This window comes from Pristiophorus japonicus, chromosome 12 (assembly GCF_044704955.1).
Source record: "Pristiophorus japonicus isolate sPriJap1 chromosome 12, sPriJap1.hap1, whole genome shotgun sequence".
In the NCBI taxonomy this organism is placed as follows: Eukaryota; Metazoa; Chordata; class Chondrichthyes; family Pristiophoridae; genus Pristiophorus; species Pristiophorus japonicus.
The window spans coordinates 118,166,515-118,310,693 of NC_091988.1; the positions used below are offsets into that span (position 1 = coordinate 118,166,515).

At 46.9% G+C, this 144,179-nt stretch overlaps 1 protein-coding gene across 1 annotated transcript; it reads right to left on the reverse strand.

Moving 5' to 3' along the window:
- Positions 1–14,562: 14,562 nt before the first annotated feature.
- tfap2c (transcription factor AP-2 gamma (activating enhancer binding protein 2 gamma)) lies at positions 14,563–78,877 on the reverse strand. The gene is made up of 7 exons (XM_070894975.1): positions 78,722–78,877; positions 76,128–76,565; positions 74,436–74,487; positions 32,471–32,696; positions 23,279–23,397; positions 21,103–21,244; positions 14,563–15,563 (listed from the first exon to the last, which is right to left on the reverse strand). Exons 1-7 carry the CDS (start codon positions 78,767–78,769, stop codon positions 15,272–15,274), a joined length of 1,317 nt encoding a protein of 438 aa, XP_070751076.1. The 5' UTR covers positions 78,770–78,877; the 3' UTR covers positions 14,563–15,271.
- Between the last annotated feature and the right edge of the window lie 65,302 nt (positions 78,878–144,179).

Here is a 144,179-nt window from a genome sequence, read left to right on the forward strand (position 1 = left end):
GAGCCGAAGCAGAGGGGTTGCTGTGGCGTTGTAAACCTCTAAAAAGTCTCTACAGTACCCTGTGAGTTCCAGGAAGGATCTTACCCCAGTTACATCCTTGGGGGCGGGTAACTCCTGTACTGCCTTTCTTTTTGCCTCATCTATCGTTCACTCTCCAGCCCTTACGGTCAGCCCGAGGAATTTGACTTCCCCCGGCCGATCTGGCAAAAACTCCAACAGCTCGTCCAGCAGTGGCCCGTGCTCCTCCCCCTCCGCGGAGAACAAAAGCAAGTCGTCCACATACTGGATTAGCTGCTGGGGTCGGCTGAAGCCTTTGAGTGTGTTGGCCATACATTGATGAAATATGGAGGGGCTGTTGTGAAACCCCTGGGGAAGGCATGTCCAGGTGTACTGCTGCCCTTTGAACGTGAAAGCAAACTTGTATTGGTCTTCCCATTTCAGGGGAATTGACCAGAACCTATTGGAGATATCCAGCACCATGACAGTGGTTGCGGCTGCTGGATTGCTCCCTATGAGGTTAGCAACAGCCGTGACTGTGGGCGCGCAGGCTGAGAAATTTTTATTGAGCACCCGATAATCCACGGTGGCTCTCCTCGACTGGTCGGGCTTCTTAACCGGCCAAAGTGGTGAGTTTATGTGTGTGGCTATCAACCTCAACACCTCCTGTTCCACCAGGGATCCCAGTGCCATCTCCAAGTCGGTTTCTGCCTCTCTGGGGAAACTGTACTGTTTCTGCGGCTGTGACATGGGGTCCCCTTGCACCCTGATCTCTACTCCCATCACCCTGCTACAGTCGTGTTTGTGAGTGGTGAACGAGGCGAGGTTGTCCCGCACATTGGCCTGACATTTGGCCGGGGTATTACAGACCAGCTACTCCAGGTCGTAATTCCTCTTGGGCTCCATAGTACACTACCCCTTCCTTCCCTATCTCTTGGGATCACTATCACCTCCTCGGCTTTATCTGAACCTACTGCCCCCCATAGGCAGTGATTCCTTAAATCCACAATCACTCGGTTGGCTAACATAAAGTCAGCCACGAGGACTCCCGATCCTGGCTGTTCCCATTGCATCAGGACGTGGTATGGAGGGATCCTAGCTCTATAGCCAGTGGTTTTGAGATTGCCCAGCCTGCTCGTTCCCCGTGAACCCCACGAGGCTGAATGGGACCCTGCTGGACCAGGGTGAATTGGTCGGGTTTTTTAAATGGACCACCATACTGGAAGCCTCGCTGTCCACCAAATATGTCCCCTGCACCATCTCCACCCCCATCCTCACACAGGGCCTGCCCCAATCATCATATGTGGGCAGACACACTCAGGCTGGGCACGTTCTAGTCAGGGTGGAGGGCATGCGGGTGCAGTCGGCATTATGCGGCTCATGGCAGCATTTAGCCTTCCTTTGTCCTTCCCCAGCACCGTGCGAAGGGCGGTCACCAGAACATCAAACGGTTCATCGGTCGCCTCCTTCGCCTCGGTGACCTGGGGTTTTCGCACGGGAGGACTCCCTCGGCCTGGTCCCCTCTTTTGGGCTGGACACTCTCGCCCCCAGTGTCCCGTCTTCCCACCCCCGAAACAAGTCCTGGACTTGTCGGTACTAGCCCCTTCCTGATGCCATTCCTTCCTACCACCCTCACTGGCCTTCATCTCGTGTACCCTCCCCTTTGGTTTGACCTCCTCCTTGGAACCAGCCTTAAAGGCTAGGCTCAATTTTCGGAGCACGCCAGCCTCCGTACTCGTGGGATCCTCGGAGTCAATCACGCTTCTGCCTTGGCCCTGATTAATGGCAAGCTATTCGCCACCAGGGTCCTGAGCCAGTGATCCCTAGGCTCCCCTAGTAGCTGCTGTCTGTCGAGCGCCCCTCTCGTGGCCTTTTCATACACAGGCCATAGCCTGTATCTGAATGCCTGCGGTGCCTCGCCAGCCAGCTGTAATGTTCGTTCTACTCGGGAGAACGGGCTACCCTGAGTATGCTACATGGCCCTAAGGATCTATTCCTTTGGCCCCTCGATGGTACCCTGCCCCAGCTTGGTGGCAGCGGACAAGGTCTGATATAGTTTCCCGTCGAGGGAAAACAGCAGCAGCATGTGAACCTCGCCCTCACCACATCCGTTGATACCCCCAACCTGCTCTACTTCTGTGCAGTGAACGGAGGGGTCCCCAACCTTCAGCTTGGGCAAGCTCGCTACCATGGCCTGCAGTTGTGGGGTTGTGTATGGGACCACGGAATCGCTCTGCACCAGGCACTGGTCACCATTTGGTGCAGGCGGGCGTGCCGTATTTCTGCTACCGCAGAGGACACATTGGTCCCTGTGGCACTTCTGGCGCCAGTCGGACTTCCCTGTCCTGAACCCAATCCTCAGAGTTCTGGCCCTCCCCGTCCCAGTCTACCCGAGCTTTCCCTGGTGCTACCATCCCTCTGGCCCTCCCCATCCTAGTCTACCCAAGCGTTCCCTGGTACTGCTAAACAAACCGTCCTTCTGGCTTTGGACAAAGCTTGGGTCAAACTTCGGATATTTTCCTCGCAGGACCTGTGATTTAAATCCTCATATCCCCGACTTCGGGCTACCCACTAGACCGTTTTAATATCCTTTAGCTGACACACCAAGCCGTCAGCCCTCCCTGTTAATCGCGCCTTCTCCTCCCGCAGAGCCTGCTCATTGAGCTTGGTCTCTGTAACCTGGCACTTAAGGTATTCCGCTGTGTTACAGGAGGTTTCTTTCTGTGTGGGTCTTTCCTGTCTTTCCTCTCGCAATTCCTCTCGCAGCCTGCTCCCTACTATTCCCCATGTGTACGACCTGTCCTCAGACTCCTGGAACTCATTCTGCAGCTTTTCAACCTGCTCCCTGAGCAGTGGAACTTGCTTCTGCAGACACAAGAACCAAATCGCTTTCTCTTTGGACTTCTTGTGATCCTTGCTCCTTGTCCACTCTGCGGCCCTATCCTGGGGACTCAGAGAGCAACATCTCCAGCACCCTGTGCTGAGACACGTTAACTTTAGTAAACACGTCGGAGGAAATTCTGTCCCCCATTCCGGATCTCTGGCCCTCCAAACTGTCCATATCCGATCCACAATCTATCGTCCTGCCGACAGTTGCTATTTCCGTAAGTGGTTTGCTCTGGCGTCCCGAAACACACCTCTGACTACAAGTTCTGGACGATAGGGATTACTATGGACAGATCTGGCACGGACAATGTTTTTCGGGCTCAACCGTATAGTGTTTAATAAAGTTCAACCTTAACACTCGTAAAACAGTACACAGTGGTGTAATACATTACAACAGTACAACCCGGGCTTGTCCAACAAGCCCCTGCCGTGTCAAGTTACCACAATACACAAGAAAAGAACCTTCCCAAACTAAACCCTTATGGTTTGGCTCGGACATACAACGGCCCTTCAAACAGCTAAATGGTCTTAAGGATGTGTAGGTATGGACAATGCTCACCCCGATTGCCCGCGGACTTGCTTGCTGCAGTTTCCCGTACGCCATGGCTTCTGGTTCTGCACCGCCGATGCAGTACTCCAGTCCCAGTTTGAGTTGCGGTCCGTATTGGGGTGGAAGAGCTAGGCTCAGCATTTCGAGGTGTTCCATCCTTCCATCCTGTGGCGAAGTGCTGGTTGCTTGGTGAGGGCGATGGAGCGAGCCAAGTAGCAAGAGAGAGAGCTATCCAAAACGGCTCTCTGATATATCCCCCCACTACACAGACCGCTGTCTGTGTTTTAATGGACGCAGGGCCTGGTTTCCAGGCTCCCTCCCAGGTTTGGATAGGTCACCCACTCGAGTCCTTTGTGGCCTCTTCCCGCCTTCCGCGGCCTGGTCTCCGTGGTAACAAAAGGTGCTTCAGGTTTGATGTCTTCTTGATATGTTTTAATGTCCTTAATGGTCGGTGATGTCTTTTGATCTCTAAGCCGATCTAATTAACTGGCTCATTTCCCTACAGACAATGGACCAGCCATCTCCTGCTATTCACCACTTGGGAGTACACTTCTCGGGACATTGTTTCCCAAAGAAGTCTGTTTATACAGTCATTTTCTGTCCATCACAGTTCACCTGGGCCACTCCCATCTTTACAAACAGGCTGTTGAACTTTCAGCAGATATTTGTCCTTATATCCAATATTTGTCATTAAAGTCCATGGGAACTGAGCCGAATGTTGCAGTACCGCCTCTCCAGGGCGCTATCAGCTGGCGGTATCCACTGAATTTCAGCCCCTCTTTGTCTACCCAATCAAATCCTTTAATCGCCTTGAAGACCTCGATTAGATCACCCCTCAATCTCCTATACTCAAGGGAATAAGCCAAGTTTTTGCAATGTGTCCTCATTATAAGAACATAATAATTAGGAACAGGAGTAGGCCATTTGGCCCCTCAAGCCTGCTACACCATTTAATATGATCATGGTTGATCTGATCATGGAATCAGCTCCCCCTCCCTGCCTGCTCCCCATAACACTTTACTCACTTATCGCTCAAAAATGTATCTATCTCTACTTTAAATATATTCAATGACCCAGCCTCTCCACAGCTCTCTGGGGCAGCAAATTCCACAGATTTACAACCCTCTGAGAGAAGAAATTTCTCCTCATCTCAGTTTTAAATGGGCGGCCCCTTATTCTGAGACTATGTCCCCTAGTTTTAGTTTCCCCTATGAGTGGAAATATCCTCTCTCCATCCACCTTGTCAAGCCCCCTCATTATCTTATATGTTTCGATAAGATCACCTCTCATTCTTCTGACCTCCAATGAGTATAGGCCCAACCTACTCAACCTATCTTCATAACTCAACCCCCTCATCTCCGGAATCAACCTAGTGAACCTTCTCTGAACAGCCTCCAATGCAAGTATATCCTTCCGTAAATACGGAGACCAAAACTGTACACAGTACTCCAGGTGTGGTCTCACCAATACCCTGTACAGATGTAGCAGGACTAGTGGGGTGCCGCAGAAAGCCTTTACCTCCCAGTAATTGGACCTGGGTCAAACTAATAACGGTAAATTTAAGTGTTTTATCCAGAAATTCTTCACAGAAAGAGAGTAACACTTACAATCGATTCTTGGATGGAGAAACGGGGGCACATTCTCTGGAAGCATTTTAGCAACAATTGGATGATGCAGTGGATTGACTGTATGGTCTTGCTGGATGATCAATTAAACACCTCATCACCAATAACCTTGTGAGGTTAGAAGGTGTGTGTCAGCAGGTTACTCATGCACATGAGGCCAAAACCAATCCTGTTATCACCTTGGGGACGGGATCATTTCAACCCTCCCCGCTGGATGGACAGTTAACATCACCCGATTTAATCACACGTCACAAACTCATTGTTCCAAATTTTAATCGGCTCCACAGAACAGACAGCAAGAACGTCTGGAGCCAATGGCGCCCAAAGGGTTAACTTTCCTTGTGGGTCCAGATGGAGAACTCAGGAAAGCTTAGCCATCCCATGCTCCAAACCGACAACTAAATGTTGGGAAGACCAAAGCCATTGAGCCTGAATTTGCGCTCCTCATGGGCTGGTAAGAGCTGCGCACGTGCCCATGGGGTCCCCGCAAGTTTCGGGTTTAGGCAGGGAAGTTGGCTGGCAGGAGGCCCGGGAGTTAAGACAGCCTGAGCCTCAATTTTGGGTCAGCAGCTAAGGTCGAGATTTTCCTTACCTCGGTGGGTCCGGGGCAGGCAACGTCGGGGAAAGGTCCCGACCACGCTGCTGGCTCCATCCCGCTCTGCAAAATGATATTTTCATTGATAGGGCTTGTTAAGCCTGTCCAGCGCGTTTCCCGGTCCAATTAGAGGAAGCGGGTCTGATGACGTCATTCATGACGTGTCATCAGCCGGTTTCCTTAAAGGGACCCTGGCCAACCTTCTTCTAACGTTTGTGCTGTCAGTGTTCCACAGTATTGAGGTGCTGCAAACATTGACAATCAGAGGTGAAGGACTGCACCCAGGCTCTCCCATGACTCCTTCCATTTGCTGGTGGGCGTAAGGGCGGAAGACACCTCCCCAGGAGTCCAATGCCGTCTGGTTGCATATTGCAGAGGAGGTCACAAGCAGTAATATCGACAGGAGGACCTGGATGCAGAGGCGCAAATATTTCAATTATTAAATCACGAAACAAAGGCACAAAGCCTCACTCATCTTCATCCTGCTGTGCCTCTCATCACATCCCCATCACTCTGCCTTCCCTAACCTACTCCTGCACATCCTTAGTCTCACCACATTATCTAAGAACATAAAACCATAAAAAATAGGAGCAGGAATCGGCCATGTGGCCCTTCGAGCCTGTTCCGCCATTCAATAAGATCATGGCTGATCTTCTACCTCAACTCCACTTTCCTGCACTATCCCCATATCCCTTGATTTCCTTAATATCCAAAAATCTATCGAGCTCTGTCTTGAATATACTCAACGACTGAGCCTCCACAGCCCTCTGGGGTAAGGAATTCCAAAGATTCACCACCCTCTGAGTAAAACAATTTCTCCTCATCTCAGTTATATTCTTATTCTGACACTGTGACCTTTCGTTCTAGACTCCGCAGCCAGAAGAAACATCCTCCCTGCATCTACCCTGTCAAGCCATGTAAAAATTTTGTATGTTTCAATTAGATCATCTCTCATTCTTCTAAACTCTAGAGAATATAGGCCTAGTCTACTCAATCTCTCCTTATAGGATAATTCCCCCTATCCCAGGAATCTAGTGAACCTTCGGTGCACTCTCTCAATGGCAAGTATATCCTTCCTTAGGTAAGGAGATCAAAACTGTACACAATACTCCAGGTGTGGTCTCACCAGGGCCCTATATAATTGCAGTAAGACATCTTTACTCTTATACTCAAATCCTCTTGTAATAAAAGCCAACATACCATTTGCTTTCTTAATTACTTGCTGTACCTGCATGTTAACTTTCAGTGATTTGTTTACAAGGACACCCACATTCTGAAAACTAACATTTCCCAATCTCCCGCCATTTAAAAAATACTCTGCTTTTCTATTTTCTCTACCAAAGTGGATAACTTCACATTTCTCCACATTATATTCCATCTGCCATGTTCTTGCCCACTCACTTCGCCTGTCTATATCCGCTTGAAGCCTCTTTGCATCCTCCTCACAACTTACATTCCCACCTAGCTTTGCATCAGCAAACTTGGATATATTACATTTGGTCCCCCATCCAAACTATTGATAAAGATTGTGAATAACTGGGGCCCAAGCACTGATCTTTGTGGTACCCCACTAGTTACAGCCTGAAAATGACCTGTTTATTCCTAGTCTGTTTTCTGTCCATTAACCAATCCTCAATCCGTGCTAGTATATTACCCCCAATCCCATGAGCCCTAATTTTGTTCAATAATTTTTTGTGTGGCACCTTATCAAAAGCCTTCTGAAAATCCAAATACACCACATCCACTGGTTCCGCCTTATCTATTCTGCTAGTTACAACCTCAAAAAATTCTAGCAGATTTGTCAAACATGATTTCCCTTTCATAAATCCGTGTTGACTCTGCCCAATCCTATTATTATTTTCTAAGTGTTCTGTTACCATATCCTTAATAATACATTCCAGCATTTTTCCTACTACTGATGCCAGGTTAACTAGTCTGCAGTTCCCTCCTTTCTTAAACAGCGGCTTACATTTTCTACCTTCGAATCTACGGGAACTATTCTACAATGTATGGAACTTTGAAAGATGACAACCAATGCATCCACTATCACCATAGCCACCTCTTTTAAAACCCTACAATGTAGGCCATCAGGTCCAGGGGAATCTATTGACTTTCAGTTCCATTAATTTCTCCAGTACCATTTTTTACTAATATTAATTCCTTTCAGTTCCTCATTCTCACGAGACCCTTGGTTCTCCACTAGTTCTAGGAAGTTTTTTGTGTCTTCTACCATGAAGACAGACACAAAGTATTTGTTTAATTTCTCTGCCATTCCTTGTTCCCCATTATAATTTCTCCTGTCTCAGCCTGTAAGGGACCCACATTTACTTTCACTAATCCTTTCCTTTTTACATACAGTCTGTTTTTAATGTCTCTCGCTAGTTTACTCTCATTCTATTTTCCAATTGTTTATCAATTTCTTGGTGCTCCTTTGCTGAATTCTAAAATCCTCCCAATCCTCAGGCTTACTGCTCTTTTTGGCAATATTATGAGCCTCTTCCTTTGATCTAATACTATCGTTAACTTCTCTTGTTAGCCATGGTTGGATCACTTTTCCCGTGGGGTTTTTGTGCCTTAAAGGAATGTGTATTTGGTGTAAATTATGTATTCATTCAATGTATAATACTAGCCATTGCTTGTCTACCTACCATCATACCTTTTAATGTAGTTTCCCAATCTACCTTAGGCAACTCGCCCCACATACCTACGTAGTTTCCTTTGTTTAGATTTAAGACCCTAGTTTCGGATTTAACTAAATCACTTTCAAACTTAATGTAAAATTCTATCATATTATGGTCACTCTTCCATAAAGGTCCCTTTCCTGCAAGGTTATTCATTAACCCTTTCTCATTGCACAATACTAGATCTAAAATATCCTGTTCCCGAGTTGGTTCCTCAACATACTGATCTAGAAAACTATCTTGTATACATTCCATGAATTCGTCCACCACACTATTACTGCAACTTTGGTTTGCCCACTCTATATGTAGATTAAAGTCCCCCATGATTACTGGATTACCTTTGTTACGTGCGCCTCTAAATTCCTGATTTATACTCTGCCCTACATCACAACTACTGTTTGAGGGCCTATAAACAACTCCCACCAATGTTTTCTGCCCTTTGCTGTTTCTTAGCTCCACCCAAACTGATTCTACTTTTTGATTTTCCGAGTTAAGATCCTTTCTCTCTACTGTCTTTGTCCCATCCTTTATTATCAGGGCTATCCCTCCTCCTTTTCCTATTTTGCCTATATCTTCTAAAAGTTAAGTATCCTGGAATATTTAGTTCCCAACCTTGGTCACTTTGCAACCACGTCTCTGCAATGGCTATTAGATCAAACCTATTGATGTATCTATTTTGTTGTGAATGCTTCACGCATTCAGATATAGTGCCTTTAGCTTTGACTTATTTCTATTTTCCCTTATGTCCCTTTAGTCACTGATGCCCTATGACCTTTGTTACTCTCTCTGTCCTTTCCTGACCCAGTCTGTTTATTTTTACCCAAAACTGCTCTGCTCCAGATCCATGACATTTCTCTTGCTGCTTTTAAACTTACTCTTTCCTGAATCCTCCCCACTCCTCAATAGTTTAAAGCCCTGTCTACTGCTCTAGTTATTCGATTCGCCAGGACCCTTGTCCCAGCCTGGTATAAGTGGAGCCCGTTCAATGGATCAGCTCCCTCTTTCCCCAGTACTGGTGCCAGTGCCCCATGAACTGAAACCCTTCCTCCCACACCACTTTCTGAGCCACACATTTAACCTTTAATCTGTTTGTCCCTATGCCAATTGACACGTGACTCAGGTAACAATCCAGAGATTATTACCTTTGAGGTTCTGCTTTTTAATTTGGATCCTAGCTGCTCAAACTCTCTCAGCAGAATCTCATTCCTAGTTCTACCTATGTCGTTGGTTCCTGCGTGGACCACAACTGGATCCTCTCCCTCCCACTCCAAGTTCTTCTCCAGTCACGAGGAGATATCCTTAACCCCGGCACTGGGCAGCCAACACAACCTCCGGAACTCACTATTGCGGCTGCAGAGAACAGTATCTATCCCCGACTATACTCTCCTCTATCACTACCACATTCCTTCCTTCTCCACCCCTCACTTGAATGGCCTCCTGTACCACGGTGCCATGATCAGTTTGCCCATCCTCCTGCAGTCCTTGTTCTCATCCATACAGGGAGCAGGTACCTCATACCTGTTGGACAGGGTCAAGGGCTGAGGCTCCTCCATCACTACATCCTGGGTCCCCATACCTTCCTGACTCGCAGTCACACCCTCCTGTCCCTGACCACTGATTAACTCTAAAGTACTAATTAACCTAAGGGGTGTGACTGCCTCCTGGAGTAACTCTTCCCCTTCCATGATGCCCCGCAATGTCTGCACCTCGTACTCCAGCTCAACAACTCCGAGCCAAAGTTCCTCGAGCAGCAGGCACTTACTGCAGATGTGGTTGCTCGGGATCCACTGGTCTCCACAAACCCCTACATGCTGCAGTTACAGCACAACATCTGCCCTGCCATTTCTCTCTTCTTTAGTAATTGATTATTTAATTAATTATTTTCGTTTTATTACTTAATTGGTTTAGCTCGTTTATTACTAATTTTATAAAGGACTAGCTTAGGGACTAAAAAAAACTGTCGTACTCATCAACCAATCACCTACCTGCTGCCTGTGAAGTCACGCCTTGATTTTTCTGTTTGAAGGCTCTTCATCGCCCCACTCCCCCCGCTGTTCCCCTCGCCACTGATCTCGCTGTTCCTCACCACTGATCCCGCCCCTCACTTACCTTGCACCTCCACCCATCCCTCTCTCTCTACATTATGACATTCCCATCTCACTTGCCACCTCTCCTCTCACACTCATCCTTATCTTAATGTAATCATACCAGCTAATAACACACAAAGGGTACTTGGGTGTTTTATCCAATGTTCATGGAAAGTTTCTATTAATGTGCTGTCAAATATTGAAACTTTTATTTTCAATGCTTTCTGTTCTTGGACAGGTCTGTGTTCACCTTTGGAAGTGGGTTAGTGAGTGGCAGTGAATGGTGAGACACAACGGTACCCCCGGCAATGGTGCTGAGTATGTAAGGAATGGCTTGGGCATTGTAGGGATGCTTTATGGGGTGGTGCCAACCTGGCACATCATGTGGTAGCCGGGGTGTATAGTATCAAGTGATGTAAATCTGTCCATGGTGAGGCCATCCCTGGCCTCCTGGGCAGCAATGTGGTCGGGTGCTGATGCCCTCTGTCCTGTGCAGCATCAGGCGATTGAAGAGAAGGTTGATGTTGTTGTTGGTGCTGCTGGTGTGCCTGGTGTTGGGGATGATTGTGGTGGAATTCTGAGGACCAAGGTGAGAGATGTTCAAGTGCATCCATGTTGATGGAAAGTAGAGATGACAGAAGCGATCTGTCAATGGTGAGAGAGTTCTTCCAGTGAGGTGATACTGGATGCAGAGCGGAAAGTGAAATTGCTGCAGAATCTGTGCTGGAAATGGACTGAGGTACAGCCTGTGGCTGAGGAAAATGATGATTTGTCAGGTGGGGGCTTTTACTGTACATTTGAAGCTGTCAGCTAGAGCAATGGCTGCTGAATTCTCACCTCAGGTTGACAGCCGTGAACATCGTGGTTCCCGTGGCCATGAAGTTAAAGTGAAAAGGTAAGTTAAAACAACCTATTAATGATCTGATGCTAATGTGTTTAATTGGGTCGCCTGCCGCTGCCTGTCAGGTCAGCGCTGACAGAACCGACATTGGGAAAGGTGCATTGCTGCCGGTTGACAGCGGGGTCCGAGAAATCACATTTTCCACCCGACCCGCCACTGATCAAACTCATTCCCCGCCGCCCGCCCCGGAAATTTCAGCCCTGAGTTGCCATCTCGCCTCACTACCCACCTAAACAGAGATCGGTCAACTCAACACAGGCCCAGTGATCCAACGTGGGCCCCCAGAGTCTGTGTGGCTGAACTACTCAATCCTTAAATCAGCCCAATTCCCAGATTCTCTTTATTCCTGAAGGACAAACCAGACAGGGTCAACAAGCAGTGCTTTAAATTCAGAATATCTTTTTTATTTTTTCTCAACTGACGTTATATTACAGGACAGATTAGTGAATCCAAATACAGGACACTGAATCCAAATATTCTCAGGAGCTGCACCTACACAGCTGCTCGCTTAAAATTCACAGACAGAAGAGATTTTTTTAAAAAACCCTTTCACTTCATTTACAGAAAGAAAAATACCGTACGACTCACAGCGAGAATAATTATTGCTTTTTCCAGAGAGTTGGGTGAGTGTTGAGGAAGAACACAGCTTTCAACTCACTGCCAGGCACTCCGCACCTTCGACACATTTAAATACCCTGTTTTACGTTTCTTGTCATTATAATTGTGCAGGAATGAATAAGGAATTATATCCTAGCTTACCCATTACCAGGAAAATACTTCTCCAAAAAAAATCAGAAAATGGGAAGACTAAACCCTATTTACAAGAGGTAAACAAATTTTTAAAAAAGGTTTCAGGTTGCACCGTATTTACATGACCCATTAAATTACACATAAATTAATATCTACATTCAGAACACTGGTTTCCTTATTACCCTAGTTACCCTGTGGAGGAAACCTCCTGCAGTTTGAAGAGGAACAAGTCGTTGGCTGCCTGGAGACGACGCACCCCACAATTCAAGTAGATTTGTAACTGGCCAAAGGCCGGCTCCGAACCGCGGCAGGTCAACCGGCGGGGTCAGGGCGAGAGGGCAAAGATCGAGGTGTGATGCGCGCCCTTTCGGTGAAGAGGTCGCAGGTCAGTCGCTGTTGTGTTCAGTGCTGGTTTGATAGCGGCTGACCTGCGACCCCCGTGTCACAGGTCACGATCGGGGGGGTGGGGGCGCTCTCCTGCCCTAGAGCCCAGCCCGCGACCCCCAGTTGGTCAGCCTTAAAAGAAAAAAATGATGGTCACCATGTCCCTGAAATTGGGCTGAAGGAGACGTCCCGTGTGGGGGTTTAAGATGCTCATCTGCCATCCCTCCCTCTGCTGTTCCAGCCCGCAATCCTTTCAAAGTAAGCTACCATAACCGGGAGGAATTTCAGACAAATAGGTTGAGCCTCAATCTAGTAGCAGCCCCAATTCAAGGCCTCTCGCTCTATTCTCTTTTCGCCCTCTGTGAATTAAGGCCCACAAGGACCAGCAGAGGGCAACAGGAGAGAGGGTATTGGACTACGGCCCCTCCCCACTCCCTCCCCCTGCAGGGGGGCTGTGTATTAGGAGCACCTCTGAGCCACGACATCTCATCTGTCTCTGTCTGTGCTGCTGAACTTTTTTTAGATCGTTTGGCTCCAAGGGATTAATAATTCAATTTCAGATTTAAGCAGCAGGTTAACTCGAGGACAAACATTGAAATTCAGTGAAACACTTTATAAAGTGGCAGAAAAGCCGAGAGATTCCTGTTACCGTGAGCAGACAAACACTCCAGAAATATGTTTGTGTAACATTCCTCAAGTCGGCAACCAGCCGTTGACCAGTTTGTTTAAACGGGTTAAAGCTTCGTACGGGCTTAGTCTGCCAATGTGCTCATCAGTCCTTTCTAGGCTCAAATATGTTGGTAATTTTCTTTACATTTCCTAGCCTGCACTCATTTGTGGAACAATTGTGAATTAAAAAGATCAACCCCACTTTATGATGTGAGTAGCAGGGCCCAGTGATGTGGGATCTAATGAGCCGTCACCACCCCGAAACCCTGAAACCCTATCCTGGCCGCAGACTTGTGCATTTCATTCAACCGGCCCAGGCGGAGCTTTCTAAACAAACACAACTCTGTGTTAATATTTTTTAAAATATTCAATTGAATTCTCTTGTTTCAAATGGGTCCTCTCCCAAGCTAGCCATGACAACAGTGACCACACTCCAAAAGTACTTCATTGGCTGTAAAGCGCTTCCGAGACGTCCGGTGGTCGTGAAAGGCGCTATATAAATCCAAGTCTTTTTCTTTTTTAGCCAAAAAATGTCTTTAAAATGGGATGGAACTGAAGAGAATTAACGTTTGTTTGTACAGACCCCCGTTTGGAATCCTAGTTTGACGAGAGTCTAGATTGAGCTCAGAGTTGGCGGAACCTCATCAGATACACACTCCCAACTCCTCGTGAAGGGCTGTATGTGCAGTTAAGATGTAAAATAAACAATGTTTTGAGTCCCTGAATAAAGCACAGCAGTAGGTTCCCAACTGGGATTGTTCAAGTCCAGTGGCCTTTGCCTTGTGCAGTGAGCTGAAGATCTGAGGAAGCATTGAAGACTAAAAACCCTCCTTTTGTACCTGCGCCGATCAGATTCAATTGGCATTCTGAGCAGTTTGTTCCCGGCTCCTGTCAAAAATACAAGTCCAACCTGCTCAACCTGCATTATCCCCTTCCAAGCTCAGATGATCACCAGGTCGTTAGAGGTTCGGCATTGGCGATCAAGAGCAGGAAACCCATTGCCTCCTTTCCAGCACGGTTTATCTACAAGCTTTGGCCCAACTGGAAAGTATTGCTAGGTAACACCCACAGTGTGTTATCATCTAAAACTGGATCCAGTCTGAGATGGTGATGACTCGACAAGGTGTGGTATTGGTGCACTGGTTTCCAAGCTGGACCAGCAATGCAGTAGGACCCAGGGCAAGGGCAGGGGAGTGACAGGGGTTGAAGGGTTATAGGGAATGAGCACGGAAGTGGAGTTGAGACCAGGATCAGATCAGCCTCATGACTGGCGGAACAGGCTCGAGTGGCCAGGTGGCCGACTCCTGCTCCTATTTCTTATGTCTGATTATTGGTACCCATTGTAAGGCCTGGGGACCATTTGTAGTCTTTCAACCAGTCCCCCCCCTCCCCCCACCCCCCCGGATTTGTATTAACATCTTCCTTGAGATTTCCATCATATTGTCCCAGCTGTGGGATATTGGAAGAGCTGGGAATCCCTCCGTTTTTCTTGAGATCCAGTGAGAGACAGCAAGAAGTGCTCCTGGGAGCCAGCTATCCCAGCAGTCACAGTGCAAGTGAAAAGGCCCGTGAAGACTATAGGTCCTGCAGTTTCACAAAGCTACTGGCCCTGCAGTGTTTGTTTCACTGCTATTCCTTTAGTGTTCAGGCCCCACTCACCACATGGCAGGTTTGAAACCAGGAGGCCATCAGCAGCTGTAGGCACATACCCCGGTGCCATCGCTCCTGTGGTGAAGTGTGTTGGTGCTTTCCGTGGGTTCGGGAGTGGGATGTAAATTGGGGCTGTGGCCTGTGGCGAGCTGATGAATAGTGATACTCTCGATACCATCAACACTGTAAAGGAGGCTATGCTGTTTCATCAAATCTCACGCCGGCAAAAGTGCCCACCCGCCCGGGGTCTCACTCAGCAACCTAGTGACAATGAGTTTACACTTTGAAGGAGCCGGTTGCATTTGATATTTGGTATATGAATAAAAGGGTTGATCACAGAGGAGTGATGCAGATCTACGGCCCTGCAGGAGGTAAGAGCCAGCACCTTTGGGTGCCAGTTTGGGGTATTGTTGTTGTTGCGGAGTTGACGATGTTCGGGTTGCCCCTGATGCAAAAGGGGGAAAGGGGTAAAGTCCACGAGTTCGTGGCCAGTGGCTCATTTCCTGTGTTTTTCCTCTTTCTCTGCGCTTTTGTTGGGGTGGTCCTGTGGACTCTGGCCACTGCCAGTAGTCATGTATATTTTGTCCAGGGTCTTCACTGCCTCGTTCAGGTAATTCTGCAGTGAGGTCATGGCAGCACAAATGGCCGGGCTCCCGAAACCGTGCGTGAGGAGGCTGAAGTGGGTCAGGCAGCCCTGAATGCCCGGTTCCAGGATTGGGCCGGGCCGGGTGTTGCCCAAGGGAGACCGGTCCTGGGTCAGCATGTCGGTGAACTCTTTGAAGATTTGCCTGGAGACAGAACAGAAAAAAAAGATGTTCAGCCAGCCATGCAAGATTAAGCAGTGGGAACAGGTTGCCAACGATAATTGCATTATTTAGAAGGTCTGCCATTGACCATGACGATCCCATGTTCAATCAGTGTGCTGCGCTCAGTTATTGGGGGGGGGGGGTTGCAACAACACACAGCCAGCGGTATAACTGCAGTCTGTGAGCGCCTGTACAACTCAAGGACACAAAGACCCATTGACAATCTCGGCTGTTTATTGGAACAGATGTTTGAAATAATGAACCAACCACTGATTAGTGGAGAGTCTAGAAAATGATACGTAGTCATTACACACCCTATAATTTCCAAACCACAGTGGTGCCGGCCAGGGTTAAAGGCCACATGGATTCCGCAGGATATCCTAGTTTAAACAATGAAACCCACAGCACGAAACTCCATGACCCTTCAGGCATACACTATCCCGCTGACAGGCAGCTGTCAGTAAAAAAGTGGGGGAAGCATTTCATTTTTGGGGTAAACCACGTGGGTTAAGTTCAACTTTGCTACAGTCTTTAATTTGAACCTGATCAACCCAGGCCTTCCCACCAGCCCAAACACTGACACACGCTTGCACCGACTGGCTGATAATCTAGTTGAGCCTATTGCCTCACTTTATAGAACTGTCAAATATCAATTCCATTCACTTCTATAAAGGGCGAGCGATGCCTCCCGGGAGGTTACTGGCCAGGTGCTGAAGACTGAAAGCTGCCCCATGGCATTTTTTGAGTGTCAGCTTGGATCAGTCGGTTGCAGTCTCAGAGGGCCATGACTCACACTCCCAATACTGAGGCTGTGCTGCACTGTCAGAGGTGACGTCTTTCGAGCGAGATGTTAAGCCGAGGCTACATCTGCCATCTGAGGTGGGTGTAAAAGATCCCATTCCACTATTTCGAAGAAGCACAGGGGAAGTCTCCACCCCGGTGTCCTGGCCAATATTTATCCATCAACCAACATCACAAAACAGATGATCCAGTCATTATCACATTGCTGTTTGTGGGAGCTTGCTGTGCGAAAATTGGCTGCCGCGTTTCCCACATTACAACAGTGACTACACTCCAAAAGTAATAAATTGACTGAAAAGCATTTTGGGATGTCCTGAGGCCATGAAAGGCGCTACATAAATGCAAGTCTTTCTTTATTTTCTTTTAGCAAACCAAGGCTTCAGACCAAGAAACCAGGGGCCCCAACCATGACAATAACTATACCATGCCATTAATGCCGTAAAACATTCCAAGGTACTTCAGAGATGCAAGGCAAAAAAACAGATGCTGAGTCAAAGAAGAGATTAGGAGGGGCAATGAAAATTCAAACCGGAGTTCCAGACCAGCAGAATCAAGATGACATGAAGCCTGTCGCAATAAATGATCAAACATGGGCTGAGATCAGTCAGTGTGATAATGGGTGTACCAGCATGTGTGCAATTCGCCAGCCCACTATTTTAACGAGGCTAGTGATCTGCTCATTATAAATGGATAGGAGCTTTGTTAAATGAAGTACCTCATATGAACAGTTTAGTGCACTCATTAATATCAATAATGGCACAACTCCACCCCCTATCTCCAGTAACACTTATATACAAACATCGGCATTGAATGGTGCTGTTCTCACAGTTTAACACGTTCCTCTCGGAGTAATTTTAACTCAGGCATTAACCTGTCGAACTCCAACATTGTGACAACGCAGAGAGGGAGTGGGTGCATGTTGGTCGGAGAGCAGCAGCGATTGGATTGTCAGCCCTGCAGGGTTGCCAGACTTTTGTGCTCATTAGAGACTGCCCACTCCGTCTGGAACCGCTCAAAACGAGTCTACTGAAACATCGACTGACGCAAAGACTGATTCGTCTCTGTTCATTCGCACCACCCCTGCCCCACACGGTTTGGGGGAACAAATGTTCTTGCAGAAGTGGGAGAATAGGGGAAGCTTTGGTTGGTACTGTCACTGACCAGAATGTAGGCACTGTAAGCAGGGGCCAATATCCAAAACCAATTAAAGTGGGTTTGGTGGGAACAGAGAGTGAGCTGACAAAGGGTTAAAGGCACTGCACCAAGCTGAACCAACTCTCTCTGGAAGATGTGTGGGGCCAGTACTGTGCTGTGATTTGACGCAGTCAGTGAGGCAGCATCACGGCTCTCATTTTAATGCTGCTCCTTTTGTGAGGAAGAATCCTTTCATATTCCCACCTATTCCCAGGACTCTGACACCCTCGCTCATACTCTCCCCATGCTTTCTTTCCTGCTGAATCCAGCCTGTGTGCCCCTTTAAAACAACATCCAGCCACCGTCTATTTCTGTGAGAACTTCTCCAGCTGGAGACAGATTTCACTGAAGGGACCCTGTCTCTGCCTCCATCTGTCAAAACCAAGCTGACAGCACTTCCCCCACAACAAGTCAGCCCAAGAATCTCACCGCACCTGATCACTGACTGCTCGAAGTATCAATGCAGCGGGGGTCACCCTAATCACTGACTGCTCGAAGTATCAGTAAACCGGGGGTCACCCTAATCACTGACTGCTCGAAATATCAGTGCACCGGGGGTCACCCTAATCACTGACTGCTCGAAGTATCAGTGCACCGGGGGTCACCCTAATCACTGACTGCTCGAAGTATCAGTGCACCGGGGGTCACCCTGATCACTGACTGCTCGAAGTATCAGTAAACCGGGGGTCACCCTAATCACTGACTGCTCGAAGTATCAGTGCACCGGGGGTCACCCTAATCACTGACTGCACGATGTATCAGTGCACCGGGGGTCACCCTAATCACTGACTGCTCGAAGTATCAGTGCACCGGGGGTCACCCTAATCACTGACTGCTCGAAGAATCAGTGCACCGGGGGTCACCCTGATCACTGACTGCTCGAAGTATCAGTGCACCGGGGGTCACCCTAATCACTGACTGCTCGAAGTATCAGTGCAGCGGGGGTCACCCTAATCACTGACTGCACGATGTATCAGTGCACCGGGGGTCACCCTAATCACTGACTGCTCGATGTATCAGTAAACCGGGGGTCACCCTAATCACTGACTGCTCGAAGTATCAGTGCACCGGGGGTCACCCTAATCACTGACTGCACGATGTATCAGTGCACCGGGGGTCACCCTGATCACTGACTGCTCGAAGTATCAGTGCACCGGGGGTCACTGTGACTCGGTGCACTAGTGTGGGATGGGCAATTGTGGATCGGCAGCGTGTTTTACCACTCTCCCCATCTTCCACTGAAGTCAATCGCAATAAAAATGGGGAGGGATGCAAAACGGTCGACCAATCCGCCGTCATCCATTTCAAATATTGCACAAAGTCAAGATTAGCCCACCTCGTCCAAGCCACAGCCCTCGAGTGTATCATCTTTGATAGAAATTGCTGCTAGATCAGATCATTTGCTCTCCAGCACAAACACGTACAAAGACAAGCGAGTATACACACACACACACGAGCGCGCACAAACATTTACAAACACAAGCGAGTACACACACACGAGCGCACAAACACAAGCAAGTATACACACACACACACACACGAGCGCGCAGAAACACGTACAAACACAAGCGAGTACACACACACACGAGGGCACAAACACAAGCGAGCACACACACACAAACATGGGCATGCACACACACAGGCGGGTACACGTGCGATCACAGGCAACACTGGCTGACTTAAGGCTATGCAAAAGGTCACAACCAAGAAGAGGATCATACATAATTGAATTACTGAACCAGTTCAAGAGTCAGGAATAATTTTAATTTGTAAAAGATGTTGCCAGCAACGTCGCTGTAATCAGGTCTCTGCATGCACATCATCAAACTGCAAAACTGCACAGGCAGCCGGAGCAAGGGGAAACAAATAGTTTCGCTTACTTGGCACAGAACGAAGTGAAAGATGCTCATTAGGATAAAATTCATGTCCGCTTTATAGAGAAGGTCTTCCGCTATTTAACCCATACCGTTTGGAATATGCTTCACACTTCAATGGAAGTAGATGCCTCCTGGCAATTAGCTTTTAGTCTCTTGTCTCCACAATGCCCGATTCTTCAACATTCATTTGGGTCCCACCGCAGAGAGCAGGCTCAGGGCGAGGGTAAGATCTCAGACAGTGTATGTAAGGGGAGTTAGGCTGTTGGAGATAACTAACTAACTCAGCCCAATGAAGAACCTCAGGATGTTCCCAAGAGCTTTACAGCCAATGAAGTATAGGCACTGTTGTAATGTAGTAAAGTCAGTAATCTACAGCAAGATCCCACAAACAGCAATGAGATAAACAACCAGATAATTAGTGGGACCATGGGTTCTTTTCATCACCTGAGAGAGCAGGCTTGCTTTAATGTCCCATCTGAAAGCACTCCCTCAGCACTGCACTGGGGATGTCAGCCAGGATTATGTGCTCAAGTCTCTGGAATGGGGCTTGAACCCATAACCTTCTGACTGAGCCAAGGCCGACAGCCAATGTTTAACATAATGGCACCAATTGTCTATGTGTAAAATCCCAGCACGATGGGTCACGATTCCTTCTCCACCACAAGCACCAAGACAGAGGCGCTTTGGGGCTATGTTGCTTTTTCTAATGTACCATTTAAGAGAAATGGTCACCTGGGCCACCCCCTGCTCTTTCCCCGTGACTCTGCAAATTTTTCCTCATCAAGTAGACATCTAATTCTCTTTGCAAAGTCATTATTGAATCTGTTTCCATCACACTTTCAGGCAGCGCATTCCAGGTCATAACTCGCTGCGTAAAAAAAATTCTCCTCAACTCCCCTCTGGCAGTTTTGCCAATTATCTTAAATCTGTGTCATTTGTTTACTGACTGGAAACAGTTTCTTGATATTTACTCCATGAAAAACATTCATGGTTTTATAAAGGTTCAGCACAACTTGAGAGGTGACCTTATCGAAACGCAAAAGATTATAAGGGGGCTTGACACGGTGGATGCAGAGAGGATGTTTTCACTGATGGGGGAAGACTAGAACTAGAGGGCATGATCTTAGAATAAGGGGCTGCCCATTTAAAACTGAGATGAGGAGGAATTTCTTCACTCAGAGGGTTGTAAATCTGTGGAATTCGCTGCCTCAGAGAGCTGTGGAAGCTGGGACATTGAATAAATTTAAGACAAAAATAGACAGTTTCTTAAACGATAAGGGGATAAGGGGTCATGGGGAGCGAGCAGCGAAGTGGACCTGAGTCCATGATCAGATCAGCCATGATCGTACTAAATGGCGGAGCAGGCTCGAGGGGCCGAATGGCCTACTCCTGCTCCTATTTCTTATATTTTTATGTCCTTATACATTAACTTGCTTTTGTACTCTGTGCCTCTGTTTATAAAGCCTGCAGTTCGTCCAAAGCACAAAGGTGCCGGTGGAGTAACGGAGGGATGTCCGGATTATTAACGAGGACAATCGCTGATCTCCCCCGCTCCCCCCCCCCCCCAATGCCCCATCTTTCCCCACTGCCAGTGTCGTGCACAAGACCCGAGGCACCCCTTGGGCGCAGTGCCAACCGGTCAAACTTACTTTGCCGCGAGCAGCATGTTCTTGCGGCTGCCGAACTCGCTGCGGTCTATGTGTTGCCGGGTGAGGTACTCTGCGGCTGCCTTGGCAGGGAATTCCGTCTCGCACACGTAGCCGAAGTCACGGGCCAGGTGCACGGCTTCACCTAAAGGGGAAAGCATTGCATGAATTTAGCAACTCGGAGCTGGCAGCATCTGCACCCATGCGACCGACCTCAATGGATGGCGGGGGAGGGGTGACAACCACACGAGGGCTTCTGCAGGCCCTTTAATAACAATTCACATTCTATTCTGGTGCTGGTGCGAGCATTTGGCCCAGTGGCAGTATTCCCGTCTCGGAGTCAGAAGAGGCTGGGTTCGAACCACATTCCCGACAGTCCCGGCGACTGGAGACCGGATTTACGGCTCGGGAATTCTCATCTGGTGGGTGTGGGCATTGTATATGGGAAGCCATAAACCCCTCCTGCTGTACAGGACTAACCCCCCCTCTATCGGCTGGTATAAGGATGGTTACGGCCTTGGAAGGAGTGTTCACATCGCGGCCCGTCAGTTAACCAGCCTGCGAATCCTTCCACCATCTTGCGCCATTCCCTAAGGGAGGAGTGTGAGGATACGGAAATAACCTCCCCACAGGGTGAAGTCTATGAGAAGGGGATGTGTGAGAGGAGATTATAAATGGGTGGTGTCGAGTTGATAGGGGACATATGTACAAGGGCAACCTTTTCTCAATCTATATTAACTTAAAATTGTGATCACATCACATTCAGACTGGTGAGTGCAAAACTCTCTATTTTGGGTGGCATCTCCCATTGGTTTATAATATTCGAGTGTTACCAGATCTGCTTGGATCTTCAAATGGGGATTTCTTGGGTTGGAAATGGAACCTATCTGGGGGCCTTAAGTGTTACAGGTTCAACGTCCCTGTACTTGTTCTGAAATCAGACCGCCCATTTGGTGTTCTAACCAACATGAGGACTTTGCTCATCTCACCGTGTGTAGCACAATCATAAGCCCCTTCCTTCACAACCAATTGGCGGGACTTTGCTTGGGAGATGGGGGTGGGGGTTCTGATCGGCCACTGGGACTACAATGGGAATCCTGGATAAACCGTGTGAGGAGATCTGATCAGGAGCGCCCCAAGGAACGCCCCGGTGAATTGTGTTTACCACACGGCACAGAGAGATTGCCCCAGGGTCTCTGGTCCAATTACAGAGAGATTACCCAAGGGTCTCTGGTCCAATTACAGAGAGATTACCCCAGGGTCTCTGGTCCAATTACAGAGAGATTACCCCAGGGTCTCTGGTCCAATTACAGAGAGATTGCCCCAGGGTCTCTGGTCCAATTACAGAGAGATTACCCCAGGGTCTCTGGTCCAATTACAGAGAGATTACCCCAGGGTCTCTGGTCCAATTACAGAGAGATTGCCCCAGGGTCTCTGGTCCAATTACAGAGAGATTACCCCAGGGTCTCTGGTCCAATTACAGAGATTGCCCCAGGGTCCCTGGTCCAATTACAGAGATTGCCCCAGGGTCCCTGGTCCAATTACAGAGATTGCCCCAGGGTCTCTGGTCCAATTACAGAGAGATTGCCCCAGGGTCTCTGGTCCAATTACAGAGATTGCCCCAGGGTCCCTGGTCCAATTACAGAGATTACCCCAGGGTCTCTGGTCCAATTACAGAGAGATTGCACCAGGGTCTCTGGTCCAATTACAGAGATTTCATCCAGGGTCTCTGGTCCAATTATAGAGTGATTACCCCAGGGTCTCTGGTACAATTAGAGTGATTGCCTTAGGGTCTCTGGTCCAATTATAGAGCGATTACCCTAGGATCTCCAGCACAGAGAGATTGCCCCAGGGTCTCTGGTCCAATTACAGAGAGATTACCCCAGGGTCTCTGGTCCAATTACAGAGATTACCCCAGGGTCTCTGGTCCAATTAGAGATTACCCGAGGGTCTCTGGTCCAATTAGAGATTACCGCAGGGTCTCTGGTCCAATTACAGAGATTACTCCAGGTTCTCTGGTCCAATTACAGAGAGATTAGCCCAGGGTCTCTGGTCCAATTAGAGATTACCCAAGGGTCTCTGGTCCAATTACAGAGATTACCCCAGGGTCTCTGGTCCAATTACAAAGATTACCCCAGGGTCTCTGGTCCAATTAGGGTGAGATGGGGAACTGACATACCTTCAACTAGAGAGGTCAGCAGGGTCACATTGGCAGCTTTCCGTCTCCCGGCGGGAAGGTTTAACCCTATTTTGTCCAGCCTCTCCCGTAACGATCTTCCTCCATTTTTTGACTTCGCCCTGGAGGTAAAACGATTCGTAAGTTTACTTTTAAAGTACGAAAGTGTGTGGTGCATCACAAGAGAAAGGCAGTTGAGAGATGAGCTCAGATTCCTCCGCCCTACCACTATTCCGATGTGCGCGCGCCAGGGCGGGACTACCCCACCGCCTGACTGCCCCACCACCAAACTGGGCCAGGCTCACTTAACGGCAGTTCATGGAAACATCTGCAAGATCCGAAATTGTGCAGCAGTTTAAGGGGCAGGCAGATTTATCTCACTAGAGGAGCCAAGCTATTCGATTGATGTTATTTCCGCTACTTCACACTCTTCCCTTGATGAACGGTGCAAGATGGTGGAAGGATTCGCAGGCTGATTAACTGACAGGTCACGATGTGAACACTCCTACTGTAGCCATAACCATCTTTATAACCAGCTGTGCCTCAGTGGGCAGCACCCTCGCCTCTGAGTCAGAAGGTTGTGAGTTCCAAGTCCTATGCCAGGGACCCGAGCACAAAGAAATCTAGGCTTACACTCCCAGTACAGTGCTGAGGGAGCACTGTACTGTCAGAGGTGCTGCCTTTCAGCTGAGATGTTAAACCGAGGCCCCGTCTGCCCTCTCAGGTGGATGTAAAAAATCCTATGGCACTATTTTGAAGAGCAGGGGAGTTATCCTGGTGTCCTGGCCAATATTTATCCCTCAATCACCATAATAAAAAAAACAGATTATCTGGTCATTATCACATTGCTGTTTGTGGGAGCTTGCTGTGCGCAAATTGGCTGCTGCATTTCCCACATTACAACAGTGACTACATTCCAAAAGTACTTCATTGGCTGTAAAGCGCATTGAGATGTCCAGTGGTCGTGAAAGGCGCCATATAAATCCAAGTCTTTCTTTCTTTATACCAGTTGATAGGGAGATTAGTCCTGTACTGAGGGAGGGTTTTATAGGCACCCACAACCCATAGGATGATGGGGCACCCACATCCACCAGATGTGAGTCTCCTGCTGGAGGTCACCCCAGAATTCAGAGCCGGAGCAGTCAATACAAGGCACAGCAACAGTATCATCCCGTCAACAGGTTCAACATTTCAATTCAAAATCTGAGAATGCAAGTTTAGTCATGGACACTAGATTGGCAGGGATTGGCCCAGAAAGAAAAGCTTCCATATGATGCAGCGCTTCACTACACAAGCCTAGGAAGATCCTGTATGTCACTGGTTGATCTCCATTAGGAATGCTAAAGTTGATCTCAAGGACTCTGTACTATGGAGAGGGAACTCAGCCCTGGGCTCCTGGTCCTAGGATTTTACAGCACAGAAACAGGCCATTTGACCCAACAGGTCAATGCTCCACATGAGCCTCCTCCCACCTTAATTCATCTCACCCAATCAGCATATCCTATTCCAAAAGCAAAAATACTGCGGATGCTGGAATCTGGAATAAAAACAGAAAATGCTGGAAATCTCAACGGGTCTGTGGAGAGGAAGCAGAGTTAACATTTTAGGTTGATAACCCTTCGTCAGAACTGGAGAGTGTTCGGGAAGAACAGATTCTTAACAAGCACTGAAAGGGGGAGGGGAGGAAAGAACAAAAGGAAAAGTCTGTGATAGGGTAGAAGGCAGGAGAGATTTGAGAGACAAAAGGGACGATGGCCCAAATTCAAATGGTAATGGCAGGAGTTAGAAAAACATTAGGCAAGATAGGGTGTGAATGGCAGAATAATGACCAGCTGCCATTAGAGACAAGGAGAATGAAACAGCATATCCTATTCCTTTCTCCATGTGTTTATCTACACTCTCTGAATAAACAAGTTTCTCCTGAATTCCTTACTGGGTTTATTAATGACTTTCTTATATTTAAGGTTTCCTAAATGTGATGGATATTTTTTTAAATACTGGAGTACAAGCCTTTAGTTTGAAACCAATACTCTTGAAGTTTGTCTACTTGGAAAGTACTGCAGCTCAAAGTAATGCATTGTGTGAAGCCCTTTGAGAGGTTTCTGAGGAACTTCCTTTACACTCAAAGTATCTGAAAAAATGTATCCCCACTCAGCAGTCTGATTCCGCCGTGATGGTTCCTGACCGTATCCATTGTGTGAAACGGTTGTGCCATATTTCAGTGTGAAAGGTACAGTGAGTCTATGATCAGCTCAGCCATGATCGCATTAAATGGCGGAGCAGGCTCAAGGGGCCGTATGGCCTACTCCTATTTCTTATGTTCTTATTATGACCTTTCCCCTTATCTTCACCCTTTCCCTCAATGACTATCTGTCTCACCTGTGACAGGGACTGTGGTTCTCGTATTGGACTGTTCAGCTACCTAAGGACTCATTGTAACAGTCTTCCTCGATTCCGAGGGACTGCCTATGACGATGATGATGATGACCTTACATAACTGAAAGAGCAGAGTTCAATTGATTAAAGATTCGTGATCACTAGAGTGAATAAATTAAGGTCTCTCATTTTTAAAATTGCATTAACGATGTCAAAATATCAACAAGGAGAGTAAGTTTTGGACAGAGATCCTGTTTTCATAGAATCGTAGAATAGTACAGCACAGAAGGCAGCCATTCGGTCCATCGAGTGCGTGGCTCTTTCGAGGAGCAATCCAGTCCGCCCCCCTCCCCCGCTCTTTCCCCAGATACCTGCAATTTTTTCTCCATCAAATATTTATCCAATTCCTATTTAAAGGCGACTATTGAATCTTTATCCACCAAGCGATCAGGCAGTGCATTCCAAATCCTAACCACTCGCTGTGTTAAATTATTTTCCCCATGTCACCTCGGGTTCTTTTGCCAATCATATTAAATCTGTGCCCTCTCAATATCAACCCTTCAGCCATTGGAAACAATTTCCCTTTATTTATCTCAATCCTTCACGATTTTAAGCGCCTCTATCTAATCTCCTCTTAGCCGATCTAGTACCTCCTCTTTATCTATTTTTATCTCATCCAGTATCCTGGCAACTTCCCCGTTTACCATGGCTTTGGCAAAGTCCTCTTCCTTGGTAAACATCGATGCAAAGTATTTGTTTAGTACCTCAGCCATGCCTTCTGCTGCCACCGATAGATCCCCATTTTCTGAAATTTATATGCCAAACAGATGCGAAGAACCCGCAGACAATCTCAGACACCAGCCGGGGCCGAGCCTAATCCAGCCCTGTATCCGGTTTCCCCACAGTGCAGTGTGTTACCTGCCCTTGTCTCTGATCTTTCCTTATGACTTTCTCAATCAGCCAAGAAGCTTTTTCTGGCTCAGAATTCTTTGAACTTCAAATAGGAAATTCCCCCAAAAGTCAAGAGATTAAATGATAGATCAATTTACGTTTTCTGCTTGCCCTATCAATTTTGTAAATACCGCACATGTTTCATAAGTAAAATACTTCCTTTAAACAAACATCTCTTGCTGGCAGTGAATAACAACATTGGAAATCTAACAGGACAAGGCCCGTTCCCTTTTAACATACATCAACCCCACCTTTCCTGCCAGCATTTAATTGCCATTCGAACAGACTTAAGTGTGGTTCAACAATCTTACCTGCTAACTTATTTCATAACTCTATGAAGATAATTCCCTCTCATAGAATCATAGAAATGTATGCCTTCCCCGAATGCATTACCTCACACTTCTCCGGATTGAATTTCATTTGCCATTGTTCTGTCCACCCGACATTTCATTGATATCTTCCTGCAGTCCACAGCTTTCTTCTTCATTCTTCATTATCTCCTGACCTTTTCATTCTTATTGTGCGTCCCTTGGGATTTGAACCCGCGACAACAGTGAATAATTTGCCCACATCTGTTTTGTTGATTGAACTCTTGTTTTTTTTTCAGCATTTATATATCACCTGCACATGGAGCTGGGGGGTGGCTGCATTGTGGCCTCCTAGGCCTGCTGATCCACCCCTCAAAGCCCAACTAATTCAGCCCGAATCAACCCCTCCACTGTCTCGAATTTGTCGCACATGCTTGTCCGATAGCCAGTATTGGACGAGCAGAAACTTCCTCCAACTAAACGTTGAGAACATAAGAACATAAGAAATAGGAGGAGGAGTAGGCCATTTTGCTCCTTGAGCCTACTCCGCCATTCAATAAGATCATGGCTGATCTGATCATCGACTCAGCTCCACTTCTCTGCCCCCTCCTCATAACCCTTTATTCCCTGATCGCTCAAAAATCTGTCGATCTCCGCCGTAAATATATTGAATGACCCAACTTCCACAGCTCTCTGGGGCAGAGAATTCCACAGATTTACAACCCTCAGAAGAAATTTCTCCTCATCTCAGTTTTAAATGGGCAGTCCATTATTCTGAGACTATGTCCCCTAGTTGTAGTTTCCCTTATGATTGGAAATATCCTCTCGACATCCATCTTGTCGAGCCCCCTCACTATCTTATGTTTCGATAAGATCGCCTCTCATTTTTCTGAACTCCAACGTGTTGGGGTCCAACCTACTCAACCTATCCTCATAATAGTCAACCCCCTCATCCCCGGAATCAATCTAGTGAACCTTCGCTGAACAGCCTCCAATGCAAGTATATCCTTCCTTAAATACGAAGACCAAAACTGTATACAGTACTCCAGGTGTGGCCTCACCCATACCCTGTACAGTTGTAGCAGGACTTCCCTGCTTTTATACTCTATTGTCCTTGCAATAAATGGCCAACATTCCTTTTGCCTTCCTGATTACTTGCTGTATCTGCATACTAACCTTTTGTGTTTCATGCACAAGGACCCTGGGTACCTCTGTACTGCAGCACTTTGCAATTTTTCTCCATTTAAATTATAATTTGCTTTTCTATTATTTCTGCCAAAGTGAATAACCTCACATTTACCCACATTATACTCCATCTGCCAAATTTTTGCCCGCTCACTTAGCCTGTCTATATCCCTTTGTAGATTTTTTTGTGTCCTCCTCACAACTTGCTTTCTGAAGACTGAAGCCTTTCGGTCCCCGCCACCGATTCCATCGCCCTTCCTGGCAACTGTCTAATGCTGAACCAGACGGTTTGCATCCTTGGTGGTGTAGTTGACCCCGAGATGAGCTTCTGACCACATTTCCGTGCCATCACTAAGACCGCCTACTTCCACCTCCATAATTTCCCTCGACTCTGCCATTGCCTCAGCTCATCTGTTGCTGAAACTGTATCCATTTCTTTGTTACCTCTAGATTTGACTATTCCAACGCACTCCTGGTCGGCCTCCCATCCTCCACCCTCCTGAGCGGGTGAAATTGGTCTGCACCAGTACCGTAAATAGTGAATCGGCAGCCCAGAGCCAATTTACACAGTGCCCTTATTTTCTGTTCCACAATAGAAAGAAAATACAACTTGTACCCTGTGTAAAACCATTGGTGGTTCACTGTGAGCTCGATTGACACAGATCAATTCCACCCCCATAATAGCCAATGTGACCAGGTGGTTATTGTGAGAATTTAAAGACAGAGCTAAAAGATTAAGATCTAGATATTCATCTCGGGCGGTGGGGCAAAGCTGGCGGTACCAGTACGGCCACCTGTTATACGCAACACATGATCGTCGGGTCCATTGATTGCAATTAAACTGAACAGCAGATGCTGTGTATATCGGGCGGCAATCCAATACCGCCCGCTTTGTGTTACTGCCCGAGCTGAATATCTAGCCCTTACATTTCACTACCATCACAATTAAGCTAGCTTACCCACTTACACGGTATTTGCATTTCAAATTGAACTTTAGTTGGATTAAAGCCCACTGTTGGTCAAAATCAGAGGCTGGTGAAGATTCTGCAATCTAGAGTCTTCTGTCCACTTGACTATTGAACAGAGAACCAAAGACACACCACACAGGTCCAGGGCAGCTCTCTGGGCAATGGCAAAATGGCTTTACATACTTTTAACTGTGTTATGCACCTCCACAATGAGATTAACAGGCCTCAGACCTACAGCAATGCACACAGACATCACCTGAGCTGGTGCAGAACTTGTATGGTGATCAGAGGTGATGGCTCTGTACATCATCATCTCTCTGTATCTCTGCTCTCATTGCTGCATCTTGAAGTAAATTAGCGACATTATATAACAAATTCCCAGAGTTTTAAAGCTTCGTCTCAGTAGCCCAGTATCAAAATGAATAAAATGAATAAATAAAATCCAACATTAGACAATTTCTCCTCTGTACCCCCTCCCCCACAAAGATGTCTCGCTTACCCCCAGGAGCACGTGTACCACAGTTTGTGGACCCCCTGATCTAGGGTCAACAGTACCCAGAATCAGGACTGGCTCTGGGGAGCTATCTGGGGCATTTACAAGTATAATGAAGCAAAATTTAGAAATGAATTTGCAGTCTTTGGAAAAGATGAGCCATTTGGGACAAAGAGCCATTGGATAGCACCTGGCTGACAAACACATGGATTATTTGCAGAGCCTCCCAAAACCACAGAGAAACACTCACAAAATTACAGGGAGCAAGGGCATTGTGTTAGAACTTAGTTCTAACTTAAATGAATGCTTTTGGCACATGCTTCAAATCTATGAATGCATGGGCAGTAATGTATAGAATGCTGGATGGAGACAATTAGTGACACAAAGTCCTTGCAAAACCACAGCATGCAACCAGAGAGCACCTCCCAAACCGGCGACCTCTACCGCCTAGAAGGACAAGGGTAGTAGGCGCATGGGAACACCACCACCTCCAAGTCACACACCATCCTGACTTGGAAATATATCACCGTTCCTTCATCGTCACTGGGTCAAAATCCTGGAACTCCCTCCCTAACAGCACTGTGGGAGCACCTTCACCACACGGACTGCAGCGGTTCAAGGCAGCGGCTCACCACCACCTTCTCAGGGGCAATTTGGGATGGGCAATAAATGCCGGCCTCACCAGCAATGCCCACATCCCGTGAATTAATAATAAAAAAATTCAGCTGAAGGCTCAGACTCCTACTAGGTCCATGGGCACCATTCACCACCTCTCCTGAGGGTGCTAACTCTTGCTCGGGCACAGTTCCATAGCATCAGGAGCTGTGCAGGAGCTCACACACATGATCACTCTTCAGGCATGAGCCGGGACGGTGAGTGCTAGTTGGCTACTATATCATGGAAGGCACCACTCGACTCAGCGAGCCTCCGCACACATACACTTTCCAGCAGGAGTTACTGGACAGCGTCCAGGAGCACAAACCCTGGCTAATTCTCCTGCCCCTTAGTCCAGGTACTGAGAGCAACTGTGGTATCACAATCAATACAGATAAACTCACTGTACTGCTGTGTCTGAGCAAAGAGAAACTTCATACAAAGCGCAGAAGACAGAGGCTGGGATTACTCAGAGAGTCATTACTTATTTGTACTCAATTTCTTCAAAGAGGTCCAATTGATGGGTATATATTATTTGCAAATGATACAATAAAGATTGGGAAAAGTTGAAAATGCAATCTATAAATTACATAGAATGCACAGCACAGAAAGCAGCTTTTCAGGCCCAACGGGTCTATGCCGGTGTTTATGCTCCACACAGGCCTCCTCCCACATCCATCTCACCCTGTCAACATATCCTTCTGTTCTTTTCTCCCTCATGTGTTTATCCAGCTTCCCATTAAATGCATCGATACTATTCACCTCAATTATTCCATGCGGTACCAAGCTCCACATTCTTACCACTCTCTGGGTAAAGAAGTTTCTCCTAAATTCTCGATTGGATTTATTAATGACTATCTTATATTCATGGTTCCCAGTTTTGGCCCCCCCCCCCCCCCCACAAGTAAAAACATCTTCTTTATGTCTACCCTATCGAACTCCTTCATATTAGGTCACCCCTCAGCCTGCTTGTTTCTACAGCAAACAGCCCCAGCCTGCTCAGTATATCCTGATCGTTATAACTTCTCAGTTCTGGGATCATCCTTGAAATCTCTTTTACACCTTCTCCAGTATCTCCATGTTCTTTTTGTAATATGGAGACCAGAACTGTGTACCAGAACTCTAAGTGTGGTCTAACCAAGATTCTATACATGTTTAACACAACTTCTCTGTAAGAAGATAAGTCAAAACTGTTGCAAAGTGTCTAGGCGCTTAGGTAGATATCACGCATGTTTCAGCCATTCAGCAGCCTTAGGTCAATATTGTGGGTTCTGGAAAGTTCTTCTGGTAGACCAGCATGAAATAAACAACAATTCGGTAAATGTGCGGCGTCCTCAACAGCACCATGGCGACACAGAGGGCCATTCCCGAGTCCCCAGGTGTGGTAATTTGTCACACACCTTCTTACCCCACACCTTGCTGTCTTTCGGATGGATGTAAAAGATCCCATGGCTCTATTCAAAGAAGAGCGTGGGAGCTCTGCTCAATATTTATCCCTCAACCAACATCACCAAAACAGATTATCCTGTCATTTATCTCATTGCTGTTGGTGCTGTTTGTGGGAGCTTGCTGTGCACAAAGTGCCTGCCACGTTCACCTACATTACGACACTTCAAAAATACTTCATTGGCTGTAAAGCGCTGTGGGATGTCCTGAGGCCATAAAGGGCACTATATAAATGCAAGTCTTTATTTCTTCTTTATCATCATCATAGGCAGTCCCTCAAAAGGAGGATGACTTGCTTCCACACTGAAAAGGGATGAGTTCACAGGTGTTTCAATGAAGGGCCTAATACTCCAGATCCCAAACTACATCCTGAAGGGTGGAAGATGCCTGTGCGTGGATTTTTTTAACTTGGGGTGGCCGTTGCACACCAGCCACCACACGGGCTTGGCAGAGCTAGGTCTTGGTCCAGTGGCAAGAGTTAACCAAGATGACTGGAGACCAGCTCTGCTGCACGGACCTAGTGCGCACACATATCGTAGTGTCTTCTTTATATAACAGTTACTACATTCCAACAAAAGCAACTCACTGAATGAGTTCCAAAAATAATTTGCTTCAAGACGTTGCAGTACTATGCACATGCATTTATTTTACCAGTTTGTATTATTGCAGGCCCACAATCTTGTTATAAACCTAGCCCCCCCACCCCGGCAAAAGGAATGAATTAATGAATATATAGCGCCTTTAATGTAGTCAAACATCCCAAAGCGCTTCACAGGAGCGTTATCAAACTTTCATCTGCAGTTGGTGCACTCACCTCCGCAGGACACCCCCGAGAAGGGATGCGTTGAGACACTCCGGTGGGGACAAGCGTCTCTGAACCTCTGCCACTGTCACTTTGTACTTGGATGTAGAACTCAGGAGTGAGAGCCGACCAGGAACAGAACAAAACACTTCGTTAGGATTGGTGATTCCCCCAATCGAACCGTCCTTCTGATAGGACAGCGCAGACAATGCAGTGTTTTTGGACATCGTCATTGGCCCTTGGAAAAGAAAAATGAAATATAGGTTAGTTAGCACAATAACTGAAGGACAGAGATAATGTATGTGTGGCTGGACTCAGTCCACTGCTTGCCAGAGGCAATGAGGCAGCTTTACGACCTTGAGCCTCATATTGGCAACAAATGGGAGCTGGGTATTTTTACACTCCAGCAATGGGTTATGTATTTCCAGCGTGTTGCCAAATGTGTTGGCTGGCAGGGAACTGAGTGTGCACATCCTTTAACGGAGATAGGGAAGGAGTTTGAATTAAGTATTTGGGACATACCAATTCAAAACGCATCCAACATGGCGTGTTGGAGATATTGGGATGCACTGAAAGGATTGGGTTACACCAGTGCAAGCTCAACTACAAAAAGATTCCAGCATAGGCAGACTGGCTGATGCACAAGAGCGAAGCCGAAAGCTATAGCTCACATGTTATGGTCCTTTTGCACAATTGAATGTACAGACTTCTAAACCTTCTCAAAACCTCGAACCCATCCATCACTAGCATCCAAACAGGTAGAGCCAATACCACAAGGCAACAAGTTAGCACCAGCCACTAAGTCACCACTAGAATAATGTTACCGTTTGCCTATCCTTCCATACACAACTTAAAATGGACCATTGCATGGAATCTTAGAGATGAACAATAACTTGCATTTATATAGTGCCTTTAATGTAGTCAAGTGTCCCAAGGCGCTTCACAGGAGCGTTATCAAAATAAAATTTGCCACCGAGCCACTTAAAGGCGATATTAGGACAGATGACCAAAAGCTTGGTCAAAGAGGTAGCTTTAAAGGAGCGTCTTAAAGGAGGAAAGAGAGGCAGAGAGGCGGAGAGGATCAGGGAGGAGTTCCAGAGCTGAAAGCACCGCCTTTTAGATTAGACATTAGGCTGTGCTTCAGTCGGCCTGTAAATATTTTCTTCACTTTCTCCAGTGCTTCAGTATCCTTTTTGTAGTACGGAAACCAGAGCTATGCACAATGGGGAAAGCGTACAGTGGGGAAAAGCATGCCTGTGATACATCTCGGGCCTAATGGATGCTTTCTGCTCTCAGGAATTCTTGGAGCATTTCACTAATCTGACGCAGAGGCACCGAATCGAGTATGTGCAGGGTCAAAGCAGAAGTTTCAAAAACCTCACAACTTGTGCATCCACCATCCCTCGCACACTGTTCCAGCTGAGGGAAGAATATTGGCCAGGTCACCAGGAAAGCTTCCTGCTCTTCTTCAAACACTGCTAGAACTTTAACATCCACCAGAGCAGGCCTCTCTCTGAAATGCAGCCCCTCTGGCAGTGCAGCACTCCCTCAACTGCACTGAGTGCCACCCTGGAGAATAGAACTGATGTCCCAAATGCAGTGCCTTGGCCACTGGGAATGCATTCTTTCCCCACTGCTCGCTTTCTCAATTAGGCAAACTTCGTGCCAGGAGTACACATCATTTGGAAGATCGCTCTGTATCTGCTCAAAATAAAAGACGCCCAAGTTTCTAACTTAGAGGGGAGAAGAGCTACCAACAAAGCCAAGCTGATACACAACACAAGCCAGAAAAGCATGCTATTCACACTAGAAGTGAAGGAGCCGAGTGTGTCATTGTGATTTGCACCATCACATTTCTTCTCCATGAATGGCAAATGCTTGTCCAATTCTTTTTGATGAAGATTGTGCCCTTTTAAAAACTCCCAATTATTATGCGGTCTGTTAAAGGCAATATCATGATATCCATTAACAAGCGGAACGGCCCACTCTGTTCCTGTGAACCGTGGTTAGATCACACTTGGAAGTACTATATTTCTGGTTTCCTTACTACAAAAAGGATATAGAAGAAAGTGGACGAAAAGATTTACAAGGACCAGAAATCAGGAAAGACTGAGCACACTGGGTTCTTTTCTCTGGAAATGAAAAAATGAAGGAGATTCGATAGGTCTTTAAAATTATGAAGCGGATAGTGTAGTTGTGAGAAGCTGAGGGTGAATCCAGAACAAGTCAACGTGAATATAAGATAGCCACTAACAGATCAAATAAAACAGATAGGAGAAATATCTTTACAGAGTGGTGAGAATGTGGAACTCACTGCCACACTGGGTGATTGAAGTAGGGAGCATTGATGCAGTTAAGGGGAGGATTGATTCACACACTAGGGAAGAGGGAATGGAGGGATATGGGGACAGGGTGGGAAGAGGTAATTAGGGTGGGAGGGGGCTGGTGTGAGTAAACACCAGCATCGACCAGTTGTCCAAAAGGCCTGTTTCTGTGTGGTAGATTTTATGTAATTCTATGCAGTTTAACAAATACAGAAGCACACAAATAAACCACAGTTTGGGTTTGTTAACTCTAAGGCACGGCGGGAAGCACTAACTATGGCGTCTTGTAAAACAGGCCTTTCATGGCCTTCTTTGCTTCAACATGATCAGGTACTCGACTTCCAATCACAAGGACCAAAGACCGAATTCCAGCTTGGTGCCCGTTCTCATTGTGCAACTCATGCATATTCGCAACCTGGTCATTTTTTGTATAGGTGAGCCACACAGAAAAACTGGGATCCAATCTGCGGTCAGTGCTTGAGTTGTCTGTGGCTCAGAAGACGTGGGACCAAGACATGTGCATCAGAGCCCGGCCCACCAAACTCCCAGTATTGTTGAAACTTCTCAGAAGGAGCTGATAGAATTGCCAACTCTTTGTTATGATTTTACAGTGGTCTTTCACTCAGTGAGCATCCCAAGTTCTTCTAACCTCGTCTCTCGCTACCTGCTTGTAGACCTTACACTCTTGCAGGCCTCACATCGCTAGAGATTTACTATACATTGGTCAATGGTGTGCTGTGAAAAAAGACACCAGAGAGATTGACTATTTACAGTAACGCATTTAAAAACACTGAGGTAACAGACATGGACCATGTATGCACACTTATGCGTTCTAATACAAATCTCAGCCATTTATCTAAAATGTTGTCCCTTTAACACTCCATTCTCATCTAAGCATCCAGCCCATGGAAACCTAGGACTCAATTTTGCCCAAAGCCGGTTTTTGGCGTATTGCTAGATTTACGCCCGTTTTTCTAAGCCACAACTGCTCCAAAAATAAATGTGCCAAGTTTCCCTGTTCTTTTCTTTAATTGGCGCCGGGCAGCCTGTCCTGTCACCTCGAGGGATGGAGCCTACTGAATGCACCGAAAAAAACAATGCTGCCTCTTCTGCGCATGCGCAAAAAAAAGAGGACATTTTTGACATCATTGCTATGGGCGCACATGCCCAGTTCAGCTCCCAGTCTCCATTCATCCATTTTTAAAGAGCCACTTGTGTGCGAGGATTTTAATTCTCATTGGAAAAATCGGAGCTGCAATACAAGATGCAACACGGCGCAAGGATCAAGAATTTCTCACAGGATGAAGTGGAGGCACTAGTTACTGTGATTAAGGCCAGATGGCATGAGCTGGACACCAGTGGGTCACATGAAAGTTCCACCAAAAGAAATGAAGAAACACTGGAACCAACTTGCAGATGAACTTGTGCAATGGTGACCACCCCGAGATCTGGTGGCCAGTGCAAAAAGAAGTGGCAGGACCTTGGTCAAGTAGTTAGTGTAAGTAATATTTTCATTTTTCAATGGAATTGCAATTATAAATGTCCCACCCAGCAGAAAGACACCCTCTCTAAAAAGTTATATTTTCATCTTTGCAGAGGAAAGTGGCACACAACAAACGATAAAGAACTCGAACAGGAGGAGGCCCGGCAAATCTGCAGCCACTTACACCCTTGGAAGAGAGATGGGTCCTGCCTGGAGAAAAGCAACCACCACTGCACAAGCTGGGCCCACACTCGAGGGAGAGGGTAAGTCCTGCAAATTCTACAGTCTGGCTTTGCTAAATGTTAAGTACTGCGCAGGCTAGCCATGCTTCAGTTCCTGGGGATGCCTCCGTCAGCTACGCTTCGGTTGATGCAATGTGCGGTTGATTCATCGTGGTCCTTCAAATGAGCCTGCTGCCTGCGCTGTGTGAGCCTACTCATACCACCCACCCTGCCCCCTCCTCTGCTGCTAACCATTTGTCTGTTCTGTTATATTTTGCAGAATTGAGGCCAACCCTGACGATGCAGAAGAAGATTCAGATGATGACGAGCCTGAAGAGGAGAACATCTTCCAATCCCACCTTCCAGACCAACAGCATGGGGCGGGGGGAGGGGGAGGGGATGGATGAAGTCCCCACTATTGTACTCACTTTGGAGGAGGTGCAGGTGCCGCCTATTGATCTGCCAGGCCCTTTCCTGAGTAGTGGTTTGAGTGTTGCTGGGACATTCCATGGTTTCCCACTGTCCGAAGCTGCAGGTCCCAGTGGGATGCAGTGAGCCACACCCAGGGTGAGGAGGGGAAGGAGAGCTCGACAGCGCTCCCTGAGGTGCAGGATCTGACAGATGTGGTTCAGATGATGTCTGGCGAGCATTGACCTTACTCAATCACTCCTGGACACCATCATGTGGGGTGGGTGATGAGGTATCTGGACTGTCGGGAGAAGTAACAGCAACGAGAAATGGGAACACTATCCGGGAACATGAGATAAGGAATGTCTCAATAGAAACAATGTCAGTGCACATGAGGGAGGGAATTTCACAGGTAGGTGAGACACTGTCGGTAAACATGAGGGAGGGAATGTTGGAGGTAGTTGAGACACTGTCAGGGCACATGAGGGAGGGAATTTTGGAGGTAGTTGAGACACTGTCAGGACACATGAGGGAGGGAATTTTGGAGTTAGCTACTGCAATAAGGGAGCACGCTCAGACCCCGCGCCATTGACAGAATCAACTGCCGCTCCCATTCCAATCCCCAGACCAGCCTCTGAAGAGCCCAAAGCCGGGCCCTCCACATTACCAGCTGCACCCACCCTCCCACCAAGAAGTGCGCATTACCCAAGATGCTCGAAAGAGTAAGCTTGGTACCTACCCGAGAAACACTGTGCCACCGCCTGCGGACAGGCATGGAGTCATCAAGCGCAGCGGGCGGTCTCAGAATAAGGTGGAGGAGAGATGGGTGCAGCCTTTCTTTGCTGCTACTGCTGTTGTTATTATTATTGTTGTTACTGTTGTAATAGTTCTCAAATTAAAAGTTTTGTAAGTTATGTAAATTTACAAGTTAGTAAAAGTTAGTAAGTGATCTTAAAGTTTTTAAGTGATCTAAGAGTTTGTAAGTGATCTGAAGTGAAAATTTTAAAGTTTGATACCAGAATATGTTTGTTAAAGTTAAGTACAAACAAATGTTTGTTAAATTTTTGAATAAAATATATTTTAAATTATAACTGAATCATTTCCATTATTTGTTCGATTATTAACACAACTTTTTGAACTAAAGAATAATAATTTCATTATTTGTTCCATTAACACGACACAACATTATGGAACATGTCCAAACAGTAAACATGGTCCATGTGGAATAGTTGCCGCTGAGCCTTCAGGTGGCAAAGCGTTCACGGATAAGCTGCTGGCGCAAGGCTCGAGCAACCGTTAAAGGGGCACGACGGCCCGCCCTCCTCCACCGTCATGCTCCGGGTTCAGGTAATTGCATGGCTTCCTCGTCCTCCTCTTCGTCATCTGCATCTTCCTCATCATCATCAGCCACTCTCACCGCAGGTGGGTCTTCTACTACCAGCTGCTGCTGCCTCATGATGGCTAAGTTATGCAGCATACAGCAGACAACAGTGAACTGGCCGACAATCTCAGGGGAGTATAGCAAGTAGCCCCTGGAATGGTCCAGGTATTGGAAACGCTGTTTCAAGATGCCAAAGGTCCTCTCTATTATGCTGCGTGTCGCAATGTGCGACATGTTGTATTCCCAGTCAGCTTCCTTCCGGGTTACGCGTAAGGGCATCACAAGCCAGATGACGAGGCCGTATCCTTTATCTCTCAGTAGCCAGCTCTGCCCCTCTGGCTACTGCTGAAACATGGCCGATATAGCGCTCTCGTGTAGGATGAACACATCATGGGTGCTCCCAGGGTATCTTGCATCGACTGACATGATGCGATGCATGCCATCACACACGAGCTGCACATTAATGGAGTGAAAGCCTTTTCTGTACCTGTATATCTCGGAATCCTCCAAAGGTGCTCGCAAGGCAATGTGGGTACAATCAATGCAGCCCTGTACCTTTGGGAAGCCAGCAATCCTGGAGAAGCCCCCAGCCCTGTCACGCATTGCCTGGGTGGTCACGGGGAACTTTATGTAGTCATTCCTCCAGGCGTATAGTGCAGCAGTCACCTGCCCAATGCAGATATGTGTTGCATGTTGAGAAATGGTGCACAAATCCCCAGTTGTAGCTTGGAACGATCCAGATGCATAGAATGAAAGTGCAGCTGTAACCTTCACTTCAACTGACAAAAGCAGTCCTCCTGATGCTTCTAGGTTGCAGGTTTGCTTTTACTAACTCACAGATCTCAGTTTCAACTTCTTTGCGGAAATGCAGCCTTCTGACACAGTCTGCATCACTCAGGTGCAGGTACGAACACCTGTCTCGATATACCCGACATGGGTAATGCGATGATGTCGAATCAATTGTCTCCCCCGCAGCACCATCATGCAGAAGGCTTGCACAAGGTATGGCATTGCCAATGCTTAAATTTTATCTTTAAAAGAAGCTCAAAACGGCAGTCAGGCAGGACAAGGTTCTTTGTTCTCTTTCCCCACACGGTCTGTATGGACCACACCCAGGTCTGAGCAGGCGTAGTGATCGGGAACCCCTCGGGCTACATTTGATGCATAGTGCAGGCTTCTGATGCCTTCTGTATGCCTTCCACAGCCCCTCACCCAGCTCCCTGCCACCCTCCCACGCCCCCCTGGCTTCTTTTGCAACCGAGCCCCGAGCCCGTGTCTGGGCGCGGGACCGATTCAGCCGGCTGACGTTCCGACCCTCGAGCCCGGTTCGGTGACGGTGTGTCAGTTGAAAAAAATGAAAACTTACAGGATTCCATCAAACTTCCATTTACTGCGTTATAAGGAAAAAAAAATTAATCTTTATTATGCATATTTAGGTGTTCTTCGCGCTCACCAAAACTTCGCTGAAAAATAATGGTGTTTTTCTGAGCCAATTTCTCAATGCGCGCTGCTTTTTCTTAACTCACCAGAAGGTTTTTTGGGAGTGGGCACATACACCGACCGAGGAGACATTTTCGGAGCAAACTTCCATAATTGACAAAATCTGGCGCAGACATCAGGTTATGACGCAAAAAACCTAACCTAAAAAATCTTAACTGAGTTACGCTGGCACACGTTTCTTCGGGAAACTTACGCCAAAAAAACGACACGCCCCAAAAACACGGTGGAAATCACTGGAGAAAATTGAGCCCCTAGTCCAAAATCACTGTGCTCTGCACATTATGTTACATAGAAACATAGAAAATAGGTGCAGGAGTAGGCCATTCGGCCCTCTAGCCTGCACCGCCATTCAATGAGTTCATGGCTGAACATGCAACTTCAGTCCCCATTCCTGCTTTCTCACCATACCCCTTGAGCCCCCTAGTAGTAAGGACATCATCTAACTCCTTTTTGAATATATTTAGTGAATTGGCCTCAACAACTTTCTGCGATAGAGAATTCCACAGGTTCACCACTCTCTGGGTGAAGTTTCTCCTCATCTCGGTCCTAAATGGCTTACCCCTTATCCTTAGACTGTGACCCATGGTTCTGGACTTCCCCAACATTGGGAACATTCTTCCTGCATCTAACCTGTCTGAACCCATCAGAATTTTAAACGTTTCTATGAGGTCCCCTCTCATTCTTCTGAACTCCAGTGAATACAATCCTAGTTGATCCAGTCTTTCTTGATAGGTCAGTCCCACCATCCCGGGAATCAGTCTGGTGAACCTTCGCTGCACTCCCTCAATAGCAAGAATGTCCTTCCTCAAGTTAGGAGACCAAAACTGTACACAATACTCCAGGTGTGGCCTCACCAAGGCCCTGTACAACTGTAGCAACACCTCCCTGCCCCTGTACTCAAATACCCTCGCTATGAAGGCCAACATGCCATTTGCTTTCTTAACCGCCTGCTGTACCTGCATGCCAACCTTCAATGACTGATGTACCATGACACCCAGGTCTCGTTGCACCTCCCCTTTTCCTAATCTGTCACCATTCAGATAATAGTCTGTCTCTCTGTTTTTACCTCACATTTATCCACATTATACTTCATCTGCCATGCATTTGCCCACTCACCTAACCTATCCAAGTCACTCTGCAGCTCTCATAGCATCCTCCTCGCAGCTCACACTGCCACCCAACTTAGTGTCATCCGCAAATTTGGAGATACTACATTTAATCCCCTCGTCTAAATCATTAATGTACAGTGTAAACAGCTGGGGCCCCAGCACAGAACCTTGCGGTACCCCACTAGTCACTGCCTGCCATTCTGAAAAGTACCCATTTACTCCTACTCTTTACTTCCTGTCTGACAACCAGTTCTCAATCCATGTCAGCACACTACCCCCAATCCCATGTGCTTTAACTTTGCACATTAATCTCTTGTGTGGGACCTTGTCGAAAGCCTTCTGAAAGTCCAAATATACCACATCAACTGGTTCTCCCTTGTCCACTCTACTGGAAACATCCTTAAAAAATTCCAGAAGATTTGTCAAGCATGATTTCCCTTTCACAAATCCATGCTGACTTGGATCTATCAAGTCACCTCTTTCCAAATGCGCTGCTATGACATCCTTAATAATTGATTCCATCATTTTACCCACTACCGATGTCAGGCTGACCGGTCTATAATTCCCTGTTTTCTCTCTCCCTCCTTTTTTAAAAAGTGGGGTTACATTGGCTACCCTCCACTCAATAGGAACTGATCCAGAGTCAATGGAATGTTGGAAAATGACTGTCAATGCATCCGCTATTTCCAAGGCCACCTCCTTAAGCACTCTGGGATGCAGTCCATCAGGCCCTGGGGATTTATCGGCCTTCAATCCCATCAATTTCCCCAACACAATTTCCCGACTAATAAAGATTTCCCTCAGTTCCTCCTCCTTACTAGACCCTCTGACCCCTTTTATATCCGGAAGGTTGTTTGTGTCCTCCTTAGTGAATACTGAACCAAAGTACTTGTTCAATTGGTCTGCCATTTCTTTGTTCCCCATTATGACTTCCCCTGATTCTGACTGCAGGGGACCTACGTTTGTCTTTACTAACCTTTTTCTCTTTACATATCTATAGAAACTTTTGCAATCCGTCTTAATGTTCCCTGCAAGCTTCTTCTCGTACTCCATTTTCCCTACCCTAATCAAACCCTTTGTCCTCCTCTGCTGAGTTCTAAATTTCTCCCAGTCCCCGGGTTCGCTGCTATTTCTGGCCAATTTGTATGCCACTTCCTTGGCTTTAATACTATCCCTGATTTCCCTTAATAGCCACGGTTGAGCCACCTACCCTTTTTTAATTTTTACGCCAGACAGGAATGTACAATTGTTGTAGTTCATCCATGTGGTCTCTAAATGTCTGCCATTGCCCATCCACAGTCAACCCCTTAAGTATCATTCGCCAATCTATCCTAGCCAATTCACGCCTCATACCTTCAAAGTTACCCTTCTTTAAGTTCTGGACCATGGTCTCTGAATTAACTGTTTCATTCTCCATCCTAATGCAGAATTCCACCATATTATGGTCACTCTTCCCCAAGGGGCCTCGCACAAGATTGCTAATGAATCCTCTCTCATTACACAACACCCAGTCTAAGATGGCCTCCCCCCTAGTTGGTTCCTCGACATATTTGTCTACAAAACCATCCCCAATGCACTTCAGGAAATCCTCCTCCACCATATTGCTTCCAGTTTGGTTAGCCCAATCCATGTGCATATTAAAGTCACCCATTATAACTGCTGCACCTTTATTGCATGCACCCCTAACATCACTACTACTGTTTGGAGGTCTGTACACAACTCCCACTAACGTTTTTTTGCCCTTTGGTGTTCTGCAGCTCTACCCATATAGATTCCACATCATCCAAGCTAATGTCCTTCCTAACTATTGCATTAATCTCCTCCTTAACCAGCAATGCTACCCCACCTCCTTTTCCTTTTATTCTATCCTTCCTGAATGTTGAATACCCCTGGATGTTGAGTTCCCAGCCCTGATCATCCTGGAGCCACGTCTCTGTAATCCCAATCACATCATATTTGTTAACATCTATTTGCACAGTTAATTCATCCACCTTATTACGGATACTCCTTGTATTAAGACACAAAGCCTTCAGGCTTGTTTTTTTTAACACCCTTTGTCCTTTTAGAATTTTGCTGTACAGTGGCCCTTTTTGTTCTTTGCCTTGGGTTTCTCTGCTCTCCACTTTTCCTCATCTCATTTCTGTCTTTTGCTTTTGCCTCCTTTTTGTTTTCCTCTGTCTCCCTGCATTGGTTCCCATCCTCCTGCCATATTAGTTTAACTCCTCCCCAACAGCACTAGCAAACACTCCCCCAAGGACACTGCCCAGGTGCAGACCGTCCGGTTTGTACTGGTCCCACCTCCCCAAGAACCGGTTCCAATGCCCCAGGAATTTGAATCCCTCCCTGCTGCACCACTGCTCAAGCCACGTATTCATCTGTGCTATCATGCGATTCCTACTCTGACTAGCACGTGGCACTGGTAGCAATCCAGAGATTACTACCTTTGAGGTCCTGCTTTTTAATTTAGCTCCTTAAATTCGTTTCGTAGGACCTCATCCCTTTTTTTAACCTATGTCGTTGGTACCAATGTGCACCTTGACAACTGGCTGTTCTCCCTCCCTTTTTAGAATGTCCTGCACCCGCTCCAAGACATCCTTGACCCTTGCACCAGGGAGGCAACATACCATCCTGGAGTCTCGGTTGCGGCCGCAGAAACGCCTATCTATTCCCCTCACAATTGAATCCCCTATCACTATCGCTCTCCCACTCTTTTTCCTGCCCTCCTGTGCAGCAGAGCCAGCCATGGTGCCATGAACTTGGCTGCTGCTGCCCTCCCCTGATGAGTCATCCCCCTCAACAGTACTCAAAGCAGTGTATCTGTTTTGCAGGGGGATGACCACAGGGGACCCCTGCACTACCTTCCTTGCACTACTCTTCCTGCTGGTCTTCCATTCCCTAGCTGGCTGTGGACCCTTTTCCTGCGGTAAGACCAACTCGTTACACGTGCTACTCACGTCATTCTCAGCATCGTGGATGCTCCTGAGTGAATCCACCCTCAGCTCCAATTCCGCAACGCGGTCCGTCAGAAGCTGGAGGTGGATACACTTCCCGCAGATGTAGTTGTCAGGGACATGGTACAGGAGGAGCATATCACGTGACCGAGCTCTCCTGCCATGACTTAACCCTTAGGTACACTTAAATTGGCAACAACAATGTTAAAAGGTACTCACTGTTATAGAAGAGAAAAAAGAAAAGAAAAACTACTCACCAATCACCAGCCAATCACTTACCCCCTTGGCTGTGACGTCACCTTTCTATTTCTTTCTACTTCTTTTTTGCCTTCTCCCTGTAGCTGTACAAGCTGTGCCTTTTATAGGCCTCTCTCCGAAGTCCCGACTGCCTCTCCACGCACCTCTCGCCGACTCTGGGCCCCGGACTCCCTGCTGTGCCTTTTATAGGCCTCTCTCCAAAGTCCCGACTGCCTCTCCACGCACCTTTCGCCGACCATGGGCCCCGGACTCCCTGCTGTGCCTTTTATAGGCCTCTCTCCAAAGTCCCGACTGCCTCTCCACGCACCTCTCGCCGACTCTGGGCCCCGGACTCCCTGCTGTGCCTTTTATAGGCCTCTCTCCAAAGTCCCGACTGCCTCTCCACGCACCTCTCGCCGACTCACAAGCAACCAAAGCTGATAGTATTAAAAATAAGAAAACAGGAACACCTGCTTTTATATAGCGCCTTGCACAGCCTCAGGATGCCCCAACGCACTTCACAATCAATGAATTACTTTTAAAGTATCGTCACTGTTGTAATATCGGAAATGCAGCAGCTAATTTATGTACAAGATTCAGTAAACAGCGACCTGGCAATCTGTTTCAGTGATGTTGATTGAGGCATTAATATATTTTTATTATTCATTCTGGGATGTGGGCTTCACTGGCAAGGCCAGCATTTGCTGCCCATCCCTAATTGCCCTCGAGAAGGTGGTGGTGAGCCGCCTTCGTGAACCACTGCAGTCCGTGTGGTGAAGGTGCTCCCACAGTGCTGTTAGGGAGGGAGTTCCAGGATTTTAACCCAGCGACGATGAAGGAACGTCAATATATTTCCAAATCAGGATGGTGTGTAACTTGGAGAGGAACTTGCAGGTTCCCATGCACCTGCTGCTCTTGTCCTTCTCGGTGGTAGAGGTCACGAGTTTGGGAGGTGCTGCTGAAGAAGCCTTGGCGAGTTACTGCAGTGCATCTTATAAATGGTGCATACTGCAGCAACGATGCGCCAGTGGTGGAGGGAGTGAATGTTGAAGGTGGTGGACGGGGTGCCGATCAAGTGGGCCGCTTTCTCCTGGATGGTGTTGAGCGATTCCTATTAATCCTTTTCGGCGCATGCGTTCAACACCATGTTGCCGCCACTGAGCAGCCGAACACATCCGCCAAGCCCCGAGCCTCCCACAGCGCCAATCCTTGAGCGGGTCCAGAACCTCCCACAGTGCTGGGGAGAGAGGAGAAAGGGGAAGAGAGGGAGAGGGGAAGAGAGGGGAAAGGGGAAGAGGGCGCTTGGAGGGAGGGGAGGGGAAGAAGGCGCTTGGAGGGGAGGGGAAGAGGGCGCTTGGAAGGGAGGGGAAGTGGGCGCTTGAAGGGGAGGGGAAGAGGGCGCTTGGAGGGGAGGGGAAGAAGGCGCTAGGAGGGGAGGGGACGAGGGTGCTTGGAGGGGAGGGGACGAGGGCGCTTGGAGGGAGGGGAAAGAGCGCGCGTGGGGGGGGAGGGAAAGTGCGCGCGTGGGGGGGGAGGGAAAGAGAGAGCTTGTGGGGAGGGGAAGAGAGAGGTGGGGGGGGGGGGAGAGAGAGCTTGGGGGACGGGGAAGAGAGAGAGGTTGGAGGGGGGGGGAAGAGAGAGGTTGGGGGGGGGAAGAGAGAGGTTGGGGGGGGGAAGAGAGAGGTTGGGGGGGAAGAGAGAGGTTGGGGGGGAAAGAGAGAGGTTGGGGGGAGGGGAAGAGAGAGAGTCTGTGGGGGAGAGAGACACAGGTGGGGGCGGAGGGGAGAGAGGGAACACAGAGAAGACGGATCATGTTCTTCCACCCCGGGTGCGTGTGAGCTCGGTGCATAGGTCACAAGGGCCATCGTTTGGGTGGATGATATCCAGAAGTCACGACACTGTCACTATTCACTTCATACCTAATAAACCTGTTAACAATCTGCACACAATGCCACATCTATGGGGGGGGCGGGGGGTAGGTCTTGCGTTGGAGAAAGGGACTTCAGCTGGAACTTGGTGGCTTTTGGGGAGATCTATCCTCTGTGGCTTCTGAAGTCAAAATGGATCGAATTACGTATTGGAAATTCAGTCAGAACTTGGGCCGGCCGGTTCCAGTTACACATTCCAGAGGAACTTCAGGTTGTAGCTTATCCGCCAAGGGTCAGCAATAGATCTGGAGAGCCAATCAGAGAAATGGCTACATTTCAGATGCATCCACAAATAAATATCGGCCAGGACACCGGGGATAACTCCCCTGCTCTTCTCTAAAAGTGCCGCGGGATCTTTTACATTCACCTGTGAGGGCAGATGAGGCCGCGGTTTAACGTCTCATCCAAAAGTCCGTGTCAGTGCAGCATTCCCTCAATACAGCACTGGAGCGCCAGTCTAAATTATGGACCCAAGTCTCTGGAGTGGGACTTGAACTCACGACCTACCTGACTCAGAGGTAAGAGTGCTACCCACTGAGCCACTGCTGAACATAAAGCTGTCAAATTGTCTTCAAAACCCAACTAATTCACTAATGTCCCTGAAGGAAATCTGCTGTCCTTTCCTGGTCTGGCCCGTGTGTGACTTCAGTCCCACACCAAAAATGGTTGAATCTTAACTGCCCTCTAAAATGGCATAACAAGCGACGCAGTTCAGGACAACTAGGGATAGGCAATAAATGTTTACGATGCCAGTGACTGTCACGTTCCGAGAATGAATAAATAGAAACAGTTTCTGGAATAAAACAAGACCTAAAGATAACAAAATTCAATATCTATAAGATTCTGTATTGTAAGGAAGTGAATAGCATGGTTATCAAAATGGCTTCAAACACATTCCTGCTACACGGAGTAAGTAATACATCAAACAGTTTCAATGCCTCTCACATACTTAATGCATACTAGTATCAGAACACTATCCTTTCTCTTAAAAGGTAAACACGAGAGAGAATTCCTCGTAGCCACACACAAGGCTCCGGAGGAGATGTGCTGACCTATTGCCACTACAACTGCTCCAACCTTCTGGGCCATCAACTGGTCATGTCGAAGTTGGCCGCTTCTCAGAATAATACTGAGGCTGAAAGGGTTAAATTATGAGGACAGGTTGCATAGACAGGGCTTGTATTCCCGCAAGTGTAGAAGATTAAGAGGTGATCTAATTGAGGTGTTTAAGATGATTAAAGGTGTTGATAGGGTAGATAAACTATTTTGTCTGGTAAGTGAGCCCAGAACAAGGGGGCAGAGCCTTAAACTTAGAGCCAGGCCATTCAGGGTGATGTCAGGAAGCACTTCTTCACACAAAGGGTAGTGGGAATCTGGAACTCTCTCCCCAAACAGCTGTTGAGGAGGCTGGAGGTTAACTGAAAACTTCAAAACTGAGATTGATAGCTTTTTGATAGGCAAGTGTTTTAAGAGTTACAGAACGAAGGCAGCTAAGATATAAACATAGAAAATAGGAGCAGGAGTAGGCCCTTTTGCCTTTCGAGCCTGAACCGCCATTCAATATGATCATGGCTGATTAACGATGTTTCCGCAAGATCCTACAAATCCCCTGGGAGGACAGACGCACCAACATTAGCGTCCTCGTCCAGGCCAACAGCCCCAGCATTGAAGCACTGACCACACTTGATCAGCTCCGCTGGGCAGGCTACATTGTTCGCATGCCAGACACGAGACTCCCAAAGCAAGCGCTCTATTCGGAATTCGTCCACGGCAAACGAGCCAAAGGTAGGCAGCGGAAACATTACAAGCACACCCTCAAAGGCTTCTTGATAAAGTGCAACATCCCCACTGACACCTGGGAGTCTCTGGCCAAAGACCGCCCTAAGTGGAGGAAGTGCATCCGGGAGGGCGCTGAGCTCTGAGTTTTGTCGCCGAGAGCATGCAGAAATCAAGCTCAGGCAGCGGGAGGAGCGTGTGGCAAACCAGTCCCACCCACCCCTTCCCTCAACCACTGCCTGTCCCACCTGTGACAGGGACTGTGGTTCTCGTATTGGACTGTTCAGCCACCTAAGAACTCATCCTGAGTAGAAGCAAGTCTTCCTCGATTCCAACGACCGCCTATGATGATGATGATGGCTGATCATCTATCTCAATATTCCTGCTTTTCCCCCTTACCCCTTAACGCCTTTTGTGTCTAGAAATCTATCTCCTTCTTAAATATATTCAGTGACTTGGCCTCCACAGCCTTCTGTGGTAGAGAATTTCACCACCCTCTGAGTGAAAACATTTCTCCTCATCTCAGTCCTAAAATTTCCTTTCCCGTATCCTGAGACTGTGACCCCTTGTTCTAGACTTCCCAGTCAGGGGAAACATCCTCCCCGCATCCAGTCTATCCAACCCAGTCAGAATTTTATACTCTTCAATGAGATCCCCTCTCATTCTCCTAAACTCCAGTGAATACAGGCCTAGTCGACCCAATCTTGCCTCATATGACAGTCCTGCCATCCCAGGAATCAGTCTGGTGATGTATATTCTTTCTTAGGTAAGGAGACCAAAACTGCACACAATATTCCAGGTGTGGTCTCACCAAGGCCCTGTGTAACTGTAATAAGACATCCTGTACTCAAAGGTAGATGGAGTTATGCTAAAAGTCAGCCATGATCTAACTGAATGGCGGAACAGACTCACTATTCAATAGTCCACCTCCTGTTAAGACCTATAAAAGCATTTGGCCCGCACAATCGCTTTCAAACAGATACAATGCACTGCAAATCTTCACTTTTGAGGACTCGATGATGACAATAAATGTCCTTGTGGATAAATACAAAAATGCCCCACATCATTGAATTTTGCCCATTCACCAAACTTTTCCCTGCATCCGCAAGTGATTGTGAGGATGGCTGAGGAGCGGAAACAGCACCCAAGCTGGGCACCAAGAAAGCTGTGAGTAAAGTCATGGCAAGGGATTGCAAGAAGTGGAGATGGTCGAGGAAGGAGAGTTCCTCCTCGCACATCGACAAGGCAATGAAGCAGGTTCATTCACCCGGACACCAGCATCGCCAAGGTCACGAGCATCAAGAACTTCTTTGTGAACGATATTTGCAAATGCATCGCGGGGTGAGGTTTCCTGCCTGGCCCCATTGCAACCATCAGCTCCTGGGAGAACCAGACTGCTGGTCAATTAAACTCCGCAATGTACTGGAGGAAAAAACACCAAACTATCTGGTGACCTACACGCTTTGTCTGCTATAACAATGCTCTAAGATGGCTGGAATGATACGCTGAGACTGCATACTCAAATAAATAAACTACAGCGGCTACAGTACTCACAAAACAAGTGTTTTCAATTGAAAACTGGCCATATGGACGTGCACTCAGTGTAGCACTGCACCCTAAAAATTGGGAGAGCCTTGGGTTTGCCTCCCAGCTGTGTGAGCCGAACCCAGCCAAGGCAGCAGCTGTGATGCTACAACTGATGTCGGTGCTCTCCTGGGCCACAGATGGGAGAAAGAAATCCATCCAGACCTCCCACCCCTCTTACCATCCAGCAACCCAGCAGCCTTCCTACGGCCCGGTGGCAGACGTGCAGTGAGCGCAGAACCAGGCTTGGCGTAAACGCTTGACTGGCCAATCGGCATTCGCGGTGCTGGTATAATGTTGGAAAGTGTGAGGTCATGCACTTTGGCAGAAAAAAATCAAAGAGCAAGTTATTATTTAAATGGAGAAAGATTGCAAAGTGCCGCAGTACAGCGGGACCTGGGGGTGCTTGTGCATGAAACACAAAAGGATAGTATGCAGGTACAGCAAGTGATCAGGAAGGCCAATGGTAGCTTAGCCTTTATTGCAAAGGGGATGGAGTATAAAAGCAGAGAAGTCTTGCTACAGCTAAACAGGGTATTGGTGAGGCCACATCTGGAATACTGCATACAGTTTTGGTTTCCATATTTGCGAAAGGATGTACTTGTTTTGGAGGCAGTTCAGAGAAGGTTCTCTCAGTTGATTCCGGGGATGAGAGGGTTGACTTATGAGGATAGGTTGAGGAGGTTGGGCCTCTACTCATTGGAATTCAGAAGACTGAGAAGTGCATCTTATCGAAACATATAAGATTATGAGGGAGCTTGACAAGGTGGATGCAGAAAGGATGTTTCCACTGATAGGAGAGACTAGAACTAGGGATCATAATCTTAGAATAAGGGGCCGCCCATTTAAAACTGAGATGAGGAGAAATTTCTTCTCTCAAAGGGTTTAAATCTGTGGAATTCGCTGCCTCAGAGAGCTGTGGAAGCTGGGACATTGAATAAATTGAAGACAGAGATAGACAGTTTCTTAACCGATAAGGGAATAGGGGGTTATGGGGAGCGGGCAGGGAAGTGGAGCTGAGTCCATGATCGTATTAAATGGTTGAGCAGGCTCGAGGGGCCGTATGGCCTACTCCTGCTCCTATTTCTTATGTTCTTTTGTTCTTATAGTTCACGCACTTCGGGTACGGAAGAAAGCCATAGAACTGAGCCCAGCTCGAGTCAGCGAAATAATGGAGAAGATTGAGAACTGTTTGGAGAGGCATTCTCAACATGCAGCCTATTTATTTTAACCAGTGAAATATATCCCCCAGGGAATTCAGTGCTAAGACGGAGAATAGCAACAGAAGTGAATCTCCACTAGTGAATATTCATTGCCTGAATACAGGAAAAGCCTTTTATTGGAGCTCACCACAGCAACCACAATAGGCTCGTTATTCAACCTATATAATACCTATATTTAAGAAGGGAGATAGAACATGTCCAGGGAATTATAGGCCCGATGGTTTAACATCGGCAGTAGGAAAATAATGGAATCTCTAATAAAGGAGAAAATAGAAGAACATCTAGAAATGAAAAGTATAATAAATAGTCAGCATGGATTTCAAAAGGGAAAGTCTTCCTTGACCAACCTCATTGAATTTTTTGAAGTGGTAACAGAGCGAGTAGACAATGGTAATACAGTAGATATAATTTATCTAGATTTTCAAAAGGCCTTCGATAAGGGAGTCCATAATAGACTGATGAGCAAGGTCAGAGAATGCGGAGTCAGGGGACAAGTAGCAGAATGGATTGCTAGCTGGCTTCAAGACAGAAAGCAGAGAGTAGGGATAAAGGGCAGCTATTCACAGTGGCAGAAGGTGGGTAGTGGTGTTCCACAAGGATCAGTGTGGGACCACAGTTGTTCACAATTTATATTAACGATTTAGACTTTAGAATCAAAAATACAATTTCTAAATTTGCAGATGACACCAAATTGAGGGGATAGTCAATACTTACAAGACATTAATAAACATTCAGAATGGGCATATAATTAGCAAATGAAATTCAACAGAGATAAATGTGAGGCATTACATTTTGGTAAGAAAAAAAGAGAGGTCACAAATTATTTGGAAAATAAGAATCTAAATGGGGTAGAGGAACAAAGGGATCTCGGGGTACAAATACACAAATCACTAAAAGTTGTGACACAGGTTAGCAAGGCCAAAAAAAGGAAACCAAGCACTAGGGTTTATTTCTAGAGGAATAGAATTGAAAAGTAGGGAGCTTATGCAAAACCTGTATCGCACCTTGGTTAGACCACACTTGGTGTACAGTGTGCAAATCTGATCACCATATTATAAAAAGGATATAGAGGCACTGGAGAGGGTGCAGAAAAGATTTACAAGGATGATACTAGAAATGCGAGGGTATACATATCAGGAAAGGATGAACAGGATGGGTCTCTTTTTTCTTGAAAAAATAAGGCTGAGGGGTGACCTAATAGAGAGAGGTCTTGAAAATCATGAAAGGTTTTGATAGAGTGGATACAGAGAGAGTAGATACAGAGAGATTGTTCCGCTTATGGGGAAGAGTATAACCAGAGGCCATCAATATAAGATAGTTACCAAGAAATCAAATAGGGAATTCAGAAGAAACTTTTTTACCCAGAGTGGTGAGAATGTGAACTCGCTGCCACAGGGAGTGGTTGAAGAGCATAGTATAAGCATATGAGGGGGAAGGGAATAGAGGGTTATGTGGATAGAGTTAAATGAGGAAAGAGGGGAGGAGGCTCGAGTGGAGCATAAACGCTGGCATGGACTGGTTGGGCCAGATGGCCTGTTTCTGTGCTGTATTTCCGATGTAATCCTATGTAAACCATTCCCACGAGCAAGGAAATTAGGTACATAGGAATTGAACCAAGGTCCATCCAGTTCGCCTTCTACCATCCTGGTAGTCACACGATACAACAATAATGGAATTGTTGACCAATCACAGCGATCAATTCATCTATAGCAGATGCAGACATAAGGTGAGGAAACCTCCCGGTGGTGGAGAGCTTTGGGAATCACAACTCCAAAGTCCCCTGTTCCTCCCGAACATGTTAGGATGAGCATGATACTCACCACACGTCGTGTCACAAACTACTCGTACACAGTCCCCACCGTTTATAGCCAATGTGTTGATGTTATACCGCAATGAACGGTGAATGATATAACTGGTATTTCTAAATTTTTAAAGGAGAAGCAAATGCCATGGGGATAAAGACCAGCAAAGTAATTTTAATAGCTATCTATGAACAGTGGCTAGATGCAACAAAAATGTCTATTTTAAACAAAATGGCACCATAATTATCTTATTATAAGAGCTCTGAGTTAAAGCCGTTAATATCTATTTTTATATCTGCAATACCTCTTCAAAGGAGTTTGAACACCCCTAGCTAAACACAGGTATAAAATGTATATATATATTCCAAAACAGATAACAAAACGTTTGTTTTGCGGAGCTTTCATAAGTACAATGGATTAGTGCAATTGCACTTTAATGAGGTGCCAAGGACTTCTTCAATGGTTTGAGTCTGCCCGGAATAGTCGGCATTCTTAATACGTTGTAAGTGGCGTCTTTGACTCTATTACATAGGACTAAGTGACTCCTATGGCAATGGGAAAGGTCCATTAACTGGCTGGTATAGACAGCTGCTGGTGATAAACGCGGACAGTATAAATGGTGGGGACTGTGTTGCAATGTTCCCTTTATGCAGTGCGGTCATGCGGAGCTCCAGGGATTCCGTGCAGCCGGCTTGTCGCCATGCGCAGTATTTTGAAGGGGCCATGCAACGCCAAGAAACGTTGCTGTACTGTATCCCAAAACGTTCTTTTCCGAAACAAATATCTCTCATTTGCATTTGAGTGAATCAACACTAACTGCTTCCACTGTCTCCCTGGGGAGCCTATTCCAGAGACTGACTACTCACTCACTGAAATATTGGTCCCGTACATTAGTTTTGAATTTAGTCCCTTCAAGCACAGGCATGTCCTCTGGTTCTACTGTTCTGGACAAGGTGAAATAACTTGTCATGGTCTAGATTATCTAGTTATATCAAAGTATATGATATGATTACTACGTCTGCTTAAAATAGTGGGATTGACCAATAATCTCGTTTATATTACAGTGGCTGTGCGCATCACTATCCAATAGTCCCATCTCCTGGTCGTGGGTGTGCCTCTCACTGACCAATAGTCCACCTTCTGTCATAGTGGGCGTGTCCATCATTATCCAATAGTCCGCCTTCTGTTATAGTGGGTGTGCCTCTCACTGACCAATATTCCACCTTCTGTTATAGTGGGCATGCCCATCACTATCCAGTAGCCTACCTCGTGTTAAGGAGTTTGTCCCTCACTATCCAATAGTTCCTCAGCCTACGTAGCTTTAAATGTAAAATAAACAGTGCCTCCGCCCTAAGTTCGGAAGAGCAGCTCATTCTGCATCAGTGTGATAATTTGTCATTTACTACACCAGCCGTCTTGCTGCCAGTTGGGAGTGAGGCCAAGGTTCAATCCAATTAATGCTAAATTAGGGACAGGTTTAGTATTGTGGCTTCGTGGCCGCAAAGATTGACACCATCCTTCCGGTTCTGCAAGCCTTCATACCGCATCAAGCAATATATGTTCCCATTGATTACTGGCTCAGGGTTTCTCCCTCCCTGTCCTCTCCTGAAGGGGTTGATTTCCTTGCCGGGGGCATGGCTCAGTGGATAGCAGCTAACCTCTGACCCCTGAATGCCTATTCTTCAGGGTTAAAGGGTTAACAGAATGAGACCAGGGTGTAAAGAGTTGAATTATGAGGCCAGGTTGCATAAGCTTGGCTTGTATTCCCTCGAGCATAGAAGGTTGAAGGGTGATTTAATTGAGGTTAAAGGGATTTGATAAGAGTAGATAGAAACTATTTCCTCTGGGCAGTGGGAATCTGGAACTCTCTCCCCCGAAGGCTGTGGATACTGGGGGTCAATTGGAGCTTTCAAGACTGAGATCCATAGATTTTTGTTGGGTAAGGGTATTAAGGGATATGGAACAAAGGTGGGTAAGTGAATGATCGCCTGCGATCTCATTGAATGGCAGAACAGACTCGAGACGCTGAATGGCCTCCTCCTGTTCCTATGTTCCTATAAGTGTGACCCTTGACACTGAATGCTGACAGCCTATTGAACCTTCCACAGGGCTGTTATAGCCAAGCCTGGTCTTTTCTTCACCTCACAACCACACGTGGCTGTTCACAGAGGGTGTGGACTGCAATCAGGAATGCAAATCAGCCTCATTTATTTCCTCCTTACCCCAATGGTGCTGAAGCTGGGCTTGGCATCCTTTATGTCAGCCTGGCTGAGATTAACTAGCTCAGCACAAATTTGGGTCTTTTTTAGTCTGTATGGCTGAGTTACGCACTGGATAAAATCACTCACACATGGTCAGTGAGGGAGACTCTATAATGGGAGGTGAGCTATTGGTCAGTGACGGACACTCCCACTATAAATCAGCACTGCACCAGGGTGAACCAACATTGTCCCAGCATAAACTATAATTGCACTGGGATGAACCAGTACTGTGCCAGGATAAACCCATCCACAGTATCTAGCGAAACATATTCTACTCATCCTGGGTGTTCATGACTAAAATACAAAACCATGTCAAGGAAGTGGGATAAACAAATCAAGATGCACAGCTTCACAATGGGTCAAACTTTCAAAAATCAGCTCCCCCTTCCTCCCCCCCCCCCCCCCCACTGCCAGATACACAAAGAAACATAACAGGAAATACATTGAAAGGATGCCACATGTTCAGAGTTTTAATACGAGTCTGGAATGTGGAGTACAGGAAGTAGAATCGAAAGTGTTACTGTAAATAAGACAGTCACTTGAAAGACATCAGCTCTATTGAACTTAGATCCGAAGGGCAGGGGAACAATGTCTCCATATGCTGTTTCTTGTGTTTTTAATAAGTGACAAATAGGCCTGTTGTAAATTAACCCTGCTCTAACGAGAAGGAATTCGGGCTGCGCCTGGTTAAAACTGAGGCAGACACACAAAACACGGCCACTCTGGTTTTGAGCTGTGTTCACGAGGCAGCACTGGCCAAGACTAGGCTGACGACAACCAGACAATAGATCAGCGAGTACATCCAGCGAAGAGCTGAGCCCCGAGAGGCCAGCAAGGTCCCAGCTCCAATCCTCTATTTGTGTTGTTAGTTCACACCATCCAGGGGAGCGGTCGGACTGCTGCAACTGGCCTCAGCACCATTGGGCGAGAGACAGGTATCCCACTGCTGGGAAGCCTTGGGGTGAGGTCAGGATTAAGCTCAGTTGCAATGCCCCCGTGATCAAACAGCCCATTGAAGCTTCGTGGTGAATTGTGGCTGGGTTGGTAATGTACCTGTGCTCCCAGCACTGCTGCTTGTGCAAGGAGCCAATGCCTTCAGAAGAGAAGAGCAAGAAAACCGGCAACAAACAGCAATCAATAATGGGGCGTCTGTCCTGCTGTGTTAGGGGTCACTCGCACTGTGACCCCATTAAATGGTGCACGCCCAGAAGGGGTGATCCTGGTTAGCTTTGCGTGCGCTGACCTCAGTTCACAGAGAGTCAACACTTGTCTGGGATTCAACCAGGTAGTGATGGTCACCATTTTAAACATTACCTGAAAGCCAGTTAAACAAGGGATTAAATCACCCTACATACTCAAGAGTCTGGGCGCAAAGCATGGGCCTGTCCATCTATAGACAGAGTGTGTCCCTGTCCACTTATAGACACAGAGTGTGACCTGTCCATCTATAGACAGAGTGTGACCTGTCCACCTATAGACACAGAGTGTGATCTGTCCACCTATAGACACAGAGTGTGACCCTGTCCTTCTATAGACAGAGTGTGACCCTGTCCCTCTATAGATACACAGAGCACACATGTTCTGCAGAAGGGAACATCTGCGACTACATCATTCTTTTCAGAAGCCAAAGAATGGAAAGGATCGGTACAGATATATAATTAGAAGTTTCACCTGGTAGAATAGCAGCAGTGACGTTGATAAGACAAAGTGGGAAAGTATGATTTTTAAGCTGTAATATCTTAAAATGGTTAGAAGTCACAGACACAGAACAGGGAGGAATTCTCCCTTTGTCCATTCATTGAACGCCTTAAAGATAAGCACCTGCCCGAGATGGGGCGTGAATCAGGGTCGCCCCGGATCGCTCCAATTGGTAGGGTTCGTTTTTCGAGCCTTCTACCTACTCAGTATTGGCACCTTACAGTAAATCAGAATAAACCTTACAGTAAACCAGATGAGGTTGGAGAAACATGTCCTTGAACTTCAAGGATCTCAATTTGTGTTGGACATGGCCGGACATGAAGACGCAATTAAATTGGCTGGAGACACCTTTGTTGAGGTGTCGAAGACCAAAAGGGTCCAAGTGCTGTACATAACCTGTGAAAACTTGGTCAAGCAGTTCTCAATACAATAATTAATTCAGTGGGAATGTGTGCGAGGAATGTAGGCATAGTTTAAAGGGATCTAAAATGGTGGTTGTAGGGCTGAGACCAGCAACGAGGAAGGCAGCTTCAATGGAGAAATTGACTGACACTTTCAACTGGTTCCCCAATATCTCCATTCGGTGTCATTACACCCCTCCCTTTGTCCAAAATTAAGAGGTTAAAAGCCCACAGCCAACATCAGAAATTAAAATTGTTCTGAGAAACAAAACAAAAATTGCTAAAAGTTAAAGGATCCAGGATTTCTTTTGTTTGTGTACTTTGGTTTTAAAAATGTCTGTGAAATGGTTTGGAGCTGCAGACGGCTCCACCCCACTTCCCGCCTGCAGTGTTAACCCTTTGTGTACGCCTTTGTTCAGTTAACATTAAGAATGTTATAAAGATTTTAATCTCTGTTTTTCCTGCAAAAGCTAAGTTTTTCTTTAGTAATATTCAGTACTTTTACAGTTGTTCAAAAGAAAGATAGATGCATTTAAATAACGCTTTTCACTATCTCAGGATGTCCCAAAGCACTTTAGTCACTGAAGTACTTTTGAAGTACTGCAAATCCCCTGGGAGGATAGATGCACCAACATCTGTGTTCTCAATCAGACCAACATCCCCAGCATCGAAGCACTGACCACGCTCGACCATCTCCGTTGGGCGGGCCACATCGTCCGCATACCCAACACGAGACTCCCAAAGCAAGCGCTCTACTCAGAACTCCTACACGGCAAGCGAGCCAAAGGTGTGCAGAAGAAACATTTCAACGACACCCTCAAAGCCTCCTTGATAAAATGCAACGGCCCACCGACACCTGGGAGTCCCTGGCCAAAGATGGCCCTAAGTGGAGGAAGAGCATCCGGGAGGGCGCTAAGCACCTCGAGTCTCGTCGCCAAGAGCATGCAGAAACCAAGTGCAGGCAGCGGAAGGAGCGTGCGGCAAACCAATCCCCACCCTTTCCTTCAACGACTGTCTGTCCCACCTGTGACAGAGACTGTAATTCCTGTATTAGACTGTACAGTCACCTGACAACTCACTTTTAGAGTGGAAGCAAGTCTTCCTCGATTCCGAGGGACTGCCTATGATATTGATGACTTTTGAAGTGTAGTCACTGTTGTAATCTAGGAAGAAAGGAATGTTGAAGAAACTTGTAATTTACTGAGTATTTGTAAGCATGTGCAGAGATACATATATATATATATATATAGTGTGTGTTTTTCTGAAATATTGAGTTCCTCTGTTTCTGGGTCTGAAAGGAACTGAATTGGAGTAATTAAGACTAACTAATCCCAGGGGATGGTGAGAATGTGGAACTCGCTACCAATGGAGTCGTTGAGGTGAACAATATAGATGCATTTAAGGGGAAGCTAGATAAACAAGCAAGAGAAGGGAACAGAGGGTTATGCTGATAGAGCTAGATGAGGAAAGACGGGAGGAGGCTCGAGCGGCATGGACTGGTTGGGCCGAATGGCCTGTTTCTGTACCGTATGTCCAATGTAATTTGAGTTTACAGACCGCGTGCCGGATCAATTTATGAAAACTAGTCTTTTACTGTGGCCACTTTAAAAGACTGATTATTGTAAATTATGTGAACAGTCTCTAGTTTATGACATGGAATTGTCACATAGCGATTGTCACTTCTGAGATCATCATCAATGATTTAAGGTGGATACGGAGATCATGGTGAATGTAATTTAAGGTAACTGAAGTCGTTATGTTAAGTATTGGAGAGCATGAATACTGTTGATATCTAAGAACATTTCAATTACTAAGAAATCACTTCTATGATGAGAGATATAATGAGAGGTAAGCAGTTAGTGAAGACTTTATGTGTAGAATTAAAAGAAAAGGATTGAAGGCTGTAGTGGGATTTTGTACAGGCCCCCTAGAAGTGTTAGATTGTATAAATGCAGAGATTAGACAAGCATGTAGCAATGGCAGAATGGTTTTAACGGGGGATTTTAAATTTCATATCGATTGGGATAAGCAGATTAGCTCATGTCAGAAAGGTAGTTAATTTATTGAGTGTGTTCAGGATAATTTTCTGCAACAATATGTTCTAGAACCAACAAGGGGAGGGGCCATATTAAATTTAATGAGTAATGAGCCAGATTTAATTAACAGCCTAACTGAACATTTATCCAATAGTGATCATAAAATTATCAAGTTCAACATAGCATTTGAAAGGGAGAAAGATGAAAGAGCTATTAAGGTTTTATATTTAGGTAAGGCTGACGTTCAGCCTATGCGATGGGACAGAGACTGTCCACAGTAAACTGCATAAATCTCAATGGTTAAAATGTCAGAAGATAGTGGAAGGTGTTCACAAGAATTTAATGTGATACAGAACCATTTTATACCCCTAAGGGGCAAGAGCTCTGCGTGCCAGAAAAAGCCATGGACGACTAAAGAGGAAAGAGACAACATAAAACTATAAGTATAAAAAGCATGCCAAAATGCATAGATCCTGGTGAATGGGGGAGATACAAACAACAAAAGGTGACAAAACAGATAGTAAGAGATACACAAAGTGTGTATGAAAAGACACTTGCAAGGGATATCAAAACCAACACAATTTTTTTTTACAATTATAAAAAAGCAGGTGGTCCGGAGCATGTGATGCAACTAATTCGCAGAGTCCGTACTAGTCCATCTAGAGCACAGACCTGGACATCTATCAACACCAAGCATGGACCTAGCCATCCATACATACAGAGCACAGCCCTGACCATACATACAGAGCATGGACCTGACCATACATACAGAGCACGGACCTGACCATACATACATACAGAGCACGAACCTGACCATACATACATACAAAGCACGGACCTGACCATACATACATACAGAGCACGGACCTGACCATACATACATACAGAGCACAGACCTGACCATACATACATACAGAGCACAGACCTGACCATACATACATACAGAGCACGGACCTGACCATACATACATACAAAGCACGGACCTGACCATACATACGTACAGAGCACGGACCTGACCATACATACATACAAAGCACGGACCTGACCATACATACAGAGCACGGACCTGACCATACATACATACAGAGCACGGACCTGACCATACATACATACAGAGCACGGACCTGACCATACATACATACAGAGCACGGACCTGACCGTACATACATACAGAGCACGGACCTGACCACTCATACATACAAAACACGGACCTGGACATCTATTAACCGAAGCCCATGGGATGACAGGGACAGGGGCAGCATGGATACGACAGCGAAGGAACAGAAAGCAGAGAGTAAGAGTGAACAGTTGTTTTTCAGACTGGAGGGAAATATACAGTGGTGCCCCCCCCAGTGGTCAGTATTAGAAGCATTGCTCTTTGCTATACATTAACGAGCTGGATTTGAGTATACAGGTCATCATTTCAAAATGTGCAGATGACATGAAACTCTGAAATATAGTAAACAATGAAGGGCAGCAAGGAGGATAGTGACAATCTTCAGGAGGATATGGACTGGTGAAATAGGCAGACATGGCTGATGAAATTGAATGCAGAGAAGTGTGAAGTGATGCATTTTGAAAGGAAGAATGAGAAAAGGCAATATGAACCAAAGGTTCAATGTTAAAGAGGGTGCAGGAACAGAGAGGCGGTTCACAGAAAAATCTTCGATGGTGGCAGGAGAAGTTGAGATGTCTGTTAAAAAAAGCATAATCCTTGGCCTTATAAATAAAGGCATAGGGAGAGAAGTTCACTATCGCTGTTTAGAGCGCTAATTTCTTAAAGTTTGAAAAGTTGGCACGAGGCATTAACGATTTCAAACTTTTAAAAAAATTGACGCTTGCACTCTGTGAAGGAAGTGGAGCACCAAATCAAGCATTCCACTTCCTTCTTAGAGCGCTAACAGAAGCAGGCTCCCTGTGCCATACAGCTCCGCCGCCTCAAAGGGCCCTTCCCTCCCTTAAAGGGACAGGCCATCACTGCAGACTCTGAAATATGATGGGACCAAGGTGGCGGTGGACCAGTGCGATCAGCCCAGCACTCGGGCAGACTGGCAGGCTAAACAATTGCAGGCAGGAATCCACGGGGGGACAAAACAAGAAACGTAAGTTTTATTTCTTTTTTACATCAACTACCTCGCCTTTAATCGTTGCCCCCGGTAACGGCCGGCCCCCCAATCCGCGCCTCCTGCAGCTGTCGGTGTTTTCGCCCGGCGCTGCTGCAGGGGGCGGAAGTGAATTTCGGGTCCGGGGCAATGCACACGGTGCTGACATCACGACTTCCGAGCGCAGCATTGTAGTGCCGCCATTAAACTCCCACCAAATATGGTGGGAGTCGATATCTGGTGCCTAGCCCAATCGCAAAGCCCCCGGGAGCGCTAGCAGGAGGCACAAGGGCACCCAATTTCTCCCCCATGGAGTTCAAAAGTAAGGAAGTTATGTTAAATGGTAAACGTTTATAAGTCACTGGTTCGGCCTCAGCTGGTGTACTGTGTCCACTTCTGGGCTTCGCACTTTAGGAAGGATGTTAAGGCCTTGGAGAGGCTGTAGATGATTTACTCGAATGGTACCTGGCATGCGAGACTTCAGTTACCTGGAGAGATTAGAGAAGCTGGGACTGTTCTCCTCAGAGCAGAGAAGGTTCCGGGGAGATTCAGTAGAAGTGTTCAAACTCACGAGGGCTTCAGTAAAGTAAATAGGGTAAACCTGTTTCCAGTTGCAGAAGGTCAGTAACAAGACGACACGGATGTGGCAAAAGAACCCGAGGGGAGTTGAGGAGAATCTTTCTCACGCAGCGAGTTGTTATGATCTGGAACGCATGGCCTGAAGGGTGGCGGAGGCCGATTCAATAGTAGCTTTCAAAAGGGAATTGGGATAAATACTTGATGAACAAAAAATAGCAGGGCTGTGGGGAAAGAGCATATTTGGAGTGAGCAGAAACTGGGAGCTGTTTTCCCGAGTCACAAACTGCTGCTTTCTAACCACTGCCAACCAATGGCCTCCAATCTTTTTCAAAAGCAACATGCTCTTAAAAAGATGTAATTTTAAATTAACTACGTCTGCACCCAGTTGTGCTGGTTAGATCACGAGCACTGTGCTCCTCAGTTAAACCCTTCATTATGATGCCAGGTTTAAGGCCCATGTTTATGCCAACAATGGCGTGAACCAGAGGAAGTGATGTAAGTTAACTGCTCGAAGCCAGTCAGTCGGTACAATTGGACTCAGCTCCCAAGGCCGAGGGTGAAGGGGGTGGGGGGAAATCAGCCAGGGTTCCCGCATCTGCTCATCATCCGGTTGTTGTGTAGTGCCAACCATGGTTGAACAGCTAGCTGACGCTCACCATCAAGGTGCACACGTGAGAACACCACCGCAGGTCGGGGTTATAAATAGAGCTGGAGCGCCGGGCCCTGGAATATCGTGGGCCGCCCCGATCTGTGTGAGAACACCACCACAGGTCGGGGTTATAAATAGAGCCGGGCCCTGGAACATCGTGGGCGAAGGTGCGGCAAATGAGGTCTACGGGACCCAGAAGAGCCGAGGGCCCAGGGGCAGCACGGCCCAGCCCACACTGCGATAAGTGTGCGCACTAGGTCCATGCAGCAGAGCAGGTCTCCAGTTGTCCTGGTTAACCCTTGCCACTGGATAAAGGCCGAGCTCTGTCAAGTCCGTGTGGTGGCTGGTGTGCAACGGCCACCCCACGTTAAAAAAAATCCACGCACAGGCATCTTCCACCCTTCAATTGGAGTTCAGGACTGGGACATCGGGCCCTTCATTGAAACATCTGTGAACTCTTGTGGAAGCAAATCATCCTTGTTCGAGGGACCGCCTATGGTGTACACGTGAGCAATCGTCACTTACACAAGGTCTTGGGGAAAATGTTGAGACTTATGAACGAACAGTATGAGACAGGTCACAGGGAGTTGGAGTTATTGTGTAAGAATGAGACATTAAAACAAAGGTTTGTGAATTGACAAAGCAGCCTTCAGGAGAAGGGGCTGGCAAAATGGGAGAGGGGAGCTTCAGGGCATATCCACAGCTCACCCCTTACATCACTTCCTCTGGTGTTCGACATTGTTGGCATACAATTATACTAGATTTTGACCGAATCACACTATCGAGTCCAGTCCTCTAATCCAGGATCAGGGCATGGGATTAATACAAGTGATTTGCAGGATCAGCATAGGGGACTGAGTGAAGGTGTCTCGATTATCCTGGATCAGTGAAGGAGGCTCAGTGGCGGTTCCCGAGATAGACACAATGGTCTCAGTCGGGTACCTCAGCACTGAACTCCGACCAGTACTCACTGTGTTTGCACAAACAAACCAGTGAGCGGCTGTGAAATAGGGCAGGACAACTCTGGAGAGTGAGTGGAACGAGAGTGACTATGGACAATGAGAATCGAGGACTGAACAACTGTGTCTTAGCTCAAGAGCAGCGTGCGGCGGCCCGGCCTGGAAAGCGGCGTGGTCCCAGCCTGCAAGACCATCAGCAGGCTGGGGCCATTAGAGGGAGCAGCATGCTGGGGCATACCACTGCAGGGAGCAGCGCGTGCTGCTGCAGGAGGGTGATGGCTGACTGCAGTGCGGGCAGGTACAGCAGGAGCGGCGAGGTCGGGGCGAAGGGGCGACGAGAGACTGTAGAGGGATGTGATCGGGACCCAGGAGAGGCCAGGGCCCAGGGGCAGTACGGGCCCAGCCCACACTGCGATATGTGTGCGCACTAGGTCCATGCAGCAAGAGCTGGTCTCCAGTCGTCTTGGTTAACCCTTGCTACTGGACCAAGACCTAGCTCGGTCAAGCCCGTGTGCAACGGTCACCACAAGTTAAAAAAATCCACGCACAGGCATCTTCCACCCTTCAGGATGTAGTTCGGAATCTGGAATATTAGGTCCTTCATTGAAACACCCGTGAACTCATCCCTTTTCAGCGTGGAAGCAAGTCAACCTCATTTCGATATATTATAAATGGGGCATCAATGTACAGCAACCAAAATCTTTTTATTTTACTCATTATATCAAGGACATTTTCTGCAAGAGATCTCAATCAGCTGTTGTTGCATAGTCCTGCTAATGTCATACACAGACATAATATTTCTTGTCCTGGCAAACAATTTGGCCACAATCAACACCGCCAAAAAAAAATGACCTGGTCATTTACCGCTGCTCGTGGGACCATGCTGTGCACAAATTGATTACCGCATTTGTCGACTGGCTGCAATTCAAAAGTAACTTTGGTTGCAAAGCGCTTTGGGGCAGTCGGAGGATGTGCACAATATAAATACATCATCTCCTAGACGTGGGATTGGACTTCACCCAAACCCATCAATCATCAGTCTGTATAAAGCAGCCATACAATACTTTCATTTCAACACCCTTTATCACCTCTTACAAAGCTGCTGTTCGAAATGTCTACATTTACACACAGCAATACATACCACAAGCCATTTGGCCCAACCAATCCCTGTCGGCAAAGAAGCGAAAGAGCAAGCAAAAGACTTGTGTTTATCGCGCCTTTCACAGCCTCATGGCATTCCAAAGCGCTTCACAGCCAATGAAATACTTTTAAAGTGTAGTCGCTGTTGTAATTTAGGAAAATACAGCAGCCAATTTGTAAGCAGCAAGCTCCCACAAACTGCAATGTGATAAATAATCAGTGTTTTAGTGATTGCCATAGTCCACATGCCAGACACAAGAATCCAAAAGCAAGCACTCTACTCGGAACTCCTTCACGGCAAACAAGCCAAAGGTGGGCAGAGGAAACGTTACAAGGACACCCTCAAAGCCTCCCTGATAAAATGCAACATCGCCACTGATACCTGGGAGTCCCTGGCCAAAGACCGCCCTAAGTGGAGGAAGTGCATCCGGGAGGGCGCTGAGCATCTCGAGTCTCATCGCCGAGAGCATGCAGAGATCAAGTGCAGACACCGGAAAGAACGGCAAACCAGTCCCACCCACCCTTTCCCTCAACGACTGTGACAGGGACTGTGGTTCTCGTATTGGACTGTCCAGCCACCTCAGGACTCATTTTAAGAGTGGAAGCAAGTCTTCCTCGATTCCGAGGGGCTGCCTATGATGATGATGATGAGACACAGAGGTTCGATGGAGCAATGCTTGTATCTGTTTGAAAGCTTTAATCACTCTACCATTTCCAGCAGCAGATTAACATTGGGTGACAAGAGGGTGTGAAGCTAGCCCACTAAACTTCTCGCAACTAAAAGCACAGCATTACATGACAATAGCCAGAGATTAGAGCAGATCAAACCAATTGTGCAAATGCAGTGGAGATGGAATTCCAACAGACAAGGATTTTTTTCTTGCACAAGCTTTCTCAGTGACATTTACTGGCTCACTGTTTGTGCGTTAACTTCACTTATATCTTTTCCTAGAAAAGTATCTAATACCAAGTAGTGTACTAGCATGAAACCCCAGCGCACACACAAATGACTGCAACAATGTGCATGTTAACTTAGTAAAAACATCCCAAGGCGCTTCACGGGAGCATAATCAGACAAATGTTGTTGGCTCATAGCTGTGTTTCAATGTTTTAATCTGCCAATGAGTCACCCTGGCAGTTCCACCAGCAAAGAGTTTTAGGAACATAGTAACAGGAGTAGACCATTCAGTCCCTCGAGTCTCTTCCACGATTCAGTGAGAGCATGGCTGATCTGTATCTTAACTCCATCTACCCGCCTTGCTTCTGTAACCATTAATTTATTTATATAACAAAAATCCATAAATCCAAGTTTTGACATTTTCAATTGACACCCCGCAATCCTCCCCCCACCCCCACACTCCTTACCCCCGCACTCCCCCCCCCCAGCCATACTCTCCCAACACCCCCCCCGCCAGCCAGCCATACTCCTCCCCTCCCACCCCCAGCCAGCCATACTCCCCCCCCCCCCACCCCAGCCATACTCCCCCACTCCACTCCACTCTCCACCCCCCCCCCTCCACCCCCAACAACTTGTTGAGAGTTTCAGATTTCCACTTGGCTCTATATCACCCAGCCCATCACCACCCAGATTCATCCCATAACTCAGTAGACTTTAGGGTTGCCAACCCTTCGGGAATGTATCTCCTGGACACTGCTGTGAGCAACCCCGGGAGAGAAATCAGACGGGTATTCAAAAAAGTGTTTTTTCATTTTGTTTGAAAACATTTGTTTCTTAGTTGGAGATGGGAAACAAGACTGTGTGACCGCGTGGGGCAATTAGAGGTAGATATTTCATTTCATTACCCAATACTTAATCCAGATCAACTAATAAGTCAAGGAACTAAACTGTAAACTAGGTTAATAAATACAAATGTAATTACATTTAATTAAATAGAACAAGGTCATATAGGATGGCAGTACAGGTGGTGTGCCACAACTGCAGCATGTGGGAGTTTGTGGGGAACATTGTGATCCAGGACAACCACGTTTGCAGTAAGTGCCTGCATTTTGAGCAACTTCAGCTCAGAGTTGTTGTGTTGGAATCTGAGTTGCAGACATTGTGTGGCAACAGGGCGAGGGAGAGTTACCTGGACACTTTGATCCAGGAGGCAGTGGTTAGGGAGTGGTGCAGGTCTGGTTAGTGGTCAGGAACAGGAGGGTGTGTCTGCAACTCAGGCGGGTAAGGGGACCCCGGGTGTAATGCTGGAGGAGCCTCAGCCGTTGCCCTTATCCAACAGGTATGTGGTTTTTGCTGCTTGTGTGCTTGAGGGAAAAGCCTGCAGGATGGATGAGCAGGCTGACCATGGCACCGTGGTCCCAGAGGCCATGGAACATAGTTGTGGTCGAGGACGATACAGTCAAGAGGATAGATACTGTTCTCTGCAGCCGCGACCGGGAGTTTTTATGGTTGTGTTGCCTGCCTGGTGCCAGGGTTAAAGACATCTCCTCATAGCTGGAAAAGAACTTGGGAGTGGGAGGGGGAGGATCCAGTTGTTGTGGTCCACATAGGAGCCATTAACATATGTAGAACTAGGAATGAGGTTCTGCTGAAAGAATTTGAGGAGTTGGGGTCCAAATTAAAAAGCAGAACCTCAAAGGTAATAATCTCTGGATTGTTACCTGAGCCACACATCAATTCGCATAGGGATAACAGATTAGAAAGTTAAATGTGTGGCTCAGAGAGTGGTGTGGGAGGAAGAGGTTTTGCTTCATCGGGCACTGACACCAGATCTGGGGAAAGAGGGAGCTGTTCCATTGGACGGGCTCCACTTGAACCGGCTGGAACCAGTGTCCTGGCAAATTGAATAACTAGGGCAGTAGACAGGGCTTTAAACTAATGAAGTGGGGAGGGGGGGAGGATTCAGGAAAGAGTACATTTAAAAGCAGCAAGAGAAATGTCAAGGCTCTAGAGCGAGCAGAGTTTTGGGTAAAAATAAGCAGGATGGGTCAGGACGGGACAGAGAGAGTAACAAAGGTAATAGGACATCACAGACTAAAGAGACATCAGGGAAAATAGAATAAAGTCAAAGCTAAAGGCACTAAATCTGAATACGCGAAACATTTGCAACAAAATAGATGAATTAATAGCGGAGATAGAAATAAATAGGTTTGATTTAATAGCCATTATGGCGATGTGGTTGCAACGAGGCCAAAGACGGGAACTAAATATTCCAGGATACTAAACTTTTAGAACTGATCAGCAAAATGGAAAAGGAGGAGGGGTAACCCTGATAATAAAGGATGGGATAAAGACAATAGAGAGAATGGATCTTAGCTCGGAAAATCAAAAAGTAGCAGTTTAGCTGGAGTTAAGAAAACAGCAAGGAGCAGAAAACATTGGTGGGAGTTGTTTATAGGCCCCCAAACAGTAGTTGTGATGTAGGGCAGAGTATAATTCAGGAAATTAGAGGCGCATGTAACAAGGGTAATACATGGGGACTTTAATCTACATATAGACTGGGCAAACCAAATTTGCAGTAATAGTGTGGAGGGCGAATTCATGGAATGTATACAAAATAGTTTTCTTGATCAGTATGTTGAGGAACCAACCAGAGAACAGGTTATTTTAGATCTAGTATTGTGCAATGAGAAAGGGTTAATTAATAACACTGTAGGAAAGGGGCCTTTAGGGAAGAGTGACCATAATATGATAGCATTTTGCATTAAGTTTGAAAGTGATTTAGTTAAATCTGAAACTAGGGTCTCAAATCTAAACAAAGGAAACTATGTCATTATGAGGAGAGAGAGTTGACTACGGTAGATTGGGAAACTACATTAAAAAGGTATGACGGAAGACAAGCAATGGCTAGCATTTAAAGAATGAATACATAATTTTCAATAAACATACATTCCTTTAAGGCACAAAAACCCCACAGGCAAGAGAAGTTAAAGATAGTATTAGATCAAAGAAAGAGGTTTATAATGTTGCCAAAAAGAGCAGTAAATCTGAGGATTGGAAGGATTTTAGAATTCAGCAAAGGAGGACCAAGAAATTGATCAACAATTGGAAAATAGAATGAGAGTAAACTAACGAGAGACATAAAAACAGACTGTGAAAGCTTCTATAGGTATGTAAAAAGGAAAAGATTAGCAAAAGTAAATGTGGGTCCCCCACAGGCTTAGACAGGAGAAATTATAATGGGGAATAAGGAAATGGCAGAGAAATACTTTGTGTCTGTCTTCAAGGAAGACACGACAAACCTCCCGGATATAGTGGAAATAACGAGAATGAGGAACTAAAAGCAATTAGTATTAATTAAAAAAAATAGTACTGGAGAAATTAATGGGACTGAAAGCCGATAAATCCCCTGGACCTGATGGCCTACATCCTAGAGTTTTGAAAGAGGTGGCTATAGAGACAGTGGATATCATCTTCCAAAATTCCATAGATTCTAGAACGGTTCCCGCAGATTGGAAGCTAATGTAACACTGCCATTAAAGAAAGGAAGGAGAGAGAAAACAGGGAATTATAGTGTGTTTATATAGCACCCAAGTATAACAGCCATAGGCGCTTCACAGCAGCATAATCAAACAAAAACTGACACCGAGCCACATAAGGAGATATCAGCACAGATGGCCTAAAGCTTGATTAAAGAGGTAGGTTTTAAGGAGCAATTTAAAGGAGGGAAAGAGAGGCGGAGAGGTTTAGAGAGGGTATTGTAGAGCTTAGGACCCAAGCATCAACCCCTATCTACGTTATAGCACTGCACCCAAATCTACATTGGGTCACTGGTGGGTGTGTGAAACCTTCCCCAGACATAAGTTACTGATGAACTAAGGAACCCTCGAATATATTACTGATGTTTTAATTCTGAACCCAGGAGACTGCCATTCCTGACATTCACATCGATCAATCTATCTGACAAATGCAGAGCTACGGAAAATTACTGTTATTGATCCCAGGACAGGGAGTTCTCCAGGTGTCCCGGCCAACATTCCTCCCTCAACCAGTACCACCAAAAACAGATCAACCTGTCTTTCACCTCATGGCTCCAGTTAAAATGTTGTTCTCTGGATGTGCAGCATTTTGGGAGGTTTTTGAGAGATGTAACAAGACATTATATGATTGCAAGGCTTTCTGTTCTGTCTTTTTAATAGATTTTGCTGATGCTGCTTTTAATCAGCTACAAATGTTAGCAAACTCACAGTTGCAAACATACGCACTCTGTCCATGACAACGCAGTAACTTCTTCCAGCTCTGTCTGGGTCTTCATCTCTTGGAGATTTAGACTTTTGTAGGTGTAATGGGCATGGTATGGTGCTTTGGCCAAGCGACCATTCTTCGTGTGTGTAAGCGTAGACTATTCAACTGTAGTAAGCATCACAGAGAACTACCAGCAGGGGTCAGTGATGAGGGACAGGCAGGTTAGCTGAAATGATTTGGCCTGGGTGTGAAGGAGAAGGAAACAAGTTTGCACAAAACACTTTTAACTGAGTCACTGATCGGAACTCTGAGAAAAAATACATTGAAAGTCTTTGATTTTTTAAAAAATTGCCACGAGCATCAAAGGGTGGAAAGTAAAAGGCCGAACATTCTGCTGCTTGGGACGAGGCTTTACAATCCTAACTTGATAGAAAGCTACATGCGAGAAAGAATGTAAAAAAGGCAAGACAGCAAAAGAAATTGAAAGTATGATTCAAGGCAAGAAAAAAATTGCATTTATATAGTTCCTTTCACAGCCTCAGGATGTCCCAAAGTGCCTCACAGCCAATGAAGTACTTTTTTTGGTGTAATCACTGTTGTAATGTAGGAAACGCGGCAGCCAATTTGCGCACAGCAAGCTCCCACAAACAACAATGAGATAAATGATCAGATGATTTGTTTTTAGTGATGTTTAAGGGATAAATATTGACTAGGACACCGGGGAGAACTCCACTGTTCTTCTGCAAGCAGTGCCATGGGATATTTTACATCTGTCTCGGTTTAATGTCTCATCTGAAAGACGGCACCTCCAACAGTACAGCACGCCCTCAGTGTTGCACTGAAGCGTTAGCCTAAATTATATGCTCAAGTCTCTGGACAAGGAGGTGGGTCTATCCCAACATCTTGGCAGCAAGTGAGAGGGGTTACTCAGGGGTCACGAGCTGCTACTTTGGGGACTGGAGTGTAGATGCACCAGAGGCATTGATTAGAGGCAGGTTAAAGCACATTGTCAATTATATCTTACAATGAGTCTCTGGGCAGAGTTCCGAAGTCAGAGAGTTACGGTAACAGCACGCGGGCCATTTAATTCACTTCACAGCCTTTAAACATGAGAATCAGGCCACACCAGTTCAACAATGCCACCATCCCACAACAAGCCAGGCTGCTTCCTATCCCTCCATGTTGATAAGTAAAACTTGGGTTGCCAACTCTGGTTGGACATATTCCTGGAGATTTCATCACATGACCTCCTGCTGTCAATCACACAGCCCCGCCCACAAGCTCCCACCATTGGTCAGCCCACACGTCCATCATTATAGTGTCCCACCTTCCCAGAACAATGGGAAAGCAAATGAGTGCATTACCTCATTGAATGATTTTTCACTGTCAAACACTTTTTTCCCCTCATGTCTTGAAAACTCTGATTGCTTTTGTTCTCCTAATTACCCTAGTATCCATTCCTTGAGCACAAATCAACATAACTAAAACAGATTATCTGGTCGTTATCACATTGCTGTTTGTGGAAGCTTGCTGTGCGCAAATTGGCTGCCACGTTTCCCACATTACAACAGTGACTATACATCAAAAGTACTTCTTGGCTGCAAAGCACTTTGAGATGCCCCGAGGTCAAGAATGGCGCTATAGAAATGCAAGTCTTTTTTTAAACTTTGTTTTTTGTTTCCCCCTCTGTAAATTGCCTTGGGATGTTTCCTACATTTAAATTGCTCTCTAAAATGTTGTTGAACTCAATTTACACCTCGCTGGTCTTTAAGAGCTTCCACCAACATTGGGCCACATGCACACGCACGCACGCACACACATTCACATGGTCACTTCATCACAGGGGCTTTCAACCTGCAGACATAATTACTGACAATCATGCCCTTAATGGGCAGGTAACAGATAGTCCATTTTTGAGCCTGGATTTCTTATCCACTGGTTTGTCCTGTTCTGAATGAAATTCACGAGTCTGGTGATATGGAAAGACCTGTTCTTCGTGCTGTTGACACATTGCGATGGATAAATCCTAAATAGAGCCACTTGAGATATGTACAAACTAATTTGAGATCGCAGGTCCCAGGGGGCTCCATGGTGCGCACCTATATGATCCAGAAAGAAAAAGGCTTTGATAGTCCTGCTCTCGACTGCATCGACCTGCAAACCGCTCCACACACCAACACTAGCTTTGTGATGATAATCTGGAGCCCAGGCCTGATCGGAGATCAGAGTGATGACCTGGAGAGTGTAGACTCACCCTGCATCCCTGGGATACCTGACAAGGCTATAAATATAATGTGGTCTCCAACCAGGTATAAAAACTGCCTGGGGCTCCCTAGCCTGCAATTAATCAAAATGTTTAGACAGTGTGGGCCACTGCCGTCTACACTGGCTGAATTCAACTGCTGGAACAGAAATTCAATCAGTGCATGCAAAAGGACATCTGAGTGAAACCCAAATTATAGCGGCCAGTCTCAGATTGCAGCATTGGGTGTCATACAGTCAACCCCACAATAAACACAAGAATTCAAGAAAGTGGCCAGAAGCATGATATAAATCTTTGCAGATCAGCTATTGGTGATCGCCATCCATTGCTCCCACACTTGCCACGATTGTGGTGCAGGTAGTATTAACGTGAGGGGGGTATGTTAGGTATTTCCATCAAGGTGCACGTAAGAGACTAAAGTCAGATTGTTATCACTGTGGATGCAGGGATTGCAGCAGTTCATGAAGGCAACCCACCACCACGTTCTCAACGGGCAACTAGATTTCAGCAATAAATGCCAGTCTTGCCAGCATCACCCACATTCAGAGAATGAATTTTTTAAAAGGTGGCAAAAGAGAAGATTTTTAAAAGTAAATTACATTCTACACAACTGGAGAAAATGGGTCAGCAAATATAGTTGCTTAAAACTTGAAATAGCAGTGAGACCAGTTTTGCTTTACATAACTCTTTGGACACCTAATCTTTCCTCGTTTACTTACCAATCTCATTACACAGGATAAATAGGAAAACGTAAACAAATAACTCAAATAGGATATACCACACTGAAACAGTCCCTTCGGCCCAACCAGTCCATGACTGTGTTTATACTCCACTTCCACCCACTATCAGCATAACCCTCTATTCCCTTCTCCCTCATTTGTTTATCCAGCCTCCACTTAAATGCATCGATGCTATTTGCCTCAATCACTCCCTGTGGCAGCGAGTTCCACATTCTCATCACTCTCTGGGTAAAGAAGTTTCTTCTCAATTCCGTTTGATTTCTTGGTGACTATCTTATATTGATGGCCTCTAGTTTTGCTCTTCCGCACAAGTTGAAACATTCTCTCTGTATCCATTCTATCAAAACCTTTCATAATTTTAAAGAGCTCCATTAGATTGCCTTCTCATCCTTTCCTGATAGGTATATCCTGGCATTTCTGGTATCATCCTTGTAAATCTTCTTTGCGCCCTCTCCAGTGCCTCTATATCCTTTTTATAATATGGTGAGCAGAACTGTACGCAGTGCTCCAAGTGTAGTCTCACCAAGGTTCCATACAGGTTTAGCATAACTTCACTACTTTTCAATTCTATCGCTCTAGAAATAAACCCCAGTGCTTGGATTGCATTTTTTATGGCCTTGTTAACCTGTGTCCTACTTTCAGCTGCTCACCGCCCAACTCTGCTCCCTCCCCAACCATCAACTTTTTTCACGCATGTCCACACTCTGTCAGGAAGGTGACGACGGACAGCCACTCCCACAGCCAAAAGCTGCCTGTTGTTTCTCTTACATAAACGTGTTAGCTCATTTTTTCTGCCTGAGCTTCAACGCTCACGTGTGGGCGGGCTATTCTACCAGGGAAGGCATCGCGCCAAAAATCCACCTCCGAACGGGAGTCGCTGAGTGGCAACTGACAGCAGGAGCCCTTCCATAATGCGTGACTCTGAGACCACAGGTCCGGCTGCGATTAACTCGAACAGCCGCGCCTTTACTGCAAATGTTAACACTTATACGCGATGCACTAGCGGCAGAATATCTGCTCTATAACCTCACGATGTAAGGGCATCACAGGCCGAGAGAAGGGTCAGCAGGGGATCAGTGTAAATCAACGCTCGATACCCACAGCACAACAGCGGAGAAAGCCCGATAGAAATACAAGTCTTTTTTTCAAAGTCCAGATTCCAACAGGACCCCGCCCCTGGTTTTAACAAGCGGAGTGATCGCAAGAGAGATGATTACGGCCATTCCGCCCATCTTCAGCCCTCCGCCTGAGTTGTGCCGACATTACTTCCAAACAGCAACATCCCATCAATAACAATCCTTTACAGCAATAAGACGCAATGGTTTGAAGGGTGGGGAACCATGCTCGGACAATGAGCCTGGCAGTTAAGTGTTTACCGATTGCAGCCAGTTGGCATCCATCGCTCTCTCCCCTTCCTTCAGCAACCAGGCATCTATCTACCTCCACCGTCTGGGCGTTTAATGTTGAACCGTTTCCGCAGTTGGCCACAAGTAGGGTTCAACAGAGATTGGGCAAGGAGCACTCCGCGGGCCATCCAAGGGCTTTGGGAGGGTCTCTACAAACTCTGGCAAAAAAGGAGCAGGCCTTCCTAAACAGGGACTGCCCTCACCCGGACAGGCTGGCATGGGTTGGAGTCAGAGTGAACACACACACACACACATCGCTCCACTCCCCACAGCCAGGGGGCCTGAACACGTTGAGCCGAATCTGGCAGCCACCGTCCAGCAACACAGGCTGAGATGGTGTCAGTCCTATCATCAATTTCCATCGCTGTCCGTTTTATGGGAAGGGGGTGCAATCTTAATTAAATATGAAGTGTGCCCCCCGCAAGAACAGCGGGGTCCCGAAACCCCCAGTCCAGAGGCACAAGCGTTTGTGAAATCCCGCGGGGATTAGTCCTAAACCGAACATTCTCACTCAGTAACACCGCTCGGGTGATGTAGAAACCTTCAGCAAATGACACGATCAAAACCCTGCGTTTTCCAGACTGGGTCAGTCAGTCCCCTGTGCGATCAGGGCACTATTTGGAATGAATTGGCAGAGGATGGCAGAGGGTCGGGGCGAGAAGCCCCTGCTTACCTTTCCTTATGACTCCGTGGTCCTGTATGATCAGATTCGGGTCCTCCGCGTGCTGTAACCAAACAGAAATCAGAGTTTGAGGGATGACTCCACGCTCTGAAACACAGTGTCCCAACTCCGAGTGGCCGCCTTTCAGTTAAAACTACAGACAATTACCTTCCCCCCCTTACATCGAGTACACTGCCTGTTATAACCGCATTGAAGGAAAGCTGTAACAGAATTATAAGCACAGAACGAGGCCATTCAGCCCATCGTGCGTGGCTGGATAGTTGAACATAAACCGATTGGAAACACTGCAGAAAAAAACTTTAAAATCCGTCCAAATGAAACTGTTCACGATCATTTGAAACATGATGCAACCATGAAATATATTAAAATTAATATTGGAATGAAATATTTTATGAAAACGAGTGTGGCAGTGAAATACTTTGTCGGGTTTTCTCGTAACTTATAGACAGGAATAAAACAGGCAGTTTGGAGAAACTAATGTTTAGAATTAATATTTCAAAAATAAATGGAATGGTCAATGCATGAATTATTCTCGGCGGGAGTTCCCCGGGGGTGATGTCGGCGTTTTATGATTCTCCCTCGCGGTGAATGGGATTTATTTCGAGGTGTGTTCTGACACGTGTGCCACGTTAAAGATGTTTCCGAGATTGTGAGGGGGGTCCTTCCGCCCCTGCCCCCTCCCTCCCCGGGCCCCCTCCCATTAAAGAACAAAGCCTTTGTTCAGAGCTCCCTCCTGTAACAGCAGCCACGGGCCCGGCCGGCTCTCGACTCTCTGCTTCCTCCTCCCCACGCCGCTCATGTTCAAATTCTCCGCGACAGCCCGGCTAGAATTACCGAGCAGCCAGAACTCATTCTTAATTCAACAATTAGAATCTTCAAACCAGCTGCATTTCAAATATTATTTCATGGGAGAGCTTCGCATTCGTTTAAAACGCAAAGATTTATTTAATCTATTCTTATTTTGAAGTATTTTAAGCCACTGATTGCAACCATGAAAACATGTAACTGTTACAGTGCGCTGGGAAATAAGAGGGAAATATCCGTCCTATACAATTGATTAATAAACACTGACATTTGATTAAGTTTCCAGTATCCGATTTGCCGGAATTGTCCAGTTAAAAGGTACTTTGCTTGCAGTAACACTTGTTACTGGTGTGTCCAGTTCAATGCTTGCGGTGAAGGTCTATCTCTGGGCGCCTTCTCCCTGAGACATCACAGGGTTTGGAGTCAAGGACAGGATGTCAGTCCGTCCTGTAATGTAACGCTAATGCGGGCAGCTTGCATTAACGGATGGGTTGACTTGACACGATGAAATCTGCCCCTGTGATATCGGTGAGTGTTCACAGATGAATCTACAATTGTCATATTGCAATCGCCAAGTCAGCCAACTCCATTTTTTTAAATATACATAAAATAGTTTATAAATTAACATTGAATCACGGACTGAGAGTTCTGCTCTGGGAGGTCTCGGCCCTTGGCAATCTATAGGATATCTACAGCCCCAGATATCTCTGCATCTTCTTAATGCGCTTTGCCGCCGAGTCTTGTATTGGTTCCGATATTACAAAATTAAAGGCTGATTTGAAGTGATTTATTTGGAGAATAATTAGACATGCATTATTGAGTTGCTCTTTTCGGATCCTGAAAACGCCATTAGCAAAACGTGCGGAGGGTTAAGCGTACCTGCACCTCGTCCATGGTGTCCACCACATCATGCATGTTGATGTTCTCGGCCAAGGCCGTGTCCATGTGGTGGGTGCCGGGGATGAGGATGTCCGGCCGCCGGATCTCCCTCCTGGGTTCGAGTGCCGAGAGCTGGGCGAGGCTGATCCGCTGGTGGTGAGCGAGTCCGGCCTCTTGGGTCTGGCGGCCTGGCCACACCGTGTGCTGCTGCTGCTGCTGCTGGTGCAGCACGTTGAGCGAGTACGGGTCGCTCAAGTGGGAATAGTGGTCCGAGGACTGGGTGTAGGCGAGGGGCTGGTACGGAGGGGGGAAATAGGGCGGCTGGAAGTCGGAACTTGGGGTGTGAGACAGAGGTGGAGCAGCGGAGTACAAGTGCTGGCTAACTGCCCCGAGGTGCGGCAGTCTCGGCGTCCCGTTGCTGGTCCCATCGTGTCGATCCTGGGGAGACAGCAAAAGGCTTTCATTCAGATTACTGACGGTCTGAATTCTGAACATGTAAAAGCAGACAGTAATCCTGGTGACTGGAGTGCTTGGGCATCTTTAAGACGCTGAATCATTGACAGATATATCCTTTTAAAACTGCTCCTAAGTCAGTGTGTGTATTTTAATCGCAGCTTTCCTCGTGAAATACTTATTGTTTTTTTAAGTTAATACCGTCATCCCTGGCCGATCTGGTACTGACGAAGTGTAATGCTGGGGCGTCTGCGGAAGGGAATTCAGGTCTGAATACTGGAAGGTGGGAATCACGGCTCAGCGGAGCAGCTTTGAAATGAGCTTGTATTTCCTAATACTGAACACACAAAATAATTAACTATTTCTCCCCAAAAATCCCGCCAGACACCACAATCTAAAAGAAATGCACTTCCAATCCGCACTCCTCTCAGATGATCGATTGGATTCTAATAACTCCCGTGATTTTAATCATGTATTGAAATGAATAATACAGCCCCAGCGCCATTGTCTGCCAGCCGACTAAAATCGCGTGTTTTTGTTAAGAAATTCACAAGAGTGGACAATCTTACTTGTCCGAAATTATTTCGGATCGGATTTTTTATACTGTTTGTTTTTACAAGCACAACATCTGATCAGTTTTAGCCGCAGTCACGGTCTGGATCTCCAATTAAAAGGAATTATTGACCGGAGGCATTTAATAATTTTCTATACGTATCAATACTAAACTTATGCCAAAATAAAATTGCCCAGGTATTTCCCGAGAGCAATTTACAGCCCAAATACCGCATCCAACAGGCTTTTATTTGCATTAAGATCAAAAAGTTAAAAGTTATAATTTTTCCCAGAGTTTGGCAACGAAAGCGTCGCAGCCGATAAAGGAACTTGTACCGATTCTTAATCTCATCTAGATCAGATTTAACCATTGACAGAACACTTTCTATTACAAGAACACACACGGACAAAATGGAGCTAAAAGTGCATGACTCAAACTAGATAGAAAACTCGTTTCCTCTGCCCCGCAAGTCCCCGAATGAACGTGCGATTGGAGAGTTAGCAAGACGGGGAACACAAAACATTGCAAAGCTGAGAGTGAATTGTTCAGAAAGCTTGTGGAATGCTGTTGATGGAGTCGGGCACGATGAAGCACGCAATGTTCCCAGTCATTAATGCTACACCGACAGTTAATGAGCGGAAGAAAGCCAATCGAGCGTGAAGCCAGCCGCTGTCTGCTCTGTGCTCTGTATGAGAGGCATTGACCGGCAGAGACTAGGCAGCGCTCGGTTAGCGACCGTGGGCAGTGAAGGGTCGCTGGTCTCCAAAGAGAAGCAAAATGTGGGGTGGGGTGGCCCTGTTGTCGCATGGAGGAGAAGGGTGAGCTCGGCTCAGGGTGCGGGGGCGGGGGGAGTGCAATACTCCGGCAGGAGGCGGTCGGGGCCCCCTGAGTTTCATTGAAGGTATCTATGGGTTCCTGGTAGGAGGTGGTTATCGGTCGCTGAACACTTCCCCTTCCTGCCCTGCTCCTCTCCTTTCCCGGTGTCACTACAGCGCTCTCTTGCTGCGAGCTTCCCTGAATTGCTCTCCCTCAAACCAGTTCAACTGGATAGTCAAGTCACAGCGCCTCGCTGCTCGGGTCTGCTTTAAATATGTTCCTGACCGGCCAGAGCCCCGTCAAGCCGTGCCTGGAGCTTTACTTTTTAAAAAGAACAACTGCACCTGTCTGAACACCATCTACTTTATAAGAAAAATAAAGTTCTTGGAACAACGTTCCAGTGAGTTGTTGAAATTGCGCAATCTGTTCGTATAGAAGGTCTGGCGACAGAATATTGGGTCCCGGGCGTGCCCATGAAATGTATGCCCCTCCGAGATTAGGTTCATGGGCACTGGGTAACACAGGAGGGTGAACGGGATATGAACGATAAGGGAGATGATTATCAAGCTGCCAAAAGTGGCACTGGAGTTTTCATCAGATACAACTTCTCTATTTAACACAATGTCTAACATCGTTCACTGAGGAATGGGGAGTTACTGGGAAGCAACTTCAGTCAACCCTACTTGTTAGTTAAAAGGGAAGGTTAAACCACGATTTACTCCCCATGCAGCAAGTCTCCAGTTTTGAATATCCCTCTCTCGCTCGTTCTCACCTCGCAATCTTCTTCGTACTTGACATTGTCAGCTAGTTTCCACAACATGTTCTGTCCCCGCGGTGAAGTAAACTCAAGAGCAGCCCAGCCTCGCAACCCAAAGAGGCAAAGCGTTCAGTGGTATAATCCTCCTGCTGTCTCTGTGCCGATGCCTGATCTCCCGGTAATGGCCAATGGACCTTGGCTGAGCCTCCAGTGAGTATGTAGTTCTGCGGGCGGAAACTGGCAGCATTCTCCGCCCCGGGGGCGGGGCTTGAGTGCCCGACGTCACGTGAACGTCCAGTGATGCAAGCAAGCCACTGACAAATCACAACCCTCCGGACGAGGCGAGAGCGTATCAGGTTTCAGGGACACGCGATTGGCCGGTCCCAGTCCTGACTCTGCTGGGTGGATCAGTCTCTGCATATCGTTCACAGAAAGGTATCACCCGCCAGCTCCCTCGCTTCATCGTTCAGCATTGACCAGCGCTTTTAACTCAGGATATGGGCTTTGCAGCCATCCCCTTCCAAACTCTCTGAGAAATTATGTTATCCTCCCCCTGGCACCCGCTCCAGCCCCCTGCGCCTCCTCACATAGACACATCATTTCTACATTACTTATATCATTGCAATATCTCCTTATTTACACAATAGCACCCCTTTCACAGAACCATGGCGGGCTACCCGTTCACGAGAATCTAGTGGCGTCGAAAGATGATCCAAGTTGCAATATAATGGTGATGGTGGGGGTCTCCGGGTGACTTGCGGTGAGATTTATCGGGAGATAGGGACTGCTCCGGGCTGGGTGATGAGGAGAGCGTGGTCCAGCTCCCTGCCAATCTTGGCATCCTCCCCAGGCATAGACCTCCCTTCCCTCCACACCATGTACAGCCCTCCGCCCCCCCCCCCCCCCCCCCGATTCCCTGCAAAGGGCTGAAACCTTCATTCTGTTTTTCTCGCAACTCACGTAAAAAAATTGTAATAGACCGTAATGTTTACTCGGGAAATCTCTGAGCTAGCAGCGATCTCTGATACGATTCGGTATCCAGTCGGCGTGGCGTTAAGTTATGGGATTTGGTGCAGTTACACTGCAGCCCCTTCATTTCTAGTGGGAATCAGCTCTGAGTGAAGTAACCGGGAAATCAGCACAAGTTGCACGATCACTTCACAGAAGGTCACTTTAAAAGACACGAGGAGAGGCGGTGAGACATCAGCGCCTCCGGATGCTCAGGGGTTTCTTTTTTAAGGGGAGGGGGAGGGAGGTAGAAGGAGGACAACTCACCCCGTCACCGAGGATGTGAATTGGGATTGGGAGAGGAGTGGGATTACACAGTCCAGTTCCCAGTTACAGATCCTTTGCGGATGGAGCTGACTGCAGCAAGCGCGTCCCGTGGAGAGCGAGCGATCCCCTTCACACACAGACCCCAATCCAGCAAATCCCTCTGCTCCCCTTTATCCAGACCGTGTGCAGTCAGATTTTCATTTAAATGGGGATGGGGTCGCACTGCACGCGCGATCTGAGACCCAGCCACCGCCCATTGCCCAGTCTCTGTGTAAAATACACAAGCATTATGCTGGGGAGATCGGTTGTGAATTGTCAGGATTCTGTAACGCATTTTCCTGCCCTCTCTTGCTGGAACCTCTCCCTCCCCCGACTTTCCATCTCCCCTCCAATGCACACTGACTGACAGACCCCGACGTCAGCTTCGAGTCACGAATGCTGTCAAAGGTTCATGTTGACGAGACCGATCGCTTGCACAGATTCCAATATCCGGCTTATAAATCGGACCGTGTTCAGGGTTCACGGTCGGCGAGACATTGAAAGGAAACGGAGTTATTGCTGTAAATTGCAGCAGCGATCTGCAAGAGTACGTTTGGTTGCTCTCTCAAACTGCTTTGAATTCACTGCATTCGTTTTTAAACGATAGGATTACAGATGGTTTTAATTATTGTTAAAAGATTCTCAGTCTAGTAAACAACTCGCTGTTTGCTGCCGGTGACATGTTTTACTGTCCCGGGATTTGGTCCCAGTGTTTGACAATGATCTTACCCTGCCACATTCTCACAGCCCGGGAAACAGCAGCGACTGGCGGAGGTCCCTCGGCCCCTCCAGCGCTGCAACTGAAGATCCCAGCCTCTTCCCATGTTTCAGTCTTTCTTTCCAAATACTTATTCAAGTAATTTTAAATTAAATTCTAGCCGCCAGCCTGAGCGCTTTACTTGGAAATCCCCGCATATTTTAACAGCCCTCTGCGTGAAACCAATGTTCTATATTCTCCCTTGGTTCTCCCAGTCACAGCTTCTGTCCCTTGTTACCGACTCACAACCCGGCCCAAGCAACCTTTCCCTACTCACTCTCTCAATGTTTAAAACCTCCATTAGATTGCTCCTTAACCGCCTGACCCTTTCCCTGATTGAACAATTAAACCCGAATTACTTTCCAACCCGGTACAATACTCGGGAATCCTCACTGCGTCGTTTCCATGGTTCAAACATCGGCAAGTAATGGAGTGCTCATTGCAACACTCCAATCGCTACCTTGCAGTACATGCACACACGCATTGTTATATTGTGTTGTATCATTATAATATACTATTGCGGTATTACATAATTAATGTGGATTATGATTAATTATTTTATACGGGTTTATATTATAAAGAAAGACTTGCATTTTTATAGCGCCTTTCACGACTACCGGACGTCCCAAAGCACATCACAGCCAATGAAGTGCGTTGTTTGAAGTGTAGTCACTGTTGCAATGTACGGGTTTATATTTTGTACATATATTGTACTGTATCCAATTTTATATTGTATTATATTTAATTATACTCTACAGTATTATACTTAGCACTGTATTATATTTTGGAATGTGTTATATGGTATTCAACTCTCTTGTATTTACTGTCCTGTATATTTTGTGATATAGTGTGCAGTATTTTGATTGGCATTAGGTTGTATTGTACTATTTTGTATCATACTATATTTTATTTCACCATAGGAACAGGGGTATGTCATTGAGCCCCTCAAGCCTGTTCTGCCATTTAATTTGCCCCACATCCCTTAATACCTTTGGTTAACAAAAATCTATCCATCTCAGATTTAACATTAACAATTGATCCTAACATCAACTGCCGTTTGGAGAAGAGAGTTCCAAACTCCTACCACCCTTTGTGTGTACAAGTGTTTCCTAATTTCACTCCTGAAAGGTCTGGCTCTATTTTTTTAGATTATGCGCCCTAGTCCTAAACTCTCCAACCAGCGGACATAGTTTCTCTCTATTTAACCCATAATATCCTGAAAACTTCGATCAGATCACCCCATAGCTTTCTAAATTCCAGGGAATATAACTCTAATTTGTTCAAAATCTCCTCGTACATTGCATTATATTGAGGTATTTTTTACATTATATTTTGATATTTTGTGTTATTTTAGTGTGGGGCACAGCGCATTATAGCGTATTATTCTATATTACACTGTATGCCCGGCGTGACACCGAGATCTCTCTGCGGTGATTATGCTTCAGAAGCGTTGCCTCTGCAGTTATTAATACTGGCTCTGTATTACTCTTTTACACATTAAAAAAGGTGATTGGTGAGACAGAGGCAAAATAACAGCTGTGCTTTCGTAACATGGGTGCTGTATATAGCTGTAACAGATCGTTAGGCCCTGTCACCATCAGCGGCAAGAGTGTTCCGCGATCTCAGCGAAATGTAATGACTGGGACTCAATATTTAAAGCACAGCCAAATGGCCGATAAATGCTCTCTGAGCACCGGAGGACTATCTGTGGAGGTGAGAATCCAGCCCCAGTACCTGCTAATGGCCGGCGATAATAGCCTCATTACCATTTTTGGTGGGGGCCCCCAAGAACGGCACTGTGAACAAGCGGCATTGTTCCATCTGGGAATCCCATTTGAAATGCAAGACCATTTTCAAAGACGCTTCGGCGGCTATTGGGGGATTAGACTCAGCAAGCCCATCCACCCTTTTGATAAAACGCGATTGAAAAGAGACTCGTTTGAAAACCGAGTAATTACAGTGTGTAAAAACCCCTAACCGCGCAGTTTGTATCAGCATGACATCCCAAGACACAGACATTAATCCTAGTCCACGAATTCCACCGGTCGCTCTGGAGAGAGGGAGAGATGGTGGGGAGCGGTGCTGAGGGATTCCCTTGAAATCCCGAACAGTGCCTCTGACCAACATAGACCAGAGCAACTCACACTAAGAACATAAGAAATAGGAGCAGGAGTAGGCCATACGGCCCCTCGAGCCTGCTCCGCCATTTAATACGATCATGGCTGGTCCGATCATGGACTCAGCTCCACTTCCCCGCCCGCTCCCCATAACCTCTTATCATTCAGAAACTGTCTATCTCTGTCTTAAATTTATTCAATGTCCTAGCTTCCACAGCTCTCTGAGGCAGCGAATTCCACAGATTTTAATCCCTCTGAGAGAAGAAATTCCTCCTCATCTCAGTTTTACTGCGGTTCTACTGATTCATTGGGAAACAAACCCGTGTCCAGGTTAAATACACTCACTGGACAAGGGTTCCCCAATGGACCACTTCAAATATGTTCGGGAATATCTGTGTCCCTATTCCTAGATCTGAACAGGGAGGAATTAGCTGCAAATCTCACCCGATCAAAAACAGGTATTTGAAATGTCGTTCCCATTAAACAAACAACACATCCTGATCGTATTTTTAAAAAACTTAAAAAGAGCAACGTGTCAGCTTTATTATTAGGCGTGACTCAACTTTCAGTGCGAGTGAGGGTTTCGTTCAATGTGAAAGTAAGTAGTTCACCGTCCTTCAATGTACAGACTGAACGCTAGCTCGGGGTGCGGGCACGATTCCCCAGTGTCCTTCAGCCCTGCTCTCATCCTGTGAGGTCTCCTGCACTGGGCCGTTAAATGTACTATAGTTTGTCACTGCATGTGTGGCCATGTGTGGATGTATCGATATGACTATGTGTGTAGATATGTTCACCCCTATAGGGAGCTTTACCTCTATACAAAAATCAGTAAAAGCTACTGGATAGGTACAAAAAATAATTAAAAAGGCTTTAGTAGAATTTATCTCAAAGGGACTGGAATACAAAGGGGCGGGAGAAAGTTAAATAAAGCTCTGGTCAGACCCTATCTGGAGCACTGTGTTGAGTTCTGGGAGGGTGTATTGGCCTTGGAGGAGGTGCAATGCATTTTCACCAGAATGGTACCCGGCCTAAAAGGGTTAATTTATGGGGCCAGTTTGTATAAACTAGGCTTGTATTCCCTCGAGTGTGGAAGATTAAAGGGTGATCTAATTGAGGTGTTTAAAATGATTAAAGGATTTGATAGGTTAGATAGAGAAACTGTTTCCTCTGGCGGGGAGTCCAGAACAAGATGACATAACATTAAAATTAGAGCCAGGCTCAGGGGTGATGTCAGGAAACACCTCTTCACACAAAGGGTGGTGGAAATATGGAATTCGCTCCCCATAAAGTTGTTGAAGCTGGACATCAATTGAATATTTGTAAAACTGAGATGAATAGATTTTTGATAGGCAAGGTTATTAACGATTACCGAAGCAGGGCGAGTAAGTGGAGTTAAGATACAGATCAGCCATGATCTAATTATATGGGCTGAATGGCCGATTTCTGTGTCAGTATTTCTGCATCCATTTCATAGAATCATACGGCAGAAGGAGGCCATTCGGTCCATCGTGCGTGTGACGGCTCTTTGAAAGAGCGATCCGATTAGTCCCACTACCCACCCCTGCTCTATCTCCACAGCCCTGCACATTTTTCCCATTGCAAATACATATCCAATTCCTTTGTACTGTTACTATTGGACCTACCTCCACCGGCCTTTCAGGCAATGAATATCAAGTCATGACAACAGTTTCTAGAATATAAACACGCACAACTAATCCTCTGAACCAATATCTCGCATTCTAACAACAATCTATCAGGTGTAGCACGGCGCGATGCGGGATATAATTATCCTCACACTGTTCTCTGTCGGGGTATTAAGCTGTCAGCAGAGTATGAAAAAAAAACGAGTTTTCCTAATCTCTCCTATATTTTTGCGGCGGTTTGCTGACATTCTTTGCGTGGAAAGATTACATTTTTGTAAGGTTATGTGTCCCCCAAGGGGTTAGATGCACTTAACTGAAATGAAAGGATCTGTGAATGGGAGCAGTCAGTATCTGCCCAGAAACAGATAAAGTTTTATTTTATCGACTATTTCTAATGGGAATATGGTCGGTGTTCGGAGCCCGTGTTAAGAGAATTATTCACCCGTTTCCAGCCCGCTCTTTCCAAGTTCCATTGCAGGCTGCGATGAGTATAAAACCCCTTTTAAATGTGTCTGTTTTCAAGACACCCCGGCGATATCAACGCACTGAAATCCCCGTCATAATTTTATAACGAAATAGTTCTGACAGATAAAACCTCGATTGTAAGTGGAGCCTGGCTGAAAGGGTTTAGAGTTGAAAACCCTGTCATTCGGGGCTTGTTTAATTACAATACAACCCAGTCTATCTTTATTCCAGGCTGACCTTTCAACGAATAATCGCCACCGCTCGCACCGTCACCTCTCACAATGCTCAATGTGTTGGACTGAAGCGGCAGCTTTCAGCATCTCGCCAAAACTCTGCACCGAACGAATTTTAACAACCCCAACCGATCATCCCCGCTTCGGGCATTGCACACGGCAAATGTTGTTATTTGACAATTGTACTCTTATTTTCGTATAACTCTCCGCCAAAATGATGTCTGTTTGATCGCCTTGGGAGACCCCCCTCCCCTAAATTGTCCCAGGGTAATTTTTCCCCTGTTTCCCCCAGTCCCACGAGTGGTTGGGTCGGAGGAGCGACAGACGGTGGATTGCGGTTAGACCATGCAGTATAGCACAGGCTCGGCGGATTATACCTGTCCTTTTTCCTATGTTCGTTTGTCCACATATTGATTTTATAACACCTAGCTAGCTCTGAAATGGAACTGTAAGCTAATTCATTACTGAATCTCAGGGCCCGTCACCAATGAAAGGAGATTTGTTACTCTGTGAAGGTTTCAGCCCCGGCCTGTGCACATCCGGAGATCACTGGGCTTGTTAAACACAACATGTGTGAAAACATAAGAGCCCCCTGTATACCAGTGAACCACTCCTGCTAAATAAATACTTCGGCTTTGCATATAGCTATTCTCTAAACTTTTAAATGGTCGTCGATTAACTCTGTCTGCCCAGCTTCAGTCACAAGTAGCGTGCGAAGTCAATCTCACTGAATCTTCAGATATACAGCTCACACCGTGAAAGCTGGCCCACTTTGCAAAGAATGTAGGTGTGATCTAACCATAAGAACATAAGAAATAGGAGCAAGGGTAGGCCATTGGCCCCTCGAGCCTGCTCCACCATTTAATGCGATCATGGCTGATCCGATCATGGACTCAGTTGCACTTTCCCTGCCCGCTCCCCATAACCCCTTTATCCCCTTATCGCTCAAAAATCTGTCTATCTCCACCTGAAATATATTCAATGACCCAGCCTCCGCAGCTCTCTGGGGCAGAGAATTCCACAGATTTACAACCCTCTGAGAGAAGAAATTCCTCCTCATCTCAGTTTTAAATGGGCGGCGCTTTATTCTGAGACTGTGTCCCCTAGTTTTACTCCCCTATGTGTGGAAATATTCTCTCTGCATCCACCTTGTCGAGGCCCTGGTTATCTTATATGTTTCGATACGATCACCTCCCATTCTTCTGAATGCATGTATGCAAAGTAATAAATCATCGCTTGGTTTACACATAAATAGCTTATATAATCGATCGCGTGGTTGCTAGTATTGAAAACGATCTCCTTTGCAGTGTGCTTCCTCTAATATTTGTGGTTTATAGTAACTACAGGAACCTCCACCATCTCAACTTATCGTGTTAATAATAATGATTAGAAAACGGCTAAATAACAGGCGGCAGCTGATCGCGTATGGAGGGTGCCCTGCTCGTAATCCCACTCATACTTTGCACGTTCAAAGCTTTTATTGTGCGGTTTGGCAGTTCGGGACTCGCATTAGGCCTTTTATATCATCGGGTTCTGGCTGGAGCAGAGGAGAATTATTATTCTCCCAGTTCCTATCCAGCTGCCAACTTTATTTTGAAGATGCAAGTTACTGCGGTCTCTGGTGAGTGGAGAGCCCGGGGAATTGGCAATGACTCACAGAGTGAGTCAACTATCCGCTCACTCACTGCAAACCCAGCACCGGCTGGCTGTCCGGGGAAAGGGTTGGGTGTTGGGGGTGGGTGCGGGATAACACGCATCGTTTCCCGGTCGAACCACGGTGGGGCGGGGTAGCTCCTGTTGGGAGTCTGGACCAGGCTAGAACCGTGCACACAACAGGTTCGCTACAGGCGCAGGTATAGCGGGACATTTTGAAGAATCGGAGCTTCCTTGGGGCGCGGGACTGGTGCATGGCAGCGATCCGAGCCGTGCCGTGCCCTGCCTGGGCCACAGCCAGCGCCATTGCTCACTCCGCATACTAGCACATGCGCTATTTGAATATGGCAAGCTCCCCATCGAAAATTAGCCCCTTACCACGAATATAAAGTGGGAGAGATAAGTGCATTATACATGAATCCTTCCTCTCCCCTGTGTCCTAGTACAATCATACCCCGGTATTTAAAGGCAAGCCCCGCACAGATGTAACTGGGGCTGGGAGTCACGTACCTGCCAGCTGCCTATTTTCCCCAATAACGACATGCTCAGTGCATGTCCGATGCTGCAACGTGCAGGCGCCAGTGAGTGCGAGAGGTTTCACTCCTGTTCACTCTGCAGTACTGTACCTGGCCGGGAGTCCTGAGCCAGCTGCGCCTGCGCACCGCAGCCAGACCCACCTCGCAATCATTTACCTGAGAAAGGGCCGGCAGCCCCCAGCCCCGCAGACACGGCTCCTCTCCCCCGCTGCTCGCCCTTTTGTTCCTGCCTCTTCTCATTCAGTCCCATAGATCGCCCCGTTAAAGAGGCCATCGCCTGCCTTTGTTAGTCGCAGGCTGCTCGCATTCCTGCTGGAATCGACACTCTTTCTGCTCAATGGGAGCTTACTGTAAACAGTGAGGGATAATTCCCCAGCACACAGTCCGGCCTGCAAATACAGCGCCGGAACATTGGAGAGAAAAGAGCAAAGTACCAGCGCCATTAGGGCAAGCATTTATTCAGAGACATAAACTGTGTTAGCAAATCTCTCTCCCTTACTCGTTCACTTGCTCTCTGTTTCCCACTCTATCTCATTCCTCACTCTGTCTCTCTCTCTCTCTGTCACTCGCTCACTATCTCCATCTGTCTCTGTCAATCCAAGTTGCTCTCACAATGTTCTGTTACTCTGTTACTCGCAATCACTTACTTACTGTCACTATTACTCACTATCATTTACTTTCCTGTCAGCTGTGAGTCAGTGGGTAGTACACTCGCCTCTGAGTCAGAAGATTGTGGGTTCAAGTCCCACTCCAGGGACCTGAGCACATTCAAGAAATCTAGGCTGGCACTCGCAGTCCAGTGCTGAGGGAGTGCTGCACTGTCCGAGGTGCCGTCTTTCGGATGAGACTTAAACCGAGGCCCCATCTGTCCTTTCAGGTGGACGTAAAAGATCTCATGGCACTATTTCGAAGAAGAGCAGGGTTCTCTGGTGTTCTGGCCAATATTTATCCCTCAAAAAACAGATTATCTGGCCATTATCACATTGCTGTTTGTGGGAGCTTGCTGTGCGAAAATTGGCTGCCGCGTTTCCCACATTACAACAGTGACTACACTCTAAAAGTACTTCATTGGCTGTAAAGCGCTTTGAGACGTCGCGGTGGTTGCGAAAGGCGCCATAGAAATGCAAGTCTTTCTTTCTCTCGCATTATTACTCACTATCATGTACTTTCTGTCACTCTGTTTCTCTAAGCCACCAATCTTACTTTCTCTCCTTTTCTCAATACGGGCTGGTTTGTTGGGAGCCTGGCATGATGCCGGGCACGGTTAAGAGTTGCAGTCTTGCTGGGAATATAAGCGGACAGTGGGGCAAGTGTCCCCACCTCAGCAGTTGGAAAACAGAGGCTGCCTGAACCCTAGGCCGGTGCCGTGTCCTTGTGAATCTCAGGAAGGAAGCAGACAGCAAAGCTGAGCCAGCTTAAAAACCCAAGGCCGGGCATAATCCTGTTTCCCGGGAGGAGACATGGTCAGTCAGAAAACTGATGTGTGAGGCCTCGGAGAGAGATACCCAGAGTCTGCAGGCCTCGTGCAATGTGCAACTTCTGAGAAAGATGCTCAGATCGAACAAGCCAAGACCTGGATCCCTTAAGAAAAAGTCTCATTGCCCAGGGGTCACAGTCTAAGGATAAGGGGTCGGCCATTTAGGGCCTAGACGAGGAGAAACTTCTTCACCAGAGAATTGTGAATTTGTGGAATTCCCTACTGCAGAGAGTTGTTGAGGCCAGTTCGTTAGATATGTTCAAAAGGGAGTTAGAAATGGTCCTTACGGCTAAAGGGATCAAGGGATATGGAGAGAAAGCAGGAAAGGAGTACTGAGGGAATGATCAGCCATGATCTTATCGAATGGTGGTGCAGGCTCGAAGGGCCGAATGGCCTACTTCTGCATCTATTTTCTCTGTTTCTATGACAGCGTTACCCTAACACATCACCGGTCCCATTGTGAATCGTTCTTGTGAATGCTCAGAGTCACGCCCTTTGTACCTAGATCCGCAGGCCCTTCATAGACTTGATAACCATGGCAATGGCCACTGACCATTCCACACAACTTTGGAAAGGACACCAGTGGGTTCCTGGAAAGCAAAGGTCTGAATTCAGGTAGCAACAGAGAGGTCAAGCTTTTGAGCGGGTCCTCCCTCCCCTCGGCTGCGATGGAGGTTGAGTGTGTTGATTCCCCCAGCCCCTGCCCAGACTCATCCATCTCTCACCTGCTCTAGTGTCTAAGCGCCTTAAGTCATTGAGCGCTCAGCTTACAGCAGCTCAGCATCTCGGGTAGGGAATCCATCTGGATTGCTAGCCTGCCTAATATCCCCAGGGATAACTAGCAGTGTGTGTGTGTGTCTGTGTGTGGTGATCTGCACAGATTGCAGATCTACCGGATTCGGAGCAGTGATGGACCTGCTCGTGGTTTTATAGGCCGGAGATTGAAGTACCGACAGGTTTCGGTCGGTGATGTCTGCTCACCTCCCACAGCTACCCCGAATAGAGAGGGAGGCACTGTTTCCAGCGTCCTCCCCTGTGACCGCTGCAGTTGAAAGTTCTTTGTGAAATTCCAGCGTCAATAACATTTTGTGCCAACAGAAAAGATTGCAACTTATTTCAGCAAACCGCATGGATAAATAATCACACACACACACACACACACACACAATATATATATACATTCGTTTACACACACATAAATATGCGTTCCCAAACACTGGGAGATATTATTTAATCAAACACCCAGTGTATTTTAATCTAAACCCGGCTGCTGACTCGTCTGCGTGTACATTCGTAAAGAGTGACAGCCTCGGATTTAAGGAAAGGATTTGCGGTAACTAACAGACAGTAAGAAAGACAGACAGAGATTCCGACGCCAGCCCCAAACTGTTGCAGCCTCTCCTATGTACCGCGAGCATGGCGTGCCTGGGCTGCCCGGGAAGTGCTATAAATCTGCTCGGTCAGGCACCCCGTGCACTCGTGAGCTTTACAATTTGTTTTGTTAATCCGTTTTGTTAATCAAATATTTATATATATACGAAGAATATTTGGTGAAATACACATTTCAATGTGATTTATCGAGTTATTTGTTAGTGAAATTAGTTCATCAATAAAATGAAATTCATTGCATTTTGATCACTGTAAAATAATTTAAATAGGGGTGACAATTAATAAATATAATGTATAAGGTGATAATGAATAAATATAGTAGATAGGATGACAATTAATAAATACAACGTATGGGGTGACAATTAATAAATATAATGTATAGGGTGATAATAAATATAGCAGATAGGGTGATCATTAATAAATATAATGTATAGGATGATAATTAATAAATATAGTAAATAGGATGATAATGAATAAATACAATGTATAGGATGATCGTTACTCCTCGGGTGATATTCAACAACTATAGTGGATCAGGTGATTGCTGTGGCGATATCTGGGACCAATCTTGCAATAGTGCAAGTAGAGGACTAAGGGTTGAGCTGAACTTGTAACGACGGTACAGAGCCGAGAGGAGCCGATGAGGGTTCGACACTGGGGCCGCTCACCACACATATTTAGATCAGACTGTAAATGCTCTGCGGCCATGGCACCGGGGAACCTCTCCCCCGGCTGGCGGGGGTCAGAGCGGAGCGGTTGCTCAGGCCGGGAGGTGCGAGTTAGCTTTGTTTGAACCTTGAATCTGATCGCTTGTCTAACCGCAGGCTGCGAGGTTAGGAGAGAGAGGCGATCCAGTGGAATTTGAGCGGGGCGACTGGTTAAGACTTGTTAAGAGCGATGGTCGTATTGGGAACCAGCACACAATCTGAGCTAAAGCAATACTGAGGTTTTAAACGAATGAATTGAACCAACTAAAAAACAAATCGACTTTACAAATCCACAAATAATTAAATACAAATTAGGGTTGAGGCCGGATTAAAAGCACCGCATTTAGAACTTTCATACCAGTAACCTTTACCATCGCGCGATCTGGAAAATCTACGGTGGCAGTACTAATTAAATGAATACTGCAAAATAAATTATAATGATTAAGTATATTGGTGTGATATAACATATTACATCTGTATGAATTAAGGACAGTAAATTATATTTCAATGTATTTTATTCGTCCTGTCAGCCGTGGCTCAGTCCACAGAACTCTTGTGGGTTCAAGTCGCACTCCAGGGACTTGAGCACAAAATCCAGGCTAACACTCCAGTGCAGTGCTGAGGGAGTGCCGCACTGTCAGAGGTGCCGTCATCAGACAAAGGAGGGCCATCTGCTCTCTCTGAAGGGCGGTGTTCCAGGTGCACTGGAACCAATATTTATCCCTCAAACTACATCACCATCTGGACTGGTCTTCATTGCATTGCTGTGCGTGGGAGCTTGCTGTGCGCAAATTGGCTGTAGTGTTTCCCACATTACAACAGTGACTACACTCCAAAAGTACTTCATTGGCTGTAAAGCACTTTGGAACGTCATGAGGTAATGAAATATACTATATAAATGTCAGGCTTTTCTTTTCATATATTATACTTGTAATAATTACATTAATTCTGTATGCTATATATTTATAATATATGTTGGCATTATACAATATTATATTGTAACATTAAATTAATACTGTATACTCAGATTTGAATATATTAGAACGATATGTTATATTTGTAATAATGAAACAAATTCTGTATAATATATAACTATAACACATATTAGTGTTCTATAATGTATTATATTTGTAGTGATTAAATGAATACAACATAAATTCTATTTATAACACATAAGTATTATATATATTTGTAGTAATTAAATTAATACAATATATTATATTCAAATATATTAGTATTATATTCTTGTATTAATCGAATGAATCTATATTTGATTGTTTATTAATATATAATATACAATAATTGCATTCATAATTGAATTTATATATTTACATTAAATATACCAATTTATATATTTGTATTCATTAAATATATTAAATATTTCTACTTCTATTCTCTGACTGTTTTATTACTGTTCCATAACTCTGGATGATTTGTGGCCTTACTCGAAGAATGACAGAGTGGTTTATTAATTCTTTATTTGGCCCCGATTATAACATCTGCAGCTCTTTCTCGGGGTGAAAAGTCACCAGGCAATGCCTATAAATTATTTCTATGCCGTTCTCGCAGTGGAGGTTCGGACAATTCGTTCAAGGAGTGCTAGCCGGCCCCAGGCTTTAAACAGACCGCAATTCCCGGGATGTGCTCAGCTCCAGGCGAGCCGGGACCCCGCCGCCTGCCGGCTCCGGGAGGGAGTCTCCCCAGCACCTCCCTTCCCCGGTCTAACCTCCCGGTCACAGCTCACCCCGCGCAATTGATCAGGAGACAGAGCCCCGTACATTCGGGACATTCCCGTGGCATCGCTGCTTCTTCAATGTTACATAGAAATGTATTTAGAATATTGAAACATATATAAAAGATATTTAAATATATTATATATATATTATATTCCAAATATATTTCTATGTAACATTGAAGACGCATCGAATCCACGGGAATATATCCTTAATATTTATGAAGCTGTCTCCTGACACATGATTCTATCTTTCTGCATAAAATATATAATTTGCATATTTTCGTTAATTTTATATCGAAAACAGCTTACATACACATTATATACAATCCTGATATGATTAGTGAACTACTTCTAACTCCACACTTTGTTTCATAGATGTAACTATATTTAACTCCAGATCTAAGGATCGCATTGGCTAATTTCTGTTGTTCCTTCCGAGCCCCCTAGATTAGAAATCGAGCTAAGTTGCCCTGCTCCAGTGGATCGTTCCTGCACGGTGCGAGGAGGGCCTCTGGAACCCATGGAATGATTGATTCCCCGAGAGCTCCCTTGAGTTTGTACTGGTCCTGCACCAAAACCGGAATCCCTCGCACGCTGGGACACTACAATGTGAAAGACGGGAGGACTGCTCCCAGAACCGGCTGGCAGTCCGCAGATTCAGGGCGCATTGCACCTTCCTCATACAATCATAGACATTTACAGGACAGAAGGAGACCATTTCGACACATCGTGTCTACGCCGGCCGACAAAGAGCTTTTTTTCCCCAAAAAAATATACTTTATTCATATAAAATGTTCACAATACATTGGAAAATAGCTCAGTACCTTGCGGTCAGCAATTCCATACAATTCCTTTGGATGCTGACAGCAGTTCCATACAATGCACTATCGTGGATTTCATTTCAAGGTACAGTTTAGTACAATCCATGAATCACGTTCCATGTAGTACTATGCAAATTACATGGAACAGATAAGAACAGGTTTACATTACATTCCAGGATACATTTCAATACCGATCACGAACCAAGTTACATGTAGCACTATGCAAATGAAAGCAGTACACGGAACTGATGAGAATACCGACAAAGAGCTATCCAGCCTAATCTCACTTTCCAGCTCTTGGTCCTAGCCCTGTACATTAAGTGCACCTCCAAGCACTTTTTAAATGTGGTGAGGGTTTCTGCCTCTATCACCCTTTCAGGCAGTGAGTTCCAGACCCCCACCACTCTCATTTCCTCAAATCCTTCCACCAATTACTTTAAATCTATGCCCCCTGGTTGTTGACCCCTCTGCCAAGGGAAACAAGTCCTTCCGATCCACTCTATCCAGGCCCCTCCTAATTTTATACACCTCAATAAGGTCTCCCCTCAGCCTCCTCTGTTCCAAAGAAAATAAACCTGAGGCCTTGTGTCTGAAGGTGTGTGCTACCTGCACAAGTAGGCTTGGTCACGTTTGGTCACACGCCTTCCTCAGTCTGAGGGCTATGCAGGTCTCAGAGTTCATTCTCTCTCCCTCTATCCGTACCGTTCTCTCTCCCTCTATCCGTACCGTGCTCCCTCTAGCTGTACCGCTCTCTCTCTCTCTCTCTGTACCGCTCTCCCTCTATCCGTACCGCTCTCCCTCTATCCGTAATGCTCTCTCTATCCGTACCACTCTCTCTCTATCCGTACCGCTCTCTCTATCCGCAACTCTCTCTCTCGATCCGTACCACTCTCTCTCTAACGTACCGCTCTCTCTATCCATACAGCTCTCTCTCTCTATCCGTACCGCTCTCTCTATCTGTACCACTCTCTCTCTCTATCCATACTGCTCTCCCTCTATCCGTACCACTCTCTCTCTCTGTCCGTAATGCTCTCTCTCTCTATCCGTACCACTCTCTCTATCCGTACCCGTCTCTCTATCCATACTGCTCTCTCTGTCCATACCCGTCTCACTCTCTCTATCCATACCGTGCTCTCTCTCTCTACCCATACCGGTCTCTCTCTATCTGTACCACTCTCCCTATCCATATCACTCTCCCTCTATCAGTACTCATCTGTCTCTATCCATAATAATGGGGAACAGGGAAATGGCAGAGATGTTGAACAAATATTTTGTATCAGTCTTCAAGGTGGAAGACACAAAATACATCCCAATAGTGGATAATCAAAGGGATATGGGGGGTGGGGGAGCAATTAATACAATCACTATCACTAATGAAATAGTACTCAGTAAAATAATGGGACTAAAGGCGGACAAGTCCTCTGGACCTGATGGCTTTCATCCTAGGGTCTTAAAAGAGATAGTGGAAGCATTGGTTGTAATCTATCAAAATTCCCTGGATTCTGGGGCAGTCCGAGCAGATTGGAAAACCGCAAATGTAACGCCCCTATTTAGAAAAGGAGGCAGACAAAAAGTAGGAAACTATAGACCAGTTAGCCTAACATCTGTCATTGGGAAAATGCTGGAGTCCATTATTAAGGAAGCAGTAGCGGGACATTTGGAAAAGCATAATTCAATCAAGCAGAGTCAGCATGGTTTTATGAAAGGGAAATCATGTTTGACAAATTTGCTGGAATTCTTTGAAGATGTAATGAGCAGGGTGGATAAGTGGTAACCAGTGGATGTGGTGTATTTGGATTTCCAGAAGGCATTTGATAAGGTGCCACATAAAAGGTTATTGCACAGGATAAAAGTTCATGGGGTTGGGGGTAATATATTAGCATAAATATAGGATTGGCTAACTAACAGAAAACAGAGAGTCAGGATAAATCGGTCATTTTCCGGTTGGCAAACAGTGTCTAGCGGTGTGCCACAGGGATCGGTGCTGGGGCCTCAACTATTTACAATCTTTATTAATGACTTGGATGAAGGGACCGAGTGTAATGTAGCCAAGTTTGCTGATGATATAAAGATGGGTGGAAAGCAAATTGTGAGGACGACACAAAAAATCTGACAGACTAAGTGAGTGCCAAAAATCTGGCAGATGGAGTATAATGTGGGAAAATGTGAGATTATCCACTTTGGCAGAAAAAGTAGAAAAGCAAATTACAATTTAAATGGAGAAAAATTGCAAAGTGTTGCAGTACAGAGGGACCTGATCAATTGTAAGTGTAATGATTGATTAAAATCAGATGTAATGTTTTGCACTTATGTTGCGGGAATGTTTTACTCAAAGCCTGCATTTACGGTGTACGTCTTTAGGTAAAGAATGATAATTATCTTAATAATCATGATTACATCTGTCGGTTATGTGTTGTATCAGTCTCTGTTACAGTACCTAACAATGACCTCACACAATGATCTCATGCCATGTTGTGCTGGTGTTACCTTTTACAGAAGAAGCTTTCAAAGAATAGGGCCGAGCAAAGGCGAACGGGTGGCAGGCCACCAGTCATCATCGAGCTCACCAACATCGAGGAGCGGGTGCTGGCACTAGTGGGGAGACACCCCCGGTTGGCAGCTGCAGAACCTGATGTGAGTAATGTATACACCATTGCGTGATGTAAAGTCAATAGATGCCACACCCACTCATATCCGAACAATAATATATGATAGATGATTAATAAAAGTGTTATATAGATAATGATGGCCTCATGAGAATCATTGCAATGCAGAATTTGGTCATGGTCATGAAATGTGATGTCTGTGATGATTTTGATCGCGGTGATGCTTTTGTCGTGCAAATGCTGTGTGTAGCGCTGGAATCATCTTGTGACCCTAGCACCCCTTCTCCTTTAATAACCTCATTTATGTTTATGTTCAGCCAGCAGTGCGGCCCCATGCAACACCACCGAGCCTAGAAGCTGGGGGCGCAGGGCCGGAGTCGCCGGATGATCGTGCATCTGGTGCTGAGGAGACCCGATTCTCGCCTGTGGAGCTGCAGGGTGCCTTCTCCATGGATGACAGTGCGGACTTCGAGGAACCTGCATCACCAAGCTCCATAATGCAGTCTACACCAAAGATATCTAGTGCTCCTGCGGCCATTCCCTTCTCCACCATGGGGGTACCGAACCCAACCTCCTTGCCGCAGGGCACCCGAGGTGTCTCCAGGACGGTGCCGACCACACGGAGGTTGGTTCGACGCAGCAGGTCTGCTCCACGAGTGGCAGATCTGAGCTGGGCCATGGTACACTTGTCCAGGAGGAGTGTTGACATAGGTCAGCAGATCCTACAGACAATGGGGGGCATATCCCATCAGCTGGCCAGCATGTCCGCCACCATGAGCGAGTACGTGCCATGGATGGCGGAGACCCTGGAGGTGATTGCCAGGAACACTGGTGACAGAGACCTCCCAGTGGTCCCAGAACGCGACACTGCACCCCAAGGTGCTGCACCCCCATTGCCAACGACACATGAGAGTCAGGAGGAAGATCTTGCTTCTGCCTCAACTCACATTCCCACCTCGGGACCGTCCTCTCCCGTATCTGTCCAACCAGCGGTTCTACCATCATCCCCCACAATGAACTCCTCAGCCAGGCGGCTTGGAGTCAGGAGGGGAAGGGGTAGAGGTGGGGAGGAGAAGCGGGTGGGTGGGGGTGAAGGAAAGTGAGGTGCATGGCCGCAGGTATTGTCTTGGTCACAGTATTTTTCTGTTGTTATTGCTATTTTGTTGGGAGGTTTGGGGGAAGGGGGTACCTTGTTTTTTTGCAGTTGTGTTCTATGTTTATGAAGTGTTGTTGGAAATGTTAAACATTTAATGAATGATATAAATGTTATACATTTGTTGTGGGGTGTGGTGTTTTTTACAGTAATAATTATGACTTTATACAAATGTTCTCATTAAATATTTTTTATTTCACATAACCTTGTTGCGCATTGTCTCACATAGCTGCACTGTTACACACTGCTGATTCCTTAACGTGAAAGGGGATTATTCAATGTCACATGAATCAACTTAAACTTTTAACTGTCACCAAGGTAATGCACACCATTCATGTATGAGTTGCAGACACAGCAATCTTGCAGCTTTGTAAATACCACCAACGTTATTTCAAGCAAAGTGCTCATTTATGCGCCGCTGACGTAAGAATTTTGCAGCTATGTAGCCACCATGGGCCCTTTCCTGCGGTCTGGAGGGGGGTGGGGGCATGGTTTCAGCGTCAGCCTGATTGTCTGGCCCGAAGTCAGCATCCACCTCCTCGTCCTCCTCTACCTCTCTCTCCTGAGGTGGACCTGCAGTCCCTTCTGGCAATTCTTGTCCACTCCTGATAGCCAAGTTGTGCAGCATGGAGCACACCACCACAAATTGAGCTACCTGCTCAGGGTGGTATTGGAGCTCGCCTCCTGAGTGGTCCAGGCATCTAAAGCGCTGCTTAAGCACTCCAATGGTATTCTCGACGATATTGCATGTGGCTCTGTGGCTCTTGTTGTGTTGCTTCTCGGCTTCTATCTGGGTGTTACGCAGGGGGGTCATCAGCCAGGTGGCGAGGCCATATCCTTTGTCACCAAGCATCCAGCATTGACCTTGTGGCTGACTGGTAAACATGTCAGATACAGCGTTCTCACACAGGATGTGAGCATCATGGATGCTGCTTGGAAATTTAGCATTTACTGCCATTATAATTTGCTGGTAGTCGACAACGAGTTGCACATTCAGGGAGTGGAGTCTCTTTTGGTTCTGAAAAACCTCTGCATCCTGAAAATGTGCCCGCATCGCGATGCGCGTACAGTCTATTGCTCCCTGCACCTTGGGGAAATTAGCAATTCTGGAGAATCCTAGAGTCTGTGCCTCCCTGTTCATAGGGAAGCTAATAAAGTCCATCCTGCGTGCGTAAAGGGCTTCAGTCACCTGTCGAATGCAGCAATGTGTGGTGTGCTGAGATATAGCGCAAATGTCGCCAGCTGAGGCCTGAAAGGAACCCGATGCGTAGAACGCAAGTGCCGCAGTGACCTTGACCTCGACGGACAGTGCGGTCCTGATGAGCTGGCAGGCTGCAGATCTCCCCTGATGAGCTGGCATATCTCACTGATAACCTGTTTCCGGAAGCGCAATCTCCTAAGGCACGTGTTATCGGACAAGTTCAGGGACGACTGCTTCTGCCTGTAAGTGCGTGGGGTGTAAGGTTTCATCCTCCTCAGCAGTCTGCTACCTCTTTGATTGGGCACATATATATGTTGAATATAACTTCTGCCATCTCTAGTCTGCAGCATGTGTGTAGTCATCAAGACAGGCTGAGAAATTGCAGGCACCATTACAATCACAATCAGTATAACTCCTATTGTTCACAAACAATAAATTAATTCAAATCGTCCACATATGATAAGATGTTTGTTCAGATGTTCAAATCACCTTAAAAGACCTCCAGAGTACGTCAAAACTACCCAGAAGTCGAAGCAGCCTTTTATATGAACCAACCTCCGATTTACAGAACGGTATGCTGGGTTATGTTCAGGTGAGAGCAACTTTTTCTCAGCGGGTTTTTGGTCAAGCGATATTTTTGCCAATATGTGGACGAGGTGCCAAAAGTAACATTGGGCGATATTATGTGCATTACTTTCGGCCATTCTGATCTTCACGGTGAAAAAAAGTGCTCGGACGGTATTATTATTTCTTGCGTTAAGTACATGCCGAAAGTAACACTGGCCGATATGTGAGCGATACATGGGCATTAGTTTCTATTTTGTTGCTAAATGGGCGATATCTGGGCGTTATACCTCATCTCAGTGTTAAAATGGGCGTTAAGTGAAAAGCAAAAAAAGTAGAAAGTCTAGCCCATAGACTCAGAATAAGGGGCCACCCATTTAAAACTGAGCTGAAGAGGAATTTGTTCTCTCAGAGGGTTGTGAATCTGTGGAATTCGCTGCCTCAGAGAGCTGTGGAAGCTGGGACATTGAATAAATTTAAGACAGAAATAGAGTTTCTTAAACGATAAGGGAATAAAGGATTATGGGGAGCGGGCGGGAAAGTGGAGCTGAGTCCATGATCAGATCAGCCATAATCTTATTGAATGGCGGAGCAAGCTCGTGGGGCCAAATGGCCCACTCCTGCTCCTATTTCTTATGTTCTTATGTACCGCTCTCTCCCTCTATCCATACCGCTCTCTCCCTCTATCCGTACCGCTCTCTCTCCCTCTATCCATACCACTCTCTCTCTCTCGATCAGTACCTCACTCTCTCTATCCATACCACTCTCTCTCTATCTGTACACCTTCTCTCTCTATCCATACCAATCTCTCTCCCTCTATCCGTACCACACTCTCTCTATCCGTACCACCTTCTCTCTCTATCCATACCAATCTCTCTCCCTCTATCCGTACCACTCTCTCTCCCTCTAACCGTACCACTCTATCCGTACCACTCTCTCTCTCTATCCATACCGCTCTTTCTCTCTCTCTAGCCGTACCGCTCTCTCTATCTGTACCGCTTTCTCTCTCTCTATCCGTACCGCGCTCTCTCTCTATCTGTACCACTCTTTCTTTCTCTCTATCCGTACCGCTCTTTCTCTCTCTCTATCCGTACCGCTCTCTCTCTATCCATAATGCTCTCTTTCTATATCGCGCATTCTCTCAATCCGTACCACTCTCTCTCTATCTGTACCGCTCTCTCTCTCTACCCGTACCGCTCTCTCTCTCTATCCATACTGCTCTCTCTATATATCACGCATTCTCTCTATCCGTACCACTCTCTCTATCCGTACCGCTCTCTCTCTATCCGTACCGCTCTCTCTCTATCCGTACTGCTCTCTCTCTCTATCCATACTGCTCTCTCTATATATCACGCATTCTCTCTATCCGTACCACTCTCTCTATCCGTACCACTCTCTCTATCCGTACCGCTCTCTCTCTATCCGTACCGCTCTCTCTCTATCCGTACCGCTCTCTCTCTCTATCCATACTGCTCTCTCTATATATCGCACATTCTCTCTATCCGTACCGCTCTCTCTCTATCCGTACCGCTCTCTCTCTATCCGTACTGCTCTCTCTCTCTATCCATGCTGCTCTCTCTATATATCGCGCATTCTCTCTATCCGTACCAATCTCTCTATCTGTACCGCTCTCTCTCTATCCGTACTGTTCTCTCTCTCTATCCATACTGCTCTCTCTATATATCGCGCATTCTCTCTATCCGTACCACTCTCTCTATCCGTACCTCTCTCTCTCTATCCATACTGCTCTCTCTCTCTATCCATACTGCTCTCTCTATATATCGCGCATTCTCTCTATCCGTACCACTCTCTCTATCCGTACCACTCTCTCTATCTGTACCGCTCTCTCTCTATCTGTACTGCTCTCTCTCGCTATCCATACTGCTCTCTCTATATATCGCGCATTCTCTCTATCCGTACCACTCTCTCTATCTGTACCTCACTCTCTCTATCCGTACCGCTCTCTCTCGCTATCCGTACCGCTTTCTCTATCCATATTGCTCTCTCTATCCGTATCGCTCTTTTTATCCATATCGCTCTCTCTCTATCCATACTGCTCTCTCTCTATCCATATTGTGCATTCTCTCTATCTGTACCACTCTCCCTCTATCCGTACCACTCTCTGTCCGTCCCGCTCTTTCTATCCATATCGCTCTCTCTCTCTATCTGTACTGTTCTCTCTCTATCCATACCGTTCTCTCTCTCTATCGTACCATAGAAACATAGAAAATAGGAGCAGTAGTAGGCCATTCAGCCCTTCGAGTCTGCACCACCTTTCAATATGATCATGGCTGATCCTCTATCTCAACACCATTTTCCCACTTTTTCCCCATACCCCTTGGTGTCCTTTTTTTCTAGAAATCTATCTATCTCCCTCTTAAATATATTCAGTGACTTGGCCTCCACAGCCTTCTGTGGTAGAGAATTCCACAGGTTCACCACCCTCTGAGTGAAAGCATTTCTCCTCATCTCAGTCCTAAATTTCCTACCCCGTATCCTGAGACTGTGACCCCTTGTTCTAGACTTCCCAGTCAGGGGAAACATCCTCCCCGCATCCAGTCTATCCAACCCAGTCAGAATTTTATACGTTTCAATGAGATCCCCTCTCATTCTTCTAAACTCTAGTGAATACAGGCCTAGTCAACCCAATCTCTCCTCATACGACAGTCCCCCCATCCCAGGAATCAGTCTGGTGAACCTTCACTGCACTCCCTCTATGGCAAGTATATCCTTTCTTAGGTAAGGAGACCAAAACTGCACACAATACTCCAGGCGCAGTCTCACCAAGGCCCTGTATAACTTTAGTAAGACATCCTTGCTCCTGTCCTCAAATCCTCTTGCAAGGAAGGCCAACACACCATTTGCCTTCCTAACTGCTTTCTGCACCTGCATGTTTGCTTTCAATAACTGGTGTACAAGGACACCCAGGTCCCTCTGTACATCGACACTTCCCAAGCTATCACCATTTAAATAATACTTTGTCCTTATGTTTTTCCTACCAAAGTGAATAACTTCACATTTATCCGTTCTCTCTCTATCCGTGCCAGACTCCACCCATAACTCCTGAAATGTTTTTTAGGAACAATATGTTGAAGCCGTGAGCCCAGACGTATACTGTGCCTCAGCACGATGAGCATGGCCTATTACACTGGTCCGTGCCAACACGTGCGCAGTCTGCCACTCACCAAATATCATTTTAATATATATTTCATACCTGGAAATCCATCGTTACATATTGCCGCTTTAGAGTGGTGGGTTGGGTCGGTCTGAACTCCCCAGGGTCAGTAAATCCAGGGCATGACAGACGCTTCTCCCCTTGATGGGTCTTCAGTGCAAATCTGTATTGTGAGAGCAGGAGGGGAGTGTGGAGCATGTGCAGAAACACTCTTTGATTGGCTGGAAATGATTTGTGAAGGCCAATGTTTTCAGCCAACTTGTTGGTCTTTCACTGGCTGAGTGATGGAGCAAGCGGTTAAGAGTGCTGGTGCTCAGTGAGTTCATCCCCTGAGTAGCTGGGCATTACAGACCTGACACATCCTCGGTTCAATCTCCGGAAACCCAGTCCACAGCCACGCCTTGCAGTGCAGAGAGTGGCTGGGTCGGCATCAGATGAGGGACATGTGTAGTTACGGCTCACACTTGGAAGAATGCTCACTTGCGATATCAGGTGCTGACATGAACATGAAACCGTACTGCAGAGGGGGAAACTGCCGATAGTAAAGAAAGACTTGCATTTAGATAGCGCTTTCCATGACCTCAGTACACCCCACAGCGCTTTTCAGCCAATTAAATCCTTTTGAAGTCTAGTTACTGTTGTAATGTAGGTTCTCCACCTTGGCTAGATTCCTGCTCCCCAAGTGAGGGAGGGCGGATGATAACGTTCCTGGGGCTCGCATACAATGCAGCAGAGTGCCAGGTACTCTGAGGCCCCGCAGTACAATACTTAATAAACAGAGGGGCAGTGGACGGCTGCCTCGATGTGAGTCTGATTCTTGCTGGTCAAACTTGCTTTAAACTCTGCCACAGCCCCTCAGAAGGAGCCGCTGCGGTGTTCAGCAGTCAGTTGTCAGGATAAATGGACTCTGCTCCTCATGTCCCGCCCGTTCCCTGGGGACAACACTCCGTGCCTTGTTGGACCAGTTATGTTCCTGTCGGTTGAGCTGGCCCCCGGCTGTTCTGCACTCTGCCTTGGCTGTTCACCCACCAATTCTCTCTGTACACTGGCCGGCAGCTGCTGGCTCGTCCCTGTGTTTGATATGCCGTGTTTGCATTGTCCAGACCACCTCATGGAGCTGCAATTCCCGGCTACACAAACTTCAGCAAGAAAGTACATGTGAGGAGAAGCGATATCTCAGCACTTTATCCTCATATTTCTGTGACACAGTGATCAAAGGGAAACATCTCAGGCAAGAGGTGAGGCTTACCTGGGCTAAGTATAGAATTCCAACCAGGAGCTGTATATTGCCTTTCTCAATTCCTTACCCAAGTATTTAAGTAGAGCCATGAACTAACATTAGCCTGCCTCTGTTAGGCTCCGTATTATATTTGTTCTTTAATTATTACACATGGCCATACATTCAGGGTTTTTCTCAGTTGTAAATTTCTCCTGTAGGTGCTGACCCCGGGGGGTACAGTCCCTGTTCCTGCCCCCCCCCCTCCTGTAGATGCTGACCCCGGGGGTACAGTCCCTGTTCCTGCCCACCCCCCTATAGGTGCTGACCGCGGGGGTACAGTTCCCTGGGCCCCCCTCCTGTAGGTGCTGACCCCGGGGGTACAGTTCCCTGGGCCCCCCTCCTGTAGATGCTGACCCCGGGGGTACAGTTCCCTGGACCCCCCCCTGTAGGTGCTGACCCCGGGGGTACAGTTCCCTGGGCCCCCCTGTAGGTGCTGACCCCGGGGGTACAGTTCCCTGGGCCCCCCTCCTGTAGATGCTGACCCCGTGGGTACAGTTCCCTGGGCCCCCCCTGTAGGTGCTGACCCCGGGGGTACAGTTCCCTGGGCCCCCCCTGTAGGTGCTGACCCCGGGGGTACAGTTCTCTGGGCCCCCCTCCTGTAGGTGCTGACCCCGGGGGTACAGTTCCATGGCCCCCTCCTGTAGGTGCTGACCCCGGGGGTACAGTTCCCTGGGCCCCCCCTGTAGGTGCTGACCCTGAGGGTACAGTTCCCTGGGCCCCCCTCCTGTAGGTGCTGACCCCGGGGGTACAGTTCCCTGGGCCCCCCTCCTGTAGGTACTGACCCCGGGGTTACAGTTCCCTGGCTCCCCCTCTTGTTGGTGCTGACCCCGGGGTTACAGTTCCATGGGCCCCACTTCCCCCTCCTGTAGTTGCTGACCCCTGGGGTACAGGCAGGCTGAGCGGCCTCCCCGGCCTGCGAGCACCAGCGGAGCAGGCCAGGGAGCGGAAGGAGCAGCATGCAGCACATCACTCCAGGGAGCAGCACGTGCTGGAGCAGGAGGGTGACGGCAACGAAGAGTGATGTCACCAAGATCCAGGTCGGTGATTGGTGCGTGGGCAGGTACAGCAGGAGGTCGGCGCGAAGGAGCAGCGAGAGATTGTAGAGGGATGTGATCGGGGCCCAGGAGAGGCGTGAGTTCGGGGCCAGGGGCCCAGGGACAGCACGGGTCAGCCCACACTGCAATATGTGTGCGCACTAAGTCTGTGCAGCAGAGCAGGTCTCCAGTCGTCCTGGTTAATCCTTGCCACTGGACCAAGATCTATCTCTGTCAAGCCCGTGTGGTGGCTGGTGTGCAATGGCCACCCCACGTTAAAAAAATCCACACACAGGCATCTTCCACCCTTCAGGATGTAGTTTGGGATGCGGAATATTAGGTCCTTCATTGAAACACCTGTGAACTTTTTAATGTGGAAGCAAGTCATCCTCGATTTGAGGGACTGTCTATGATGATGATGAATACCTATGGACTGGTATAGACTAGACCACTGCAGAAGTTATCTGCACTTTTAATTTGTTTCATTGTTGTTTATTTATAACACAATCACACATCCATACTTTGCTTCAGAATCCAGATCGCACATGGTGCGGATCGAATTGGGCTCGGGCGTGTTGCCCTTGGCAGTGGAATTGTTGGCCCACATCCAGTGCCTGGGCATGCGCTTGAAGAATAATTACTTGGGAAAAGGCACTCAATGCCCAAGGAACATTGCCCAGCAGTGCCAGCACCTTCAGGAGAAATGGGGTGGCAAACTGGCTAAAGGAGAGTGATCAGCATTCAATGGTCCTCTGGTTTTGGCTGTGCTAAATGGCAGGTAGTGCTGGAAATATATAAATTGCCTTTTTATGGGCCCAACATTGCCCATAAAACAGCGTACTGACCTGAAGCGCGGCAACTTTGCGCGCTGGAAAGGGCACCAGAATAAAGGGGCCCCATCCTGGCCGCTCTTCGGAGTCATGGCGTGGTATGGAGACTGAAGGGGCGGAGCAATAGGCCAGCGCAGAAAGCACTGCCGGCACCTGGTCGCATGCTTAGTGAGGGCTGCCCTCCCAGCGTGTCCTGTGGGCTGTGAGCAGGACCAGATGTTCGCAGCCTCTATCCCAGGCCGAATGGATGCCCGATCTTGCCGCACCCTATCCCCGGCCGAGTGGACTCCCGCACCGGCTGGCCCGCTGAGTTCCCTGGCAGGTAGGACTTCGCTTTTATTTTTTATTTAGTGGCTGTGGTTGAGACCTTTGATTGGGGGCGGGAGGAGGAGAGTTTTGGGGGGGATAGAAAGAGTGAATTGGGGGGGAGGTGGAGAGTTTTAGGGGGGGACAGAGAAAGAGTCTATTGGGGGGGGAGAGAAAGAGTGTATTGCGGGGCGAGAAGGAGAGTTTTGGGGGGGAGGGAGAAAGAGTGTCTCTCTGGCTACCGCCCCCCCCCCCCCCCCGTGACATGACAGCCAACAGCTCGCAGTTCTCCGGTAGGATTTACTTCATTTATTAGTATTTTAATTATTTTAGCTTTTCCTTGCAATGTTTGGTTGTTGAGGTCTTCTCCAGTTCCCTTCCCTATCCCTGCCCTAATGTCTGCCGAATGTGCGTTGCTTTTTCTTCACTGCCCGCACGGTTTTCCAGAGCTGGCCACATACGCTGACCTAAGTGGATTTGGAGTAAGTTTTAGCTGGCCAAAGTGGCACAAATGGCCAAAACTGGCGTAAGTGTCTGGGAACGCCACCTTTTGGAAAAAAAAACTGACCTAAAAGAAAATCATACCTAACTGACTTACTCTGGAGCAAATGTTTTGGGAGAAAATGGCATTTTTTACTTTAGGCCAGAAAAAACAACTTACTCCAAAAAAATTGATGCAAGTCATGGCCAGGATTGGGCCCTATATCTGTGAATTGTTTTAAATCCTTAGTTGGAACACTTCACTTAACTAATCACCTGGATTCAATCTGATTACTCTGGTCAGTACACTGACCGCTGCCTTTAACATTTCAAACACACAGCAATTGAGAAAACACTGAAAGGAAGCTAATGGGGCTCGCCCATGATAATTAGATATCTCAGATACTTTGACGTTTTATGTATAATTATTTTACGTGTAACCTGTCACTAGTCATATCATTAATCTTAATCACTATTTGTAAAAACATGGAACTTACAAAATCTCCCGAAGTATTACAATGTTGTTTTAAGAGTTGGATTTGTTTAGAATTTGTCATGTATCTCACACTACTGTATATAACTGTATCTTACCATGCTATACATGACTATAACTAGATATGACCTGTAACCACAAGCATACTTTACCACCAGGGGTGCACTTGCAGGAGACACTGGATACCTGTTCCACACAGGTATATAAAGGCAGATCTCAGGCAAGTGCGGCACTCGGGAGCTGTGAAATAAAGGTGCAGGTCCAGAGTGACCTTGACTTCAGCATGTGCCTCGTGTAAGTCTGTACTGCAGGGTCAGGACTTGACAGTGGCGACGAGTTACGGGATCACAGAATCCACAGAATGGCTACAAATGGCTCAAATGAAAAGTACAATGCTGCAGACAAGTAGGAGGATTTTATAGAAAGGCTCCAGCAAAGCTTTGTAACCAAAGACTGGTTGGGCGACGATAAGGCAGACAAGAGAAGAGCCCATCTCTTGACCAGCTGTGGCTCGAAAACATACGCCTCAATGAAGGACCTGCTGGCACCCGAGAAACCAGCAAGCAAGTCGTTTGAGGAGTTGAGCACACTGGTGAGAGACCATCTGAAGCCAGCGAGCAGCCTACACATGGCCAGACACAGGTTCTACAACCACAGACGCTATGTGGGCCAGAGCATACCCGACTTTGTGGCGGAACTTCGGAGGCTGGCTAGTTTATGTGAACTAAGGAGAGAAGTACTGAGAGACTTTTTTATTGAAGGAATAGGCCACGCAGGCATATTCCAAAAGCTCATAGAGACCAAGAACTTGACCCTAGAGGCAGCAGCACTGGTCGCACAGACATTCTTGGCAGGAGAGGAAGAAACGAGGTTGATCTATACTGCGGGTACGACAACTAACGAAACATCGGGACAAGGGGTCCACAGTGTGAAATGAGCCGCTACCCCCACACACAGACAAAGGCAGGAAAGTAGGCCTTCAACAGCAGGCAGTGGCGCCAGAAGCCATCAAGGGCCACATGTTCACACCTCATCAACCCACAATGCGAGCAATCAACTACAGACTGAAAGAAGCTCAAGAGAGATTAGCCAGACGCAGCTCATCCTTCGGAAACAATGGAAGTGGTCAGTGCTGGAGATGTGAGGGAAGGCACTCAACAAGGGGGTGTCGATTTCAGCATGCTGTTTGCAGAAACTGCAACTATACAGGGCATCTGGCTCACATGTGCAGAAAAACAGCAGCTCGGCTGATATACGAATCGGAAGGGTCGGAAAACGGACCAGAAGACGGTGGGGACAGTGCCTGGGACGCCGGGGTACAGCGGGTCAACACGATCAATGTCCACTGTTCTTACAACAAGATGCCTCCAATAATGATGAGGGTCCTACTCAACGGGATACCCGTCAATGGAACTGGACACGGAAGCTAATCAGTCTCTCATGAGCGTCCAACAATTTGAACAGCTGTGGCCGTAAAGGATCCCATAGCACTATTTGAAGAAGAGCAGAGGAATTCTCCCAGTGTCCTGACCAATATTTATCCTTCAACCTTCATCACTAAATAAAATAGCTTCATTGGCCATTTACCTCATTGTTGTCTAAGGCACCTTGCTGTGTGCAAGTCGGCCACTGGGAAAGTCGTCGCTAGAGTCCTCCTCAACCGTCTTCTCCCTGTGGTTGAGGAGCTCCTCCCGGAGTCACAGTGCGGATTCCATCCACTACAGGGTACAACGGACATGATCTTTACTGTGCAACAACTGCAAGAGAAATGCAGGGAACAGCACCAACCCTTGTACATGGCCTACTTTGACCTTGTAAAGGCCTTTGACACTCCACACTGACACTCCAGTGTAATACTTGAGGGTGTGTTGCACTGTCGGAGGTGTCGCCCTGTCTGCCCTCTCAGGTTGACGTAAAAGATCCCATAGCACTATTTATTTGAAGAAGAGCAGAGGAATTCTTCCAGTGTCCTGACCAATATTTATCCTTCAGTCTTCATCACTAAAATAGCTTCATTGGCCATTTACCTCATTGTTGTCTAAGGCACCTTGCTGTGTGCAAATTGGCTGCCACATTTCTGTCCAATAAAATGAATGGTCGTAAAATCAAAGGTCTGTGGGTCCACAATATCATAACTAGTGCTCCCTGTGAGCGTCAGGTCTCACCTCACCATGCATCCAATCTGGGAATCAGGCTTATGGAGAAAAAGGCAGTGAATTGGGAATAACAAGAGACAGCTGCCATGGATAAGGAAATGACCGAACAACCGCAAGGGGCTGAATGGCCAACTCTTGGTCCGATAATGGAGGGTACAAAAAGCCAAGATATATCTGGAAGTATTGACTAGGTGATTGCAAGCTGGGGAAAATAAGATCTTTTGGAATATAAGTAAATGATAATTAAAAAAGAGTTACATAGGAGAATCTCCTCTAGCACCCCTCCACACACGCACCCCCCCCCCACCCCGCCCCTCCCACAAGATGTCTGCACTCCTCAAATTCTGCCCTCTTGAGCATCCATGATTGTAATCAACCATCGGTGACTGTGTCTTCTGTTGCCTGGGCCCTAAGCTCTGGAACTCCCTGCCTAAACCGCTTCCCTCTCAACCTCTCTTTCCTCCATGAAGACGCTCCTTAAAACTACCTCTTTGACCAAGCTTTTGGTCACCTGCCCTAATTTCTCCTTATGTGGCTCGGTGTCAATTTTTTAATCTCACAATACTCCTGTGAAGCAGCTTGGGACGTTTCACTACGTTAAAGGCGCTATGTAAATACAAGTTGTTATTGTTGAATTTAGTAAGGATGAAGTCCCAGGAATGTGCTAATGCGAAGATAGCTGAAATAATCCTCCCATACCGATATATGTACAGTGCACAAGAATTGACATAATCGTCTTACGCACTTAGCTCCTGCACATCATAGCTGTCACCAGTGAACTATAAATGTCAGGTCATGTAAGACATGGCTTGTTTCCTGGGCTTCCTCACATAGCAAATTCCTCAGCTTCTCAAGGTCAATAGGTCGAGAATGCAATTGCCCAAATACTAGGGACAGAAGTTCAAAATGAGGAAGCAAAGAGTAAGAAGGGAAGTCAGGTGTAAGGTTTTCACTGGATGGGCTGCTGTGCCAGTGCATGAAAGATCATTGAAATATGGGGTAGAGTTTCCACTTTGGGTGCAATCAGAAAACTGGCACAAATTGCGCGTGAATTGTGCAGTTTTTCCAAAGTGCAGCCATAGTTCAAGCTTCCACCTAAACTCAGTTATAGCAACAGAGAAACATAGAAATTTACAGCGCAGAAGGAGGCCATTTCGGCCCATCGTGTCTACGCCAGCCAAAAAAGAGCCACACGATCCTTGGTCAGCAGCCCTAAAGGTTACATATAAACCTATGAATAATGACGGAAAGGTAAAGAGCACCCAGCCCAACCAGTCCATCTCACACAACTGCGACACCCCTTATACTAAAACATTCTACACTCTACCCCAACCAGAGCCATGTGATCTCCTGGGAGAGGCAAAAAACAGATTAAAAACTCAGGCCAATTTAGGGAGAAAAAAAATCTGGGAAAATTCCTCTCCGACCCATCCAGGCGATCAACACTAGTCCAGGAGATCACCCTGGCCGTATTTGATTCCCTGCAGTACTTACCATTATATCTGCGCCGGCCAACAAAAGGTCATCCAGTCTAATCCCAATTACCAGCTCCAGGTCTGTAACCCTGCAGGTTACGGCACTTTAAGTGTCCATCCAAACATCTCTTAAAAGTGGTGAGGGTTTCTGCATCCACCACTCTTCCAGGCAGCGAGTTCCAGATCCCCGCAACCCTCTGCGTAAAGAAGCCCCCCCCCTCAAATCCCCTCTACACCTTCTATCAACCACGATGTCCCTTTGTTATAGACTGCTCCATCAAAGGAAGTAGGCCCTTATTAGCCACTATATCCAGGCTCCTCAATATTTTGTACACCTCAATGAGGTCTCCTCTCAACCTCTTAACCTCTTCAGTTGTATAAACACAAATGTAAAATCTTCCATGAACCCAGCGCAATGGTCAGTGTAATAGAAAGTAATAGTTTATTTTTTTCCCCTTGCATTAAAAATATTCCTTGCTGTATTTAAGAGTGGTAACCCAGTGCAGTTTTATCAATAACCTGAAAATGGGAAGCGGCAGGGTTGACGTCCCAGGAATGTGTTAGTGCACAGATAGTTGAAATCACCTCATATCGATCTAGTGATGTTGGCCTGGTCAAGGACAGCAACGTTGGTGCGTCTGTCCTCTCAGGGGATTTGTAGGATCTTGCAGAGACATCGTTGGTGGTATTTCTCCAGCGATTTGTGGTGTCTACTGTACATGGTCCACGTCTCTGAGCCATACAGGAGGGCGGGTATCACTACAGCCCTGTAGACCATGAGCTTGGTGCCAGATTTGAGGGCCTGATCTTTGAACACTCTCTTTCTCAGGTGGGCAAAGCACTGACCACACTCGACCAGCTCCGCTGGGCAGGCCACATTGTCCGCATGCCCGACACGAGACTCCCAAAGCAATCGCTCTACTCGGAACTCCGACATGGCAGGCGAGCCCCAGGTGGGCAGAGGAAACGTTTCAAATACATCCTCAAAGCCTCCTTGATAAAATGCAACATCAACACCGACACCTGGGAGTCCCTGGCCAAAGACCGCCCTAAGTGGAGGAAGTGCATCCGGGAGGGCGCTGAGCACCTCGAGTTACATTGACGAGAGCATGCAGAAAACAAGCGCAGGCAGCGGAAGGGGTGTGCGGCAAACCAGACTCCCCACCCACCCTTTCCCTCAACCACTGTGTGTCCCACCTGTGACAGAGACTGTAATTCCCGTATTGAACTGTTCAGTCACCTAAGAACTCACTTTCAGAGTGAATTTCAAGGGACTGCCTATGATGATGATATCGACCTATAGACAGTCCACGAGAATTTAAATAATGCATTTAGCTCTGGCACATCAGAGCTGTCACCAGTGAATGACAAAGGTCAGCTCACAAAAACGAAGCATTTTAACAGGAGTGTTTCGCCCTCCACCAGTGAGCAACCTGATTTTAAATCACTGAAAATTAATTCATAAAATGATAATGACCTATTTACTAGTTTCGTTGGTGGACACTTGTCAATTTCGCAGTAAATGAAATATTTTTTATAAATGTAAAATATGTTTAAATATTCCCACTAATGCCTGTGTGCCTAAAGAAACACAAAACATTGTTTTGTTGCCGGGAGTAACCTCAGCACTGGTCTGCCGCTGTAACTTCGGCAAAAAGTGGAAGGAACCCTGAGGAACCTCCCTGCACTTACGCCTGAGCGCACTTCCTGCTTATAAAACCTTACTTCCTGTTGTCCTGTTTTGTCACACCTTTGTGTCAACTTACTCCGCAGTTATAATGGAAACTGCCTACGTCGTCTTACGCTGTCATTCTGTCCCCGCCTTGCCAATGCTGCTAACGTAGTGCCACATGCCTTTCCCAGAAAACTCGCTCACATTACACGGAGCGACTCCAGATCCTCACGGGTGGTTGGCAGACCTGGGACCCCGATTTAACGTGTCGACAATTACACCCCCCAGGTTCGGCCGGGCTGACAACAGGTAGCTTGGCACGCTATCTTGGCCCGGCCGAAGCCTTCCCTGGTGGCCCAGTGGACCGAACTTAAAGAATGGCAGCGGTAAATGATAGGGAGAGACCTGGTGATGCACCAGCATGATATCATCAGCGCTACGCTGATGAATGACGGCGGTGGACACTCCGCCTGACCCCAACCTTCCGCCCTTCTAGTGCGCGAACTCCCGCTCACCATCGCACACCCGCCCCCATTATGACAGACTTCCGGGCCGCTGGAAAAAAAAGCCAAAGAGCGGAATTTCTCTCGAGGCCACCGCATCCACTATGCCGGTAAAATCAGCTGAAACAGGGGAGGTGCGCCACGTTTCTGGCGGTGGGCAATTTCGGCCCCTAGCAATTTCCCCACAACAGATGTTTGGCCAACTTGTCTATAAATCACCGGTTTCCCTCTCTCACCATTCTTCAATAATGGAGTGACATGCACAGTTTTCCAATCGAAAGGAATGGTTCCTGAATCAAGAGAACTTTGGAAGATTATAGTTCGGGCATCTGCATTGTGCTCACCAACTTCCTTTAAACCCTGGGATGGAAACCATCTGGGACGTTGAGTGAGGGGAGGCCCTTTCTGTTGAGAACGAAGCTGTTCCTGATGGGAGCACGCAGGAGCATGTGAGTATAGTCTCTGATGCTCTGCACCTGTGGGAATACAGCAATGTGGACAAATCCCAGTGCGTTTTCTTCCTGCTTGGCAACTTCCATGGGGAAGATAAGTGTTATATATGCAGACTACAGATATACTCTCTGTAGTCACTGTATAGTTGCATAAGATGAAGACTTGTTTACCTGATGTACTATCAATAAGGTTTACACTGTGTATATACATGCTGGCACCACTAGAGGGTGCAACTGGTGGAGACCGGGGTTTCCTGTCCTGCCCTGGTGGCAGGGGCTGTATAAAAGGGAAGCCACCATGCGGCTGCCTCACTCTGGAGTTAGGAATAAAGGACCAAGGTCACTAAGTTTGAGTACAGCACATTGCCTCGTAGAGTCATTCATAGGTACAGTACAAACATAATAGCAAGGAGCTGTTGGCGCCACACACAAACAATGCATCAGTGACCTGCCAGATGGCCATGTGCACAGCGAACTAATTGATGTTGCAGATGTCACCAGAAGCAGTTTGGAATAAAGGTTTGGAGCCAGGGTGACCTACATTGCCACGGGCAATGCAGTGTGTGCCCTGGTGTTGGGCTCCAAATCTCACTCCAACAGTCACCCTGCTAAAACAGAGCCACCTCACATACTGCTCCTCTGTGAGACTCAGCTATGATGATTGGTTCGTGAATACTCGCATCCTGCAAGGCCGCCTGTGACCTTGCCTCCTTCACTCCCTTCTTGTAGCCTGCACAGGTCTAACCTGCCTTCATTCCTTCCTGCTCCTCCTTCTCCTGATTTGGAAGCCTTCAGTGATTGTGGGAAAGAGTTCTTGCTCTCAACAGACTCTCTCCGCAAAAGTAATCGACAGATGAACACCTACCAAAACAGCCAAACACTTGCCCAATAGCACCCTCGCAGCCCAAAACATTGAATCAGAGACTTATCTTGGTGGAGGTGAGGGGCCTTTTAAATATCGCCTGTGAAAGCTGCTCCTGACTGGCCCTGCCATGGTTTACTAGATGGGTAAAGGAGATGATGTTGGAGTTGCGTACGGACTGCAATCTAACTAAACGGCCTTGATTCAGGTGCAGGACCCTTCTTATCATATTTAAATCACGCAGACTCTTATCATCATGGCCACTTATGGACGCCCGGACCAATATGGCATTGCACACACCTCTGGCGCTCTTCAGTTTCCCATTACATTTTGGGAGACGGAAATTTAGACAGGCTTGTAAGAGTTGCCACAAAACATGTAAGATACTGGGCTTTCCATCTCTGCCCTGATGGGGGGAGTGTGTCAAGATTGGGGGGGGAGAGTGTGTCAGGATTGGGGGGGGGAGTGTGTCAGAATGGGGGGGGGAGTGTGTCAGGATGGAGGGGGGGGAAGTGTGTCAGGATGGGGGGGGCAGTGTGTCAGGATGGGGGGGAGTGTGTCAGGATGGGGGGGAGGGGAGTGTGTCAGGATGGGGGGGGAAGTGTGTCAGGATGGGGGGAAGGGGAGTGTGTCAGGATGGGGGGAAGGGGAGTGTGTCAGGATGGGGGAGTGTGTCAGGATGGGGGGGGAGTGTGTCAGGATGGGGGGGGAGTGTGTCAGGATGGGGGGGGAGTGTGTCAGGATGGGGGGGGAGTGTGTCAGGATGTGGGGGGAGGTGTGTCAGGGTGGGGGGAGGTGTGTCAGGGTGGGGGGAGGAGTGTCAGGGTGGGGGGAGGAGTGTCAGGGTGGGGGGAGGAGTGTCAGGGTGGGGTGAGGTAAGGCAGGATGGGAATGCTGCTCGACAGGATGAGCGCTCTTGGTCACTTGGCCACATCGCCCGTGGAACCAGTCGGATTGTGCATGGTACACGCTCGGAACGATAATGGTGACTGAGATCCTTCGACGCCGATCTGCACATTAAAAGTATAACGAGATAATGTATAGCTCCCTCCAGCTAGGAGGTATCGATATAATGTATAGCACCCTCTAGCTAGGAGGTATAGGGAGCTGCATTGAGAGGGTCTGTGAAGGAACACCATTTAAAAACTCCACATGGCTGCCTGAGATCTCCTACACGGCAAGCGTGCCCCAGGAGGGCAGAGGAAACATTACAGGGACACCCTCAAAGTCTCTCTGATAAAGTGCAACATCCCCACTGACACCTGGGAGTTCCTGGCCAAAGTGGAGGAAGTGCATCCGGGAGGGTGATGAGCACCTCGAGTCTCATCGCCGAGAGCATGCAGAAAACAAGCGCGGGCAGCGGAAGGAGCGTGTGGCAAACCAGTCCCACCCTCCCTTTCCCTCAACGACTGTCTGTCCCACCTGTGACAGGGACTGTAATTCCCATATTGGACTGTTCAGTCACCTGAGAACTCACTTTTAGAGTGGAAGCAAGTCTTCCTCGATTCCGAGGGACTGCCGATGATGATGATGATGAAATAAATAGTTAAGTTGAACTAAGTGTGTTCAAGAGACTATAAAATACATGGTGTTAGAAACAGAGACTTCCGATCTTTCGTTGAACGCATCTACGATTGAAATATTGGAACTGTGAGACTTTTTCAAGCGATTCGAAATCGATGTTAAGCAGTGCAGTGCAGAGCGTGCTTCCTACACATCGCGCGTGGATCTGTGAACGCCGATAAATAATCATAAGCTTATAGAGTCATCTAGAGGCATTAGTAAAATAAACTTAAAGTGACTTAAGTTATTGTAGAGCCTCGATGGAAAAAGTATGTCTACAATTACATGGTCACGATATTTTACTATTAGTCCTCTGAGTATTTTAACTGTATACATGTATGTGACAAACTCAAAGTCCTAAACTGTAGTGAGCTATCATGACCACAACTGTGCCAACTCCCGCGCACATTCCTCTCCCACCTCCATGGCAGGTGACCGGCGATTTGAAAGCCAACTGGGAAACATTCAAACAACTGTGGGACAGCTATGAAATTTGTTATGTATAACCTGCATGACACCTGACCACCAGAGGGCCTACCTGTTGGAGGCCCAAGGGATCCCAGCATCCCTTGAGAGCACGGTATATAAGCAGGCCACCCACGAGGTACCTGCACTCTGGAATCTTATTAAAGGAGCTAAGGACACACTTACTCATTACACACAGTACTCAGTCTGGCTATTTATTATGCTTGTAACAATTGACGATGAGGTAATGAACAACCGTGCGAAAATGCAAAGAACAGTCGGCATCCTGGAGAAGTTTTCAGAAGGGGTTGATTGGGAGGCCATCGTGGAGAAACTCGACCAATACTTTGTGGCCAACGAGCTGGAAGGGGACAAGAACGCTGCCAAACGAAGGGCGATCCTCCTAACTGTCTGAGGCAACAACCTATGGCCTCATGGAGAATCTCCCCCACACCGGCAAAACCAACAGAGAAATCCTACGAAGAATTGTGTACGCTGGTCCGGGAGCACCTAAATCCTAAGGAAAGCGTTTTGATGGCGAGATATCGGTTCTACACGTGTAAACGATTGGAGGGCCAGGAAGTGGCAAGCTACGTCGCCGAACTAAGGCGCCTCGCAGGACATTGTGAGTTTGAGGGATTCCTAGAACTTTTTTGTACTGGGCATTGACCATGAGGTAATCCTTTGCAAACTGCTGACTGTAGAAACTCCGAAGCTAAGTAAAGCGATAACAATAGCCCAGACATTTATGTCCACCAGTGACAACACCAAGCAGATTTCGCAGAACAAAGAAGTTTCGGCCAGTGCTGTGCATAAAGTAACGTCGGTTTTGAGCACACATGTGCATGGCAGAATGTACACACCGGCTGCTGTGGCCCGACCTCAATTGATCCAGAGTCCGCCATCAACTGTTAATGCGAGGCAGTTAACACCCTATTAGCACTGCGGAGGTGATCATCGGCCCCATCAATGCCGCTTTAAGCACTATGCGTGCAATGGTTGCAGAACAATCAGACACCTCCATGTGCAGGCGAGCTGCAAACTCTGCAAACCCTGCAAACCACCACGTTGCAGAGGAAGATCGATCTACAGTGGATCAGGCTGAATTGGAGACTCGTACTGAGGAGGCTGAAGTGAACGGGGTACACATGTTCACGAAATGTCCACCAATAATGTTGAAAGTTGAACTGAACGGCATTCCAGTATCTATGGAGCTGGACACGGGGGCAACTCATAAAAAGGCATTCGACAGGCTGTCGGGAAAGAAGGCACACAGGCCCAAGCTCAGCCCCATTCACACTAAACTAAGGACTTTACACCAAGGAAGTAATCCCTGTAATTGGCAGTGCAGTGGTCAAAGTCTTCTACGACGGAGCAGTACATGAACTCCCGCTGTGGATTGTACCAGGGGATGGCCCCACGTTGTTTGGCAGAAGCTGGCTTATGCATCCAGGAGTTTGTCCAAGGCCGAAGGGGCCTACAGCATGGTTGAAAAAGAGGTTCTGGCATGCGTTTACAGGGTAAAAGAAAATGCACCAGTACTTATTTGGCCTCAAGTTTGAGCTTGAAACTGACCACAAGCCGCTCATATCACTGTTCTCTGAGAGCAAAGAGATTAATACCAATGCCTCTGCCCGCATTCAAAGATAGGCGCTCATGCTGTCGGCATACAACTATATAATCCGCCACAGACCGGGCACAGAGAATTGCGCAGATGCTCTCAGTCAGCTGCCATTGCCCACCACCGGGGTGGAAATAGCACAGCCAGCGGACTTGTTCATGGTCATGGAAGCATTCGAGAACGAGAAGTCCCCCATTATGGCCCGCCAGATCATGACCTGGACCAGACATGGACCAGCCAGGATCCTTTACTGTCCTTGGTAAAAAAAACTCTGTCCTCCATGGTAGTTGGTCCGGTGTCCCAGTGGAGATGCAGGAGGTGATTAAGCTGTTCCACAGATGCAAAGATGAGTTGTCCCTGCAGGCGGACTGTCTATTGTGGGGCAATCGTGTGGTCTTGCCCAAGAAAGGCAGAGACACATTCATATGTGAACCTCACAGCACCCACCCAGGCATCGTAATGATGAAAGCCATAGCCAGATCCCATGTGTGGTGGCCTGGCATCGTCTCAGATTTAGATTAATGCAACACTTGCTCTGAGCTGAGCAATGCACCCAGAGAGGCACCGCTAAGTTTGTGGTCGTGGCCATCCAAACCGTGGTCGAAGATCCATGTAGACTATGCTGGTCCATTCCTAGGCAAAATATTTTTGGTTGTCGTGGATGCTTACTCGAAATGGATTGACTGTGCAGTAATGTCTGGAAGCACGTCCACAGCCACCATTGAAAGCCTATGAGCCATGTTTGTCACGCACAGCTTGTCTGATTCCTAGTCAACGACAATGGGCCGTGCTTCACCAGTACTGAATTCAAGGAATTCATAACCCGCAACGGGATCAAACATGTCACACCTGCCCCATTCAAGCCCACATCCAACGGTCAGGCAGAACGGGCAGTTCAGACCATCAAGCAAAGCTTGAAACGTGTGTCAGAAGGCTCCCTCCCGAGTGCTGCTCAGCTACTGCACCAGACCCCACTCACTCACCGGGGTTCCCCTAGCCGAGCTGCCCATGAAAAGAGTGCTTAAAACAAGACTCTCTCTGGTCCACCCTGATCTCCATGATCACATGGAGGGCAAACGGCATCAACAAAGTGTGTACCATGACCATGCAAAATTATCACACGATATTGAGATCAATGATCCTCTGTTTGTGCTCAATTATGGACATGGTCACAAATGCTTGCTGGCACAGTCACAGCCAAAGAGGGAAGTAGGGTGTTTCAGGTCAAATTGGCCAATGGACAAACGCACAGAAAATATTTGGACCAAATCAAATTGCGGTTCACCAACATCTACGAACAACCCGAAGAGGACACCACCAACTTTGACCCTCCAACACACACACAAATGGCAACTGGCATCATGGTCGACCACGAAGCCGAACTCATCATCCCCAGCAGCCCGGCAAGATCGGCTGCCCAACAGCCCAGTGAAGAACTGACCAACCCACCCACACCCGCATTTGTACCAAGACGATCGACAAGGGAGGTAAAGCCCCAGATCGTCTCACCTTGTAAATAAGTGTACTGTTGACTTCACGAGGGAGTGATGTTATATATTTGTAACCTGCATCACACCTGACCATCAGAGGGCCCACCTGTTGGATTCCCAAGGGATCCCAGCATCCCTTGGGAGTATGGTATATAAGCAGGCCACCCACGATGCACCTGCACTCTGGAGTCTTATTAAAGGAGCTAAGGTCACACTTGCTCATTACACACAGTACTCAGTCTCACCCGTTATTATGAATGTAACAAAATTATCAGATATATTGTGGAAAAACCAGATAGAATTAGAGTTGCACCGTCTATCACTGCCATTGGCAGCGATGCCCTTGATATCCACAATAATCTTCCTCACAAATCAGAGGAAGACGAGCAGGAAATTGAGATTATTTTGAAGCTCTGGGAAGAGCACTGTAAAGGTAACACCAACATCATCTATGTGCGGTATCAGTTTAACAACTGTGTACAAGGGGACGAGCGGTTTGACAGATATCTCGTGAAAGTGAGAGAGCTGGCATCGTCATGTGATTTCGGCACTTTGAGGGATGATTTCATCAGAGACCGCATAGTCTGCGGAATATTTGTTAACACTCTGCATAAGAGGCTGTTGCAAGAATCAAGCCGAACACTCGATAAATGTGTGATGCTCCATAAAGCTACAGAGGCCACAGTTGCTCAAATTAAATCCATGAAGCTCACCAAAACAGACTCTGAAGATGTCGAAGCTGTCAGAGAGAAACCCCAACCCACAAATAAAGAATTCACAGACAAAGAGTTCACGAACAATTGCAGATATTGTGGCAAAAGACATGAGCTGTCAAAAACTAAATGCCCAGCGTATGGGAAAACCTGCACAAGTTGCCGCAAACTAAATCACTTTTCTCAAAATTGTAGGCAAAGTGGATCGAGTCAGAAGTTTACACATAACCCTAAATATAAGGACAAGTCAAAAGTTCATGCACTATATGAAGAGAGTTATGATTCTGATTTTTAAATCATGTCAGTAAAGATGCTTGGTAAAGTTGATCACACAATCAAGGACGCTGACAGAAAGTATCCTAACAAGATTATGGCTACCTTCTCCATTAAAGGTCAAATGGTAAAAATGCAAATAGATTATGGGGACACATGCATCTTAGATACTTATCAAAAAGCTTAAAGGTAAAAGAATCGAAGACAACACTGTCACTATATGATAACCATGCGACCATTCCAGTGGTAGGGACTTGTAATGTGCCACGGGAAAATACAAAGAACAAGGAAAAGTACATTGTGCCCTTTGTGATCATTGAGGGCCAAAGTGCCCCACTGATTGGCTCATGCACTGCTCAACAGCTACAACTGATAAAAGTGCAGCATCAGAATATCGCGGGACAAATGAACCACGCGAATCGCAAACTACGAACAAGGCAACGTCTCGCTAGCGTCAAAAACTGATGTCAACACTGCATATCCGGATGTGTTTAAGGGACTTGGACACATGCCAGGGACAGTTCACCTTGAACTTAATGAATCAGCGACACCAGCTATAATGCCACCCAGACATGTGCCAATAGCGATCAAACAAACGCTAGAAGAGGAACTTGATCGATTGGAAAATTGACAAATAATCACGAAAGTGGTTGAACCGACGGACTGGGTATCCAGTCTAGTGACTGTACAAAAGCCAAATGGAAAGATACGAATATGTATCGACCCTCAACATATGAACAATGCCCTGAAATGTGGACACTATCCACTTTCTGTGGTCGATAACATCTTGCCACAGATGTCAAATGTAAAGGTCTTTACTAAAGCAGACTGCAAGGAGAGTTTCTTGCAATGTGGACGAGTCACAGAGTCCTCCTACCTTACGACCTTCCAGACTCCATGGGGACGATATTGATATAATAGAATGCCATTTGGCATCAGTCCTGTCCCAGAAATCTTCCAGCAGAAGCTAGACCAGAACCTCGAGGGTCTAGATGGAGTCTACAAAATTGTAGAGGATATCTTGATCACTGGACAGGGTGAGGCACTTAAAGAAGCCAATCACGATCATGATGCAAACTAATGCAAATTCATGTAGAGATGCAGAGAGCGAAACATCAAACTAAACTTCGATAAATTCGAATACAAGAACTCCCAGGTGAAATACATGGGACACATACTGTCTCATGATGGACTCAAAGCCGACACAAGCAAAGTGGTCGCAATCAACGAAATGCAGAAACCACAGGATGTCACAGGTGTATAACAAATTGTCGGCATGACAAAGTACCACACAAAATCCTTGCCAGATCTTTCAGAGCTCAGTGAGCCAATGGGACGGCTTACTCATAAAGACACAGTCTGGAAATGGACTGAAGAACAAGACAAAACGTTTGAAGCTATCAAACAACACATGACAGATTTTCCGATGCTCAGGTACTGTGACCACAAATTTGCAACCGAAGGTCAAGGAGATGCTTCGAGCAAGGGTCTTGGGTTCGTCCTTCTGCAACAGGGACAACCAATCGCATACGTGAGCCAAGCGCTCACTCCAGCAGAAACACGATACTCTCAAATCAAAAAGGAGCTGCTTGCTCAAGTCTTCGGAATGGAACAAAATCATCAATATGTATATGGTCGCAAGATCACACTATGGACAGACCCTAAACCTTTGGTTGCTATATGACACAAGCCGTTATTTGCAGCACCCAAGCAGCTACAATGTCTGCTCATTCGGCTCAATCAATATAACATCGAAATAAAGTATCAACCAGGAAAATAAATGTACCTAGCAGACACCCTGTCATGTGCATACCTGGAAAACGTGGAGAGAGCACCGACAGAAATTGCAGTGGAATGCATCCACATGGTGGACTTTCTCCCACTCTCCAAACAAAGACTGATTATCATACAACGCGTGTCTGCAAGCGACTCCAAACTACAACTGGCCAGAAACCACACATGACTGTCCGGATGAAACACATGCATACTGCAAAGTTCGTGACAAACTCACAATACAGGATGGCATAGTCTTCAAAGGATATCGCTGTGTCATACCAAAATCCCTGAGATCCGACATTCGTCAGCGACTTCATGCTGCTCACACTGGCGTCGAGAGCACTCTTCGACGTGCCAGAGAATCCATTCACTGGCCAGGACTGAACAGTGACATAATGTTTCAAAGTGTGAAATATGTAACACCTATCAATCAAGCCAACCAAAAGAACCATTGATAAGTCACAACCTCCCTCAGAGACCATGGGAAAAGATTGGTTGTGAATATTCACACTCGATGGCCAAGACTACTGGTGGACTACTACTCGGACTATTCCGAGATGACAATCTGCATGGAAAGAAAGATGCCACTGTCATCATCAAACACCTCAAGAAACACTTCTCTAACCACGGTATTCCAGACACGGTTCAATCCGACAATGGACCTCCCTTCAACTCCCAACAGTTCACAAACTTTGCCACAGAATATGGATTCGATCACGCAACAAACTCTTCAGAATATCCACAAAGCAATGGAAAGGTTGTGAACGCGGTTAAGCTCGCAAAGCGGTTAATCAAGAAGACAAAGAAAGACTGTGGTGACCTCTACATGAACCTTCTCATCTGACGAAACACACCAACTGAAGACCTTGATAGTTTGCCAGCACAACGCTTACTCAGTCACCGCACAGAGACACACATCCCAATCGCAATTGAACTACTGAAACCAAGAATCGTACAGGACGTCATTGCCAACAAAGAATGGAACCATGCCAAACAAGCACACTACTACAACAGAGGTGCTCCAGCACTTCTTCCTACACTGCAGGAAGGAGAAACAGTGAGACTCAAACAAACGCGAGAAAGCAAAGAGTGGAAAAAAGCTCAGGTTCAGAAACAAGTCGGCATTCCTTCCTATCAGGTCAGTACAGAAGATGACCGTGAGTATTGCAGAAATAGGAAACATCTGAGAAAGAGCGCTGAGACATTCATCGAAACTCCAGAGATCTCTGTGACACCCACAGACGATCCACTGCCAACACATCCAACTAACACACGAAACAGCCCTTCAACGACAACACGTGAGAACAGGGATATGTTGCCTAATATTTCTCCTCGGAGCACTGATAAAGGGACTACAGCGATCAGTGCACAGAACACCACTGAAACAACCAGTTTGAGGCGAAGCAACAGAATCCACCCAACACCAAAATACCTGGAGCACTGTGTACAGAAATAAGGAATCATGGACATTGGACAGTGGATAAAGAATTAATAAGACAAGAGTTTTGTTGTTGTCTGTTAAACTTGTAGTTGTTTAATAGGTGTATTCATAAGAAGTTAACTACCCGTTTATATTGAAGCTGACTAATTCATTTTTGCTTCTTATGAAAGGAAAGATGTAACGAGATAATGTACAGCACCCTCTAGCTAGGAGGTTTAGGGAGCTGTATTGAGAGAGAGGGTCTGTGAAGGAATGCCATTTTAAAGCTCCACATGGCTGTCTGAAATCTCCTAAATAAATAGAGTTAAGTTGAACTAAGAGTGTTCAAGAAACTATAAAATACAAAAGATGCCTGCTCCCTGAAACAGGCAGGTGCTCCGGATGCCCGGCGCTAGGCCCCTTTTACAATGTCGCCAACCTACGGAGAAAATGCAGGTGCGCCTCTAGGGGGCAAAGGCCAGACCGACCTCGGGCAGCTTATTTCCATCATGTGCATGTGATTTGGGAGGTATAATTATACAACCACTCCCCATCCACATCATTTCACAACAGACAATCCTGGAGGTGGCAAGAGCAGGGGTTTTCCGGAGTATTCCATTCGAACACTGGGGAGCTGACATTGAAACACCAGCAGGACTTTGAGGCTATTTGTCACAATCAATCACCTTCTCAGGAATATGTGAAGAATACATGATTAGTATCTAGGAACAAGAATTTGTATGGTCAGAGATTCTTACAGCACAGAAGGAGGCCGTTAGGCCCATTGTGTCTGTGCTGCCCATTTGACAGAGCTCTCCAATTAGTCCCACTGCCCTGCTCATTTCCCACAGCCCCTGCAATTTTTCCCACTTCTAATATTTATCCAATGTCCATGTGAAAGTTATTATTGAATCTGCTTCCACCGCCCTTTCAGGCAGTGAATTCCAGATCGGAACAACTCGCTGAGTAAAAATGTCCTCTGGTTACCAACACACCTGCCAGCAGAAACAGTTTCTATCGTAACCCTGCATCATTTTGAACACCACTATTAGATCTCCCCTTAACCTTCTCCTTTCTAAGGAGACAATCCCAACTTCTCCAGTCTCTCCACATAACTGAAGTCCCTTGACCCTGGTACCATCGAGAATATGACCTCTCTTCAATGATACCACAAGAACGGAAGACCATACTGCCCATCGACCCTGCTCCGTCATTCAATAAGATCATGGCTGAACTTCTACGTCAACTCCACTTTCCCGCCCTATCCCCACATCAATGTTCCTTCTAAGCCCCACTGCCATGAGTGATGGGAAAGCTCCCACCAGGCCGTTTACCGGCCTCTCGATTGTAAATACCGTGCGTGCGCAGAAAGTTATAGGGACCGCGCACTAAATGAAACAGGCTGCACAGAACAAAGGGCAGCTCACAGGGAACATTGCCCCATTCCATTGATTCCCTTAGTGCCCAAGAATCTATCGCACGCTGTCTTGAATATACTCAACAACTGAACCTCCACAGCCCTCTGGGGTAGAAAATTCCAAAGAGTCACAACCCTCTAGGTGAAGAAATGGCCAACCCCTTATCCTGAGACTATGTCCCCTAGTTCTAGACCGCCTAGAGATGGTTGGATGAGCATTTAAAGTTCCGTAACCTGCAGGGTTACGGACCTAGAGCTGGTAATTGGGATTAGACTGGATGACCTTTTGTTGGACGGCGCAGATATAATGGTAAGTACTGCAGGGAATAGAATACGGCCAGGGTGATGATCTGGACTAGTTTCGATCACCTGGATAGGTCGGAGAGGAATTTTCCCAGATTTCTTTTCCTCAAATTGGCCTGGGTTTTTATTTGGTTTTTGCCTCTCCCAGGAAATCATATGGCTCTAGTCGGGGTGGAGTGTAGAATGTTTCAGTATAAGGGGTGTTGCAGTTGTGTGAGGTAGACTGTTGGGCTGGGTGCTCTTTGCCTTTCCGCCATTGTTCATTGTTCATAGGTTTACATGTAACCTTCAGGGCTGCTGACCGAGGGCCGTACAGCTTTGTCGGCCGGCGCGGACATGATGGTCCGAAATGGCCTCCTTCTGCACTGTAAATTTCTATGTTTCTAGACTCCCTAGATAGGGGAAACAACCTTTCAGCATCCACCCTCAGGACTTTATATGTTTCAATGAGATCACCTCTCATTCTTCTAAACTCCAGAGAGTATAGGCCCATTCTACTCAATCTCTCATCATAAGACAGCCTCTCATCCCAGGAATCAATCCAGTGAACCTTTGTTACACCTCCTCTGTGGCAAGTATATCCATCCTGAGGTAGAAGACCAAAATGTTGCACAATACTCCAGGCGTGGTCTGACCAAGGCCCTATATAATTGCAGCAAGACTTGCTTACTCTTATACTCCAACCCCTCGCAATAAAGGCCAACATACCATTTGCCTTACTAATTGCTTGCTGTGCTTCATGTTAACTTTCTGTGATTCATGTACAAGGATACCCAGGTCCCTCTGAATACTGAAATTGTTAGTCTCTCACCTTTTATTACAGTATTCTACTCTTCCATTCCTTCTGCAAAGTGGATAATTTCCCACACCAAAACACCAATTTGTCCTATCAAAGTGAATAATCTCACATTTCCCCACATTATACTCCACCTGCCATCATCTTGCACAATCACTTAACCTATCTATATCTCTTTGCAGACTCTTTGCGTCTTCCTCACAGCTTACTCTCCCACCTAGCTTTGTCTTGCCAGCAAATTTGGATACATAATCAACTATAGGTCAAAACTCTTGAAGCAGCTCACTGACCTGGCTGCAAAGGGTGAGGAACCTTCATCGCTGAGGAAGAATTCTGTTGAGCTTCAGTTCTCAGAATTACAATTACAATGAGTTCTGTTGCTAACTTATGTGACCAGTAATGGTCTACACATGAAAGGTGTCTACTGTACATTGTCCATGTCTCTGAGCCATACAGGAGGGCGAGTATCACTACAGCCCTGTAGACCATAAGCTTGGTGGCAGATTTGAGGGCCTGATCTTCGAACACTCTGTTCCTCAGGCGGCGAAGGCTGCGCTGGCGCACTGGAGGCGGTGTTGAACCTCGTCATCAATGCCTGCCCTTGCTGATAATAGGCTCCCGAGGTACGGAAAGTGGTCCACGTTGTCCAGGGCCGTGCTGTGGACCTTGATGACTTGGAGCAGTGATGTGTGGCGGGACTGCCCTAAGTGGAGGAAGTGCATCCGGGAGGGCGCTGAGCACCTCGAGTCTTGTTGCCGAGAGCATGCAGAAATCAAGCACAGGCAGCGGAAGGAGCGTGCGGCAAACCAGACTCCCCACCGACCCTTTCCTTCAACCACTGTCTGTCCTACCTGTGACAGAGACTATAATTCCCATATTGGAAGCAAACTTTTAGAGTGGAAGCAAGTTGTCCTCGATTTCAAGGGACTGCCTGTGGTGATGACACATGAAACCAGTAATAACCCTGCATTAACTTTGAATCTGAATCAAAAGAACAGGCATCTGAAATTTGCATGCAGGTTGTTGACGGAGCTCACGGTGAAATGGCATAAATGGTTTACACTGGTTCTCTGGGGATTTCTCAGGTCTCCTTCACAAAATCATGGCACGAGATTGGCAGAACCTTGCAGAAATTCATTTCTTGGATTATTCGTCAATTCTAGAAATGTCCACGAATGTCCAGTTTGAAGCGCTCTACTCCGACACGGCAAGCGATTCCCAGGTGGATAATTTGTCCTACCAAAGTGAATAACCTCACATTTCCTCACAATATACTCCACCTGCCATCTTCTTGTCCAATCACTTAATTTGTCGATATCTCTTTGCATCCTCCTCACAGCTTACTCTCCCACCTAGCTTTGTCTCGCCAGAAAAGCCTCCTTGAAGAAGTGCAGCATCCCCACCGACACCTGGGAATCCCTGGCCCACGACCGCTCAACGAGAAGGAGAAGCACCGAACACCTCGAGTCTCTTCGCCGGGAGCACACGGAAGCCAAGCGCAAACAACGGAAGGAGCGCACGACAACCCAAGCACCCCACCCACCCGTCCCTCCAACCACCGTCTGCCCTACCCGTGACAGAGACTGTAGGTTCCGTATTGGTCTCTTCAGTCACCTGGGAACTCATTAAAGTGTGAAGCAAGTCATCCTCGACTCCAGGGGACTGCCTGAGAAGAGAAGAAAAGAGAGCCTTTAACAGCAGCAGCTCTTTAACAGCTGCTGCATGCCTCATTCTCCAGCCATCTCCACCAGAGTGTGCCCTGGGCGTGAGGAACATTTAAATTTAATCTCTAACATTTGAGGTGTGGGAGTGTGTGTAAGTGCTGTGATTATTGCTGCATTGTCCCCATGATAAATAATCAACCCTGTGCATCTCATTATGTTCATTCTCACCATCTCTATTTTATCAATACTACTGTGGTCATTACTCCTCTGAAATTATCTCTCTTGTTCCTTCTAATCCACAAATATGGCATCCTGAATAAGTTTCATCCACCATAAATCTTGTTAAAATCCATCACACTGTCTCCTACTGTAACTCATTCCTGCCCAGTACACTAGCTCACAACTGTCACACTCTTTACCTCCTTCAGTCGTCCGTTCCACTTACGAGCGACAGGCATTTTAAAAACCCAAGCTTATCTCCTAACGTTTTCATTCTTGGTGCTGTCTTCCACCGGGGTTCCTGATGGTGTTTTTTTAAAATTTATATTGGACATGGGCATTGCTGGCCAGGCCAGCATTTATTGCCCATCACTAACTGCCCGTGAGAAGGTGAAGATGAACTGCTGCAACCCTTGTGTACTCCTACAGTGCCAAATTTGTCATAGTGGTTTGTTACAACTGAGTGGCTTGCCTTTCAGAGGGCAGTTAAGAGTCAACCACATTGGTGTGGGTCTGGAGTCACATATAGGCCGGGTAAGAATGGCAGATTACCTTCCCTAAAGCACATTAGTAAAACAGATGGGTTTTTAACCACAAACTAGTAGTGTCTTACAGCAAACGAGCCCAAGGTGGGCAGAGGAAACGTTACAAGGACACCCTCAAAGCCTCCCTGATAAAGTGCAACATTCCCACTGACACCTGGGAGTCCCTGGCCAAAGACTGCCCTCAGTGGAGGAAGTGCATCCAGGAGGGCGCTGAGCACCTCGAGTCTCATCGCCGAGAGCATGCAGAAACCAAGCACAGGCAGCGGAAGAAGCGTGCGGCAAACCAGTCCCATCCACCCTTTCCCTCAACGACTATCTGTCCCACCTGTGACAGGGACTGTGGTTCTCGTATTAGACTGTTCAGTCACCTAAGGACTCATTCTAAGTCTTCCTCGATTCCGAGGGACTGCCTATGATGATGATGATGGTCACCATTCCTGATAACTAGGGGTTGAAATCACCCTGTTTTGTGACTATCATTAGCACCTCTGGGGACAGAACAGTTTTTGCCCGGGGGGGAGCAGCACTTTGGGCCTTCACTTAGGTTTCTCAATTGTAAAATAATGCAGGTCTACCCTGGTATGATTTAGGCTGACAGTGGATGGTAAAGTGAGAATTGATTCCATTACAGCAGCGGCATCTCTCACGGTGACACATAGCTACTATCTGCTGGAAGGGGCACGATTCACCAACCAGGTGTCCACAGCATCTCTGAGCTCTTCCTATCATGTCGCTATTTCTGCTGAATGTAAAGCATTTTTGCCATGAAAGCTATTTCTCTTATATTGGAATATTAAATTAATTGCTGTCTACTTCACCTGAATGAACTGCAGTTTTTGTTAAAGCCAAACTAGCCTTCCAGTTGAGACATGGCTCAGAAAATGCCCACAAAAGGGGCATTTTCACTCACACAGGGAGAGGCCGACTTATAATTCATAAACTTGTATAATTGCTCATGTGACTAGAAATGTTCAGCATTCTTCCTCTAATTACATGCTAGAATCTGCCCCAGCCTCAAGCATCTATTAAGTGCCATATATTTGCATAAATACAAACCAGAATATCTTGTAAATAAAGCATTATTGGCACTAAGGTTTACTTTATAATTACAGGAATTAAGCAGCGATGTGTAGAAGTAAAGGTTATGGAGGATGTGACTAAGGTTGGGAGCAGTGATTCATGGTGAACTGGCAAATGCAGCATTGCCACCCATCGCATTTTGTACCCGATAGTCCAGGTTTCGTGGAAAACTTATAAAATGCCAAAAATCGGCTTTGCAGACAAACAATACAGTGATCAATTTCCTCGGTTCGATGCAATCAAGATTTCACCTTGGTATTCTGTCACCTCTAAGGAGATATAGACCTTCTCCCCCCCACCCTACGGTGACTGGCTGAAATAGGCTGGAAAAAGGTAAGAAAGACCGACGTCTCAAAGTGCTTTACAGCCAATTAAGTACTTTTGGAGTGTAGCCACTGTTGTAATGTGGGAAACACGGCAGCCAATTTGCGCACAGCAAGCTCCCACGCACAGCAATGTGATAATGACCCAGATAATCTGTTTTTGTTATGTTGATTGAGGGATAAATATTGACCAGGACATAGGGATAATGCCCCTGCTCCTCTTCGAAATAGTGCCATGGGATCTTTTACATTCACCTGAGAGGATAGGTGGGTCTTCGATTTATCGTCATCATCATAGGCAGTCTCTCAAAATCGAAGAGGTCAGGCGCAGACAGCGGAAGGAGCGCGCGGCAAACCAGCCCCATCCACCCCTTCCCTCGACGAATATCTGTCCCACCTGTGACAGAGTCTGTGGCTCTCGTATTGGACTCACTTTGGGAGTAGAAGCAAGTCTTTCTCGATGATGATGGCATAGGCAGACCTTCGAAATCGAGGAAGACTTGCTTCCATTCTAAAAGTGAGTTCTTAGGTGACTGAATAGTCCAATACAGGAATTACAGTCTCTGTCACAGGTGGGACAGATAGTGGTTGAGGGAAAGGGTGGGTGGGGAGTCTGGTCTGTCACATGCTCCTTCCACTGCCTGCGCTTGATTTCTGCATGCTCTCGGCGACGAGACTCGAGGTGCTCAGCGCCCTCCCGGATGCTCTTCCTACACTTAGGGCGGTCTTTAGCTAGGGACTCCCAGGTGTCAGTGGGGATGTTGCATTTTATCAAGGAGGCTTTGAGGGTGTCATTGAAAGGTTTCCTCTGTCCACCTGGAGCTTGCTTGCCGTGTAGGAGTTCCGAGTAGAGCGCTTGCTTTGGGAGACTTGTGTCAGGCATTCAGTTTAACATCTCATCTGAAAGACGGCACCTCCGACAGTGCAGCACTCCCTCAGCACTGCATTGGGAGTGTCAGCCTAGAATTTTCCTGCTCAAGTCTCTGGACTGGGATCGAAGCCACAACCTTCTGACTCAGAGGCGAGGGTGCTGCCCACTGAGCCACAAAGCTACAAGATTGGCTGCATTTTCCGTCAGCCTCAACAGTCCGTTTGGAGCAAAGGTGAAGCTGCAATGTGACATCCTGCCAAAGATCGGGCTTCCCAAAATGGTCTGACCAAAAGAAACCCATTCTGCCCATCGTGCTTGAGCCGGCTCATTGAAAAAGCTATCAAATTAATGTTAATCCACTTCTCTTTCCCCATAGTCCTTTTCAAGTATTTATCCAGTTCCCTTTGGAAAGTTACTATTGAATCTGCTTCCACCGGCCTTTCAGGCAGTGCGTTCCACATCATAAAAACTTGCTGCGTTCAAAAATTCTCCTCATCTCTCCTCTGGTTCTTTTGCGAATTATTGATGCAAAAGCTGTTGTATCCATCACACTTTAGACATCAGTCACACCTCAATGTCAAAGTATTAAAAGCAAGCGAGAAAGAAAGGCAGGCATATCATGCTGAATTCCTTTAGCCTGAAACCTGAATTTTGCCCCTCCTCCAGAGATGCATCACCCAATGCCAGCTTCAGATCAGCGGGAAGGGGCCCAATGGCTGCACTGATACAACAGAGCAGTGCTAGTGCTGGTCCTTCCTTGACCAATAAAATAGCTGCCGCTTTTTGTCCACGTAACGACAGTCACTGCTCTTCAAAGTGCTTCACTGTCTGGGACCGCCTCGCGATGTTTCTGAGAATGGGGTAAGTGCAAGTCTTTCTAGGGTTCCCAATGTTGCCGTGTTCAAATATTCATAGTCCCCCTCTTTAGATCTATATGATGCTGCAGTGCCTAAAAGGCAAAGCCCTCAGACTAACAGTGTGATAAAAAATACCATCCTCTACCAATAGGCTTCACTTTCAAACACCTCCGAGAGGCCTGCAAGCATTTTGAAGAGGGTATTGTGCAGAATTTCAAGTTTTGACAGTTTTGACAAAAAGCCAGGCGAGAAGACCACAAACAAAGCCGTGCTTTGAAATAGATCCCTCTTGCTCTCTATGGTGTGTGAGGCAGAATTCAATTGCCTCATTTTACCCCGGGGTATCCGAGGAGACACTGCTGGGAGGAGATGGGTTCTCAGGTATCAGTCCCTGCCATAAGGACAGGGAGGATGCACCACCAGTGTAAAGGGAGGTCATTCAGATCAGTGTCAGACTGGAAACATACATAGAAATATAGAAACATAGAAATTTACAGTGCAGAAGGAGGACATTCCATCCCATCGTGTCCGCGTCGGCCGACAAAGAGCCGCACTGCCCTCGGTCAGCAGCCCTGAAGGTTACATATAAACCTATGAACAATGGCGGAAAGGCAAAGAGCATCCAGCCCAACCGGTCCGCCTCACACAACTACGACACCCCTTATACTAAAACATTCTACACTCCACCCCAACCGGAGCCATGTGATCTCCTGGGAGAGGCAAAAACCAGATAAAAACCCAGGCCAATTTAGGGAGAAAAAATCTGGGAATATTCCTCTCCGACCCATCCAGGCGATCAAAACTAGTCCAGGAGATCACCCTGACCATATTCTATTCCCTGCAGTACTTACCATCGTATCTGCGCTGGCCAACAAAAGGTCATCCAGTCTAATCCCAATTACCAGCTCTAGGTCCGTAACCCTGCAGGTTACAGCACTTTAAGTGCCCATCCAACCATCTCTTAAAAGTGGTGAGGGTTTCTGCATCCACCACTATTCCAGACAGTGAGTTCCAGATCCCCACAACCCTCTGCATAAAGAAGCCCCCCTCAAATCCCCTCTAAACCTTCACACACTGCTCCATGGCTTCACTTCAACACCTGTTTATTCTCAGATATTGGGAGTCATTTCAATCTAAGTCGGCAGGCAGGAAGCCAGAGAGATTGGGTGGAACACCCCGTCCAATATTCCTCTCCACTGAGCCAGTGGTGAGTAATATTGGGCGGGTGTAAAACTAGCAATTCACCCGATCCTCAGGGTTTCCCCACAGGCGGGTTAGATTAAAATAATCCACAATTTATTTTTTTCTTCCCCCACATCTTGTAATTATATATTGCTTTTAACGTAGTAAAGCATCCTGAAGCACTTCACAGGAGTATTATGCCATAAAACAATTTGACACCGAGCCGCATAAGTAGAAATTAGGGCAGGTGACCAAAAGCTTGTTTAAAGAGGTAGGCTTTAAGGAGAGTTTTGAAGGAGGAAAGAGAGGTAGAGAAGTGGAGAGGTTTAGGGAGGGAGTTCTAGAGCTTAGAGCCCAGGCAGCTGAAGGCACGGCCACCGATGGTTGAGTGATTATAATCAGGGATGGTCAAGACAGCAGAATTAGCGGAGCGCAGATATCCCCTTGTTTGTGGGGCTGCAGGAGATTACAGAAATAGGGAGGGGCGAGGCCAATACAACAGTGCCCACAGATTGGAAATTGCATGAAATTAACCAGAGCAGGATCAATTGGGTTGATTTTCATCAAGGCCCACCAAAATGCCACCCAAAGTGCCACCGATGGCCGCTGAGGTACCGGATGGTACTTTGGGCGGGATATTCATGGGCCGAGGTCCCTCGAAGGTCAGCGGGCGGTAAATGTATGATGTACACCGCCAATCTGGACGGCAATGGGCGGGAGGTCTTATTCTTGGCGGCAGAGGCGCTTGCCACCCAAGTGTCACGGAGGATGGCGTCGGGCCCACGGAGGGTCGAAGACCTGGAACAAATATCACCAATAAAAAATACTGAAACTATCAGAAGACCTTCAGGAGACCCCATGCAGGTAAGTCGCTGTTGAAATTTTTTTTTTAAATGTTCACTTACCTTTTTTTCAGATTCTTCCTACTCACCGTCGGGGACAGACCAGCCTCCAGCCAGCGGTCCACCCCCACCCCCCGTTCTGCCGCCGAGTCCCGCCGACTCCCGTCCGCAGGAATCTGGGAGCTCGGCGGGCGGGAGCTCAGTTGCGCCACTCGGCCGTCCGCTGACATCAGCGGGAGGTTCCCGGCGGCTCGCCCCTCCCGCCCGCTCCAGGCCACCCCGAGAGTGGCACTGGGCGGATCGTCAGGAGGAATGTCGGTGGCAGCAAGTGGTGAGTTGCTGAAAATCAGCGGCTAAATCTGTTAGCAGTTGGCACCTAAGTTGGCTAACAGAGAACAAAGTGACGTTAAACTACACCAGACACAGAGGCTCTGAAATTCCGGCCGGAGGTTTCTGTCAGACCACCGGAGAGTTTTTCCAAAAGTACCTGGTGGTCCGGGAGGAGCGTGGGATTCCGGCGTGCTCCCGTCCTCCAGGTTCCCACGCAGACGGTGCAGTCACGTGTGACTGCTCAATCAATCAGGTACAATATTCTCAATTAATAACAATGGCAACTCCGTATCTATCAGTTCTCATTGCTATTAATTGAGAAAATAAAAAATAAACACAATAACATCAAATAAAAAATAAAAAACACACCTCACATAATTAAAATTATTGAAATTAAAGTTAATAAATAGCTTAGAGAATTTTTTTTTACGTGTTTAAAACATTTTTAAATTATGGTTTAAAATAAATTTAATGTGGTGGGTGGGGTTTTTAAAATAAAAATGTGTTTCTTAAATTTTATTTTTTATGTTTTAAGTGTTTTTTTAAACTCTTACGCCTGCTATGTGCCTGCTTTTATCAAGCACAAGTGTTTTGAGGACATTTGCTGGGCAAGATATGGGTAAATCCCGCAATCTTGCCCGTGCATATGCCCTCGCTCCCGATATGCAGAAGATCTGTCGAGCTCCAGCTTGACAGATTGGAAAAGCCGGTTTTCAGCTCGTGCGCATTGTGTGACGAAAACCGGCCTTTGCGATGCCTTCCCGGGTCCGTACACGCCCCGTACACACTCCGTACACACCCCATAATACCCCGTAATACCCCGTACACACTCCGTACACACCCCGTACACACCCCGTACACACTCCGTACACACCCCGTACACACTCTGTACAGACCCGGGGAGGCCGGGATTTCTGGGCTAAAGTTTATAATGTGACTCCTGCCAGTAGTAAGCAGTGTGAGGTGTTGGGCCATTGATAAAACCAATCTGCTTGACATTCTTGTTACAGAAATCACAGGAAACTATAAAACATTCACCTCCGACGGACAGATGAAATGAGAGAGGTTGCTTAGTGTACAGGATTGTGGTCTGTATTAAACAGCCCCTTTCCAGATGGGGGAAGTGACAACCTCCATTAATGAAACAGATTTGAAATTACAAATGTGATTCCATCTGGCGTCTTTCAAACAGACCTGTTAATGTTACAGAAAAGTACATGTTGTACTGGAATTTCCGAACACAATAGGTACCAGATGGAATCTCCAGAGCTGATGGCATTAATGCAACTTGTCAATCTCTCGCTCATGTTGTGGTTACTGCACAAACCGGCTCACCCGATGGCTCAGAGACAAACTACATCATTCAGCATGTAACTGACCGGAAATTCCCAGGATCAAGCACTGGCCTGTTTTGAGTTAGCTTATCTCAGCCGGGGTAACAGATTAATTAAAGGGGGCTGGGATATAGTAGCAGTTCCTGACCACGATCCAGTGGAAAGCCTACACAATGGCTGGCCTTGGCTCTGATGGCCCAGACAGTTGATAAACTAGATGAAAAAAAGAAGGAAAGACTTGCATTTATATAGCGCCTTTCATGGCCACCAGACGTCCCAAAGCCCTTTATAGCCAATGAAGTACTTTTTTTGATGTGCAGTCACTGTTGTAATGTGGGAAAAGCGGCAGCCAATTTGCGCACAGCAAGCTCCCACAAACAGCAACATGATAATGACCAGCTAATCTGTTTCAGTGATGTTGATTGAGGGATAAATATTGGAGAACTCCCCTGTTCTTCTTTGAAATAGTGCCATGGGATCTTTTACGTCCACCGGAGGAAGCAGACGGGGCCTCGGTTTAACATCTCATCTGAAAGACAGCACCTCCGACAGTGCAGCACTCCCTCAGCACTGCACTGAAGCGTTAGCCTGGATTATGTGCTCAAGTCCCTGGGGTGGGACTTGAACTCACAACCTTCTGATCCAGAGGTGAGAGTGTTACCCACTGAACCACGGCTGACACATGAAGAGTGAAATCCAATGTTAATTTTCCTCTCTGTTAATACAATGGGGTGAATTCATGAGGCAATTACTGATAACTAACATGGCCTTTCCCTCCCCTCCCCCCTCAGTGGTGATCTTGCCGTTGCCTGTTACACAAGTGCCTGTCGCAGATAATCCGGATAGAAAAAACTTGCACGTGCAGATTTGAGATAGCAGGGTGGTTGGCAGAATGGTGACCATAATTCTAGGTGTACAGGACTGAAGATGGATGCTGTACCAGATAAAATGGGGCAGATTGTCCTGACCCCCCCATCTCCCCCCAAGGCCGGAGCCGACCAGGTAACAGCACTCCCCGAGTGCATTGCACCCGTCCAGGCTGAGCTGAAGCTGTGCAATTATCCTGTCTCAACACAGGCCTGACCCCTTCTGGAGCCAACAGCTCTCGCCCCCATTTCGCTACAGGGTTTCCCTAGCCTCGGGCAGCAGTTAAATGTATATCAGGTGCAAGATTGCATAGTGGGAGCCAGATTTAAACATGTTCATGGAGAGTCACTCCTATCCAGGCCCATTCGCATGTCTCACAACCTAATAAGAACATAAGAAATAGGAGCAGGAGTAGGCCATACGGCCCCTTGAGCCTGCTCTGCCATTTAATACAATCATGGCTGATCCGATCATGGGCTCAGATCCACTTCCTGTAGGGGGGTGGTCTCTAAGAGGGGGTCAGGTTCCCTTCTGACCAACTTGAGTGGTTCGAATCGCTCCCACTCCCTTGGGTTCTGTACTGTGAATTTATTTGGGGGGTGTGACAAAAGTGCAAAGGACACTGGTATGATGCAAAGAACTTTGGTTTTATTACAGTCAAGGTAATAGACTTATTATTCTAGTAAGAAAATACACAGCCAAACTTACAATCACTCTAATAAAGGACAATACAAGGAAAGGTACAAGGTTAAACTTATAATCACTCTAATAAAGAACCATACACTACACATTCAAAGGGGGTTACAGTAAGATTACACCTCCCACCTCCCAATAACTAATTCTAGCTAGGTTCGACTCCAGGGCAGGCAGGGACTTTGCTTACCAATCCTTTTGACAGTTTTTGTTCGAGTTTGGTCGATTGCGGTGGTTTTTCCGTTGATACCACGTTGACTGGTCGATTGTTGCCGCGATGGCGATGTTCTTCCTTCCTTCAGGACTTCAGGACTTCGATGCTGGAGAAGTTAGTTTACAACTGTCGCGTTGGTTTCTCTCCTTGTCTTAATGACACAGCGTAGTGTGGTACTCGTCTGTCAGTCAAAGTGTCATCTGCGGTAGTAGCAGCCTTGTAGCTACTTAGCAATCCGGTGTACTATGGCCTACCCTCTGTTGAATACAAGGGCCAGTTAAATGATTTCAGTGTTCTAATCTTGGCGCCAAATCTGTTCAAAATCCTTTGTATAATTTTGGCGGGCTTGGTTCTTCTTTGTAATATTTTGGCGGGCTCGTTAAAAGTTGATATGTTTTGGGTGAGTTGATGTTTGAAAACTGTTTCCTGATGGAAATATTAGTTTGGTAATTGCAATGTCCTTTGTGCTTAGTCTTAGGCTGGATTGGGCCTCTTTGTGATGCATATGCTGAAATGGTTGTCCAGACCCATGTTGATGGGGAGCTACCTCTGGGTGATTTTGTGATGTAAATGTTTCTTGTGGGGGAAGGATTTTCGAATACTCATCCCTCCAGACAGGTTAACTTAGTCCTCACACCCAGGTAGCTTCACTTAATTAGACTGTCTCCTGCTAGTTCCTTAGGTCCGCCCACAGCCTTGAGTCTGTCTTTTAAAATCCAAAATTCTATTAAAGTTCGTAGTTTCTTCCATAAGCACTTTAGAGTTCCAAACTTTTCAGTAGATAGTCCCAAATTGAATTTCCTTTCGAATGAGCCCAACTGGGGAGGTTCTTGTGAATTTTGCACATGCTTCATTCCCTACCTGCTCCCCATAACCCCTTATCCCTTATCGGTTAAGAAACTGTCGATCTCTGTCTTAAATTTATTCAATGTTCCAGCTTCCACAGCTCTCTGAAGCAGTGAATTCCACAGATTTACAACCCTCTGAGAGAAGAAATTCCTCCTCATCTCAGTTTTAAATGGGCGACCCCTTATTCTAAGATTATGCCTTCTAGTTCTAGTCTCCCCCATCAGTGGAAACATCCTCTCTGCATCCATCTTGTCAAGCTCCCTCATAATCTTATACGTTTCGATAAGATCACCTCTCATTCTTCTGAATTCCAATGAGTAGAGGCCCAACCTACTCAACCTTTCCTCATGTCAACCCCCTCATCCCCGGAATCAACCTAGTGAACCTTCTCTGAACTGCCTCCAAAGCAAGTGTATCCTTTCGTAAATATGGAAACCAAAACTGCACGCAGTATTCCAGGTGTGGCCTCACCAATACCCTGTATAACTGTAGCAAGACTTCCCTGCTTTTATACTCCATCCCCTTTGCAATAAAGGTGCAGCAGTTATAATGGGTGACTTTAATATGCACATAGATTGGGCTAACCAAACTGGAAGCAATACGGTGGAGGAGGATTTTCTGGAGTGCATAAGGGATGGTTTTTTAGACCAATATGTCGAGGAACCAACTAGGGGGGAGGCCATCTTAGACTGGGTGTTCTGTAATGAGAAAGGATTAATTAGCAATCTCGTTGTGCGAGGCCCCTTGGGGAAGAGTGACCATAATATGGTGGAATTCTGCATTAGGATGGAGAATGAAACAGTTAATTCAGAGACCATGGTCCAGAACTTAAAGAAGGCTAACTTTGAAGGTATGAGGCGTGAATTGGCTGAGATGGATTGGCGAATGATACTTAAGGGGTTGACTGTGGATGGGCAATGGCAGACATTTAGAGACCGCATGGATGAACTACAACAATTGTACATTCCTGTCTGGCATAGAAATAAAAAAGGGAAGGTGGCTCAACCGTGGCTATCAAGGGAAATCAGGGATAGTATTAAAGCCAAGGAAGTGGCATACAAATTGGCCAGAAATAGCAGCGAACCTGGGGACTGGGAGAAATTTAGAACTCAGCAGAGGAGGACAAAGGGTTTGATTAGGGCAGGGAAAATGGAGTATGAGAAGAAGCTTGCAGGGAACATTAAGACGGATTGCAAAAGTTTCTATAGATATGTAAAGAGAAAAAGGTTAGTAAAGACAAATGTAGGTCCCCTGCAGTCAGAATCAGGGGAAGTCATAACGGGGAACAAAGAAATGGCGGACCAATTGAACAAGTACTTTGGTTCGGTATTCACGAAGGAGGACACGAACAACCTTCCGGTTATAAAAGGGGTCGGGGGGTCTAGTAAGGAGGAGGAACTGAGGGAAATCCTTATTAGCCGGGAAATTGTGTTGGGGAAATTGATGGGATTGAAGGCCGATAAATCCCCAGGGCCTGATGGACTGCATCCCAGAGTACTTAAGGAGGTGGCCTTGGGAATAGTGGATGCGTTGACAGTCATTTTCCAACATTCCATTGACTCTGGATCAGTTCCTATGGAGTGGAGGGTAGCCAATGTAACCCCACTTTTTAAAAAAGGAGGGAGAGAGAAAACAGGGAATTATAGACCGGTCAGCCTGACATCGGTAGTGGGTAAAATGATGGAATCAATTATTAAGGATGTCATCGCAGTGCATTTGGAAAGAGGTGACATGATAGGTCCAAGTCAGCATGGATTTGTGAAAGGGAAATCATGCTTGACAAATCTTCTGGAATTTTTTGAGGATGTTTCCAGTAGAGTGGATAAGGGAGAACCAGTTGATGTGGTATATTTGGACTTTCAGAAGGCGTTCGACAAGGTCCCACACAAGAGATTGATGTGCAAAGTTAGAGCACATGGGATTGGGGGTAGTGTACTGACATGGATTGAGAACTGGTTGTCAGACAGGAAGCAAAGAGTAGGAGTAAATGGGTACTTTTCAGAATGGCAGGCAGTGACTAGTGGGGTACCGCAAGGTTCTGTGCTGGGGCCCCAGCTGTTTACACTGTACATTAATGATTTAGATGAGGGGATTAAATGTAGTATCTCCAAATTTGCGGATGACACTAAGTTGGGTGGCAGTGTGAGCTGCGAGGAGGATGCTGTGAGGCTGCAGAGCGACTTGGATAGGTTAGGTGAGTGGGCAAATGCATGGCAGATGAAGTATAATGTGGATAAATGTGAGGTTATCCACTTTGGTGGTAAAAACAGAGAGACAGACTATTATCTGAATGGTGACAGATTAGGAAAAGGGGAGGTGCAAAGAGACCTGGGTGTCATGGTACATCAGTCATTGAAGGTTGGCATGCAGGTGCAGCAGGCGGTTAAGAAAGCAAATGGCATGTTGGCCTTCATAGCAAGGGGATTTGAGTACAGGGGCAGGGAGGTGTTGCTACAGTTGTACAGGGCATTGGTGAGGCCACACCTGGAGTATTGTGTACAGTTTTGGTCTCCTAACCTGAGGAAGGACATTCTTGCTATTGAGGGAGTGCAGCGAAGGTTCACCAGACTGATTCCCGGGATGGAGGGACTGACCTATCAAGAAAGACTGGATCAACTGGGCTTGTATTCACTGGAGTTCAGAAGAATGAGAGGGGACCTCATAGAAACATATAAAATTCTGACGGGGTTAGACAGGTTAGATGCAGGAAGAATGTTCCCAATGTTGGGGAAGTCCAGAACCAGGGGTCACAGTCTAAGGATAAGGGGTAAGCCATTTAGGACCGAGATGCGGAGGAACTTCTTCACCCAGAGAGTGGTGAACCTGTGGAATTCTCTACCACAGAAAGTTGTTGAGGCCAATTCACTAAATATATTCAAAAAGGAGTTAGATGAGGTCCTTACTGCTAGGGGGATCAAGGGGTATGGCGAGAAAGCAGGAATGGGGTACTGAAGTTGAATGTTCAGCCATGAACTCATTGAATGGCGGTGCAGGCTAGAAGGGCCGAATGGCCTACTCCTGCACCTATTTTCTATGTTTCTATGTTTCTATTCCATTGGCCTTCCTGATCACTTGCAGTACCTGCATACTAACCTTTTGTGTATCAAGCACACCTAACCCCAGGTCCCACTGTACTGCAGCACTTTGCAATCTTTCTCCATTTAAATAAGAACTTGCTGTTTGATTTTTTTTTCTGCCAAAGTGCATGACCTCACACTTTCCAACATTATACTCCATCTGCCAAATTTTTGCCCACTCACTTAGCCTGTCTATGTCCTTTTGCAGATTTTTGGTGTCCTCCTCACACATTGCTTTTCCTGCCATCTTTGTATCATCAGCAAACTTGGCTACGTTACACTCAGTCCCTTCTTCTAAGTCATTAATATAGATTGTAAATAGTTGGGGTCCCAGCACTGATCCCTGCGGCACCCCACTAGTTACTGCTTGCCAACCAGAGAATGAACCATTTATCCCCACACTCTGTTTTCTGTTAGTTAGCCAATCCTCTATCCATGCTAATATTTACCCCCAACCCCATAAACTTTTATCTTGTGCAGTAACCTTTTATGTGGCACCTTGTCAAATGCCTTCTGGAAGTCCAAATACACAACATCCACTGGTTCCCCTTTATCCACCCTTTAATGTAGTAAAATGTCCCAAGGCGCTTCACAGGAGTGTTATAAGACAAGAAATTTGACCGCAAGCCACACAAGGAGAGATTAGGGCAGGTGAGCAAAAGCTTGGTCAAAGAGGAAGCTTTTAAGGAGCGTCTTGAAGGAGGAAAGAGAGGTAGAGAGGTTTAGGAAGGGAGTTCCAGAGCTTGGGGCCCAGGCAACAGAAGGCACGGCCACCGGTGGTTGAGCAGTTATAATCAGGGATGCTCAGGAGGGCAGAATTAGAGAAGCGCAGATATCTCGGGGGGTCGTTGGGCTGGAGGAGATTACAGAGATAGGGAGGGGCGAGGCCATGGAGGGATTTGTAAACAAGGATGAGAATTTTGAAATTCGATGCATTGTTTAACCGGGAGCAAATTGACCGGGAGTCAGCGAGCACAGGGAGGGGGTGATGGGTGAGCGGGACTTGGTGTGAGCTAGGACACGGGCTGCCGAGTTTTGGATGACTTCAAGTTTACGCAGGGTAGAATGTGGGAGGCTGGCCAGGAGTGCATTGGAATAGTCAAGTCTAGAGGTAACAAAGGCATGGATGAGGGTTTCAGCAGCGGATGAGCTGAGGCAGGGGTGAGGCGGGCGATGTTACAAGGTGGAAATAGGCGGTCTTAGTTATGCAATGGATATGTGGTCGAAAGCTCATTTCAGGGTCACATATGACACCAAGGTTGTGAACAGTGTGGTTCAGCCTCAGACAGAAGTTGGGGAGAGGGATGGAGTCAGTGGCTAGGGAACGGAGTTTGTGGCGGGGACCAAAAACAATGGCTTCAGTCTTCCCAATATTTAATTGGAGAAAATTTCTGCTCATCCAGAATTGGATGTTGGACAAGCAGTCTGACAATTTAGAGACCATGGAGGGATCGAGAGAAGTGGTGGTGAGGTAGAGCTGGGTGTCATCAGTGTACATATGGAAACTGACGCTGTGTCAACATGTAGATGAGAAATAGGAGGGGCCAAGGATAGATCCTTGGGGGACACCAGAGGTAACGATGTGGGGGCGGGAAGAGAAGCCATTGCAGGTGATTCTGTGGCTACAATTAGATAGATAAGAATGGAACCAGGCGAGTGCAGTCCCACCCAGCTGGACGATGGTGGAGAGGTGTTGGAGGAGGATAGAGTGGTCAACTGTGTCATAGGCTGCAGACAGGTCGAGAAGGACGAGGAGGAATCGCTTGCCTTTGTCACAGTCACAAAGGACGGCATTTGTGACTTTGATGAGAGCCGTTTCAGTACTGTGGCATGGGCGGAAACCGGATTGGAGGGATTTAAACATGGAATAGCGGGAAAGATGGGTATGGGTATGGGAGGCGACAACACGTTCAAGAACTTTGGAGAGGAAAGGGAACTGGAGATGGGGCAATAGTTTGCAAGGATGGAGGAGTTGAAGCTTGTTATTTTGAGGAGAGGGGTGATGACAGCAGATTTGAAGGAGAGGGGGACAGTACCTGAGGAGAGAGAACCATTAATAATGTCAGCTAACATGGGAGACAGGAAGGACAGTTGGGTTGTTTGGTGGGAATAGGGTTGAGAGAGCAGGAAGTGGGTCTCCTGGACAAGATGAGCTCGGAGAGGTCACAAGAGGAACTCGGAGAGAACCTGGAGGAAGATACGAATTCAGGACTAGGGTGGTGAATGGCTAAACCAGTTGTCCGCCAGATCAATTCAAGTTTGCATTCCTTGGACTTAAGGGAGTGAAGATGAGGGCTGTACCACGGGGAACAGCCAGGGTGAGAGAGAGTAATGGTTTTAATAGGGACTAGGGTTTCAACAGTGGTGGTGAGGCTGTGGTTGACCAAGGGTCCCTACCTGAAAGGCTAGCCCTGTCTTTTCTCTTTCAGATGCTGACTGGCGTGCAGAGGCTCCTGAGGTATGGAAAGGGGTCCACGTTGTCCAAGGCCTCACCGTGGATTTTGATAATCGGGGGCAGTGCTGTGTGGCAGGGTCAGGTTGGTGGAGGACCTTTGTCTTATGGATGTTTAATGTAAGGCCCATGCTTTCTTACTCCTCGGTGAAGGTGTTGACGATGGCTTGGAGTTCAGCCTCTGAATGTGTGCAGACGCAAACGTCATCCGCATCCTGTAGTTCGATGACAGAGGATGGGACGACCTTGGATCTAGCCTGGAGGCAATGAAGGTTGAACAGGTTCCCACTGGTTCTATAGTTTAGTTCCACTCCATTTTCCATACCTCGGGAGCCTACTATCAGCAACGGCAAACATCGATGATGAGGTCCAACACTGCCTTCGGTCGCCTGAGGAAGAGAGTGTTTGAAGACCAGGAGCTCAAATCTGGCACCAAGCTACAGGGCTGTAGTGATACCTGCCCTCCTATATGGCTCAGAGGCGTTGACTATAGACAGCAGACACCTCAATGCGCTGGAGAAGTACCACCAACGCTGCCTTCACAAGATCCTGAAAATCCACTGGGAGCACAGACACACCAATGTCAGTGTTCTCGCTCAGGCCAACGTCCCCAGCATCGAAGCACTGACCACACTCGATTAGCTCCATTGGACGGGCCAGATTATTCGCATGCCCGACACAAGACTCCCAAAGGAAGCGCTCTACTCCGAACTCCTACACGACAAGCGAGCCCCAGGTGGGCAGAGGAAACGTTTCAAGGACACAATCAAAGCCTCCTTGATAAAATGCAACATCCCGACTGACACCTGGGAATCCCTGGCCCAAGACCACCCAAAGTGGAGGAAGAGCATCCGGGAGGGCGCTGAGCACCTCGAGTCTCGTCGCCGAGAGCATGCAGAAAGCAAGCGCAGGCAGCGGAAGGAGTGTGCAGCAAACCAGTCCCACCCTCCCTTTCCTTCAACCACTGTCTGTCCCACCTGTGACAGAGACTGTAATTCCTGTATTGGACTGTACAGTCAGCTGAGAACTCACTTTTAGAGTGGAAGCAAGTCTTCCTCGATTTCGAGGGACTGCCTATGATGATGATGATGAGTGAATTTTCCGTTTTTGGTTTCAGGAATTTGTGTGAGGTCCTTTAATTCATTTTAA

Coding starts and splice junctions, on each gene's coding strand:
- tfap2c (XM_070894975.1), bottom strand. CDS start 78,769: ATGTTGTGGAAACTAGCTGACAATGTCAAGTACGAAGAAGATTGCGAG. Junction 76,566..78,721: donor AGTACGAAGAAGATTGCGAG/GTGAGAACGAGC, acceptor CTGTCTCCCCAG/GATCGACACGATGGGACCAG. Junction 74,488..76,127: donor ACACCATGGACGAGGTGCAG/GTACGCTTAACC, acceptor GTTTGGTTACAG/CACGCGGAGGACCCGAATCT.